This window comes from Tursiops truncatus, chromosome 8, assembly GCF_011762595.2.
Source record: "Tursiops truncatus isolate mTurTru1 chromosome 8, mTurTru1.mat.Y, whole genome shotgun sequence".
Lineage (NCBI taxonomy): Eukaryota > Metazoa > Chordata > Mammalia > Artiodactyla > Delphinidae > Tursiops > Tursiops truncatus.
Window position 1 is genome coordinate 102,891,651 of NC_047041.1, and position 132,541 is coordinate 103,024,191.

At 56.7% G+C, this 132,541-nt stretch overlaps 9 protein-coding genes and 2 long non-coding RNA genes across 28 annotated transcripts in view; 7 read left to right on the forward strand and 4 right to left on the reverse strand.

Annotated features, from left to right (window-relative positions):
* The first annotated feature begins 1,436 nt into the window (after positions 1–1,436).
* On the forward strand, positions 1,437–20,569 carry GRK2 (G protein-coupled receptor kinase 2). 2 transcript variants are annotated; one of them, XM_033861227.2, is made up of 21 exons: positions 1,437–1,777; positions 11,753–11,829; positions 13,712–13,785; positions 13,917–14,018; positions 14,106–14,180; positions 14,306–14,367; positions 15,166–15,217; positions 15,462–15,553; positions 15,845–15,944; positions 16,030–16,108; positions 16,197–16,327; positions 16,537–16,631; positions 16,704–16,811; positions 16,951–17,017; positions 17,333–17,433; positions 18,034–18,100; positions 18,189–18,284; positions 18,523–18,685; positions 18,847–18,983; positions 19,073–19,186; positions 19,271–20,569. In XM_033861227.2, exons 1-21 carry the CDS (start codon positions 1,665–1,667, stop codon positions 19,433–19,435), a joined length of 2,070 nt encoding a protein of 689 aa, XP_033717118.1. In that variant the 5' UTR covers positions 1,437–1,664; the 3' UTR covers positions 19,436–20,569. The 2 variants fall into 2 exon arrangements, with proteins under 2 accessions (XP_033717118.1, XP_073665342.1); XM_073809241.1 differs by lacking the exons at positions 1,437–1,777; positions 11,753–11,829 and adding an exon at positions 11,906–12,643.
* A 2,531-nt stretch (positions 20,570–23,100) lies between these two features.
* ANKRD13D (ankyrin repeat domain 13D) lies at positions 23,101–35,324 on the forward strand. 4 transcript variants are annotated; one of them, XM_033861228.2, is made up of 15 exons: positions 23,101–23,620; positions 24,195–24,330; positions 24,457–24,581; positions 25,451–25,496; positions 25,579–25,722; positions 25,973–26,162; positions 31,828–31,894; positions 32,292–32,373; positions 32,595–32,656; positions 32,764–32,894; positions 33,841–33,998; positions 34,088–34,204; positions 34,290–34,453; positions 34,533–34,621; positions 34,890–35,324. In XM_033861228.2, the coding sequence occupies exons 1-15, from the start codon at positions 23,531–23,533 to the stop codon at positions 35,164–35,166; spliced, it is 1,878 nt and encodes a 625-aa protein (XP_033717119.1). In that variant the 5' UTR covers positions 23,101–23,530; the 3' UTR covers positions 35,167–35,324. The 4 variants fall into 4 exon arrangements, with proteins under 4 accessions (XP_033717119.1, XP_033717120.1, XP_033717121.1 ...); XM_033861229.2 differs by having other exon boundaries at positions 34,587–34,621; XM_033861230.2 differs by having other exon boundaries at positions 23,103–23,620; positions 34,968–35,324.
* Positions 35,325–35,877: 553 nt separating this feature from the next.
* On the forward strand, positions 35,878–45,906 carry SSH3 (slingshot protein phosphatase 3). Of its 2 annotated transcripts, none has more exons than XM_033861232.2 (14): positions 35,878–36,529; positions 37,078–37,118; positions 37,696–37,927; positions 38,880–38,998; positions 39,078–39,149; positions 39,502–39,567; positions 39,654–39,842; positions 39,926–40,019; positions 40,282–40,410; positions 40,493–40,539; positions 41,233–41,379; positions 41,617–41,817; positions 41,916–42,189; positions 43,311–45,906. In XM_033861232.2, the coding sequence occupies exons 1-14, from the start codon at positions 36,464–36,466 to the stop codon at positions 43,581–43,583; spliced, it is 1,950 nt and encodes a 649-aa protein (XP_033717123.1). In that variant the 5' UTR covers positions 35,878–36,463; the 3' UTR covers positions 43,584–45,906. The 2 variants fall into 2 exon arrangements, with proteins under 2 accessions (XP_033717123.1, XP_033717124.1); XM_033861233.2 differs by having other exon boundaries at positions 37,081–37,118.
* Positions 45,907–47,720: 1,814 nt separating this feature from the next.
* LOC109550340 (uncharacterized) lies at positions 47,721–83,642 on the forward strand. Its single transcript, XR_012333627.1, has 3 exons — positions 47,721–50,317; positions 50,465–50,541; positions 71,143–83,642. It is a non-coding gene; the product is annotated as an uncharacterized lncRNA (long non-coding RNA).
* POLD4 (DNA polymerase delta 4, accessory subunit) lies at positions 74,518–76,325 on the reverse strand. Its single transcript, XM_033861234.2, has 4 exons — positions 76,021–76,325; positions 75,694–75,783; positions 75,368–75,479; positions 74,518–75,015 (listed from the first exon to the last, which is right to left on the reverse strand). Exons 1-4 carry the CDS (start codon positions 76,115–76,117, stop codon positions 74,991–74,993), a joined length of 324 nt encoding a protein of 107 aa, XP_033717125.1. The 5' UTR covers positions 76,118–76,325; the 3' UTR covers positions 74,518–74,990.
* A 725-nt stretch (positions 83,643–84,367) lies between the features above and the next one.
* CLCF1 (cardiotrophin like cytokine factor 1) lies at positions 84,368–94,372 on the reverse strand. 4 transcript variants are annotated; one of them, XM_033861235.2, is made up of 4 exons: positions 94,111–94,372; positions 88,611–88,643; positions 87,661–87,827; positions 84,368–85,813 (listed from the first exon to the last, which is right to left on the reverse strand). In XM_033861235.2, the coding sequence occupies exons 1-4, from the start codon at positions 94,124–94,126 to the stop codon at positions 85,319–85,321; spliced, it is 711 nt and encodes a 236-aa protein (XP_033717126.1). In that variant the 5' UTR covers positions 94,127–94,372; the 3' UTR covers positions 84,368–85,318. The 4 variants fall into 4 exon arrangements, with proteins under 4 accessions (XP_033717126.1, XP_033717128.1, XP_033717127.1 ...); XM_033861237.2 differs by lacking the exon at positions 88,611–88,643 and having other exon boundaries at positions 94,111–94,369; XM_033861236.2 differs by lacking the exons at positions 88,611–88,643; positions 94,111–94,372 and adding an exon at positions 93,452–93,579.
* Positions 94,373–102,947: 8,575 nt separating this feature from the next.
* LOC141279418 (uncharacterized) lies at positions 102,948–106,238 on the reverse strand. Its single transcript, XR_012333626.1, has 2 exons — positions 105,805–106,238; positions 102,948–104,006 (listed from the first exon to the last, which is right to left on the reverse strand). It is a non-coding gene; the product is annotated as an uncharacterized lncRNA (long non-coding RNA).
* A 120-nt stretch (positions 106,239–106,358) lies between these two features.
* RAD9A (RAD9 checkpoint clamp component A) lies at positions 106,359–113,151 on the forward strand. 5 transcript variants are annotated; one of them, XM_033861245.2, is made up of 11 exons: positions 106,359–106,518; positions 106,606–106,676; positions 107,127–107,255; positions 107,709–107,823; positions 107,911–108,010; positions 110,488–110,594; positions 110,685–110,794; positions 110,884–110,948; positions 111,039–111,176; positions 111,913–112,120; positions 112,209–113,151. In XM_033861245.2, exons 1-11 carry the CDS (start codon positions 106,485–106,487, stop codon positions 112,302–112,304), a joined length of 1,173 nt encoding a protein of 390 aa, XP_033717136.1. In that variant the 5' UTR covers positions 106,359–106,484; the 3' UTR covers positions 112,305–113,151. The 5 variants fall into 5 exon arrangements, with proteins under 5 accessions (XP_033717136.1, XP_073665348.1, XP_073665347.1 ...); XM_073809247.1 differs by having other exon boundaries at positions 110,488–110,794; XM_033861244.2 differs by having other exon boundaries at positions 106,426–106,518; positions 106,606–107,255.
* Positions 112,933–116,263, reverse strand: PPP1CA (protein phosphatase 1 catalytic subunit alpha). The gene is made up of 7 exons (XM_033861246.2): positions 116,106–116,263; positions 115,449–115,580; positions 115,065–115,295; positions 114,346–114,450; positions 113,678–113,901; positions 113,461–113,595; positions 112,933–113,379 (listed from the first exon to the last, which is right to left on the reverse strand). The coding sequence occupies exons 1-7, from the start codon at positions 116,158–116,160 to the stop codon at positions 113,269–113,271; spliced, it is 993 nt and encodes a 330-aa protein (XP_033717137.1). The 5' UTR covers positions 116,161–116,263; the 3' UTR covers positions 112,933–113,268.
* A 115-nt stretch (positions 116,264–116,378) lies between these two features.
* On the forward strand, positions 116,379–123,062 carry TBC1D10C (TBC1 domain family member 10C). Of its 5 annotated transcripts, XM_033861240.2 has the most exons (10): positions 116,379–117,246; positions 117,479–117,657; positions 118,406–118,505; positions 118,731–118,838; positions 118,925–119,078; positions 119,235–119,349; positions 119,900–120,107; positions 120,232–120,421; positions 121,929–122,083; positions 122,383–123,062. In XM_033861240.2, exons 2-10 carry the CDS (start codon positions 117,482–117,484, stop codon positions 122,728–122,730), a joined length of 1,554 nt encoding a protein of 517 aa, XP_033717131.1. In that variant the 5' UTR covers positions 116,379–117,246; positions 117,479–117,481; the 3' UTR covers positions 122,731–123,062. The 5 variants fall into 5 exon arrangements, with proteins under 5 accessions (XP_033717131.1, XP_033717130.1, XP_033717132.1 ...); XM_033861239.2 differs by lacking the exon at positions 116,379–117,246 and having other exon boundaries at positions 117,305–117,657; XM_033861241.1 differs by lacking the exon at positions 116,379–117,246 and having other exon boundaries at positions 117,306–117,657; positions 118,925–119,031; positions 119,239–119,349.
* A 4,162-nt stretch (positions 123,063–127,224) lies between these two features.
* Positions 127,225–132,541, forward strand: part of CARNS1 (carnosine synthase 1) — a 10,076-nt gene continuing 4,759 nt past the window's right edge. Inside the window, exons 1-5 of one of the 2 annotated variants that reach the window (XM_033861248.2) lie at positions 127,225–128,686; positions 129,121–129,160; positions 130,489–130,762; positions 131,564–131,653; positions 131,903–132,390. In XM_033861248.2, coding sequence (XP_033717139.1) covers positions 129,158–129,160; positions 130,489–130,762; positions 131,564–131,653; positions 131,903–132,390 — 855 coding nt within the window. In that variant the 5' untranslated portion in view covers positions 127,225–128,686; positions 129,121–129,157. Of the gene's footprint in view, positions 128,687–129,120; positions 129,161–130,488; positions 130,763–131,563; positions 132,391–132,541 lie in introns of both variants that reach the window. The other variant, XM_033861247.2, reaches the window with a different exon arrangement.

Below are 132,541 nucleotides of genomic sequence, written 5' to 3' on the forward strand. Positions count from 1 at the left end.
GGGGACCTCATTGTCTTGATGTGCTCTGGTTCCAGGCTCTGCCGAGGCTGATCTCAGAAGGTAGGCTGAGAAGTGCAAAGAGCGGGGGCGGGGCGTGGGGATCCTATGCTTTGCAAAAGTGTTCTGATTACTGGCCCACCAACTGGCATGAGGCTTTGGCTCCATGTGCCCAGGACTGGGAGGGGATCTTGTCACCTTGGAAAGCAGAGAGAGTCTCTCGAGGGCGTGTTGAGTAAGGGGTGCCGCTTTGAGACACATGGAACCCCCCCACCGTGGGCTGTCAGCAGAGTAAGTTTCCCTTGCCAGGCAGTACAGTGACCCGGGTGCCCTCCCAGGCTGAGAGAGGTTTGATCCCACTTTGTGGAATCATGATGATTCTTGTCTGGGGCGGGGAGTGGTGTTGGTGCAGGGTCCTTGGTCCTGAGTGGGAGCCCTGGGGGCCTGGATTGGGTCTGGGGCAGGAGGAATGGGGATTGGGCCTGGGGTAAGTCTGGAGTCTGACTGCAGTTGTCAGGTCCCAGGTCCATGGCGGCCTGTTAAGGGTTCTAGGTCCAGTCTGGGTCCCGGTTGGATGTCCTGGTCCTGGGTCCGTGTCCAGAGTTTTTGGTGTTGGGTCTAGAACCCTGGTCTGGGATTGATGGTCCAAGCCCAGGTCTGGGCCCTGCCCCTAAGTCCAGGGTTTGGAGTCATGATAGTGGTCTGAGTCTGGGGGTGGAATCAAGGTTGGGGTCAGTAACCAAGATGGGATCAAGGTGGTGGTCTGTGGTTGGGATCAGTGAGGTCATGGTCCAAAATCTGGATCTGGGGTCCTGTTGCAGGTCGGGGGTCAGTGTCAGGATCTGGGTTTGAAGGGGGTTGGGCCCAGGGTGGTGATCTGAGGTCATGGTCAGAGTCTGAGGTGGTGGTCCAAGGTCTAGGTCTGGGGTCCTGTTTGGAGTCTGGGGTCAGGAATGTTACCCGGGTCTGGCGTCAGGTTTCCGACTCTGTCCAAGGTCAGGGGTCAGGGGTTATAGCTACAGTCGGAGATCCAGGTCCCTGGGATCACGTTCTGCAATGGCAGTCTGGGGTCACAGCCATGGTCTGTCTTGGAGCCTGGGATCCGAGTTGTGATCTGAGCTGTGGTCAAGGTCTGGGTCTAGGGTCTTCTTCTGGCCAGGGTCCCTGTCGTGTTCCAAGTCTGAGGTCAGAGTCATGGCTGGGGGTCGGGGTCAGAGAGCGGAGGACCTGGTTGGGGGCTGAGGCGGGGTCTTGGTGCCGCGGGGGTCAGGCTCGGTCCAGCCCGCGCGGCCTCCAGGGGGCGCCGCCCGCCCGGCCCCTCGCGGGCTCGCTGGCGCTGTGCGCGGCAGGCGGGGTCGGAGGCGGCGGCGGCGGCTCCGGGGCGCGGGCGGCGGCGGTGGCGGCGGCGGCGGCGGCGGTGGCGGCGGCGGCGACGGCGGCGGCGGCGGCGGCCCGACTGCAGTCCCGGCGGGAGCCGAGCGAGCCGGGCCGGGCCTGAGCCGGCGCCATGGGGCGGCGTCGCCTGTGAGCCGCGGCGAGCGGAGCCGCGGGCGCCCAGCGGGGCCAGGCAGGCGGCGGCGCCCGAGGCCGACGGAGCGGCCGGGCCGGGCCGAGCACGCCGAGCGGAGCGGAGCCGAGCGGCGGGAGAGGCCGCCGCCGCCGCCAAGATGGCGGACCTGGAGGCGGTGCTGGCCGATGTGAGCTACCTGATGGCCATGGAGAAGAGCAAGGCCACGCCGGCCGCGCGCGCCAGCAAGAAGATTCTGCTGCCCGAGCCCAGGTGAGGCGGGCGCCGGCCCCGGCCCGCCGGCCCCTCGGCCCCGCTCCCCGAGCCCCGACCCCGCAGCCCCAGACCACCCGGGCACTGGCCCCGAGACCCCCTCTGCCCCGCCAGCTCTCCGCGTCCCGCAGCCCTGACCGGACCCCTGCGCCCCAGGCCCTGTGCACCTGAACCCGGAGCACCCCAACGCCGGGGCTTTCCAGTTGCACTGGCTCCCCGACCCGCTCAGTGCCCCTGCCCTACTCTGCTGCCTTTCCCTTCACACACTCCGCCTGGCCCCCTTCTCCGTCAGCCCCTCGCCCTTGCCTTCTCCCCCAGAGCCTCCGTGCTCCCCTTTTTCCTCCTCCGGGTGGCCCCGGGTCCCGTGGAGTCCCCTCCTCTGCCTGCCCATCTACCTGGCCTGACTATATCGCCCATCCTTTCGCCGCCCCTACTCTCGGCATCCCCGCCTTGGGGTTCCACACCACCACCCCCGCCCCTGGTCCCCCTCGGGTGGACACTTCTGTGAGGTTTGGGGCAGACAAGTCTTCCCGGATCTTCCCCATTCTTCTGGCGGGTCACCGGCCTGGGGTGGGGATTGAGAGCGCTTTGGGGGCCGGGGTAGCGTGGGGATCAGGGTATGGTGTGCGCCACATCCCTCAGTCCCTCTCCCCTCGAATCCCTCCTCTGGTGAGGCCCGCCTGTGGTGCCCCGTGGGTACTGTTTGCCAGGGGACGTCCCAGCACCCCTGCAGCAGCTGGACCACAGCTGCCACCTTTCTGTGAGGTAACTGATACCATTGCACCTGATATCCAAGTTTCATCTGTTCAGGATTTGGGCACAGGAGTGGACAGGATACGGACAATAGCTGAGGCTGTCCAGCATTTTACGGCGTCTAGAGTATTTTCCCATTGCCTGAGCCTCACAGCAGCCCATGGGCGGGTAGGTCAGGTGTGGTTTTGTCCCCATGGAACAGGTGGGGAAGCTGAAGGCCCAGAGGTGAGTGGCCTGCCCAGTGTCACCGGCATCCAGGGTGGTGGCTGGCCACCAGATCGGGGCTTCCGGCTTCTGGTTCCACACTGTGTCCACCACTGTGGCCTGAGCCAGGGGGGCCTGGCCATTCTGCATCTACAGGAGCCATGTGCCCACCACGATCTCTCATGCTGCGTGGTGAGGCCAGCCCCAGAAGCTCCTCCATCCCTGCCTAAGAGTTGCCATGCTGGTGCCCTGCCAGCCCAGGAGCCTGGGCCCGTCCTAGCTCTCCTGGTCTTATCATGTGACTTTGGGCAAGTCCCTTCCCATTTCTGGGCCTCGGTTTTCTCATCTGTGAAATGTGGATGGTGTGAAATAAGGACTGTGACTCTGTGGCATCCTGAGTTTGAAGCAGGGCCCAAGGCTGCGGCGGTGGGGAGGGGGTACGGTGCCCACGTCTCTGGTGCCCTCCTCTGTGACCCGTTCTCTGGGTTTCAGATTGACTGAACACCAGGCCTGGGAGAGGAAAATTGGCCTGCGTTTTGAAAAGGCCGTTAAGGCCCTTTTTTTCTAAGACATTTGCAATCAGATTTCTCAAAACGGGAACCAGACTGACTGTCAGCTGCGGGCTGTCCAGGGAGCGGCGACAGTTAGAACAGAAATGAGTTCAGAAATGACAAAGCCACGAGGGAGGAAATGGGGGAGTCACACTCTGGGTCTCACAGCGGCTCTCCTTGGTGGCCTTGGCCTCGAGACCCTCTGGCAGGTTGGACTTCTGCAAAGTATGAGGCGGGGCCTTTTCTGGAACTCTCTCTGTTTGGGTAATCTCGCCCCAGAATGCATTGCTCCTGATGGGGCCCCGCCTTGGGTTGGCTCTGCAGGTGTTAGAACCGTGAGCAACAAGATGTTCCTCTTTTCCTGTCCCCTTTACATCCGTGATATTGATGGTGGTGATAGGAGTAATGGTGGAAATTATAATTATTTATTTTTGACCTTTGTCATCTCAGTCGATCCAAAAACTAACCTGTGAGGTTGGCAAGGCCATGCCTTGCATGTAGTGGTTGCTCAAGAAACATCAGGACTGTGTATAGTGTCTGAAACCAGGTGAGCTGTGAGTTTTAGGGGAACACAGGAGGAGACCGAGAGCCAGGTGTCATGGGCTCTCAGGTAGGGTCACCGTCTGGCGGCACCGCATTGGGCAGATTGCCCACACCTGTGAGATGGACTAGAGGAGCAGTGACTGTTAGTGAGCTGAGGCTGGGGAAGGGCCTAGGAATCCAGGCCTCCCGCCTCGGAGGATATGCCACTCTTTGCTTTATGCTTCGCCCACCCCCTGTGTCAGATGTCTCCTGCCCTGAAGATCATTATGACTGTATCTTACGTCTGCCTGGCACTTCCTAGTTTGCAAAGTGCTTTTTACTCCATTTTATCCTTTTCACGACTGTGGGAAACAGGCATGGCAGGTGGTATTTTCCCACTTAATAGTTGAAGCAACTGAGGCTGGGAGAGGGGAAGAGACTTGGTCCCAGAGGCGAGGTGGCACTTGAACTTGGGGTCTCTGGACTCCTGCTATGCATCATTTCTTCCACACACCCCTCTGTACCTCTGCTCTCAGCCCGGTCCTTGTTTTGTGGAATGTGGCAGCTGGCACCCCTGGCCCGGAAGCACAAGGGCAGCCCCCGGCACCATCAAGGCCCAGCCCCTCGCCGCCGGCTGGGATAGAGCTGAGCTGCTGTGGCAAAGCTAGTGCACGGAGGAGATGGCTCCACGCCTGGGGTCAGGGCCAGGGACGAAGGCCGCGGTTTGTCTATGACAAGGTGCCATTTGGAGCCGTTCCCATCGTGAGGTGGTCCCTCTTGGCAGCCTCCCTGCGGCTGGTGCCCAGGTTGTGGCTTGGCCGGGAGCTGGAGCTGCCATCACAGCTCTGACTTCTGAGCGCTGCGGAACAGGAGCTGTTGGGCACAGTGCCACTCAGTTGGCACGCGGGCTTTCCCTTCTGTCACCCTATAGAACCCGAGGAAACAGACCCATTTCTCGCACTTCTCATGGAGGGAGGCAGCAGTGCAGCTGGAATCAGGAGACCGGCTTCTAATCCCACCGCAGTCCCAGCTCACATGGGCACCAGCACGTCCCTTATGCTGGCCCAGCCTGCCTCCGTTTCCACCTCGGTAAAACGAGGGGCTGCCCTTCACCGGTGACCTCTCCGCTCCTTCGGCCCTCGGGGTCTGTGGTCTGGGCCTCTCCCTGAAGGAGCCGCTGTCCCGCTTTCCCGGCAGCGGCAGCAGTCCTGCAATTAGCGTCATTTGCTTCATGTGACCACGGAGGCCTCGTGTAATTAATCTCTGGGCTCCTGGCGGAGGAGACCGGCCTGGGCGGTCCCAGGAGATGTCCCTGCCTTCCCTGGTGACAGTGGCAGCCCCAGCGGCAGATGTCAGAGCCCGGTGCCTCTTGCAGCCTCCCATTCTCTCGGCTCTTCCTTTCCTGGTCCCTCCCCCACCGTGGATTTCCTCCTTCCTGCCCTTTTCTGGCTTCCCCGTCTCCCAGACCCGCAGCTCTTCCTCCGCTGCTTCTTCATTCCTGTTAACTCTTTGCTCCCAGGACTTCCTGCCCTTGATTTGTGGAGCGGGAAGAGGTGCAGGGAGTGGTTTTCTCCCTTCCTTCTCCTTCCAGTTCTGCATCACCAGGAGAAACCCTGCTGTTTTCAGCCTTTATCCCTTACCCAGAACTTTCCACTCCAGTAGCAGCGTTCTCCGCCCCCGCCTCCCCCCACAAAACAAGATCCTCTTTTGGGCAGTCATTCCCTCTGGGCCTTTGAAGCCCCCGCGTTCCCCAGGAGTGGGTCTCCGGGACATCTTTTCCCATCTGTTCTCCTTTCCAGATCATGGGGTTTCACATTTTTGCCATTAAGTTGCTCGCCCGCCTGCTGTTCCCTCAGTAAAAGGATTTGAAGGGCGCGTGAGCATGACAGGTTGGAATCCGTGTCGGGGAATCTGGGCTCTGTCAACCCGGGAAAAACGTGTCCTATTAATGCACGATTAATTCCTAGTAGTAAACTCCCGGTGACATCAGGTGTAGGCAGGCTCTGCAGCGGTGTTTCCTGCCTGCCCCGGGCACCCAGGGAGGCTCTGCAGGGGGGCCGAGCACCTGGGGGCCGGTGGGGTGGGTCTGCGTGCACACGGCTGGTGCTTCCAGGATACCACGCTCCCGCCTCAGAACAGACAGCAGAAGCCACGAGCACGTGAGAGTCTTTGAGGAGCGCACAGCCTCCAGCACACCTGCCCTTTGTTCCTGTGGCCCCGAGGGGCCAGTGTCCTCTGCTGGACACATAAGACAGAGTCACACTCGAGTTCTCACTAACCTGTTTCAAACAGGAAAAATGAGGCGTTTGGCTGCCGCCTTTTCTAAAACAATAACCTGCCCTCTCTGCATCGCTGCTGACAGGGAGGGTAGTGTCTCCGCGGGCCAAAGAGCGGGGTTTTAGAAGTGGGTTTTCAGGTGTGAATGTGTTCGCAGCTCTGTTCTCTGAGCAGGGGGTTCTCTGACTCTGGAGGCCATTCTGGGTTTGGGGTCGGGGATGGCCCCCTTTCTGGGAGCTGCAGGGCAGGGAGCCCTGGAAGCTGTTCTGAGGTGATGGCAGCAGTGAATTGCGGGGTGTAGAGGTCGTGATGTGTGACAAGGCCGCCGGAGTGCCTTTTCCCGCACATCCTGCAAGCTGTCACTTTGTGGCCACCGTGCCCTGGGGAGCCTGGGTCGCTGCGGACACTCGTGGTGGGCTCGTGTGTGGTGCCCCGTGCTGTCATTTTCTCTTCTCTGGCCCAGGACTTGCTCCAGAGTTGGCCGTTTGGGTTGGTCTTCCCCATTTGATGTGTGGCCCTGTCCTCGAGCTCAGAGGATGTTGTCAGCCCCAAGGAGAGTCATTGAGAAATATTAATAAGAATCCCCAGGGGACTTCCTCATGCTGCTGCCACCTCGGTGCCAGGTTTCCTGGAAATGCCACGGAGGAGCGTCCCAGCCACGGCTGCAGCCTCTGATCTGCTGGCTTAACCGCCGTCGCCTCCCAGAGCGTGACGGTTCCCGGCGTGGCTGCACCATGCCCACCAGGCCCGGAGTCCCCGGGCCAGCTTGCACCGTCCTCGGTTTCGTGGTTCTGGCATTCCTGTCACACGGGAGCATAGGAGCCATGGCCCTTGGCCGGCCAGGTGCCGGCCAAGGCTGCCCCCAGCCTGATGGGCTCCCGCAGCCACTGGCAGTGGGTGGAGGGCAAGGTGGGCAGGGCAAGAGTCCGGGGTCCCCTGGGACTCTGTACCCAGCTCTCCGGCAGAGGCTGGGCTAGGCCCTTGCCTGGTAGGAGGCCCTTTCTCAGGGAGGGCTGGACATTTTCTTGCCACTAACTTGGTTGGGACTCAGGGTGAGCTACTCAGCTTCTTCTGGCCTTGATTTCCTCACCATCAAGATGAGTGTGTTTGCTTCTGACCCTGCGGTCCCTCCCCGTCCATACAAGCTACGGTTTGTGACCCTGAGTGGGTGTCATCTGTGAGGCCCGTGTACCACAGAGTGAAGGACTTAGCTTTCCCTTTGAACCATGTGGTGCCGGAAGGTGCCGGAAGTCCTCCCCTTCAGCCCTAACCCCCTCCCTGCCGTCCCATCACCCCAGCCCGTGCTCTGGGCTGGGAGGGCGGAAGTGCTCTCTCCCCTGGTGTCAGGCTGGGCCTGCTCCTCAGAGCAGCTGGAGCCAGAGTGAGCAGCCCTGGCTGTCGGGCAGCAGGGCCGGGCAGCTCCTGTCAGGGGGCCCTTGCTCCTTTGGCAGGGCAGGTATTGGGCTCTGCCCACTGGGGCCCCCAGACTGTGCGGCACGAGTGCCTGAGGCTGGTCTGTGAGCAGAGTGGAGTGGCAGCCGCTTAGGCTCAGGTTCGGGGGTGGGGTGCTCATGGGCCCAGCCGCGGGGCAGGCTTGCCAGTCAGAGCCCCACCCTCTGAGGACACAGCAGGTGTGGGGCTGAGACCCCAGCAAGACCGGGTGGCTTCTGGTCACATTCCAGAAGGAGGCGCTTGCTGGGGGTTCCAGCAGGAGGGCTCCCTTCAGGAGAGGGAGGGAGCTGACGGCCCTCGCAGCAGGGCTGCGTTCTCTTGCTGTGTCCTCTCCGCCTTTTTCAGTGGCCAGCTCAGTGTTGGCAATTCAGCATTTGTTGACATCCTCATTTTACAAGTGGGGAAACTGGACATTTAAAGTCTGTGACTTGGCCTGGCCTCAGGGAGGGAGGTGGGGAGGGCCATTTGGAGCCCAGGCCTGGGTACCGGTCCGACTGCAGCAACTAAGGCCACTGAGGCCGTTCCCTGGAGGGGCTGGGTCCTTCGGGGGCTGGGGGTGGGGCTGGGGCGGGGAGGGTGCAGATACTGGGCTCTCTGGACAACCTGGAGTCCATCTGGGGACCACGTGCTCCTGGATATCAGAGTTGTTGACCTGGGCGGGGACAGGAATGCTGCTCTGGGGCCTTCGCCACTCAGACTCCGCCAGTATCAGGGAGAGGGGGTAGGAGATGAAGGTGACCCAGCCCAGGAGGCCGCCACCGCCTCCTGTGCCAGCCTGTACTTGCCACCCTGGCGGGAGCATCCCCCATAACACACTTGTCTAACCTGCCAGCTCCCTGGGCTCCAGCCCTGTGGGAATGGACAGGAAACCCTAACGTTGCAGCCTTGGGGGCCTCTCCTTCAAGGACTCCGCCGAGTCTGACCTCGTGTTTGGTTGGGGGGGTGTGTTTATTTTATTTAGAAAACATTTTTTCTTTTTAAGGAAGAAAGTGGAAGTGCTGCAGGCTGAGAAGAATGCTGTGGCCATCCACCCTGTGCAGCCTTCCGAGGGAGGCAGGGTCTGGCCACTGAGCAGCGCGGAGCCCGGGCCTTTCCTCCGCGCCCTGGGCCGAGCCGGTGGCAGAGCCCCCAGGAGGGCAGAAGGCCCGCGCCGGGTGCCATGCCTGGAGAGGAGCTGGCGGCTCCGCTCTCTCGCGGGCAGGCCCTCTGCGAGCGTGTTTCCCGGCCTTTGCACGTCCAGCCCACGAGCCCGCGGCGGGAAGTGGCGGCACTGCTCTGGGCTGGGCATTCCCATCGCGCCGCCTTGGCTGAGCTGGCGCCAGTCTTGCTGGTTCAGGGGCAGGGGCTTCCCAGTGACTACTGCAGGGGCTATGCCCAGCTGCCCCGTAGGGTCATCTGACAGGCCGGAGTCACCCTGCCTGTCACCTGCATCTGCCTGTCTGGACGTTCCCTCTGACTATCCAGCCCCATGGAAGATCGACATCTTGTGATATTTCTTCCCTCTTTATTGCTTTGTCCACCTCCCAGGAGAAATCTGGCCCTCGCAGGGTCCCCGGGCTCCACACCCCTACCTCCCGGCTGCCTGGTCTCGTGACCCTGCCAAGCCTTAGCTACCTTGGACTGGGCCCACCCCGCTGTGCTTCACCCAGCACACCCCCCGGCCTGTTTCCCTGTCCGAACGGGAGGCCCCAAGCTGTCCCTCGCAGAGCTGGGAGCCCTGAGAGATCGGCGCAGAATGCGCCCCACAGACTCCCTGGGCTCCCCGTCTCCAGTCCGCAGGCCCCAGGGTGGAGGCTGTGTCTTGCTCAGTGTCACAGATTTTTTAGCTTCTGATGTATGTGAAGTGCATGAGGGACTTGGGGGCTGGTCTCACCTCCTGAGTCCCTGGGAGTCCCACGGGGCCAGGGAGATGTGTCCTTGACGGTGGCTGGTGGACGTGAGCAGGTGTGTGGCCCCCAGGAGGGGAGAGTGTGCCAGCGTGGCTGAGGGCCACGTCCCGGCCTTGGAGTCCCTGTGGTTGTGGAGGGCGTCCTCACTTTCTGGGAGGGAACCGGCTCTGACGTGGTAGTTCAGGGCCACTGGGCCGTTGGCCCTCAGCTGGGGCTCTTCCCTTGTCGGCTGGAGTCACAGGATGGTGACACAGGAGGGCTGTCCAGGTCATCGGCACCCTTCTTCCTGTTGGAGACAGTTTTCGGAGGAGGTCACGGCATCTCTGAGCGTCTGGGGGGAGGGGTCACAGCTCCAGGACTGCTCACGCCGGCTCTGCACGCTCCCATGTTGTCTTGCGTGGCCCGAATGCGGACGAGGGCCCGGGAGGGCCTGGGCCTCCACCCAGACCACCTGAGAAGGAAAGTGCTGAGCAGGACAGGGCAGGAGTCGCCCCACCTGCGAGCCCAGGCCAGGGGTTGGGCGGCGTCTGCTGGCTGCACTGGCCCTGCCTGGAGCCTTCTCTCCTCAGGCCCCCTCTCTGATGGGGCCCGGGGCCTCAAGACCCCCAGAGGGCCTCGTCAGCTCTTCTTCTGTCCTTCCATCCATCCATCCAACAGACGAGCCTGCTCCTACCCCACCTTGTTTCTTCCCCTCCTTCCTGGCCCAGTGTCATCAGCTACCTGGGCTTCCTCCTGTGGTACCTACCCCCAGCAGAGTCTGCCCGCTCACCCGCCGCCCTGGACCGAGCTTCCCAAGTGTTGTCTGCTGAGCCTCCGCCCTGCCCCGTGGCTCATCCCTGGCTGGGTCTTCCCTGCCTGCCCCCATGCCCACCCACCTGCCCTGGACTTTGTCACCTGTGACATCCTGTTTGCATTTGAGGAACCCAGTGAGGTTCTGCCTTCTCCACACGGCCTCTCCCAATGACCCAGAACATTCTTTCCTGTCTGAGTCTCCTCCAGATGACAGGGCCCCACTCAGGCTTTGTCTCATGCTGTCTAATGTCACAGAACCACCAGTGCAGGACTGGGAGGGCCTGCCTGGGGGGGGCAGGGTTGCATGGCACCTTCCACTAGGTGATGGGCAGCAGGACCCTGTGCTGGGCTCCAACAGGGGTACGGGGATACAGAGAGGTGGGCACACAGAGTCCTCTTCATCCGTGGCCTGCTGGCAGCCCCACGTATCCTGAGGCCTGTGAGCATCGTACAGGCTCAGGTGTGACTGCCCAGCACGGCCCTCCGTATGGGCAGCTGGAACCCAGGCTAGTGAGGTCCAAATGGGACCACAGCTGGTTGGCAGGGTGGGACTGCAGGTGGCCCAGGAAAGGAGAGGAAGGGACAGCAAGAGGTGACTGAGGCGTGAAGCGTGGCCAGGTGTGGCTTTCCCAGACAGCACTCGGCAGTGGGGGGAGATAGCCGGGGGCGGGGAGTGTGGGCTTGGGCTTCCGTGGTCACAACAGTGGCCTCTGCTCTGCTGCCCTCCCAGGCGACCCAGGGGCAGGGGGTTTTACCTCGGGTATCAGGGACACGGGAGCTGAGGCTTGGCTTTTCTTTTTCAATATTGAGATATAATTCACATAACATAAAATTCATCATGTTAAAGTGTACAATTCAACACATTTACTGTGTTGTGCAACCTTCACCACTGCCTGATTCCAGAACATTTCCATCACCTTATAAAGAAACCCTGTGCCCATTAGAAGTTATTCCCCTTTTCTTCTCCAGCCTGACACTCACTAGCCTGCTTTCTGTCTGTAGACTTGCCTGTTCTGGACAGGTGGTATAAATGGAATCATATAACATGTGGCCTTTTGTGACTGTCCGTTCACGTAGCAGAATCCTCTTAGGTTTATCCATACCGTGCGCACACGCACACCAGCACTTCACTCCATTTCCTGGCCAAGTAGTATCCCATTGTCGGGATGGGCCATATTTTCGTGACCCATCATTTGCTGATGGGTGAGTCCTGGCTTTTGAGGTTTGGCCAAGTTCCTAAAGCCAGACAAGGCAGCGCTGGGACCAGGCTTCTGAGCAGCCACCTGCTGGTCACCCTAGCTGTGGGGGACAGAGCCTTGGTAGACAGGCACAGCATTGCTCAGGTCCCTCTGGTGTGGCCACGGTCAGGTCCAACAGGGGTGGCTGCCTTCTTGGAGGGAGCGATGACACCCACCAGCAGTGCCCTCCACTCTGGATTCTGGGAGAGGAAGCAGCGACCTTCCAGGGAAGCAGGGCCAGCAGGCCTGACAGGAGCCTTGGGGGCTCCAGGTCACCCCGGCCCCTGTGTCTTTCAGCATCCGCAGCGTCATGCAGAAGTACCTGGAGGACCGGGGCGAGGTGACCTTTGAGAAGGTCTTCTCCCAGAAGCTGGGTGAGTACGGTGGGGGCTCTGCCGGCCCTGGGGCTTCTGCCACTTGTCCTGCTGCCCAGGCCTGGGGGGGTGTGGGCAGGATGACGCCGGGGCCGCCTTCCTGCCCCCATCCCAGCCGACTGGGCTGTGCTCCCCTCTCCCAGGAGGTTTGGCCTCCCAACCACCGGGGCAGGGGGCAGGGCAGCCAGCGAGCCCCCCGCCTCCCCCGGTGACAGCAGGCAGGGCGGTGACGTAGTGCCCTCCCAGCCCCTGGCCGTCAGCCCCGGAGCCCCCTGAAGGGGCGGGGCCAGCAGTCTCCCAGGGCCGCCAGGGAAGTTCCTCCTTTGGGGTTTGTTTTTGAGAGTTGCAGCTTCCCCTTGGTGCAGGCACAGCTGCTCGGGGCCGTTGGTAGAACTGACAGGAAGGGGCGGGGCCCTTCCTGTGGCGCCCGCCAGGCTGTGGTCGCCCCCGCCACCCCCACGGGCCTTCTTTGTGAGCAGCCTGCTTTGGCCGGCCCCTCCGTTCCTCGTCCTCAGTGCCCGTGTCTTAGAGGCTTCGTGGGTCCACCCCACGGACCTGGCACACAGGGAAGGGTGAGGCGGGGCACAGGGAAGCAGGCTCCGGCCACACACAGCTCCGGCTCTGAAATGGGAGTGGCCCGGCCTGGCAGGATCGGGGCGTTGGAGGTCAGGCTTAGCGAGTCAGTGTGTCGGGAAGCACGCCGTGTGGGTCCCCTGCCTGTGCTGTGTGACCTGGCACATTGCTTCACCTCTCTGAGTCTCACCTGGGAGCTAGGACTCAGGAGCCCCGCTGCCGAAGACTGTTGGAGGGCCAGGTGAGGCGGTGGCAGTGAAAGCCCCTGGCCCATGGGAAGCCCTGGTCACAAGTTACTAAAGGCATACTCTCGAAAGGCCAGTCTGCCCTTACCAGAAGTGCTGGCCGCGAGCTCTGGCAGAGGTGGAGGTGCCCAGGCAGTGGGGACGGTGCCCCCAAGAGGTGTGGAAAGTCACCCAGCTCGAGCCTGGTCACGCGTGTTGGGCTGGAGGGAGTAGAGACCACCCTTCCTTCTGCTTTGCCCTCCAGGGCTGCTCTGGGGCCAGGCTTCCGGCCCCCGTCCCTGGGGAGGATGAGGCCTAGCCCACGCAAGGTCTCCCGTGAGCCCTTCCTGCAGCCCGTCTCACCTCTTCCCTTCCCCAGAGGCCCATGCCCTGTGAGGCCCCCTGCACCAAGGCCACACTCTCTGGCCTGTCCTTCCCAGGACCTGCCACTGGACAGAAGGGCCCTGAGTTCTACCCATGCTGCCGCACACCGCCTGCCTGACGGGTCTCCCTGAGCCTCGGTTTCCCCAGCTGGACCTGCCCTCCCTGTCTGCCTGTTTCTCATGGCTGCTGTGAAAATCAGCCAGATGACAGAGGGGGGTGTAAGGCCCAGGGAGAGGGACACCCCCCCGCCCCCACCCGGAGGCTGCCTTCCTGCCCCCACGCGGCAGCCCTGGCCTGGGCTGGGTGGACCTCACTGACCCTGCACAGCCTGACCGGTGGGTGTGTCACCCTCCTTGAGGAGCTACAGGCCCCAGACTGCAGTGAGAGGGTGGGGGACCCGGGCGCCAGAGTCTACTCCCCACCTCTGCCTCACCAGGGCACCTGTCACTTTCTAGCCATCATCTGAGGAAGCAGATTCTGAGAGGGGTAGAGATGCAGGCGCCCCGACCCCGAATCCAAGAATCTTTGGTTGGCGACAGCCTCCGAGGCCACCTTGCCCAGCCTCTGCCTGGGGCAGAGATCACCTCTGCCACCTCCTCGGCCAGTTCTGCCCAGGAAGCCCCAAGCCCACCCCACCCTCCATGATGGGCAGGGCTCTGCGGGGTGTGTGGCTCGGCGTGATGCACGATGCTTGCTTTCAGGGTACCTGCTCTTCCGAGACTTCTGCCTGAAGCACCTGGAGGAGGCCAAGCCCTTGGTGGAGTTCTACGAGGGGGTGAGGCTGGGCTAGCCTGGCCCTGCTGCGCATGGAGAAAGGGGCAGGGCTGGGGCTGCTTTCGCTGAATCTGTAAGACACCCCCGCGCCCCGCTGGGCCAAAGCTCACCTGTGGGGATCTTGTCCTCTAGATCAAGAAATACGAGAAGCTGGAGACAGAGGAGGAACGCCTGGCCTGCAGCCGGGAGATCTTTGACACGTACATCATGAAGGAGCTGCTGGCCTGCTCACACGTGAGTGCCCGGGCCCGCATGCTGGCAGGGGCGTGGGGACGGGAGGGGTGGCCCCGTGGAGAACGAACACACCTCTGTCTTCCCCAGCCCTTCTCGAAAAGCGCCATCGAGCACGTCCAGGGCCATCTGGCGAAGAAGCAGGTGCCTCCGGATCTCTTCCAGGTGTGTGCTGGCCTTTTCCCCGCTGCTGCCCAGCCCGGCCGGGGTCCCCCTTGGGCAGCACAGGTCCCAGAGCCTGGTCAGCTCCCACTCTGGCTCAGCCACCAACCTCCCGCTTCCTCCTGTAGCCATACATCGAAGAGATCTGTCAGAACCTCCGAGGAGATGTGTTCCAGAAATTCATTGAGAGGTGAGAGCGGGCTGTGAGCGGCAGCAGAAGGTGGGGAAGGGCCGCTCTGAGAAGGGGCGTGGATGGCGCGGAGGAGAGAAGCCAGCCTGCTTTAGTCCCCAACGCGCGGGCCCCTGGGGCTGTCTACACGCCAGCGCGGGGGCTCCTAAGAGGTCGTCACCTCCCCGACACTCCCCGACACTCCCGCCCCACCCTTCCCAGCACCAGGCACCTCCAAGCCTGTCCAGGGAGGGTCGAAAGGGAGCGAGGGACCACCCACGCATCTTCCCTCCCATGGACTGTCTAGCCCCTTGCTGGGCCCGTCGGGGTTGAGAAGCATCAGGCTGGTGGTAGGGATGGGCCCGAGAGGACACACTGCCACCCCGCTGCCCAGTGTGGCCTTCACGGTGCATGGGAGTTGTAGGGAGATTTCAGCTCCACGCAGGGAACAGCTTTCTTAATGTCCCAGCTGCTTAGTCGTGGAGTGGGGGCTTCACAGGGAATGAGTGGTGTGTCCCTGGAAGTATGCAAGCAGGGATGGGGTGAGCATTGTTGTGGATGTGGTAGCAGGAAGTCGGGGTCAGACTGGAAGACCTCACCTCTAAGCTTATCTCATCCCAGCAGGAACCCACAGACAGACAGCAGCGCCAGCATTGTGGGGGCTGGGGGCAGCTCGGGCTGGCAGTCTTCCTGGGCAACCCCAGAAGAGGGCACTGCGGCTCGGGAGTCCAGGGGATGGTAGTGGGTGAGGCCGGCTCACCCCAGCATCATTTCACTCACTTTCTAAGGCTCAACTGAGCCTGGTTTCTTCTCTCGCAGCGATAAATTCACACGATTTTGCCAGTGGAAGAATGTGGAGCTCAACATCCATGTGAGTGGGCTGGGTGGGCGTGGAGAGCCCCCTCCCTGCTGCCCCTCCCCAGGGACCCGGGCCCCAGGGCTGGGCCAGGGCCGGGGAGGCCAGGGGAGTCGACCCTTCAACGCCCAGGGGCTGGCTGTGGGGTTGGTGCAGGAGCCCAGCGGGGACAGCTCAAGGCAGGGAAGCACATGGCGACGGTGGCCCCAGGGCGGGGCCCAGGCATCCTACAGTGACCCCGTTGCTGCCGTCCCCGCAGCTGACCATGAACGACTTCAGCGTGCACCGTATCATCGGGCGAGGGGGCTTCGGCGAGGTCTACGGGTGCCGGAAGGCCGACACGGGCAAGATGTGAGCACTTGGTGGCATGCCTGAGGGAGAGGAGGGCCACGGAGGGGTGCCCTGAATGGGCAGGTGTCCGCAGAGGGCCACACACGGTTCTTGCTCTGTTACCTGCCGTGGCCCCTGGAGCCCCGGCCCACCAGCACTTCTGCCCTCTCTCTGTCTCTGTGTGTCATACGCTTGTCGTGGTGTCTAGTCTTCCCCACAAGGGCCCTGAGGACTGCCCACCCCACCTCACCCCTGGGGCCCTGCACTGCAGGTGCCAGCAGACCGCCTGACCAACCAGCCCCTCCCCTGTAGGTATGCCATGAAGTGTCTGGACAAGAAGCGCATCAAGATGAAGCAAGGGGAGACACTGGCCCTGAACGAGCGCATCATGCTCTCCCTCGTCAGCACCGGGGTGAGCGGGCAGCTGGCCACCAGCTCAGCCTTTGGCTCCGAACCTGGCACAGCTTCTGCTGACCTCCTCTCCCACCCCTTCCTAGGACTGCCCGTTCATCGTCTGCATGTCGTACGCGTTCCACACGCCAGACAAGCTCAGCTTCATCCTGGATCTCATGAACGGTGAGTGCCCGGCCTGGCCCCAGGTGGACCTCGGGGCTGGGGGCCGGGGTGGGAGCTGAGCACCCCCCTGCTCGGCTGCTTCCCTCAGGCGGGGACCTGCACTACCACCTGTCCCAGCACGGGGTCTTCTCTGAGGCCGACATGCGCTTCTACGCGGCCGAGATCATCCTGGGCCTGGAGCACATGCACAACCGCTTTGTCGTCTACCGGGACCTGAAGGTGAGGCGCCCCGCCCTCCTCCCAGCACGGGCTGCCCCCGTTCCCAAGACAGGCCCGGCCCGGCTCCTCGCCTGCGCGCCCCCGACCCAGGGCCCTGTCCCTGGACACCCATACCCTCTAGAGCAAAGACAGCACCCCAGCTGGCGTCTTGCCCGGCCGGGCCCTGTCCTGAGCTGCTCGGGGGACGGCTCACTGGGCTTCCTCCACAGCCGGCCAACATCCTGCTGGACGAGCATGGCCACGTGCGCATCTCAGACCTGGGCCTGGCCTGCGACTTTTCCAAGAAGAAGCCCCACGCCAGCGTGTGAGTGCCCCAGCCCCCTCTCCCTTCCCGCACCCTCCACCAGACCCACTCATGGCCTCCTCGCTCCCACAGGGGCACCCACGGGTACATGGCCCCCGAGGTTCTGCAGAAGGGCGTGGCCTACGATAGCAGCGCCGACTGGTTCTCCCTGGGCTGCATGCTCTTCAAGCTGCTGCGAGGGTGAGCGGCCGTCCCGGGGCGGTGGGGGGGGCGGGACAGAGACAGGCTCTTCCCCAGGCCGGCAAGGATCGTCCATGCTGCCTGCCTCAGTTTCCCCATTCCCGTCCTCTGACCTTGGACTTCGGCCTTTCTTGCCCAGGCATAGCCCTTTCCGGCAGCACAAGACCAAAGACAAGCATGAGATCGACAGAATGACATTGACCATGGTGCGTGGAGGGTCCCAGCCCGGGGAGGCTGGGCGGAGTCCACGGGGGGCCACAGTGAGGCTGGAGTCTCCTGCGGGCATCAGGGTCTCACCCGCCAGCAGCCATCTCCAGCCGCTTAACCCCACTCTGGCCTCCTTCCCTGTAGGCTCTCGTCTCTCTGTCGTCAGAGCAGAGATGCCTGCTAGGGGCCAGTTAGGAAGCTCTCCCTCTGCTGGGGGCCTGGACCCTCCTGCCCCTGCCCCAAGCAGCCTCAGGAGCCCCAGAGCTGGGATGGGGCCCGGGCCTCTGCCAATGTCCCCCTACTCCTCCCTGCAGGCTGTGGAGCTGCCCGACTCCTTTTCCCCTGAGCTCCGCTCCTTGCTGGAGGGGCTGCTACAGAGAGACGTCAACAGGAGGCTAGGCTGCCTGGGCCGAGGGTGAGTGCCTGAGACCAGGGCCATTGTCCCAGGCCTTCCCTCCCTGCTGGGCCCTGGGTGGTGTCCACGCTGCTGTGTCTAGGCCTCTGCAGTGGGCTGCTGGGCCAGTCTGCCCAAGCCTCTGCCTGTGCCCCTAAGAAGACAAAGGCCTGTGTCCTGTCACTGGAGCCTCGTCCATGGTCCCAGCCTCCTTTGAAGAGTTCACAAACTGGGGCGTGGCCAGCCCTGCCCAGTGTTCTCAGGGGGAGGGCTGCCTGCGGTGCAGCTGCTGGAGGTGGGTGTGGACCAGCTTCCCGAGGGGCCTTGTAACACAGATGATGAGGGCAGCAGCCTTTTATGTTTATTAAACATACACTAAGCGCTGGGCACGATGTTGCAAGATTCACAATATTAAAACTCACGGCAGCCCTACGATGTGGGAACTGCTGTTCTCCCCGTTTTAGAGATGGGGAAACCGGATGAGGTTTAAAGGACTTGCCCAAGGTCGCAGAGCCAGAGAGTGGCTGAACCAGGAGTTAACCTGGGCCACCTGCCCCACAGCCCAGGCTTTGCCCCCTGGCCTGGGTGGTGCCAAGCCCCGATGACCCGCTCTCCCTGCAGGGCCCAGGAAGTGAAGGAGAGCCCCTTCTTCCGTTCCCTGGACTGGCAGATGGTCTTCCTGCAGAAGGTAACAGCCTGGGGGCCGGGGCCGGGGCCGGGTGGGGCCCTCTGTAGCCCCTGCCCCGAGCTGATGCTCAGCCCCTGTTCTGCTGCAGTACCCTCCCCCGCTAATGCCCCCACGAGGGGAGGTGAATGCGGCAGACGCCTTCGACATTGGCTCCTTTGATGAGGAGGACACAAAAGGAATCAAGGTACTGGGCCTTGCCTGGCCTCTCAGCCCTGAGCTCTAAGCCCAGCCCGGCTGGCATCCTCCTCCCTCCTCTGCCCTGTGAGACCCCCATGCCAGCCCCGTCTGCCTGTTGGGCCTCAGGCTTCTCCTCCCCAAACATCCCTGGGGGCGGCAGTTGGACCAGACCACCCTGCCCTGGGGCCCTGCGGCCAGGCAGGCCTGTGGCCGATGGATGTCTCTTCCCTGGCCCTGCGGTGAAGTTACTGGACAGCGACCAGGAGCTCTACCGCAACTTCCCCCTCACCATCTCGGAGCGGTGGCAGCAGGAGGTGGCAGAGACTGTCTTCGACACCATCAACGCTGAGACGGACCGGCTGGAGGCCCGCAAGAAAACCAAAAACAAGCAGCTGGGCCACGAGGAAGGTGAGGGTCGGCGGCTGCTGTGGGCGCCCAGTGCCCACCTTAAAGATCGGAAACAGGCTCAGGTTTCAGCCAAGGTCACAGCCAGAGAGCAGCCGATCCAGGATTCAAACCCGGGCGGAGCGGGCCCGGCTGAGTCCCCCTCTCTTACTCTCTTGCATCAGACTACGCCCTGGGCAAGGACTGCATCATGCACGGCTACATGTCCAAGATGGGCAACCCCTTCCTGACCCAGTGGCAGCGGCGGTACTTCTACCTGTTCCCCAACCGGCTCGAGTGGCGGGGCGAGGGCGAGGCCCCGGTAAGGAGCGGGCCGGGGCCGGGAGCCCCTGGGGTTGGCGGCTGGCGGGGCCTGTCCCGCGCCCTCACCGCCCACTCCCCGCCCTGCAGCAGAGCCTGCTGACCATGGAGGAGATCCAGTCGGTGGAGGAGACACAGATCAAGGAGCGAAAGTGCCTCCTCCTCAAGATCCGCGGCGGCAAGCAGTTCGTCCTGCAGTGCGACGTGAGTGGGGGCCCGGGGCGGTGGGCGGGGGCGGGGCCAGAGTGGCCTTCGGGCCCCCCCTGACAGACCTCGGGGTGTGTGCAGAGCGACCCCGAGCTGGTGCAATGGAAGAAGGAGCTGCGTGACGCCTACCGCGAGGCCCAGCAGCTGGTGCAGCGGGTGCCCAAGATGAAGAACAAGCCGCGCTCGCCTGTCGTGGAGCTGAGCAAGGTGCCGCTGGTGCAGCGCGGCAGCGCCAACGGCCTCTGACCTGCTGCCGCCACCCGCCCGGCCGCCCTCCTGCCCGCCCGCCTTTTATAAACCTCTAATTTATTTTGTTGAATTTTTATTATTTGTTTTCCCGCCAAGCGGAAAAGGTTTTATTTTGTAATTATTGTGATTTCCTGTGGCCCCAGCCTGGCCCAGCCCCCAGGGAGGGGCCCGCTTGCCTTGGCTCCCGCTGCCGCCCACCCAGCCACTGTCCAGCCACCCTCGGCCCCGCCCCCAGGGGCCACCCACCCCCGGTGTCTTCCCGTGCAGGGAGAGCAGCCGCCCCCAGCGGCCCTCCTGCCCCTTCCCCAGGGATGGTGCCACGTGGAGTTGGGCCACCTCCAGCTCTGTGCCCACAGCCCAGCTGGGTGGCCCGGCATTCCCCAGCCCAGGGGAGGCCGCAGGGCAGGGATGCTACTTGAATTTTCCCACCGCGGCCCCTCCTGTAACAGGGACACAGCCCTGCACTGACCTGCCCTCCAGCTAGTCGGTAGACAAGGGGGCCCGTTGTCTCCCTGACCCCAGGGCCTCCCGCGTGACTTAGGCTCCTGCACCCTTTCTTGGGAAGGGTCCCCCGTTCCCACCTTCCCTGGACACCGTGGGGCTTGGCCAGGAGGGTGGTGTTGGCAGCGGCTGCTGCTGCCCTCACCGAAGCCCCCTCTTCTTCCCACCCCAAGCGCCCAGGCTCAGGGACCACAGAAAAGGCACCTGTGGATTGTGCCACGCTGGCCTCGCCTGGCCCCGAGCCCCCCTTCCCTGGGCTGGGCAGGGCCTCTTCTGCCCAGGACCACAGGGGGCCGGCCTGGGCTGGCCGGGCAGCACAGTGAGAGGGGGCCGGGTGGGGCAGCCCTCCCCACGCCAGGCCGCTCCGTGCGTGCCCCCGGCCGTCCAGCTCCAGAGCCCCGTGTCCCGTCAGTGCCACTGCCCACAGGGCGCCACCTCGCCCGCAGCATGCCCCCTCATGCCAGTCGCTGCCGTGTGTGGTGTCGCGCCCTCTCCCCCGGGGCTGCGTCAGCGGGCCCTCCACTCCCATCTACTCACCCCACCCCCCCGGGGCGTCTCTTTGCCGATTTTTGAATGTGATTTTAAAGAGTGAAAAATGATATACGCGTTTTTATAAAAAATGGTGCCTGACTCCTTGGCTGTGTCAGACTCTTTTGTGCCCGATGGTCATTTTCAGTCTCCACGGGGCTGGGGCCTGAGGAGAGGGTCTTGGTGGTGCCAGATCCCCTCCACCTCCACAGCCGGCATCCACGGCCAGCCCAGGCCCAAGCACCCCGGGGCGGGGAGGGGCTCCCACTCCGCCCCTCCTACCCTGTGGGAGCAGAAGGGGTCTTCCGCCCACTGCCAGGGAAGCAGGAGGAGGTGCCTGCCCTTTGGTGCCTGGTGTCATGTTTGGACCGACCGAGCCCACCTGGCCCTCCAGGACCCATGCTGAGGACACCCCTGTGGACAGATGAGCACCTCTGCCCTTGGGGCCACACCGCAGTCTCTGGCCTTCGCCTTCTCTGGCTTTGGTCTTACCTCCGGCCTTGCTGTGCAGCCTCCAGTAGAGGTCCCTGAAGCCTGAGCCTGAGGGATACCCCAGCACCAGGCCTCATGTACCCAGAGGCTCTGTTCAACTTTCTTTTCCCCAAGTCCCTGCCGTCCAGGCCCACACGGGTGCTGTCGCTGCTGCCCGCTCCGTGCAGGACTCTGCTGGCAAGGACTCAGCTCCACGGAGCCTCTGAGGAAATGGCTTTTCAGCTGGGCCTCCAGCACTGGGGTGGAGGAGGTGGGGATGCATTTCCGATGCAGGGAAGGGCCCGGCAGTCAGGAGTGGCTCAGGTTGGCAGGAGCACTGTGGGAAGGAGCCAGGCCTGGGAGGCCCTGAATGCAGGCTGAACCCACCCCAGAGCCCAGGGGCACTTAGTGACTGCACGACGAAGATGGCAATGGAGATGCAGCCCGAACCTGGATAGGCTCTGGGGAGTCCTTGCAGGCTCTGGACCAGGGCTGCATGATGAGAGCTGGCTGTAGAACAAGTTGCTTGTTACCACAGGCAGGACGTGTGGAAGGAGGTGAAGGACAGGAGGCAGGGAGACGGGTGAAGGGCCACTGATTCTGTCCAGGGAAGAGATGTCATAATGATGGTGGTGGTAAAGGAAGAGATGCAAAGGGGTCAGATGGGAAGAACGTGGCCCAGTGGGAATGGGCGGGACCTGGGGACGAGACAGAAGTGGGAGTCCAAAATGGCACAGCAGGAGGCCTGTGCTATCACTCAGAGTCACGACAGCCAGGGAGCAGAGCTGGCCGGAAGGGAAGAGGGTGAATGTGGCTGCATGTGGTTTGGAAACTGCTGATGGATTGCATGGGACATCAGGCACAAAGGTGTCCCAGAGGGAGCTGAAATGTGGTCCTGGAGGTGGCATCAGGGTGACAGTGGGAACAGACAGGCTTTCAGCTGGGAGAAGCCAGACTGGGAGTCGGGGAGGGACAACAGGGGCCCCGGGAAAGGGTTGAGAAGACAGTGGAATTAGGAGTCAAGGGCTGGGGGTGGGGGGGGGGAGTTATGTCTAAGGCCGCAGAAATCAGGAGAGGCTGGGCCTGAGACAGTCCCGTTAGATTTGGGGTGAAGAGGGCTTGGAGACAGGGTAGCCTCTTTTAAGGAAGATGGAGGCTAGAGAAGGCTGCAGCAGAGGCAGCCGGCAGGGACTGATTTTAGAGTTCTGGACATTCAGAGGCCTTTAAGCTGTCCTAGACCCAAGGACATTACAATGACCTGATGACACCACACCGTAGGGTAGCAAAGTGATCCCAGAGAGCACAGGAGCCACCTGGCCACAGTGAGAGGGCAGGGTGAAAATGGCAACTAGGGCCTCCCAGCCCAGAGACGCAGCTCAAACATCTACATCAAACTATCTGGTCATTTTTTAAATAGGGAGACTGAAACCAGAAGGTCAGCCTTGGCCAAGCCTGGCCACTGCCTCACCAAAACCCAGGCTAAGGCCAGGGTAAGGACACCGGAGCTCAACCAACGGAGGAGGCCTGCACCCTGGTTCCGGTGTGGGTGGAGGGGCTGGCCCTGATTTCGAAACTCTCCTTCCTCTCCTGACACTGGCAGCAAAGTGCAGCCTCTGCAAAAGGGATGTACGCGATGGATGAAAGCAGCCACTCACGGTGAACAGCCCTCCAGAAGACCTAGAGCTAGCCAGGCCTGCTCCCCCACCCCCCCGTACCCCCATTCCTGACTCCAGTGCACCCCCCACCCCAGGGCAAGGTCCAGCCTGTGGTGTGCCGGCAGCATACACTGGCCCAGGTCCCTGAGAAAGGTGCTTCAGGCTAAGCTGGTCAGCACTTAGGGGCATCTCAGAGGTGATGGGGAGGCAAGCCCGCACCTCGCATCCCACCCGCACACACAGGCCTGGTCTGTAACCGCGGGGTCTGGGTAAGAACACGGGGTCACAGGCAAGGAACTGCCAGGGAAACGCGCGTACCCCAAGAGCCACCGGCCCGCGGCCCGCTGAGCACGCACGCGCACACTCGCGCTCACGTCCCGGGGACCCCGGCCCCGCCCCTCGCCGAACCGCCCAGTCTCCGGACTCCCTCCTTCCCCTTCCGGACCCGCCAGGATGGGTCTGCGCCGTGTCTGAGACGGCCCCTGCCGGGCGCTGGCGGAGCTGCATCCAGGCCCCGCCCTCCGGAACGCCCTCCGCAGACCCTTCCCGGCTGAGACCCGGGCTGAGACGCAGGTCCTGGCTTCTGCCCTGGCGCACGTGGCCACCAGGGCTGCTGGGCAGCACCCCTCGCCCGCCCCCGGCGAGTGCCGGCCGGGCTGAGGTTTCTGCGGCTGCGAAGCAAGGGCGCGCCAGGCCCGACGCCCCGCCCCGCCTCGGCGCAGCCCCGCCCGCCGAGCCCGCCGAACCCGCCCTCCCGTCTGCCTGCGCCGCCGCCGCTGCCGCCACTGCCGCGGGGGCGCGGGGGCTGCGGTGGGCACTGCTCCGGCTCGGCGCGGACGGGAGGCGAAGGGCCCGCTCCAGGCCCGAAGCCGAGGCGGAGCCGGGCCGCCCCCGCCGCGCCCGCCGGCCCGCCCGGGATGAGGCGCTGAGGCCCAGCATGGCAGGCCCGGGCCCCACCTTCCCGCTGCATCGGCTAGTCTGGGCGAACCGGCACCGCGAACTGGAGGCCGCGCTGCACAGCCGCCAGGTGAGGCCCATCGGGCGCCCGGGCCGTCCTCCTGGTCCCCCACCCAAATCTGTGGTCTGCATCGGGAGGCCGCCTGCCCGGCTCCCTCTTCCCGGCCCAGAAGAGAGGTCACCTGCCCCTCGAGCTTGGGCTTCTGACCTCGGCTCCCAGCGCTGGGCCTTGCCCTGTCGGTCTCCCCACTTCACACTGCATCCAGCCTCCGAACTCGCGCCGCACCACCCCTAAGCCAGTCTGAGAAAAGCAGCCCGGTCCTGGTCCCCAAGTCAGTCCAAACTCTTGACATCGGCAGCTGCACCTCTACCAGACCAGGCCCTCCCCCCACCCCACCCCCACCCCTGCCCACCACCACCGGGCCCCCAGCTCTGTCCCTCGCAGAGGGCAGGAGAGGTGGGCAGGCCCTTCCCACCTACCCCCTCTCCTCCTTTGCCAGGACACTCAGGCCACCCTTTGCCATTTCCACCACCTGTGTGCTGTCCTTATTTCCTGCAGTGACTCCCAACCCTGTTCATCCCAGTGGCCTTCTTGCCTTGGCCTCTCCTTACTTGCCCTGTGCTGAGTGTCTCATCTCCCCCAGCACGACATCGAACAGGAAGACCCCCGGGGGCGCACCCCCCTGGAGCTGGCCGTGTCCCTGGGGAACCTGGAGTCCGTGAGAGTCCTCCTTCGACACAATGCCAACGTGGGCAAAGAGAGCTGCCAGGGCTGGGCAGGTACTGCAGAGGGCAAAGGGGCTCCCCTGAGGCTGGCAGCGGGGGGTGGTGGTGGTGGTGTGTGGGAGTGAATGGCCAGGCCTGGAGCCATCTAGAGAGCTCCCCTCAGCAGCCCAGTGCCCCCAGTCCTGCAGGAGGCAGTCAGCACTGGGGACCCTGAGATGGTGCAGCTGGTACTTCAGTATCGGGACTACCAGAGGGCCACGCAGAGGCTGGCTGGCATTCCGGAATTGCTCAACAAACTCCGCCAGGTACAGCAGGACGTAGAGGTGTGGCCAGTAAGGGGGGTGTGGGGCGCCATGGAGGGGACCGTGACAGACTATGTGGGGTAACCCTGCCGGGCCTGGCCTTGGAAGGGCACCCAGCCTGTGCAGCATGCTTTCCTGACACTGTCAGTGAGGTCCCTCTCTCTTGACCCCAACCCAGGGTGATGTAGGAAAGAGAGGCGACCAGGCCCACGTGGATGAGGCTTTTCTCCTTTTGGAGAGAAAGCCTTTTGCCAGCATAGAGGGTCCTCTAGTGCTAGAAATCTCAACAGAGCTTTAGATCATGGGTCTCCTGGTTAATGCAGATTTACTGAAAGGCGGATTTCATCCAACTTAGCAGATGCGGCCTGGACTCCTGTCCACCATTCTCAAAGCACACAGTGGGTGGGTAGGGGGCCCCCACTGGGAGAGCACACTACCTTGTGCCCTCCACCCCGGGGGCAGGGCCCCAGGGGGTCACTATGCCCCCTTTGCAGATGAGGACTCTGGGATCCAGATGGGGCAGAAGCTCCGCCAGGGACCCCCAGTGGGCTAGTGGCCAGGTTGAGCCTGGCCCCAGGCTTGCAGATGCTTATAGCCTGATGACTTGCAGACCTTTCAGGCCCCACTTGGCCCACCCTTTACTGGGTGGGGTTTGGCTGGGTTGGGGGCAAAGCTGGACCACGGCGGCACATCACACCTCACTGAGGGAATTCCCTGGTTGGCACTCCGTGCTTTCACTGTGGGGGGCTGGGTTTGATCCCTGGTTGGGGAAGGGCTGGGCTTCCAGAAGGGGGCCTGTGGACGAGGGGCTTCCCAGGCCCGCTGGGCCCTGCTGCAGGCAGGGCCCTGATCGGTGCTCTGGTCTATCTCAGGCCCCCGATTTCTACGTGGAGATGAAGTGGGAGTTCACCAGCTGGGGTGAGTGGGGACCTCTTGGCTCTCAGGGGCCTGGGCTGGGGCCGTTGGGAAAGAACCTTGGTGACCTCTGTGCCTCCTGCAGTGCCCCTCGTGTCCAAGATGTGCCCGAGTGACGTGTATCGCGTGTGGAAGCGGGGTGAGAACCTGCGGGTGGACACCAGCCTCCTGGGCTTTGAGCACATGACCTGGCAACGCGGCCGGAGGAGCTTCATCTTCAAGGGCCAGGGTGAGCTCTGGGGGGCTCCCTGCAGGCACGCAGCAGACCAGGGCCCCCAGGTTCTCCCGTGGCTTGTGAGGACAGTGCTGTCCTCTGTCTCTGTCTCCAGATGTGTAAATGGAGGTCGGGGTGGAGGGCGTCCAGAGGCTGAGGCCACACCCCGTGGCAGGAGGTGGCTGAGGGCACCACGATAGCCCTCTGGCCACTGTCTGGTCCTGGCACTTATTCGTCCCCCTCACACCCCCGCGCCGGCTGGCAGAGGCGGGAGCCTTGGTGATGGAAGTTGACCACGACCGGCAGTTGGTGCACACGGAGACACTGGGGCTCACGCTGCACGAGCCTGAAGCGCTGCTGGCCACCATGCGGCCCAGTGAGGAGCATGTGGCCAGTCGCCTCACCTCTCCCATCGTCTCCACCCACCTGGACACTCGCAATGTGGCCTTCGAGAGGTTAGTTGGGCCCTGGCCACACCGTGGGTAGTGCCCTCGAGCCTCTAGTTCAGGCTTCTGGGAGGCTGAGCCCCTCGCAGAGGCTGCTCGGGAGGGGGAGGGGGGTCCCTGCAGACCCGGTGTCTCTTCTGGACCACCTGCTGGTCCTGGGTCCTGTGGCACCTTCCACCTCCTGCACGCCTGTCTATACTGGCAGCTGTCTCCCTGGGAGGAGGCTGGGTCAGGGAGTCCCCAGTTTCCTGACTTCTGACCTCACGTGTTTCCCATAAAAACGAGGATTGAGGCTGCCGTGCAGGGCAGCTGTTTGCAGCAAGGTCGGCTTCTCAGCGGTGCAGCTGTGTCTGGGCCAGAGTCCTTTGTGGGTAGCCTAGGAGCCCACCCTTCCGGCAGGGTGTTATTTCTCTGACAACATGTGCCCCAGTTCCAATAACAGACTTCAGAAACACTTTTTTTCAAAAAACAGCTTTCTTGAGATATAATTTTGTATACTGTACCGTTCACCTATTTAAAGTATGCAGTTCAGTGGTTTTCAGTATCTTCACAGATACGTAACCGGTACCACCGTCCAATTTTAGAACATTTCCGTCACCTCAGAAAGAAACCCTGTACCCTTTAACAATCAACTCCCAATCAACTGCCTTTAACAATCAACAATCCCCTCCCCCCCAGCTAATCTACTTTCTGTCTCTATAGGTTTTCCTGTTCTGGATTTTTATATGAATAGAATAATACAATATGTGTGGTCTTTTGTGACTGGCCTCTTTTGCTTAGCGTCATGTGTTCAAGGTTCAGCCAAGTTGTAGCGTGTAACTGCTACATTCCTTTTTATGGCCAGGTCCGCTGCACGACTATACCACATTTTGTTTATTCATTCGTCCATTGATGGACATAAGGATTATTTCCACCTTTTGACTGTTGACTATTTGACTATGAAGAATGCTGCTCTGAGCGTCAGTGTACAAGTTTTAGTGTGGACATACATTTTCTTTCTCTTGGGTATTTACTTGCGAGTGGAATTGCTAGGTCCTGTGGTGACATGTGGTAATTAAACACAGATGTTTAATTGTTTGAAGAGCTGCCAGACTATTTACCAAAGGGGCTGCAGCATTTTACATTCCAGTCAGCGGTATATAAGGGTTCTAATTTCTCCACATCTTCACCAACACTTACTGCTCATTATTTATTTATTTATTTTGGTGTTATAACCATCCTAGCAGGTGTGAAGTGGTATTCACTGTGGTTTTGATTTACATTTCCTTAATGACTAATGATGTTGAGCATCTTTTCATGTGCTTATTGGCCGTTTGTATATCTTCTTTGGAGAAGTGTCTATTCAGATCCTTTGCCCATTTTATCTTTTTCAAAAATTAATTAATTAATTTGGCTGCATTGGGTCTTTGTTGCCGCGCGCGGGCCCCCTCCAGCCGCGGCGGGCGGGGGCCACTCTTCACCGGGGTGCATGGGCTTCTCATTGCGGCGGCTTCTCTTGTTGCGGAGCACGGGCTCTAGGTGCACGCTGAGGGCCGTGGCCCGCAGGCCCAGTAGTCGTGGCCTGCAGGCCCAGCAGTCGCAGCTCGCTGGCTCCAGAGCGCGGGCTCAGTAGTTGTGGCGCACGGGATAAGCTGCTCCGCGGCATGTGGGATCCTCCCGGACCAGGGGTTGAACCCGTGTCCCCCACATTGGCAGGTGGATTCCCAACCACTGCGCCACCAGGGAAGTCCCCCTTTGCCCATTTTAAAAATTGGGTTATCTTTTATTATTGAGTTACAAGAGTTCTTTGTATGTTCTAGGTAGAAATCCCTTATCAGCTACATGATTTGCAAATATTTCCTCCCATTCTGTGGGTTGTCTTTTCACTTTCTTGATGGTGTCCTTTGAAGCACAAAAGTTTTTAGTTTTCATGAAGTCCACTTTATCTATTTTTCCTTTTGTTGCTCGTGCTTTTAGTGTCATATCTAACGATACTTTGCCAAATCCAAAGTCATGAAGATTTTCCCCTATGTTTTGTTCTGAAAGTTTTGTAGTTTTCTTACAGTTAGCTCTTTGATTTATTTTGAGTTAATATTTGTATATGGTGGGAGGTAAGGATTCAGCTTCATTCTTTTGCATGTGACTATCCACTTGTTCCAGCACCGTTTGTTAAAAAGACTGTTAATTCCCATTGAATTGTCTTGGCACCCTTGTGGAAAAATCAGTTGACCAGAGATGTATGGGTTTATTTCTAGACTCTCAGTTCTATTCCACTGGTCTGTATGACTCTCTTTGTGCACTGTCTTAATCACATGTTGCTTTGTCGTAAGTTTTTGAAATTGGAAAGTATAAGTCTTCCGACTTTGTTCTTCTTTCTCAGGATTATTTTACGTATTCTGGGTGGGTCCCTTGAAATTGCATATGAATTCCAGATTCAGCTTGTCAATTTCTACAAAGAATTCAGGTGGGATTCTGATAGTGTTTGTGTTGAATCTGTAAAACAGTTTGGGGAGTGTTGCCATTTTAATAATGTTAAGTCTTCTGCCATGAACGTTGGATATTTTTCCGTTTTAGATCTTTAATTTTTTTTCAATGATGTTTTGTAGTTTTCAGAGTATAAGTTTTACACTTACAGTAAATACATTTATTCTAAGTATTTTATTCTTTTTGTTATAAATTGCATTGTTTTCTTGATTACATTTTTGAACTGTTCATTGCAAATCTATAAAAATACAATTGATTTTTATATATTGATCTTACATCCTGCAATCTTGTCAAACTCATTTTTTAGGTCTAATGGGTTTTTAGTGGATTCCTCATATTTCTTATATGTAAGACCGTGTCATCTGTTAATAGTTTTACTTCTTCCTTTCTAATCCGAATGCCTTTTATTTCCTTTTTTTTTGTCTAAATGCTTTGTCTGGAACCTCCAGTAGAATGTTGAATAGGAGTGGCAGGAACAGACATCTTTATCTTGTTTCTGATAAAGAAACAAGGGGGAAAGCATTCAGTCTTTCATCATTAAGTGTGACATTAGTTGTGGGTATGCTTTATCAGGCCAAGGAAGTTGCCTTCTGTTCCTAGTTTGTTGAGTGTTTTTATTGTGAAAGGGTTTGGGTTTTGTCAAATGCCTTTTCTGTGTCTATCGATATGATCACGTGACTTTTATTTTTATTCTATTGATATGTGTTGCTATCAGTTAATTTTCAGATGTTGAACCAACCCCGTATCCCTGGGATAAATTTCACTTTGTCGTGGTGTATCATTCTTTTCATGTGTTGCTAGATTTGGTCGGCTACTATTTTGTGTCCATATTCCTAAGAGGTAATGGTTTATGGTTTTCTTGTCATGTCTTTGCCTGGTTTTAGTATCTGGACAATGCCTCATTGAATGAGTTAGGCAGTGTCACCTCCTTGTCTATTTTTTGCAAGAGTTTGTGAATAACTGGTATTAATTCTTCTTTAAAAGTTTGGTGGGATTCTTTGGTGAAGCCATCTGGGCCTGGGCTTTTCTTTGTGGGTACTTTTTGGTTTGTTTTTGTTTTTACTGCTTCAGTCCCATTACTTGTTACAAGTCTGTTAGATTATCTACTTCTTCTTGAGTTAGTATTGGTAGTTTATGTCTCTCTAGGGTTTGTTTACTTCATCTAAATTATCTGATTTGTTGGGGTACAATTGTTCATCATATTCTTTTATTTATAATCCTTTTTATTTCTGTAATGTCAGTAGTAATGCCCCCTCTTTCATTTCTGATTCTGGTAGTTTGAGTCTTCCTTCTTTGTCAATTCCATTGATCTTTTGAAAGAACCAGCTTTTGGTTGAATTGATTTTCTCTATTGTTTTTCTATTCTCCATTTCATTAATTTTCACTCTAATATTTATTATTGCCTTCCTTCTGCTTGCTGTGGGTTTACTTTGCTCTTTTCCCAGTGTCTTAATATGGAAGGTTAGCTTATTGATATAAGATCTTTCTTCTTTCTTAATATAGTTATTTACAGCTATAAGTTTCTTTCTCAGCATTGCTTTAGTTGTGTCCCATAAGTTTTGGTATGTTGTATCTTCGTTTCCATTCATCTCAAAGTATTTTCTGATTTTGCTTTTGATTTATTCTTTGATCCATTGGTTATTTAGGAGTATGTTGTTTACTCTTCCCATATTCATGAATTTCCCAAGTCATCTTTTTTCTGTTACTGATTCTGATTTCATTCAGTTTTTTTGTTGTTGTCTTTTTTTAATTTTTTTGCGGTACGCGGGCCTCTGACTGTTGTGGCCTCTCCCGTTGCGGAGCACAGGCTCCGGACGCGCAGGCTCAGCGGCCACGGCTCACGGGCCCAGCCGCTCTGTGGCATGTGGGATCCTCCTGGACTGGGGCACGAACCCATGTCCCCTGCATCGGCAGGTGGACTCTCAACCACTGCGCCACCAGGGAAGCCCAGTTTTTTTTTTTTTAATTAAGGTTGCTTTCTTGTTGTTGTTGTTATTTATTTATTTTATTTATTTATTTTTAGCCACGTTGCCTCTTTGCTGCTGCGCTCGGGCCCTCTCTAATTGCGGTGAGCAGGGGCCGCTCTTCACTGCAGCGAGTGGGCTTCTCATTGTGGTGGCTTCTCTTGTTGCTGAGCACAGGCTCCAGGCGCGCAGGCCTCAGTAGTTGTGGCACGTGGGCTCAGTAGTTGTGGCTCGCGGGTCCAGATGGCTCTGCGGCACGTGGGATCCTCCCGGACCAGGGCTTGAACCTGTGTCCCCCGCAGTGGCAGGCGGATTCCCAACCACTGCGCCACCAGGGAAGCCCTCATTCAGTTGTGATTGGAGAACATTCTGTGTATGATTTCTGTCCTTTCAGTTGTATTGAGGTCTCTTTTATGGCCGAGCCCACGGTCTATCCTGAAGAATGTTTCACATGCCCTTGAGCAGAATATGTATTCTGTTGTTGGGTGGAGTGATCTAAGGATGTCTATCAAGTCTAGTTCGTAGCGTGTTCAAGTCTTCTGTTTCCTTGTTGATCTTCTGTCTGCTTGTTCTATCCATTATTGAAAGTGGGGTGCTGAAATCTCCAACTATTATTGTTGAATCAGACATAGCTTTATTTTTAAATTTTTATTATGGAAAATTTCAAGCACATATGAAAGAAGAGAGACTAGTATGATGTTCTCATCACCCAACTTCAGCATTTATCAACATTTTGCCAATCTTTTTTTTAAATTTTTTTTTGGCCACGCCGAACGGCTTGTGGGATCTTAGTTCCCCAACCAGGGATCGAACCCAGGCCCTCAGCAGTGAAACCGCTGAGTCCTAACCACTCGACCGCCAGGGAGTTCCCAACATTTTGCCCATCTTGTTGAATCTACCCTTCCTCACTTTTTTCCTGTTTTCTTTTTCCCCCAACTATTTTAAAGCACGTCCCAGATGTCGTATCATTTCAACAGTAAATGCTTCTGCGTGTGACTCTAACAGATAAGGATGTTTTTAAACCAAGCCCCAACGCCATTATCACACCTAGCAAAAATTAATAATTCCCCAGTACTTTCTAGTCCTCAGTCCTCTGTTCATTTGTCCCCAGCTGTCCAGGCAGCCTCCTCAAGGCCCCTGTGTGTTTCACAGCAGGAAGGCAAATTGGAGGGGGTCTTTGGAAGGGACGACTTTGGCCAGAGTTGGGGGGTGTGGGTCCTCATGAGCTCCTGTTTGGTCTGTTTCAGGAACAAATGTGGTATCTGGGGCTGGCGGTCTGAGAAGATGGAAACCGTTAGCGGCTACGAGGCCAAGGCAGGAGAGGCTAGTGGTGGGAGCTGGGGTAGGAGACGAGGCCCAGGAAATCTGCCCCTTCTCCACATCCACCCTGTGTGGAGGGAGACCCAGCAGCCCGTGGGCTCCGGATGCCCTGTGTGGCCATGGGAACAGTGGGGCCCGAGTGCCCAGCCCCTGCTGAGCACGCAGGGATTACCCACAGCACGGGCCCCTACCCGGATCACCGAGATGAAGCCAGGAGCATTTTACCCTCATTAGTGACTTCCCGGGGTTCAGACCCCACCCCCTCCACTGTGGGGAGTGAGATCCTATCTGTCCCTGGGGACAGGAGGACTTGGGTCCTGTGCTGGTGAGGCTGAGTGTGGGCAGCAGGCTCTGAGCCCCCAGCTCCCCCTGTGTCCCCCCTGCTCCCCAGGTATACAGCGCCACCAATGTGGAGCTGGTGACACGCACACGCACGGAGCACCTCTCCGATCAGGACAAGTCGAGGAGCAAAGGTAAACCCAGGTGCGCCTGCCTGCTGCCCAGTCACACCGTACGGGGTGGTCACCCTGATCTGGGGTCAGGGCCAGAGTATCTGGGACCAGCTGGAAGGCTTCCCCGTTCCCGTCTGCTCCGCCTTCCACCACAGGGGAGGCTCCCAGGGTGGAGGCTAGGTGTGGGCAGTCTGGGGGCAGTGGCCCCAGGTCCCCTCATGGGCTCCACCCCTTCTCCTTAGGGGGGAAGACTCCATTCCAGTCCTTCCTTGGGATGGCCCAGCAGCACTCCTCCCACAATGGGGTGAGCCGGGACTGGGGGCCGGGGGCTGGGGGCCGACTGGCAGGGCCCACTGAGCGGGGCCGGGCCGGCGCCTCCCCAGCGCTAAGCCTGGTCCCGGGGCCACCCAGGCTCCTGTGCAGCAGGCAGCCAGCCCCACAAACCCCACCGCCATTTCCCCCGACGAGTACTTTGACCCCAACTTCAGCCTGGAGTCGAGGAACATCGGCCGCCCCATTGAGATGTCCAGCAAAGTACAGAGGTGAGGTCTGGGGGCTGGCGGGGGGCTTCCCTCTGGGACAGGGGACCCTGCCTGGTGCCCCCGAGCCCTTGCAGACCCTGTCACACACAGGGCCCCCTGGAGTGGGGGACTCACTCACCCAGCTGGCTGCCTTCTCGACTCACTCCCTGGGGGCCGGGCCAGGTCTGCTTTAGCCATGGTCCTTGGCACCCAGCTCGGGGCTTGGCTCAGAGGACTGGTCGCTCTTCTTGGTGAACGAATGAATGGGCAGCACCACCCATGTATGGTTTTCTGTTCAACTGAACGAGCACCTGCTGGGGGCCAGCTTGTGGCAGACAGGAAGGGCACGCGGCTCTAACACCTCCTGGCTTCGTGGCCCAAGGAATCACCTTCCCCTCTGAGAGTCTGTCCTCCCCCTCAGTAAAACGAGAACAGTTGCCTTTGGCCACCTGCTCACAAAGGTGCTGTGAGGCTCTGATGAGCCGTGACTTCTAGTGCGTCTGGTGGGCCCAGCACTGTGCCAGGAACCTCACGTGGACTCCCTCAGCCACGCAGCAGCGGGGCTGGGATGCGACCCCAGCAGTGCGGTCCCGAACTGTCGGGCTGTGCGGGACCCCAGAGTACGGTGAAGTGCGACGTGCTGGCTGGCTGTGGGCCGAGGAGGAGGGCAGGGCTGTGGACGAGGCGGGACTGAAGCCAGGAGCTCAGCCCTGCCCTCCTCGTCCAGGAGAGCTGAGCTGGCACAGAGCGCCCGGGGCCCAGCCTGAGCCCAGGGCCGGGGGGCAGCTCAGGCTGTAGGGCCAGAAGGACATGAGCTCCTGGGGGAGGCAGGCAGGAGCAGCTGAGCAGAGAAGAGGGTCCCCCAGGCCAGGTGGAGAGCAGTAGAGGCAGATGTCCAGAGTAGGTGCGCCTTAGCAGAGGGGCCACCAGAGTTTCCTTGACCCACGTCCTGCGGTTGGCCGGGCAGGTTCAAGGCAACACTGTGGCTGAGCGAGGAGCACCCGCTCTCCCTGGGTGACCAGGTGATGCCCATCATCGACCTGATGGCCATCAGCAACGCTCACTTTGCCAAGCTGCGGGACTTCATCACCCTGCGCCTCCCGCCCGGCTTCCCGGTCAAGATTGGTGAGAGGGTGGGCCGGGCAGCAGGAGGGCCCCCGGAGTGGGGTGGGCATGGGCTGCAGGGCTGGCTCAGGCTCGACATCTCCTCACAGAGATCCCCCTTTTCCACGTGCTCAACGCCCGCATCACCTTCAGCAACCTGTGTGGCTGTGACGAGCCCCTGAGCTCGGTGTGGGTGCCGGCGCCCGGCTCTGCCATCGCAGCTTCAGGTACCGCCGTGGGCGGGCGCGGGGCCGTGAGGTTCGCTGGTCTCTGTGCACCAGGGGCTGAGCACGACCCCTCTGCTGCACCCAGCGAGCCCCTTCCCCTGTGAGGTGGACCCCGCCGTGTTTGAGGTGCCCGACGGGTACAGCGTGCTGGGCGCAGAGCGCAGCGAGCCCCTTCGCGACGAGGACGACGACCTGCTGCAGTTTGCCATCCAGCAGAGCCTGCTGGAGGCGGGCACGGAGGCGGAGCAGGTGGGGTGCGGGCAGGAGCTGGGCCCCGGGCGTGGGCAGGGGTGGCAGAGGTGACAGCTCCGGGCTCTGGCTGCTGCAGGTGACTGTCTGGGAAGCCCTGACCAACACCCGGCCTGGTGCCCACCTTCCCCAGGTCACGGCTTACGAGGAGCAGCTTCAGCTGGAGCGGTGAGGCCCTCCGGGACCTGCCAGGTCCATGTCTCAGCCCCGCCCTGCCTCGAGGACCCTGCCGGCTGGGGGGGTTCTTGGCTGGTGGGGTCAAGTAGCAGGGAGGTGCTGGCCCCAGGACCCCACACCCTCTTTGAGGCCACCCTCCATCTTCCGTGCTGCCCACCAGCGAGGGCGGCACGAGGGATGGGGAGACAGGGCCCGGCCTTGTCTCTTGTCTCCGGTCCTCGGGTCCCAGCCTCCCTGTCCTTATCTTCGGCCTCTGCAGCCATGTCCCAGCCCTCGGCCTCCTCCCCAGCCTTAGCGCTCATGGGTCTGCTCTCCCCTCTCATGCCTCGCCTGGAAGGGCCCTCCAGGAAAGCCTGCAGATGTCCACAGAGCCTGAGGGTCCGGGGGCCCCTCTCAGGGCGCCCCCGAGCTTTGAGGAGCAGCTTCGCCTGGCCCTGGAGCTGTCTGCGCGGGAGCAGGCGGAGTGGGAGCGGCGGGGGCGGCGGGAGGAGGAGGACCTACAGCGGACCCTACAGCGCTCGCTCACGGAGCTCTGAGCCCCGCCCTCAGGAGGGCTGCCCGGGGCTGCACCGCCCCCTACTTTTGTAACTTATTTATTTATAGACACTCTGCTGCTGCTGGGCTTGGGGCCTGGAGCCCTGCGGCTGGGCGTGCATTGGAGACTGAGATGGAAATAAAGAGACCCTCAGCAGCAGGCTTGCTCCGCTCATTGGGGGGGGCTGGGGGGGGAGTGCTGGGGGGCACCGAGGGGAGACACTGTGGGCAATGGCCTTAGACTTGGGTTTGAATCCTGACCGTGGTCCCCTTAGCCCCTCTGAGCCTCAGTGTCCTCAGCTGTAAATGAGACCGCCTCCCACCCCCAGGGCTTCTGGGAGGGTAAAATGAGCCGACAGGTGTCAGGTGCCCTAGTAGGTGCTCCCTGAACGTCAGTTCCCCCGAGCCCTATCCCACCTACTGGAGACCCCGGTTCTTCCGGCCACACAGCCAGGCTTTCCGGGAACCCACCCCTGCTTGTGTCAGGGACGGGGAGAGGCTGGTTCTCCGGACTCTGCCGGGTCAGAGGAGGCCCTGCGCCCCAGGCCTGCGTTCCTGACCTGACTCCGGCAGGTTCTACTGCAGTGACATTAGACAAGTCACTTCCCTCTGCCGCCGCTGTGAACCTGCTCAGCCCTGCCCTGCTCACCTCCGAGGTGGCCCTGAGGACCTGCTGTGAGCCTCAGGGGTTAGTTCTAAACCCACCCTGATATCCCCTGAAGCTTCGAGTGTCTCTCAGTGATTCATGCTGAGTGGAAGCACCAGGGCCAACCGGCGAGGAGAAAGAAGTTTGGGGTGCTCCCCACTTAAGACCCACGGGTTCTGGTTCTCTCCAAGACCCGGGTCCTCAGTCCTTCCTCCCTAGGTCCCATCTCTGCTGCTAGCAGAACGGTTGAGGCCCAGAGCACAGCTCAGGTGACCTAACTGGGCGGAGCAGGGAGGACAGGGGCAGGGGCGCCTCCTGTGAGGAGGGACCGAACCCTGAACCCAACGTAGGCTGCCCCTTCCCGCCGCCGTTGCCGGGCTCCGCACCTGCGCCCCGCCCCCAACGTGTTTCGGGGGGCGGGGACGAGGCGGACCGAACCTGTGGAGACACGAAGGGAGGGGCGGTGGCCACTGTTTGCGGGCTCCTCAGGTCAGGCTGGACGGGTGTCTGGCCCTTTAAGGTCCGCCCTCGAGGAGGTGCCAGGCCCTGGTGGCTCCGGACTCTCCTTCCTGGTCCTGCGGGGCAGGGACTGTCCGTGGGGCTGCGGGAGGGTGCTGTGCCCCTGCCGGCCCAGGTGCCCCCGGTCTGGTCCCATGGCCCTGGTCACAGTCAGCCGCTCGCCCCCGGCCGGCGGCCACTCCACGCCTGTGGGGCCCACGGTGAGTCTGGCTCTGCTGTGGTCCTGCCCACGCAGCTGGCTGCCAGTTGGGCCTGGGGGAGTGTTTGCTGTCCACGGGCAGCCTCCCCTGAAGCCTGGGGGTGTGCGGAGGGGGACTTCAAGTCTCAGGCTGTGGGGGGGAGGGGTTGGGGGGGAATCTTGAGGCAATCAGGAACTCGGACCAAGGCGAGATCCGGAGCCGTGACCGCCTGCGGAGGCCCTACCCCGCTCTGGGCCCAGACAGGGGCCAAAGCCTCAGGCGCTCCAGCCGCGACCGCCCGCACCCCCCCCCCCCCCCCCCCCCGCCCCCTTACCTCCGGCCGGTGGACCGGAACCTGGGCCCGGGCTCCCCCAGTGCCTCCACGTGGAGAGTGGACTGCAGCGCCAAGGGGACCTGACCCCCTTTCTGGTTCCATTCCCCACTGCGGGGAGGGGCGGTGTGCGCGGAGGGGGCGCGATCCCTCCACCATCCACCACAGCAGCCCTGAGACAGGGGAGAGGAGAATCCTTCCCTGCCTCTTCACTCTACTCTGGGGGCTGCTTTCTCAGCAGGACCAGGTGTCCCAGCGCAGAAGCCGGCTCCAGCGAAGGTGAGCACCTCTTCCCAACACACGCACCTCTGTCCAGCCGCCAGCCTTGGCCACAGCCATCCTGGAGGACTTGCAGCCAAAGCCCACTACGTACTATGTGGGGCAGTGTTGCCAGTAGGCACAGCTGGTGGGCACAGCTGGCTGCCTTTGCTTTCATCTTCCCCCTGGTCAGTTGGAGCTCCTTCACCCACTGTCCTGGACCTGGCTGTGGCCAGTGGTCACGAGCCAGTGGGCAGCGTGTGACGGCAGGGCCTGAGGACTCCTGAGTCCCCACCAGGTTCACAGTATCTACTGAGTTAGGCAGGTGGGAAGGAAAAGGAAGCAGCCTCCACCCCTCCTCAGACAAGAACAGGTGGGCTGGAGGCTTGAGAGCCCCCAAGGCAGTGCTTCCCAAAGTGCTGGGGCAGCATTACCTGGGAACTGGTTAGAAATGCACATTCTCAGGCCTCCACTCCAGGTCCACTGAGTCTCTGGGGATGGGGTCCAGCACGTTTTAACAAGCCCTCCAGGTGATTCTGACACACCCCTGTCCTAAGAGCTACGATGGGCCATCATGGTTTCCCTGCTCCCCTGCCAGGCAGAGCTTTGCAGTACTCGGCGGGGCTGTCCTGGGACTGCAGGATGGAGGCGATGATGGAGATGCAGCCAAGGCCAGCTCTGAGCCAGTGGAGGACCCCCCCGGGGAGGAGCAGCCCCACGGGGACCAGACAGACGACGGGCATGGGCCCCAGAGTCTCAGGAAGCAGGAACAGAGTCAGCACCTGCGCCTCATGGTGGGGCTGCTAAGGCCACAAGACGACATCCGCCTGGTGAGGGCCCCGTCCAGAGCCCTCTGGCCGTCTGAAAGGGGAGAGAGCCACTCCCCAGGTGGGAGGAGAGGGTGGAATGGGGCCAGTGTGTGTGTGTTTGGGGAGCAGTGGTGTGAGAGCAGGGGGCCCCCTGGGGAGCGTAGCGGTTACCCAAACCCCGATGACTCTGCTGTTTCGGCTAGAGTTGTCTTAACAGGGCGATCCGGCCATGTCTTCGGGTCTCTGAAGAGCTGGGAAAGGATGGGGAGGTTTGTCCGATGTGAGCCTGTAGGGTCAGATTAGGTCCAAGAGCTGGGAATTACCCAGAGGCGGGTTTCTGTTCAACCAGCACAAGACCTTCCTTACTATGTGAGTTGCCCACAAATAAACTGGTGCTCAGGGGGGCCTGCTGAGCACCCACCGTGGGCTCATGTGCTGGAGGGGCCCATGCGGGAATGGGACACAGGCGGGAAAGTGAGGACCAGTTCCCAGATGCCTGTGGAACAATCTCACTGCAGCAATGGGAAAAACAAGATGCAGTCAGTTTTTTGTAAGGCAGAATTAATTCCACAGAAGCACCATCCTTTATTGTGAAACTGTGTTCTTAATAGTTCTTTGGTGAAAAACATTCCTTGAATCAAATTATGGTAATGGCAAGTGGAAAGGTGTTTCTTAAACCTCCTTCCTAGGCAGAAAAAAAAAAGGGCAATCTGTCATGCCCATTCTCCCCTTTTGTTCACACACACCCTCTCTGAGAAGAATCTTTCTAAACATTTTATTGGACCATGAGATCCCAAAGTTGGGAACCACTAGATTGTAACCACTGATCTGGTATCTGGGAAGACAGGGATGGGTGCGGAGGGAGCAGGTGGCAGGTCTGTTCTAGACCCGGCTGTGTGTCAGGTAGGGGTGGGGGGAGCAGGGTCCTCTGGGTCACTGTGACCCCGGGCTTTTCCCTTCCCATCTTCCCCAGGCAGCCCAGCTGGAGGCGGCCCGGCCCGCCAGGCTCCGCTACCTGCTGGTAGTTTCCACAAGAGAACGTCTGAGCCAGGATGAGACAGTCCTTCTGGGCGTGGATTTCCCTGATAGCAGGTGGGAGCAGGGAGAGGAAGGGAGGAGGGCAAGGAAGGGAGGTGCTGGGTGACAACAGCTTTCCCTCTGTCCCTGCCAGCTCCCCCAGCTGCACCCTAGGCCTGGTCTTGCCTCTCTGGAGTGACACCCAGGTGTACCTAGATGGAGACGGGTAAGAGGGGGCAACTGGAGGGAAGGGAAAGGAGAGGGGCCAGAGGGTGGAATAACTAAGTGTGATGTATGGGGGGGGTGTGCAGGGGTGTGGTGGGTACTGGGGAGCAACTGCAGAACTCTAGGCTGGGCCTACTCTCAGCTCCACTTGAGATTCACCGTGTGATCCTGAGCAAGTCACCTAACTGCTCTGGGCCTCAGCTGCCCCATATCTGGCAACAGGGCTTATTTTGAAGTTTAGATGATGTGTATATATTTTGAGGACCAGCCTTAGGTGGCTAGTGGGTAGGCCTCTCAGGCGGCCCTGTCCCAGAGCCAGGAGCTGGGTTCCACCCCCACCTGATCTCCCACAGGGGCTTCAGTGTGACATCTGGTGGGCAGAGTCGAATCTTCAAGCCAGTCTGCATCCAGACCATGTGGTAAGGGGCTGGGTCTTGAAGATGGCTCAGGGTCTGGGTAGGGGCAGCAGGGAGGACAGCGTGACCCAGCCTCTCCTCTGTCCCAGGGCCACACTCCAGGTGTTGCACCAGGCATGTGAGGCGGCTCTAGGCAGTGGTCTTGTGCCAGGGGGCAGTGCCCTCGCCTGGGCCAGCCACTACCAGGACAGACTGAGCTCTGACCAGAGCTGCCTCAACGAGTGGATGGTCATGGCTGACCTGGAGTCTCTGCGGCCTCCCAGCATTGAGCCCGGCCGGTCAGTACAGGGAGGGGAGGAGAGGGGGCTGTGCCACGGCAGAGCGGGGAAGGGGCCCCTGGACTGATGGGCTCGGTTCCCAGGCCCTCAGGACAGGAGCAGATGGAGCAGGCGATCCGGGCTGAGCTGTGGGAGGTGTTGGACTCCAGTGACCTGGAGAGCATCACTTCCAAAGAGGTGGGCAGGGTGCCGGGGACCAGGGCGGGAGCGGGGTCCTGGTTGTGGGGGCCTCCGGCTGGGCCCCAGAGTGGCCCTCTCCTTGGAGCCTCCCACTTTAGCTTTCCTGCTGTCTAAGCTGTTCCCACGTGCCTGGCCTCAGCTTCTCTGCCTTGATGGGACAGAGTATTGTCCTCAAAGGCCCTTCCCTCCCCCAGGGAAGGCTGGGGCATCGGGAGCCTCACAATGCACCCCCAGCCTCTCCTCACCCTCCTGCCTGCAGATCCGCCAGGCCCTGGAGCTGCGCCTGGGATGCCCTCTCCAACAATACCGCGACTTCATCGACAACCAGATGTTGCTCCTCATGGCCCAGCAAGACCGGGCGTCCCGCATCTTCCCCCACCTCTACCTGGTGAGCTGCAGGCTGAGGGCTGGGAGGTGGGGCCTGCTGCAGCTGGGGGAGAGGGCCAGTGACGCCCTCTCCGTGCTCACAGGGCTCAGAGTGGAACGCAGCGAACCTGGAGGAGCTGCAGAGAAACAGGTAGGGTTTCGAGCCCTCCCAGGACTGTCCGCCCTCTGTCCTCCCCCGTGGGGAAACCTGGCCAGAAACCCCCAGAACCCTCTCAGCAGCAGCTAGCTCTGCTTCCAGCTCCGCCCCTGGGGCCGTTCCCCTCATATGGGCTCAGGTGGGGACAGGGGAATAAGCTACCCTGCTGGTCTGCTGGCAGCTCCCTGGCCCCCTCTTAACCTCCCCCAGCTGTAAAGCGGAAAAGCCCCTCTTCGCCTGACCACGTCTCTGGGAGAAGGGAGAGCCCCTCTCCCGTAGGAGACCTGGCTGCCCGCTCCCAACGGCTCCTGTCACTTGTCCACCATGGGCTTTCAGGAAACCTGCTGTGACCCTTGTCATCCAGCTGCTGCAGATCCACCCCATCTCAGCTGAACTCCGAAGCCCTGCTCTAACTGACTTCTGACGATAACAGAAGGGCGCATGTTGCAGGCCGCCCAGCAGCTACCTGGAAGTGGGGTGGGGACGGGCCAGGGGGGACAGTACTCAAGCCCAGTGGGGTGAACCGATTTGCTCAAGGTCACCGTCATCTCCTCCTCCCACCACAACTGTGCCGCCCCCACCGGACCCTCAGAACCAGAAAACTAACACCCAGGTCCGCCGGCTCCACTGGCCAACGGGCCTGGTGCCCGTGGCCACGTCAGCCTGGCCTTGTGCCCCGTGCTGCAGGGTGAGCCACATCTTGAACATGGCCCGCGAGATTGACAACTTCTACCCCGAGCGCTTCACCTACCACAACGTGCGCCTCTGGGATGAGGAGTCGGCCCAGCTGCTGCCCCACTGGAAGGAGACGCACCGCTTTGTGGAGGCTGCAAGGTCGGGCCGTCCCACCCCTCCGCCCGCCCCATCCCAGCTTCCTGCCGTCCGGGGCCCATGCCCTCCTCCTGCCTGCTCTGCCCTCAGCTTTTCTGGCCCTCAGGGTCCTTAACCTCCTTTCCCCTCTGCTCTGGGAGGTGAGCCCACCACCTACCTACCTGCCTTTCCCCGACACTGACAGCATGGCAAGGGGGCGGGGGAGAGGGAGGGGAAGCTGACCCGGTTGGGCCTCCACAGAGCGCAGGGCACCCGGGTGCTGGTCCACTGCAAGATGGGCGTCAGCCGCTCGGCCGCCACAGTGATCGCCTACGCCATGAAGCAGTACGGCTGGAGCCTGGAGCAGGCTCTGCGCCACGTGCAGGAGCTACGGCCCATCGCCCGCCCCAACCCCGGCTTTCTGCGCCAGCTGCAGACCTACCAGGGCATCCTGACTGCTAGGTACGGAGTGGGGGACAAGGGGAAGGGGGTGGGTGGGGGTGGGTGCTGGAGGTTGTGGCTGGGTCACTGGAAGCTGACTCAGGGCCACCCCCTCGCAGCCGGCAGAGCCATGTCTGGGAGCAGAAAGTGGGTGGGGCCTCCCCAGAGGAGCCCCTGGCCCCCGAGGTCTCTACACCGTTCCCACCTCTTCAGCCAGAACCCGGGGGCAGTGGGGAGCTGAATGTGGTGGGGTTGGAGGAGAGCCAGGCAGCCCCAAAAGAAGAGCCTGGGTCACGGCCCCGTATCAACCTCCGCGGGGTTATGAGGTCCATCAGCCTCCTGGAGCCATCCTCAGAGCTGGAAAGCACCTCAGGGGACGGTGACCTGCCAGAGGTGAGGCTGGGGCTAAGGAAGCAGCCCAGGTTGAGGCAGAGGGGGGGCCAAAATGAGGAGGGGGCAGGTGGCTGGAGGATGGAGAAAGTCCAGGAGTGGGGCTCGGCTTGGCCCTGAGCGGGGGGCACCTGAGCAGGGGGACCACACCCTGGGCAGCTCCTTTTCATCCCCTCAGAGTAGCTGAGGAGAACCGATGAGGACAGGCGAGCGCTGCCTTCCACGGGAGCTAGAGAGCAGTCACGGGACAGGGCCATCTGGTGGGCTCCATGGCCAAACCAGCCCTAGGCTGGCGGCTGCAGGCAGCTCTCAGCCTGACGCAAGGACTTGCTACCTAAGCGGCAGGGCTGCCCAGCCTTGGAAGGAGCATCCTCCCCAGGCCAGGAGCTGCACAACCAACTGTTGACCCCAGATGGGTGTAGATAAGATGATCTCAGCACCCCCTCCCCAATCGGAAGGGCAACCCATCGAAGGATGGCGTGCAGAGGGGTCATCGCACTCACACAACTGAAGTGCTGGCTGAGTAGCTAAGCAGCCTCTCTGTGCTAAGCGCTGCAGGGCACAAGTGTAAGACCTGGCCCTTGCCTTAGGAAATCAGGCCCCCCATGTGACTTGAGTCCAAGGTCGCTGACCCGGAGGGAGAGCTCACCTCACAGAGGACGGGAACATTTGGGAAAGGCTTCCTGGAGGAGGTGGCACTGGGTGTGGAAGGCTGGAGGGAGGAACAGATGGTTGATGGGTGGGTGTGTGTGTTCCTAAAGGCAGGGTGTCCTCACTCAGCACCCAGCCCAGGGCCCGGCACCCGGAAGATGTTTCCCTTGTGGCTCATGGGACTGACTGTACAAAGCAGTGGGGGGCAAGAGGAGGAGGAGAGGACCCCAAGGACGCAGCGGGCGCAGGGGAGCTAAGGAGGGCTTCTGGGGGCCAGACAGGTGAGGGCTGAGGAGCAGTGGCAGTAGGGCTGGGGCGCTGCCTTCCCTTCTCTGACCTGTGAGTACCTGTAGTAGCTTTTTCGGTATTCACTCAACAGATGCTCTGCATTTACCCTTTTCTAGGCTCTGTGCTCTGTGCCCCTGCCTTGGAACGACTTCGCCGTGATCTTCTTTATACTCTCATCCTTCCAGGTTTTCTCTCCAGAGGAGTTTTCAGATGAAGACCCTCCACAGCCCTTCCCTCAGCTCTCAAGCGCCAAGGGAGGCCACCAGGCCCGCAAGGGGCCTTGGCCTGCCCTGAAGTCCCGCCAGTCTGTGGTTGCCCTCAACAGCGCCGCCCTGGTGGCCAGCCGGACCCGGGCCTTCCAGGAGCAGCGGAAGGCTGGCTGTCCGTCCACACCCAGGCACCAGAAGGTGGTGAGGCAGCCCAGCGTGGATGACAGTGGCGAGGAGGGCGAGGTGTGAGCCCACACACATTCCCATGCCCCCCTAGACACAAACAGAGGTGCCAGGACACAGCTCCTGGGATGAGCACCCCTCACTCCTGTCGGCCTGTCCACGTTCCTCTTAGCTCCTCCCCAGGAGGCCCCAGACTCCCGTCACTACAGCCTCAGCACCTACAGCCTTAAGTCTCAGACCCATGTCCACCTGTCCAAGGGCTCAAGATTTCCTCCACATTTGGGGATGTCGTAGAGAGACTGAAGGTGCCTTTGCGGGCAACAGTACCCTAGCTTCATTCTCACCTGCTGCCTGAAACACACACTTGCAGCCATGGAATAAAAAACAGAGTTTCTCAGTGCAGAAAGGCTAATGCTCCCTCCCTGCCCTACTCCTGTCTGCCTCATCCCCCCGACCCCATTTCACTCCTGGGGCTCTGCAGAGAACCAGTGGCCCCCAAAGGCCGAGAGTAACCTCAGTCCCCAAACGTGGGAGTTTCTGAGGAGTGGGGAGCCAGAGCCCTCTGATGGGGCTGGCCGGTCAGCCTCCCTCACACCCCCCATAAGCAGCCTGAGTCTTCTGCTGCTGCCCCCAGCACCCTCCACCTGCACTGCACTGGAGCACAGGGCACTACGCCAAAGAGTCTTCTTTCTCAGCTTCATGGCCTCTGGCCAGTTTTTCATAGTCTTAATAGTGTCTGGCTTTGTACTTAGAAAGAAAAAACATTTTCATATTGTTTTCAATTTTATGATAAAGCTTGTCGGTCCACTCTTTCTCTGGTTGCACAAGGAGTGTGGCCTCTCCTTACCCCTTCCAGTCTCTTCATAGTTCCCAGGTTATCTTGCGACAGGCCCGATTGGGGAGTGGTGTGTTTGGGGTGGGGTGGGAGGAAGAATGGGGAAGAGAAGAGGGGAGGTGGGCGCTATCTCCCTCATCTCCAGGGGCAGGGCCTGGGTAAATGCTAGCTGCCCCGCCCCCCTCAGGCAGGTCGGCAGGGGAACAAGTCTACACTGGACAGCAGGTGCTGGGCTCTGTTGGGGCAGCGGAAGGGAGTTACCCATGAGGAAATGGAAGCTGTCAATGCCTATGTGGACAGGACCAAGCCCGTCCCAGAAGCTAATTCTCCTTTTGGGCACTTGATGCTAGTTCTTGAGCACACTTTGGGTCCCAAGAATCTTCTTGCTGCAACGCAAGACAGCCTGACTTTCCAAGCCAGCCTATCACTGCCAGGGAAGGACCCTCGGTGGGCCCTCCCCTCTGCCTAGGGGTTCCTTCTGCTCAGTTACAATGTTCAAGAAGAGTAAGTGGGTCCATCTTTGTCACTTCTCTCCCCTCTTGCCAAGATCATATGCTCTGCCCTGTAACACTCTAGTTTGGTTGGGGGTTGGGAGTGGGTGAGTGCAGCTCCTTCCCTCAAAGCAGGCCTCAGATAGGAGCTGGCAGCAAATGTTCTTGTTGATTGAGACCTCACGCCCAGTTTTAGGAATGAATCTCTCACCCAGACCCTGGTGGGACCCCCAGCACTGCTCTAACCCTAGTGGACGGAGGAGCAGGACACTTGGGTTCTAGCCCCAGCTGTATCACTTACAAGTTACTTCATCTTAAGTCTCTGTTTCTTTCTGTAAGACAAAAGGATTAAACCAGGAAATCCCTAGACCCCACCTCCTGCTTTGATATTTTAACAGTACGTGTCCTCTGTACACTGACAGAATTCAGCCTCAACATGCTCTCTAGAAGAGGAATCATTTGTACCTGTCTGTGGATAGCAGGCCCAGGGTCACAAGGTGGGGTACAGAGAAGCCAGATGTGATTCTTGATCCATTTGGCTGGTCCACCCTGCTGAGCAGCGAGAGGGCTGCCTGCCATCTACAGCCACCCATGAGTCCCACCCAGACTGCCCTTTCAGCAGTTCTGGGCCGGGGCTTGGGGACAGTGGCGGTGACTGTCAGGAGGGAAGCCAAGGTCGGGCCCTGCCCTCCTGCAGTCCGTGCAGCTGGGAAGGCAGGATCCAATCAGGAACTCAGAGCTGTGGGGCCCACTAGAATCTACGGAGTATTCTGAGAAGAATTCAGCACGAGGAAAAACAAAAATTGGAGGGGAAATTATCTGCATCAAAAATACAGACAAGGGGCTTCCCCGGTGGCGCAGTGGTTGAGAGTCCGCCTGCCGATGCAGGGGACACGGGTTCGTGCCCGGTCCGGGAAGATCCCACATGCCGTGGAGCGGCTGGGCCCGTGAGCCATGGCCGCTGAGCCTGTGCGTCCGGAGCCTGTGCTCAGCAATGGGAGAGGCCACAGCAGTGAGAGGCCTGCGTACCGCAAAAAAAAAAAAAAAAAAAAATACAGACAAATGATTAAGAACTATATGAACACTGGGAGTTCCCTGGTGGCCTAGTGGTTAGGATTCCGGGCTTTCACTGCTGTGGCCAAGGGTTCAATCCCTGGTTGGGGAACTGAGGTCCCTCAAGGCGTGGCATGGCCAAAAAAGAAGAGAAATGAAAAAGAACTGTATGTATAGACAAAGCTCATACAAATTGCTAAAGGGGCAAAAAACAGTTTTAAAAAAAAAATATATAAAATGAAAAGAGCGTCTCCCTCCGATCTTGTCCTCCAATCCTTCACAGGCAACCGTTGTTACCAGCTTCTTCTAAGGCCCTCCAAAGACATTCCATGCTTAAGTCATCAAATACATTTGTGTATTCTTTTTTAAGTATAAATTAAAGCATAGTAACGTACTATTCTGCATTTTGAAAATTTTTTTCATATCACAGAAGAGCTGTACATCAGTACAGAAAGCTCTAATTTTTAAAATAAGCACATATTCTCTTTTATGGAACCCATCATGATTTAAGTGGTCATCTACTGATGGACATTTATATTGTTCTGGGGTTGGTTTTTTTTTTTCCATTTCAAGTAATGCTTAAGTACCCTTGTATATACTTTCTTGTGCACACATGGCCACTAATTCCGTAGGACATATTTCTAGAATTGCCGAAGCAAATTCATTCTTCGTTTTTAATTCTGAAGGGCACTGCCTAATTTCCTTGTAAGAAGTTGCACTAATTTACAACGAATGGGAATGCCTGTTTATGTTCTTATAGGACTGTCCAACCTGCACATCAGTCACCTCATATGAACCTTGCAACACTCTCAGAGGAGAAAGGGGAGCCATTACAATTACTACCGTTTTAGAAATAAGGAAACTGAGGCTCAGAGAAGTAACTGGGTCTCCGACAGAGCCTGAATTAGGTTTCTAGATCTCAGTCCAGAGGCCTAACTCGGGAATGGAGAAGGTGGTTCCAGGTCAGTCAACGCACTGGGCAGGGGAAGCCGGAGGGATGGTCAGGACAGGCCCTGCTCACGGGGTCCCAGTTTAACTCCCACCCGATATAGGAGCCTCTTAGGGGCCGGCCCGACTAGAACACTTGTGCGACGAGGAGCTCGGGTCCCTCGGGCAGCCGGTCCCTCCTGGGCCAGCTCCCACCTCCACAACGTTCTCCCTCCGTCGGGGCCGGCTCGACCCGGCCTGGGACGAGTCACGAGCCAGGGCGTCCGCTCAAGAGAAACTACCTTTCAGGCCCCTGCGGCCTCTCCTACGCCGGCAGCGCCCAAAAAGGGCCCAGGGCGGCCGGGTAACCCTGCGTCTCTGAACGGACCGCGACGCTGGAGCGCCATCTTGCGTCCGTTCCTCTGGCCACCAGATGACAGCCCGGAAACCACATTTCCCATTGTGCCTAGCGCGTCCGCGCAGGCGCAAAGAGCTTTTTTTTTCCGTTTCCAGGGCAACCTAGCCCTCCTCGGTCCAGGTGGCTAGACCCTGCGGAGGGTCGAGTCGTTGCTCCCCGTCAGGTGTCCCGGCGCCAGGACCGGGTCTACAGACTGTTGAGGGGGCAAAGTAGGAGCCTGAGGAGAGGAGGCCAGGCGACCCTGCCTCCCTCCGAGGCCAGCGCTTCCGAATTCTGCTCGGCGTCCGGGCGTTCGCGCCCTCCTGGGGCCTCGGCCTTCTGAGGCGAAGGGGCCAGGGGAGGCCCGGGTTAGCGAGGCCATGTCCGGCTCTGGCCTGCGCGGCCCCGCTCGTTCCACGTCAGCGCTTTGTCACTCCCGGCCGAGGGCCTGCGCGCCGCCGACAAGTACTCCCGAGGCGCTGGCCGGTGAGTTGATGGTTGGCGCCCCAGGTGGAGGTGCTGGTAGCGCCGGGCAGGATAACGAGCGCTCCCAGGGTTGGATACGGCTCTGCCCGTGGTGGACCCGGGACCTGCGCTCAGCGCTCTGGGCTTCACTTCCTCCTCTGTAAAATGGAGTTTGGACTGGTACTCTTGTGCACCTTGCGATTCCGTTGCAGAAAAGCCCCTGGCTCTGTGTGACCTAAGGGACATGTCCCTTTATCTCTCTGAGCCCACGTTTCCTGTCTGTAAAGTAAGGCGGTTGAAGCAGATGATCCCTAAGGTCTCTTCTAGGGGATATGGGGTCGTTGTCCCTCATTGCACACCAAGTGCAAAAAGAAAAAAAGGGAACTGGATGGTTTGAGCAAGAATCTCAGCTCAAGATCTAGAGTCAGAGACACTTGGGTATGTGACTTTGGGCAAAGTGATTACATCTCTTGAGCCTCAGTTTCCTCATTTGCAAAGCTGGGGGTAATGATAGAACCACCTCAGGTTTTTGATGGTTAAATGGAGTAAGTTTTTAGCCTGCCCGTAATAAGCGCTATCCCAGTCCCAGCCATCAGTTCTGATATTTTCAAAAACATCCCTTAGCCACTGTGAGAACTTTTCTTAACTTTTGGAGTCTCGTCCTCTATTTAATTTATTTATTTAGGCTGCACCATGTCTTAGTTGTGGCATGCAGCATCTTTAGTTGTGGCATGCGGACTTCTTAGTTGTGACATGCAGGCAGGATCTAGTTCCCCGACCAGGGATAGAACCGGGGCCCCCTGCATTGGGAGCGCGGAGTCTTACCCACTGGACCACCAGGGAAGTCCCCACTTCCTCTGTTGATGGGCAAATCTGTCCTCCTAGGAAGGATGGTTTTATAGGCTGATTCTGATGGGGAAACCTGAGCCTGCTTACCCAAGGCTGGGTGCTCATGGCCAGGGTATCTCTTCCGTTCAGCTGTAGTCTGGGTTATATCACTACCACACAGCATTAGGAAGAGTGAAAAGCTGGACACCACGTAGTGCAGAAGATACTTTCCCTTGCATAAGATACACACAGGATGTGAGCACTTACATGTTATAGTGCAGAAACAGCTGACTATTGAATTATAATATTTACATAATATACCATTTACATAAGACTGGATATGTATACAGTTATAAGGGATACATAAGAATCCTATGTTACCTACATTGAGTTCAAGCTTTGTATTAATTGGGAAAATTCTAATAAGGAGTTTTTAATTAGTGATGAAAATGTATTATTTTTAAATCTGAGAACTCCCAATAGCTTCACAAACAAGACTTCACTCATCCAACCGGCATCTTTATGTGGAAGCCGTATTCCATGAGTATTATTTGAGCACCTGTTATGCATGTGGTATTTTGCGGGGGGGGGAGACTCCCAAGGATACAAAGATGTGTAAGATGATATTTGCCCTCAAGAAACATGGAGTCTAGTAGAGAAGATCAACTATGCATACAAAACACATATAAGTAGAAAGTGACATGTCTTGAGAGAGGTGCAGGTAACTGTGCTGTGAACATTCAGAGGCAGGAGACACCACTGCGAAGTGGCTATATGATGAGAGCCAAGGAGCAGACAGCATTTGTGCTGGGCTGTGAAGGATGTGGAGAATGTGGATATGCTAAGAAGTAGGGAAAAGATATTCTGGGCACCCTCCCCACAGCCCTGAGACATGAGGGAGAAATGTCTGTAGATACTGAGCTCTTAGAAGACAGGGACTGGATTTTGGTCAGTGCTTTTATTCCCAGCTTGGCACATGGATGGCACACAGTAAGTAATAGTGAATGAACGGGAGCTGTGAGTTTCCTGCAGAGGGGAAGCGAGATGTGGTCTCTCTATTACCCTGAGGCCCTTTTATTAGGCTCACATGCTTCTTACAACCACTTTTCCAGGGGAAGAATGTGAAGAGGCAGATGGTTATGGGGCAAGGGCCATATCGTTGGCATGTTTGGTGCAGGACCAGCCAACTGGGAGCAGAGTGAACAGGGTCTCGTGAATGGGTAGAAGGGTTTTGTGAGTCTCCTTGTCTGGAACTGAGCTGAACAGCTGCAGGGGGAGGAAAGTACAGCACAGGAGCATGAAGCAATCTTGAGGACCGATGATGGACACTCTTCTGGCTGTTGTGGCATTTGTGTCTGTTCTTGGCTCTTCTTTTTCAATGGCCCACTCTTCCCCCGAGACATTTCTCTCCCAGCTGTGACCCACCTGGGAGTGGGAAACTGTGTGCACCACAGCAACAGACTGCCGAGGCCTGCAGCTGCTGCAAGGGAATGAAGCTGGCTCGCAGCACCATCCTCAGGCTGACTTCGAGGCCCTGCCCTTCCACAGGCCTGCCTAGGGCTGAACTTGTGCCAGGAGCTAGCGCTGAAGCAGACCACTCAGAGCAGTTGTCCCATGACCTGGGGAGTGTTAGGAGCTGGGACGGAGCTGTTACTTGAGGAAGGCAGAGCAGAGAAGATTGAAGGGAGAGTGGCTTGAGGACAGAGCAAAGCGTCCCAAGTCCTGTTTAGACATCCTCTGGGACCCTCTGTTGCTCACAGAGGGTGCAGTCATCCTCAGAACAAGGAAGCTGGGGAGAGGTTAAGTGAGTACAACAAAGGAAGGAATGGGACACAACTGACTGTCTATTTTGTCCCTAGATGTGGGATGGTGCAGGACTTCTGGGGGCCACAATTGCTCCTTTTCCTGGAGATGTGACCCAAGGTGAGCTGTTACACCCTCTTCCTGGCAGCCTGTGCTCCCACCCCGGAATCCTGCGCTTCTTCTCTGTCCTGCCTCTCCAGTTTGCTTCTACTCCACTGGCTGCAGGTAAGTGCCTGCTGGGTGTGTCAGGACTCCTGTGTAGCGAAGTGCCCCGGGAAGCCTTAATTACTCCAGACCTGGTGCAGCTCAGGGCCTGTGGGGGAGGCCTACATCAGCCTACTTCAGGGGCGTGGTGATCCATTGCAATTTACAACAGCTGGAAAGTCTTATGTTGCGACTTGAACTTTCCCTTCTGAGAGATATGAATTTTTAGGTTTAGGTCAAAGAGCCAGTGGTGGCACTTAGACCAGTAATCTTTCCACTGCCTTGGCTGTCACTAAAGGTGCACCATCTGCCTCCCAGTAAGGCTAACCTGCAGTTAAACCAGGACTTTCCTTCCTTCCCATTTCAGCCAGATTTCCCTGCCCATTTCCCTCAGTTTTCCAGCCCAGTTTTTCTGTCGCTGGACATATTTGACCAGAGCCTCTCACTCTCACGCCCTTGCTAGTCACTGACTTGTTTCCATGGCAGCAGGTCACACCAGAGCTGATACTTCTCCCCTTCCTCTGCCAGGTTTGCTCATTCCCAGGCAGACGCCCTGGAGAGCTGGCACACTTTAGGGGATTCTGTATCTGGGCTTGAGGACCAAGAATACAAAAGCTGTTTTCCCAGTGGGTAGGGAGGCAAGTTGGCAAAGGCTGCCCAGTGGGATTCCCTGGCCTGGGTCATGACACCACCCCCCAGTCCCCGGCACCCCTGATGGCAGATCAGTGAGCCTGGGAGGTAGAGCTGCGGAGGCAGGTGTGGCAGGGAGGGTCACCCAGAGCAAGCCCAGGCTAGCGCAAGACCCCACGTGCCAGCCTGACTCAGGCCGGACATAACCGTGGTGGCAGACGACAGGTTGGGTGAAGGAAGCTGCCCCTCCCTGGAGGCTGGGGCAAGGAGAAGGAGCTGATTATATGCACCCCATGTAATTGATCTTCATGCGGCCTGGGAAGGCGTGGAGCTGGGCAGCTGTGCCCAGGACAGCAGCCACCTGCCTCTGTGGGCCACGCTCTGCTGTGCAGCTCACCTCTTGGTTTGGTGGACTGACTCCAAGGCCTCTGACTTTCTCCACAGCTTCCACCCTCACTGGTGGCTCAGCTAGATGCCTCCTCCAGCCCTGTCCCCAGTCTGATTGTCTCCATGTCCTAAATGTTCCCGTGCTAGGCTGAGCTCTGCCTCATCAGAATGTCCACACTCCTGCGGACCTCGAGCTTTTATTTTCTACACAGAAATGGGAAACTGGGAGAGGAGGGCTGAGTGCCATGGGGATAGAGTAAGTGGTTTAGGGGCAACAAATGGAATTATCTGAGGATTGGTGGGATGACTGAGCTGGTAAGCAGAGACCCCCCTGCACCAACCCCAGTACTGCTGGGTGTCCTGTATGGCAGGTGGGGCTGGATGGAGCAAGGCCTACTGGGTCTCCCTGCAGCCAGATATGCCGCAGGCGGTCCCTGCTGCCCCCAGCACCACCCTGTGCTGGCCTCTCCCTCAGCCCCGCTCTGTCATCTCTTCCATCTCTCCCTCCACCCCTGGCCCACCCACACCTGAACTGCTTAGAAGTGCCGGTCTTGGCCTGCATGCTGCAGGACTGGTGCAGATACTTGATTCCTCTCCTCTTACTGAGGAAAAAGGACTCTGAAAAGAGGGGAAGTTAGGGCAAGAAGACCGAACTACATGAGGGCTAAGATGCTGGGGATCTTCAGGGGAGATGCTGAAGAGACACTGCCAGAGAAGGACTCAGGGTACCAGTCAGCCCTAAGGGCCTGCTGGTCCCGGGCATGGGTTGTGGGGCCAGGTGAGGTGGGTCCAGTGGAGAATTCTGGTTCTGATTGGACCCTGTCTGACAGCCTGAGGGCCTGTGAAGGATCCATTTGACAGGAAGGCAGGGATAAAACCAAACCTACTCCTTTTTCTTATAGTTCATGTCTTTGAGCCTTGAGCTGCAAACTAGCCTCTCCTGCTGACTTTCCAATTTCCTGTGTTCTCCGACACCCGGGTGTAAACCTCAGGGTGATAACCCGCACTTTCCACGTTTACTCAGTTATCAGATTCTGAAGGTCCTTCATAAAACAGTTGCCTTTTATTCCCACTTCCTCCACCTAGCCCAAGTCCCTGCTCCCATGCCTAGACTACTGTAATAGCCTCCTAGCTGTGATGCCCTTTGGTCTGTCCAGGGCATCATGACTAGATTAATCCTGCAAAAGAATTGTTACCACCATGTTTATTGCCTTCCGTGGTGCTCTCTGTTGCTAGCCAGGAACAGTACAGCCTCTCTGTTCTTTAGCTCAGGACCTTTCCCAGTTTGGCACACAGCCTACCTACCTTTCTGGCTTTATCTCCCAGAACGTCCTAGCATGCACCTTTGACTCAAATCAAACTAGATTACTCAGTGTTTCTTGAAAGCACTTTTTCTTCCTCTTAACCTTTGCTCCTGCTTTTCTCTCTATCTGGAAGGGTCCTCTCTCACATTCATTTACTCATTTTAAAATATTTATTGAGCACCTTCTTTGTATTTTGAACATCTTCAGACTTACAGAAAAGTTGAAAGAGTAGTACAATGAACATGTATCTAGATTCACCAGTTGTTAACCTTTTGCCACATTTCTTTCTCTTTTTCCCTAGATCCACTAAAAATAAGTTGCAGGCATTAAGACCCTTCACCCCTAAATATTTTGGCCCATATCTCCTAAAAATGAGGACATTTTCTCACGTAACCACAATATCCTTTTTAAAAATTTGTGGTAAAATATACATAACGTGAAATTTACTATTTTAACCATTTTAAGTATACAGTTGCGTTGCATAGAGCTGATTCACTTTGTTATACAGCAGAAACTTAACACAACATTGTAAAGCAATTATACTCCGATAAAGATGTTAAAAAAAAAAACATGTACACAACTGTGGCATTAAGTACATTCACAGTGTTATGCAACCATCACCACTATCCACTTCCAGAACTTTTTCATCATCCTGAAAAGAAACTGTACCCAGTAAATATCCCATCCTCCCCTGGTAACCTCTGTTCTACTTTCTGTCTCTATGAAGTTGCCTGTTCTAGGTAGTTCATGTAAGTGGAATCATGCAATATTTGTCCTTTTGTGTCTGGCTTATTTCATTTAGCATAATGTCTTCAAGGTTCACCCATGTTGTAGCATTGTCAGAATTTCATTCCTTTTAAAGGTTGAATAATATTCTGTTGTATGTATATATCACATTTTGTTTAGCTACTCATCTGTTGATGGACACTTGGGTTGTTTCCACCTTTTGGCTGTTGTGAACAATGCTTCTAGGAGCACGGGTGTGCAAGTATCTGTTTGAGTCCCTGCTTTCAATTCTTTCAGGTATATACCTAGAAGTGGAATTGCTTGGTCATATGCTAAGTCTATGTTTAACTTTATGAGGAACTGGCAAACTATTTTCCATGGCGACCAAGAAATTTCACAGTGCAGTATTATCATCTAGACTAATTAGACCATAATTACATTTCTCTACATATCCCTAAAATCTAGACTAGTCCTCTTGCCTTTTTGTTTTTCATGACATTGATACTTTTGAAGAATCCAAGCTAGTTTTCTGGTAAAATATCTCAGTTGGAATTTCTTTGAATGTTTCCTCACAATTAGATTCAGGTTAAACCTTTTTGCAAGAATACTACATAAGGGACACGCTCTCTCTTGCGTTGTTTCAATCATTTAATATTGCTTTATCTCATTAGTGTTGATGCTGAACCACTAAGACACCTTACATATAGGGGTACAATGATAGGAAGAAAAGGGGGATAGAAGATAATGGAATCACACCTTTAAATTGCTGACAAAGGGAGAGTTTCAGTCCAGAATTCTATAGCCAATGAAAATATCCTTCAAAATGAAAGAGAAATAAAGACTTTTTCAGAAAAATGAAAGATAAGAGAATTTATTGCCAGCAGACTTGCACTGTGAGAAATGCTAAATGAAGTTATTTAGGCTGAAAGGAAATTTGGAAACTTGGATCTATAGGAAGGAAGAGCCACAGAATTGATAATTCTGGGTAATTATAAAAGCATGGCTTTTTTCTTCTCTTAATTTCCATAAAAGACAAATGACTGTTTACAGCGAAAGTAATATAATTGTAAGATGCAGTTTATGACATACGTAGGAATAAAATATATGATAATAGTACAAAATATGGGAGAGTAGATTATATTATAGTTTTTTCTTTTGTGAAATGTGGAGTTCAATTACACTGTGAGAAATTAGTGATACATATTTATAATTTCTAGAGCATTAAAAATAATAAAAAGATATAGCTAAAATGCAAAGAGATGAAACAAAGTATAATATTAATTATATTAAATATTGAATTATAATGTGTGACAATTATATCTATATTAATAATTAATACTATTACATTTATAATATTAATATAAATATTTTCAGTTCCTCAAAAGAAGTCAGGAAAAGAACTGAGGAACAAAAGAACATATAGGGCAGACCTTCCCTGGTGGCACAGTGGTTAAGAATCCGCCTGCCAATGCAGGGCACATGGATTCGATCCCTGGTCTGGGAAGATCCCACATGCCGTGGAGCAACTAAGCCCGTGCTCCACAACTACTGAGCCTATGCTCTACAGCCCACGAGCCACAACTACTGAGCCCGCGTGCCACAACTACTGAAGCCCACGCGCCTAGAGCCTGTGCTCCGCAACGAGAGAAGCCACTGCAATGAGAAGCCCGCGCACCGCAACAAAGAGTAGCCCCCACTCGCGGCAACTAGAGAAAGCCCGCGTGCAGCAACAAAGAACCAATGCAGCCAAAAGTAAATAAATAAATTAATTTAAAAAATATAATAATAAAGAACATATGGGGCAAATAGAAAACAAATAGCAAGATGATAGACTTTGTTATGGGTTGAATTGTGTCCCCCACCAAAGCATATATTGAAATCCTGCACCTCTGAATGTGACTTATTTGGAGACAGGTCTTGTTTTTTTTGTCTTTAAAAATTTATTTTATTTTATTTTTTTGGAGATAGAATCTTTGTTGTTGTTTTTTTTTTTTAGCTTCATTAAAGATAAGCTCCTTTATTTCATACAGATATACAGATACATATACATATAGATAGATATATAATCTTTTTTCTGATTTTATTTTCTTTTTATTGAAGTATAGTTGATTTACAATGTTGTGCCAATCTCTGCTGTTATAACAATTTTTTAAATACTAATTACATCTTTATTTTAATAAACGCTGTCCTTGGTTATTATATCCTACTTTTTCCAAGGAGATAGAGTCTTTACAGAAGTATTATGTTAAAATGAGGTCATTAGGGTAGACCCTAATCCAATATAACTGGTGTCCTTATAAGAAGAGGAAATTGGGACACAGACGTGTACAGAGAGAAAATGATGTGAAGGCACAGGGAGAAGATGGTTGTCTGCAAGCCAAAGATTGAGGCCTGGAATAGATCCTTTCCTCATAGCCCTCAGAAGGAACCAACCCTGCCAACACCATAATCTCAGACTTCTTCCTTCCAGAACTATGAGTAAATAAATTTCTGTTGTTTAAGCCACCCAGTCCATGGTACTTTGTTATGGCAGCCCTTGTAAACTAACACAGACTTAAACCCAACTGTATTAATAATTCCATTAAATAGAAATGCTCCAATTAAAAAACAGAGCTGGTCAGAATAAAAAGTCAAAACCCAACTGTAGTTGACCCTTGGACAATGCAGGGGTAAGGGGCACCAACCTTCCCTGCAGTGGAAAATGTGAGTATAACTTTACAGCTGGCCCTCCCTATCCACAGTTCTGCATCAACGGATTCAACCAACTGATGATCGTTTAGTACTGTAGTACATATTTATTGAAAAAAAAATCCGTGTATAAATGGACCTGCAGTTCAAACCTGTGTTGTTCAACCTGTATATATCTAAAAGAGGTATAATTTTAACATATAGACACAATGTAAAAGGATGAAAAAAGATATTCTATGCACATAGAAAGCTGGTATGGCTATATTAATATTGGACAAAGAAATGTCACGACAAGGAGAATTAGCAGAGAAAAAGAGAGACATTTCATAATCAAAAAAGGGTCGATTGAGGAAGGAAGATATAATCCTAAATGTATATGCACCCAATAACAGAGCTACAGAAAATGAAATAAAAGCTGACAGAACTGACAAACCTCTTAGATAGCCTCATCCACCAGAGGGCAGACAGCAGAAGCAAGAAGAACTACAATTCTGCAGCCTGTGGAAGGAAAACCACATTCACAGAAAGACAGACAAAATGAAAAGGCAGAGGACTTTGTACCAGATGAAGGAACAAGATAAAACCCCAGAAAAACAACTAAATGAAGTAGAGATAGGCAACCTTCCAGAAAAAGAATTCAGAATAATGATAGTGAAGATGATCCAGGACCTCGGAAAAAGAATGGAGGCAAAGATCGAGAAGATGCAAGAAATGTTTAACAAAGACCTAGAAGAATTAAAGAACAAACACCTGAAGAATCAAAGAACAAACGAACAGAGATGAACAATACAATAACTGAGATGAAATGAAAAATACACTAGAAGGAATCAATAGCAGAATAACTGAGGCAGAAGAATGGATAAGTGACCTGGAAGACAGAATGGTGGAATTCACTGCTGTGGAACAGAATAAAGAAAAAAGAATGAAAAGAATGAAGACAGCCTAAGAGACCTCTGGGACAACATTAAATGCAACAACATTCACATTATAGGGGTCCCAGAAGGAGAAGAGAGACAGAAAGCACCCGAGAAAATATTTGAAGAGATTATAGTCGAGAATTTCCCGAACGTGGGAAAGGAAATAGCCACCCAAGTCCAAGAAGAGCAGAGAGTCCCAGGCAGGATAAACCCAAGGAGAAACATGCCAAGACACATAGTAATCAAACTGACAAAAATTAAAGACAAAGAAAAATTATTGAAAGCAACAAGGGAAAAATGACAAATAACATACAAGGGAACTCCCATAAGGTTAACAGCTGATTTCTCAGCAGAAACTCTACAAGCCAGAAGGGAGTGGCATGATATAATTAAAGTGATGAAAGGGAAGAAACTACAACCAAGATTACTCTACCCGGCAAGGATCTCATTCAGATTCGATGGAGAAATCAAAAGCTTTACAGACAATCAGGGCTTCCCTGGTGGTGCAGTGGTTGAGAGTCCACCTGCCGATGCAGGGGACATGGGTTCGTGCCCTCGTCCGGGAGTATCCCACATGCTGCAGAGTGTCTGGGCCCACGAACCATGGCCGCTGAGCCTGCGTGTCCGGAGCCTGTGCTCCACAATGAGAGAGAGGCCACAACAGTGAGAGGCCCGCGTACCGCAAAAAAAAAAAAAAAAAAAAAAAAAAGAAGAAGAAAAAGACCTACAAAAACAAACCCATAACAATTAAGATAAAGGTAATAGGAACATATATATCGATAATTTCCTTAAACGTGAATGGATTAAATACTCCAACCAAAAGACACAGTCTCGCTGAATGGATACAAAAACAAGACCCATGTATATGCTGTCTACCAGAGACCCACTTCAGACCTAGGGACACATACAGACTGAAAGTGAGGGGATGGAAAAAGATATTCTGTGCAAAAGGTAATCAAAAGAAAACTGGAGTAACAATACTCATATCAGATAAAATAGACTTTAAAATAAAGAATGTTACAAGAGACAAGGAAGGACACTACATAATAAACAAGGGATCAATCCAAGAAGAAGATATAACATTATAAATATATATGCACCCAACATAGGAACACCTCAATACATAAGGCAACTGCTAACAGCTATAAAAGAGGAAATCGACAGTAACACAATAATACTGGGGGACTTCAACACCTCACTTACACCAATGGACAGATCATCCAGGCAGAAAATTAATAAGGAAACACAAGCTTTAAATGACACAATAGACCAGATAGATTTAATTGCTATTTATAAGACATTCCATCCAAAAACAGAAGATTACACTTTCTTCTCAAGTGCACACAGAACATTCTCCAGGATAGATCACATCCTGGGTCACAAATCAAGCCTCAGTAAATTTAAGAAAATTGAAATCATATCAAGCATCTTTTCCAACCACAACACCATGAGATTAGAAATCAATTACAGGGAAAAAAAACGTAAAAAACATAAACACATGGAGGCTAAACAATACGTTACTAAATAACCAAGAGATCACTGAAGAAATCAAAGAGGAAATCAGAAAATACCTAGAGACAAATGACAACAAAAACATGATGATCCAAAACCTATGGGATGCAGCAAAAGCTGTTCTAAGAGGGAAGTTTATAGCAATACAAGCCTACCTCAAGAAACAAGAAAAATCTCAAATAAACAATCTAACATTACACCTAAAGGAACTAGAGAAAGAAGAACAAAAAAACCCCCAAAGTTAGTAGAAGGAAAGAAATCATAAAGATCAGAGCAGAAATAAATGAAATAGAAACAAAGAAAACAATAGCAAAGATCAATGAAACTAAAAGATGGTTCTTTGAGAAGATAAACAAAATTGATAAACCTTTAGCCAGACTCATCAAGAAGAAGAGGGAGAGGGCTCAAATCAATAAAATTAGAAATGGAAAAGGAGAAGTTACAATGGACACCACAGAAATACAAAGCATCCTAAGAGACTACTACAAGCAACTCTATGCCAATAAAATGGACAACCTGGAAGAAATGGACAAATTCTTAGAAAGGTATAACCTTCCAAGACTGAACCAGGAAGAAATAGAAAATATGAACAGACCAATCACAAGTAATGAAATTGAAACTGTGATTAAAAATCTTCCAACAAACAAAAGTCCAGGACCAGATGGCTTCACAGGTGAATTCTATCAAACATTTAGAGAAGAGCTAACACCCATCCTTCTCAAACTCTTCCAAAAAATTGCAGAGGAAGGAACACTCCAAACTCATTCTATGAAGCCACCATCACCCTGATACCAAAACAAGACAAAGGTAGTACAAAAAAAGAAAATTACAGACCAATATCACTGATGAATATAGATGCACAAATCCTCAACAAAATACTAGCAAACAGAATCCAAAAACACATTAAAAGGATCATACACCACAATCAAGTGGGATTTATCCCAGGGATGCAAGGATTCTTCAATATATGCAAATCAATCAGTGTGATACACCATATTAACAAATTGAAGAATAAAAACGATACCATCATCTCCATAGATGCAGAGAAAGCTTTTGACAAAATTCAACACCCATTTATGATAAAAATCTCTCCAGAGAGTGAGCATAGAGGGAACTTACCTCAACATAATAAAGGCCATATGTGACAAACCCACAGCAAACATCATTCTCAATGGTGAAAAACTGAAAGCATTTCCTCTAAGATCAGGAATAGGGCAAGGATGTCCACTCTCGCCACTATTATTCAACTTGGTTTTGGAAGTCCTAGCCACGGCAATCAGAAAAGAAAAAGAAATAAAAGGAATACAAATTGCAAAAGAAGAAGTAAAACTGTCACCGTTTGCAGATGACATGATACTATACCTAGAGAATCCTAAAGATGCCACCAGAAAAACTACTAGAACTAATCAATGAATCTGGTAAAGTTGCAGGATACAAAATTAATGCATAGAAATCTCTATCATTCCCTATATACTAACAACGAAAGATCGGAAAGAGAAATTAAGGAAACAATCCCATTCACCCTTGCAACAAAAAGAATAAAATACCTAGGAATAAACCTACCTAAGGAGGCAAAAGACCTGTACTCAGAAAACTATAAGACACTGATGAAAGAAATCAAAGATGACACAAACAGATGGAGAGATATACCATGTTCTTGGATTGGAAGAATCAATATTGTGAAAATGACTATACTACCCAAAGCAATCTACAGATTCAGTGCAACCCCTATCAAATTACCAGTGGCATTTTTTACAGAACTAGAACAAAAAATCTTAAAATTTGTATGGAGACACAAAAGACCCCGAATAGCCAAAGCAGTCTTGAGGGAAAAAAAAGGAGCTGAAGGAATCAGACTCCCTGACTTCAGACTATACTACGAAGTACAGTAATCAAGACAATATGGTACTGGCACAAAAACAGAAATATAGATCAATGGAACAGGATAGAAAGCCCAGAGATAAACCCATGCACCTATGGTCAACTAATCTATGACAAAGGAGGCAAGGGTATACAATGGAGAAAAGACAGTCTCTTCAATAAGTGGTGCTGGGAAAACTGGGCAGCTACATGTAAAAGAATGAAATTAGAACACTCCCTGACATCATACACAAAAATAAACTCAAAATGGATTAGAGACCTAAATGTAAAACCAGACACTATAAAACACTTAGAGGAAAACATAGGAAGAACACTCCTTGACATAAATCACAGCAAGATCTTTTTAGATCCACCTCCTAGAGAAAAGGAAATAAAAACAAAAATAAACAAATGGGACCTAATGAAACTTCAAAGCGTTTGCAAAGCAAAGGAAACCACAAACAAGACGAAAAGACAACGGTCAGAATGGGAGAAAATATTTGCAAACGGATCAACGGATAAAGAATTAATCTCCAAAATATATAAACAGCTCATGCAGCTCAATATTAAAAAAATAAACAATCCAATCAAAAAATGGGCAGAAGGGCTTTCCGGGTGGTGCAGTGGTTAGGAATCCACCTGCCAATGCAGGGGACACGGGTTCAAGCCCTGGTCCAGGAAGATCCCTCATGCCGTGGAGTAACTAAGCCCGTGCGCCACAACTACCAAGCCTGCATGCCACAACTACTGAAGCCTGCGTGCCTAGAGCCCGTGCTCCACAACAAGAGAAGCCACCGCAATGAGAAGCCTGTGCACCGCAACAAAGAGTAGCCCCCGCTCACCACAACTAGAGAAAGCCCTCACACAGCAACAAAGACCCAACGCAGCCAAAAATAATAAATAAATAAATAAATTTACTAAAAAAAAAAAAAATGGGCAGAAGACCTAAATAGACATTTCTCCAAAGAAGACATACAGATGGCCAAGAAGCACATGAAAAGCTGCTCAACATCATTAATTATTAGAGAAATGCAAATCAAAACTACAATGAGGTATCACCTCACACAGATTAGAATGGACATCATCAGAAAATCTACAAACAACAAATGCTGGAGAGGGTGTGGAGAAAAGGGAACCCTCTTGCATTGTTGGTGGGAATGTAAATTGATACAGCCACTATGGAGAACAGTATGGAGGTTCCTTAAAAAACTAAAAATAGAATTACCATATGACCCAGCAATCCCACTACTGGGCATATACCCAAAGAAAACCATAATTCAAAAAGACACATGCACCCCAATGTTCATTGCAGCACTGTTTACAATAGCCAGGTCATGGAAGCAACCTAAATGCCCATCGACAGATGAATGGATAAAGAAGATGTGGTACATACATACAATGGAGTATTACTCAGCCATAAAAAGGAATGAAATTGGGTCATTTGTAGAGACGTGGGTAGATCTAGAGACTGTCATACAGAGTGAGGTAAGTCAGAAAGAGAAAAACAAATATCGTATATTAACGCATATATGTGGAACCTAGAAAATGGTACAGATGAACCGGTTTGCAGGGCAGAAATAGAGACACAGATGTAGAGAACAAACGTATGGACACCAAGGGGGGAAAGCGGCAGGGGGTGGGGGATGGTGGGATGAATTTGGAGATTGGGATTGACATGTATACACTGATGTGTATAAAATGGATGACTAATAAGAACCTGCTGTATAAAAAATAAATAAAATACAATAAAAAGCTGACAGAACTAAAGGGAAAAAACAGACAAATGCACACTTACAGTCAGAGATTTGAAAACTCCTCTACTGATAATTGGTAGAATATCTAGGCAAAAAAGCGATAAGATTTAGAAAATCAGAAGAATACAATCAACCAACTTGATATAATTGACATTAAAAAACTCCACCCCATAATTGCAGAACTTTTTTTTTTCAAGTACACATGTAATATTCACTAAGCTAGATTATATCCTGGGCCATAAGGTAAATCTCAATAAATTTCAAAAGATTAAAATCTCATAGAATATGCTCTCTAATCACCATGGAATTAAATTAGAAAAAATATATATCTGGAAAATCCACAGATGGTTAGAAATTAAAGAATGTATTTCTATATAACTAATGAGTCAAAGAAGAAAACAAATGAAATTAGAAAATATATTTTAAGCTGAACAACAATGAAAGCACAGAATATCAAAATTTGTGTAGTGCAGCTAAAGAAGTACTTAGAGAGGGACTTCCCTGGTGGCACAGAGGTTAAGAATCTGCCTGCCGGGCTTCCCTGGTGGCGCAGTGGTTGAGGGTCTGCCTGCCGATGCAGGGGACATGGGTTCGTGCCCCGGTCTGGGAAGATCACACATGCCGCGGAGCGGCTGGGCCCGTGAGCCATGGTCGCTGAGCCTGTGCGTCCGGAGCCTGTGCTCTGCAACGGAAGAGGCCACAACAGTGAGAGGCCCGCATACCGCAAAAAAAAAAAAAAAAAAAAAGAATCCACCTGCCAATGCAGGGGACACGGGTTCGAGCCCTGGTCTGGGAAGATCCCACATGCCATGGAGCAGCTAAGCCCGTGCGCCACAACTACTTAGCCTGTGCTCTAGAGCCCCTGTGCCACAACTACTGAAGCCCGCGTGCCTAGAGCCCATGCTCTGCAACAAGAGAAGACAACGCAATGAGAAGCCCGCACACTGCAACGAAGAGTAGCCCCTGCTCTCCGCAGCTAGAGAAAGCCCGCGCACAGCAACAAAGACCCAACACAGCCAAAAATAAATAAATAAAAATTTTAAAAAGTACTTAGAGGAAAATATAACTTTAAATGCCTATATCAGAAAAAAAAGACAAAGGTTTAAAATCAATATTCTACATTTCTACCTTAAGAAGCCAGAAAAAGGGACTTCCCTGGTGGTACAGTGGTTAAGAATCCACCTACTAAAGCAGGGGACATGGGTTCGAGCCCTGGTCCAGGAAGTTCCCACATGCTGTGGAGCAACTAAGCCAGTGCGCCACAACTACTGAGCCTGCGCTCTACAGCCTGCGAGCCACAACTACTGAGCCTGCGAGCCACAACTACTGAAGTCTGCGCGCCTAGAGCCCGTGCTCCACAACAAGAGCAGCCACTGCAATGAGAAGCCCGCACACTGCAATGAAGAGTAGCCCCTGCTTGCCACAACTAGAGAAAGTTCGCATGCAGCAACGAAGACCCAATGCAGCCAAAATAGGTATATTTTTTTTAAAAAGCGCCAGAAAAAGTTTGGTGGTGTCTCAAAAAGTTAAACAGAATTACCATATGATCCATCAATCCTACTCCTAAATATATACCCCACATATGTTCATATAAAAAGTTGTACATGGATGTTCATAGCAACGTTAGTCATATAGCCAGAAAGTAGAAACAACTCAAATGTCCACCAACTAATGAATGGATAAACAAGATATGATATATCCACACAATGGAATACTATTCAGCCATAAAAAGGAATGAAGTAATTACAGCATGTATGATTCTTGAAAACCTTATGCTAAATGAAAGAAGCCAGACACAAAAGTCCACATATTGTGTGATTCCATTTACATGAAATATTCAGAATAGGCAAATCCATGGAGACAGAAAGTAGACTAGTGGTTGGTGGGGAGAACTGGGACTGACTGATAATAGGGTAATGGGAAAGTTCTGGAATTAGATGGTGGCAGTGATTGCACAACATAGTGAATATACTAAAAACCATTGAATTGTACACTTTTAAGTGGTGGATTTTATGTTATGTGAATACTATCTCAAAAATAAATTAGTAAAAGACCAAGTTAAACCCAAAGGAAGGAAGAGATAGTGAAGAGCAGAAATTAATGCTCTTCACTAATGCTTTTGTATAGAAAATATACAAAGAACAGAGAAAGTTAGCAAAGCCAAAAGTTGGTTCTTTGAAAATATTAATAAATTGATAAACCCCTAGTAAGACTGATTAAGGAAAAGAAGAAGGAAGATACAAATTACCAATTATCAGGGGCAAAAGGGTGAAAATTAATTCAAAATAGATCTTAGACCTAAAGTAAAAACTAAAACAATAAAACATCTAGAAAAAAGCATAGGAGAAGATATTTATTACTTTGGGGTAAGTAAATATTTCTTAGGATATAAAAAGCACTAATCATAAAAGAAAAAATTGATAAATCAAATTTCATCAAATTAAAAACTTTGGTTCAAAAAAAAAAAAAAACTTTGGTTCTTCAAACAACGCTATTAAGAAAATGAAAAAGCAAGCTACAAACTGGGAGAAAATATTCACAATACATATATTTAACAAAAGTCATGTATCCAGAATATATAAACAACTTTTACCACTCAATAATAAGAAGCCAAATAACCTGATGTTAAAATGGACAAAATATTTGAAAAGACACTTCACCAAAGGAAATATACAAATGGCAAATAAATCCATGAAAGATGCTCAACATTAGGAAAATGCAAATTAAAACCACAATGGATGGCTAGTGGGAAGCTGCTGCATAGCACCAGGGAGATCAGCTCGGTGCTTTGTGATGACCTAGAGGGATGGGATTGGGAGGGTGGGAGGGAGGCTCAAGAGAGAGGGGATATAGGGATATATGTATACATATAGCTGATTCACTTTGTTGTACAGCAGAAACTAACACAATATTGTAAAGCATTTATACTCCAATAAAGATGTGGAAAAAAAACCCCACAATGACGTACCACTTTACACTCATTAAACGGTTAGAATTCAAAAGACTAACAATAACAAGTGCTGGTAGGATATGGGGCAACAAAAACTTTCATGCATTTCTCATGGGAATGTAAAAGGGTAGAACCACTTTGATGATAGCATAGTTGTCACTCCTCAATAAAATGATCTTTAAATAATCAAAAAAAAGAAAAAGTAGAACCACTTTGGAAAACAGATTAGCAGTTTCTTGTAAAATTGAATGTATATTATGTTACACCTTCCAGCAATTCGACTCCCTGGCATCTACACAAGAGAAATGAAACTAAATGCCTACACAAAGACTTGTACCTAAATATTCATAGCAGCTTGATTCATTAGAGTCCAAAACTAGAAATAACCCAGATGTTCATCCATTGATAAATGGATAACTACATTTTAGTATATTCATACAATGGAATATTACTCAGCAACAAAGATGAGTGAAGTGCTGATATACAACATGAATGGATCTCACAGACACTGTACTGAGTGAAATAAGTCAGATGTGCTGAATGGTGGCATTTGTATGAGTTCTAGAACAGGCAAAACAAATCTTTGATTATAGGAATCAAATTGCCTAGGATGGGAGAGGAGGGAGAGATTGGATGCAAAGGAGAGTGAGGGAACTTTCTGGGCTGATGGAAATGTTCTAGATCTTAATTGGGTTGGTAGTTACACTGGTGTATAACTATTATTTTGGTGGCATGGCCAGAATAAATAAATAAAATAAGATCTGTAGTTTTATTGTAGATAAATGATACTTCAAAAAGTTAATTTAAAAAGAAATCAGCATACTGATACCTCTAATTCAAATCCAGCACTTCAGGACTCTTCCTCACCTTCCCCCATTCCTTTTTTTTTTGGCCCCTCCTCGCGGCTTGTGGGATCTTAGTTCCCCGACCAGGGATCGAACCCGTGTCCCCTGCAGTGGAAGCGTGGGGTCCTAACCACTGGACCGCCAGGGAATTCCCCCCCATTCCATATTTTATCTCCCTTTTTTCACAGTGCAATCTCTGGTTCCCAACATTTATATGTTTATTCATTATTTTCTATTTTTAATACAAAAACAGCAAAACAGTTTTAGAATTAGTACACCAATACCATTATCAACAACAAACCTACTAAGTAAAGTTCAAGTTTTTTTGTGTGTGTGGTTCTTTTGTTCTTACGAAGTCCATGAACTGTGTTCAAAAGTTACTTGAATCCTTATATTCTTTTTCTGTGAGGTTATATTATTAATTTGACATACAGTTGGGTTGATTTGTTACCGTTTATATTCAATTTTAGGATTTTTGAAAATCTCTTTCGATATATTTTTGAATATGTAAAATGTTTATGTGGTTCAAGAGCCGAAACTATATAAGAAAATATACTTGGAGAAATATCCTTCCTATCCTGTCTCATCCACTCCGTTCTTACCTACCCCCAACAGTAACCGTTTTATTCGTTTCTAGTTTATTCTTCCCAGTGTTCCCTTTTTGGAATATATATCTCATTTCCCCTTCTTTCTTACACAAAGGTAGTATACTACATACTTAACAATTAAGTCCTGGTAATCACTCCATATCAGCTAATGGAAATCTTCCTCATTTTTAAAAATGGCTACACAGTATTCCCTTGGGCGGGTTTATTTAATCCGTGGACAAGAATTTAGGGTGTTTCCAATATTCTGCTTTTACAAATAATGCCACAGTGAATACACTTATGCATATGTTGTTTTATGTTTGTGGAAGTAAATTTTCAGGGTAAATTCCTAGCAGTGGGATTGCTGGGTCAAAAGTAAATGCTGTCATCTTATCAGTGTCACCAATTCCTCTCCATAGAGGCTGTGCCATTCTGTACTCCTGCATGTTTCCCCCAAGCCTTGCCAACAGAGTGTACTGTCCAAATGTTTCAGCATTTGCCAGTCTTATTTGGAGTGAAGTTGTGCAACTTTTCATGTATTTAAGGGTAGACTGGAAAAACTTTAAGGTTTGCGACCCAAGCCATATATTCCACATACTAGTCACAGTAACAGATGCCCCATCTGCATTTGTTAGATGAATAAATGAATGAACTGGTTGGACTTTTATACTGGACTCATCATGTTTGCACTCTTGTGAAACCTGTCCCTGTGACAAGTTGACTCTTGTCCCAGTGTAGGGCAGTGCCAGGGGCCTGGCAGAGGTCTAGTAAAAGAGGAGATGGGCCTTCTAGAGGGAATGAGTCCTGGACTTTCCCACTGCCAGGATTCCACCATACAGACAGGTAGAAGACCCTTTTCTCCCAGAGGAATATAGTAAAAAGAGTGCAGCATCATGAGTGCAGGGATATGCACAAAGCCATCGCGATGCACGATACAATAATCCAATACCCTAGTGGTATTGTTTCTATTATTTTTAATACTTGTTAAATAAGTGCATCAACATGGATGAGAGTTTTTTTCTTATTGATTGATTAAATAGGTAATATAGTTACATAGTTCAAAGTTCAAAAGTCTTATTCAATGAAAAATTTCCCCTCATTCCTATTTCCAAGCCACCAAGTTACCTTCCTCTCAAAGGCAACTGGTGGTATCAAGTTCTTGGGTGTCTTTTCAGAGATATTGTATGCATGAAACAAGTGAATACACACCTTTTAACCTAAGTTATAGCAGAGTGTGCACAGTGTTCTGTGAATCCTTTTTTACACTTACCTGTATATTTCACAGGTCATCCCATTCTGCACCAATACATAAAGAGCTTCCTCAAACTTTTTCACAGCACAGCATCCATCATTTACTACAACTTACGTTCTGGTTGCCTTACTGAGAGACATTTAGGCTATTTATAGTCTTTGCTATTACAAACAGTGCTATAATGTTATTTTATACATACAAGAGTATCTGTAGGATACATTTCTACATAGGAACTGAAAGGGATATGTGCATTTGTAATTTTGGTAAATAATGCCAAATTGGTGTCTTTGGGATTGTACCAGTTTACACGCCAGTATTGTGGGAGGTAATGTAGGATCCTGGGCGGCCATGCTCTTGAGAGCATGTAGAAAAGTTGGCTGGATTCTCCTCCACACTCTGGATAGGATGACTGTCTCCACTCTCATGTGAGAGGACCTCAGATAAACGCTCAGCAGGCTGGCCCAGTGGCGGCACAGGCTTCAAAATAGGAATGGAACAGGATCCTGCTTCTGAAGTTGACAGACAGCCTTGATGCCTTCCTTGACGAGAAGGCTCTAGGAAAAGATGGCTCCTGCCATCAAGGCCACACAACCCCCAGAAGTGACTTAGATGGAGATCAGATTTCACTGGAGTTTAGGCCTGACCTTCATAACTGGTACATAAATGGTTCTCACAGGCTGGACAGGACCAACCAATCAAACAGTAGGTGTGCGTGAAGTGGGAAGGTTCTTTCAGCTTTGAGTGCTTACTATGTAGCAATCCCTGTGCTAGTTACACTGGTGACAAGGATAAAATACCCTCCAGCAGTGGAGACAATGAAATGTATTGTTGCAGCAATGTGACATGCTATAGTAAAATATAACCAGGTTATCACAGGATGCAGAGGAGGAGAGCTGCAAGGAGAGAACAGCATGCAATCCAGGTGGGACTCGCAGGACAGGAGCCATTGGAACCTCTTGGTGAAGTGAGGGAGGCTTCCACCCCATAGGAGGTCTCTAGGAAATGCCTCTTCCTTCAAGAGACAAAGGACTGAAGTAGGACTCAAGAATTATCAAGGACCTTGTCCACCTTGTGGAAGCCGCTACTCATCCTTAAATGCTGAGCTAAAGGGCCGTTTTCAGGAAGTCTGAGTTCCCTGAGTCTGTTTTACACCCGTCTTGTGGCAGTGTTTAAAATTCTCCTATACGTCTTTTCTGCCTCTCTCGTGCACTGCAGTAAGCTCTTGAAGCTTAGGGACCAGGGCTCTGTGTCTCTCTCGCGCACTGCAGTAAAGCTCTTGAAGCTTAGGGACCAGGGCTCTGTGTCTCTCTCGCGCACTGCAGTAAAGCTCTTGAAGCTTAGGGACCAGGGCTCTGATTTGCCTGTGCTGACTGGCACAAAGTTGTTTTCTAGATTAGGACTCAGGTGGATGGACTGGAGACCTACCTGCCGAGAAAACTAGCAATCATGTTGAGGATCCCCTAAGTCCTGGAGGTGGTGTTAACCCAAATTTGCTCAAGCTGGCACTGCTGTGGCTTCCATCTACTTCTAGAATTGTCTAATTCAGAAATGTCTTCCTTTCCCTGCATACTCGAGTTTCTTGGTAAATTAGCTCCTTAAGCCCTCACGCTATTAGTGAGTTTGTCAGAGTTTGAGGGTGGATAAGTGCTGCCACACCTGAGTCAATAAAGAATGAATCAGTGTGCCCCTCTTTGATGGGTGTGGCATGGTAGATACTACGACAGCTGAGATGCCAGTGAGAATTACAAAACAAGGACAGAGGGAAGCAGGAAATGTGGGGACCGAATTAGGGTGAGCCATCCTGTACCTTTCCACCTCCTCCTAATGAGATCTTCCTTGACGTCTCGGCACCATCACACCAGCCACTACCACTTGTGAAGCTCTCGGGAGCCTCCCGAACACTACGTCGACTCTCCTGCCACTCTGACACTCTCCCCTCTTCTTTGCTGGCCTTCTTCCACCTTCTTCTAGAGAGAATTTTCCCAAGTGCCATCTTTGGTCCTATCTTTGCACCCTCTCCCTGTCTCCCTCTCCTCTCTCAGAGAACTCGTCCATGGTCATGGGCTCAAATGTCAGCTCCTGGCAGGTGATTCCCCTCTGTCCCCTGGATTCCACACCCTTCTCTGACCTTGCTGCTGGACTTGACCTCTGGGTTTCCATTGCCTACTAGATGTTTCCATTTGGATGTCCTGTCGTCATCTCAAACTAAACATGCATGAGATCAAGCCTGTCTTCCCCTCCCAGTTTCCATTTTGTTCTGCCCATGGCACCAGCATTCTCTCACCCACCCGAGCTCGAAACCTGAGTCATAGTGGCCGGCTCCTCCCCATATCCTTCCTTCCCAAACGCAGGTCTTGCCAGCTTCCTTTGCAGCCTCTCGTATAGCTAGCTCTTTGTCCTTTGCATTGTCTGCTAATCTAGGTCTCAGCACCCATGTTTTGAATATTTTATAGCTTCCTACTTGGCCCTCCTGCCTGCAGTTTCTTCCCCGTCTAGTCTGGTCAGACAGATTCTCCAGAATGATTATTTTTATCCTGTCCCTCTCCTGCTCAAAAACCTTCAGGCACTCTCATCACCACCGATGAGTCCAGACTCCTTTGTCTCAGGCTCAAGAACCTGTGTTTGTTCCGCCACCTCACTAGTGTTATGCCACATGACATGAGTGCAGGCTCTGGAGCGGGACTCTGGGATCAAATCCTGTTTATTCTCCTCAGTCACATGCTGTGTGATCCTGGGCAAGTACTTAACCTTTCTGTGCCTGAATTTCCTCTCTAAATTGCTTTATAAAATGTTTATAATAATTTCTAGGATTGCTGTGAGGAAAAAAGGCACTTAGGACAGTGCTGGATACACAGCAAGCACCGAAACGCCAGCTTTGGGCTGCGCTGGTTTTTGTAGAGCAAGTGCTGCAGTCTGCACACATCTCCCCTGGGCACACACACCCACCTCTCCTCACCGCCTTTGCTCAACCCAGTCCCTCAGTCTAGAATGTTTTTCTCTGTCTGCTGACTCTTACTCACCCTTCAAGGGCCGCTGACCTATTTCCTCCCAACACACGCTTGTTTGGTGCTTTCTGCAGTGCAGCTCAGCCTCGGCTGGGTGGTAGTGGGCGTGTCGCGGTATATGAAACCAGCCATAGGCCACACAGGACCACATCTTCCTGGGGTTCATTTTACTTGGTAAGTAAGTTCAGCCATTTTTACGTTACAGCAACTGCCCCACACACATCATGGAGCAGAATGCAAAACTGGCCAAAGAGAAAACACACAACTACTAAGAATGTTCAGAGTGGCCCTGGTGGCGAGTGTGCATTCATTCTGCAGTGGAAAGTTCTGAGAAGCAGGGGCCTGGTGGGTTGAGAGGCCAGGCGTGATGAGGTAAGGCGGGGGCCATGCCGACGTGGCAGTCCTGTGCTCAGGGCCCTTGCAGTGAGGGTCCCTTTAACACTCTCTCCTTCCTGAGAACTCCATGTCTATACCTGCCTACTTGCCCCAAGGTAGCACTTGTAGTACATTTTTTTTTTTTTTTTTGTGGTACGCGGGCCTCTCACCGCTGCGGCCTCTCCCGTTGCGGAGCACAGGCTCCGGACGGGCAGGCTCAGTGGCCATGGCTCACGGGCCCAGCCACTCCACGGCATGTGGGATCTTCCTGGACCGGGGCATGAACCTGTGTCCCCTGCATCGGCAGGCGGACTCTCAACCACTGTGCCACCAGGGAAGCCCCTGTAGTACATTGTTTTTCAGCTTTCCACATGGGTGGGTCTTATCTCTTCGATGCCACCCTAAGCACCTGGAGTGCAGGTGCGGGTGGGAATGCAGGTGTGGGGTAACACAGTGGGAAGACAGACCCAGGTGGGAATTGAGCCCCGGTGCTCATGGATGAAGCAGGGCACTTTCCCTCTCAGCCTCGGTTTCCTTATCTGTGAGAGTGGATAATACTCACCTAATGAGATTGTTCTGAGCAGTCAACTAGACAGCGTGAAGTGCAGCAGATGGCGTGGGTTGGCGCTCACTAAACATCAGATCCCTCCCAGCGTACCAGGCTGTCAGCAAGCATCTGATTCTTGAATGTTCCCACCCCAAACCGTGTCCTCCTACCTGCATCTACTCGCATATCCTCTGCCTCCCTTCCTGTCACAGTGGATGCTCCGATCTAAGTCCACACTCTTCCTTGTGTCCTAGTCCTGGCCCTTCTCAACTTCACAAAGACTCCCTGTCGGGTCACTCTCCTCACCGGGTCATTATGCTGTACTGTCACTCTAGCTAAAGCAAAAGACGAGACAGAACAACAAATCAAAACGGTTCCTTGATCCCACACCCTCTCCAGTGGCCACTCGTTTCTCTGCTCCCTTTACAGTAAAAGGTCTCTGAAAGGATCAGCATGCTCCCCGTTTCCACTTCCCCTGCCCTTCCCCCTGAGCCCACTCCAGGCCCGGTCCCATCCCCATCACCCCGTGGGAGCTGCTTGTCTCCTGCGACCGCCACGTTGCCGAGTCCAGTGTGCTCTTCTTCTCAGGCTTCATTTTACCAGCCTCTCAGAAGCATCTGAGACTTTGACCCTCTGCCCAGGCTTCCCAGGCCCTACCCTCTCCTGACTTCTCTCCAGTCTGGCCCCTCCTCGGTCTCCTTGCTCAGGCCTCCCTTGCCTCTAAGCATAGAAGCCTCAGCGCTGTCCTTGGACCACTTCTCACCTCTAACTATACTCACTCAGGTAATCTCATCCCCACACACGGCTTTAAATGCCACCTAAAAGATGCCCCAATTTATACCTCAAACCCAGAGCTCTCCCTAGAATTCCAGACTTGCATGTCCACTGCCTACTCCCCAGCTTGGATGTGTCACAGACCTCAAATCTGAACTCTTAATTCCCTGCCCCACCCTCCCCTTCCCGCAATCTTTCCCATCTTAGTAATGGGAACTCTGTTCTTCCAGTTGCTCAAGCCAAAACCTTTGGAGTTATCCTTGGCTCCTCTCTCTCTTAAACCCCACAGCCAACTGATCAGCAAGTCCTGTCAGTTAGTTCCCCTTCAAAATACAGAAAGAAAAGAAGCTGGCCGCTTCTTACCACCTCCATCTCCCACGCGGGGCTAAATCACCATCACCTCTCACGAGGCCAACTCCAGCAGCCTCCTGAGTGGTTTCATTGCCTCTTCTTCCCCCAAACCCACAGTCTGTTTTCTACCAACAGCCAGAGTAATGCTTTCAAGACGTAAGATTGATTGTCATTTATTGGCTTAAGACCCACCCCACCAGTGTCTTCCTCTCTCACTCAGGATGAAATCCAGGTTCCTCGTCCCGGTCCACAAGGCCCTGTGGGACCAACCTGCTACCTCTCTGGCCTCATTTGCCCCCCCACTTCCTCGCTCCCTCTGCCCGGTCCCTGGCCTCCGTGCTGCCCCTGGACCAGTCTGGAAACACGTCTGCCTTGGGGAGGGTGTGCTTGTTGTCCCTTCGGCCTGCCCGATGCCACCCTGTTGGAGAGCCTCCCCCGACCAACCTCTTCAGCACCCTTGGCATTCTCTGACCTCTCACCCTAATTCTGCCCAGCACTGACCACCGCCTGACATCATATTTACGTGTGTGTTGTTGTCCATCTCCTCACCACTAACAGCCCAGAGGAGCTCTAGAGCCCAGCACACAGCAGGTGCTCAGCAGCCGGGCAGGGGCCACGGCGGAGACGGGAAGAGCCCAGTGCACACGGCCCCAGTCTCTGCGCCACCACATACCTGCTGCTGGCGCTTCTGGGCAACTTTGGACAACCGTCTAGGCTTCAGTTTCCCTCTCTGTAAAACCTACCATGAAGGACTTTTAGGAAATTTAGGGATAATACATTTAAAGTACTTGAGGCATGGTCAGTACTCAGTAAAATGGGGACTAAAAAGGCCACTTGATTGCCCTCTAGGCCTGTTCCCAAGGAGTTAATAGTTCTGTTTCTGCCTGCCCCAGGATGGAGGGCTGATGCATCAGATGAAGTAACACCATTAAAAGGAGTACTGATTCCGTTCTCCACGTCGTATGTCCCAGGGTCCCCTAAGCGCTGTTTCTGAATACGGCCAGTTCTCCTCCATCCCCAGGACCTTCCAGTTCCCTAACAAAGCTCCTCAGATGATGGCCATCTTTGAGCAGGTCCTGCAGGTTGAAACGCTCCCCCAACCCTGCTTTGGATCCAGGTGGCCCCCATGTGGGAAAGTACAGGTGCTTGCTGGGTATGTGTATGTCTGTCTGGACCTTATGAGTCATGGACCCCATGGATCCTGCTCTGACAAAGAACCCATTTTTGTGAGGTGGGCAGCCCTGGGCAGGCTAGGTGGTGGCTCCAGTGGGGTTTTCCTGGCTGGTAAGGGAAGGTGGCTAGAATAGTGTGCGCCACCAGGGGGCGCCAGAGGTTGCTCAGCGCTTGTGAAGACTGACTGTTGGTTTTTTTTTTTTAAGGTGTCTCTCTTTCCTTCCTCTCAGGTCTAGGGTTAGGCAGTGGAAGAGGCACACGCACCTTGCAGGAAAGCATGGTGCTAGTTCTCTCCTACCTATCAACCTTCTGGGTGCTGCCCGTCCAAGCAGGGCCCCATTACGAGACTGGAGGTCAGGCTCCCAGGCTCAGAGTTCTTTATTGATAAGCACTAGTGAACCCCTCGCCCCGTAAGCTCAGCCAGTTCTGCCCTCAGATTCCCAGCCTGAGGTGCGGAGTACATCTTTGCCTCTTCGGTCTTCTGCCTTCTGTCGGAGTCTGGTTCTTCCCAAAGCTGTGCCTAATTTGCCACATCATCCCAAGGACCACAGTGTTCAGGTCAGGCACGTGGCAGCTTCAGAAGGGTCATGGCCAGGTCCTCGTCCTCAGAAACCACTCTCCACGTAGGAGGTGCTTGGCTTCGGCTGTGTCGGATCTCAGAGGGGGCACTGGGAGCCTGCTGGTCGGACCTCCACATTCAGCCTCTTCCCTTCACTGTGAACCTCTTTCCTGCCAAATGTTCTCCACAGCAGAGCTGAGCCGAGGGGCAGCAACTGGTTCTAGCTTGTGTCTGGAGGTCCTCAAGTAGTGGGCGGGAGGTCTAAGGTGGTGCTTCAGAGGGGATAGAGATGCCAGAGGCTGTGCGAGGGGGTGTGGGATGGAGGGAAAAACCCGCATCAGTTAAGTCTCTTGATCGGCTCTCACCAGCCCCAGCTCTTGGCCACGGCCTCTGGTCCTTGGCCAACCTCTCAGTATTAAATAGTCCCTTGGGCCCTAGTGTACCCTTCCTTCACCATTAGCTCAGAGATAAGTATTAAGGCAAGCTTCTGCCTCCTGAGCGCAGCACCTTGTAGAACCTTCTTGCCTGCTCAGCGAGGATCCCCCAAGGCTGCACCTATTTCTTCCTCCGGTCAGGACGGCCCCCATCCAGGGCCAGGCGGTGCCTGGAGAAGTCCCTGGCTCCCCTGAGAGCCCCCCACCGGCCTCTGACCTGCACTGGAAGCGCGGATCACCGGGGTGGGTCTGCAGCACCTGCCACACTTCTTGGGGAGGCTCTAAGCCCATCTGCTCTGCGCGATGCCAGCGTTGCAGCCGTGTGATCCCTGCGGGGGTGGAAAGAAGACAGTGGGGCCTCGTGGGGGGCAGGGAAGCGTCCAGGCTAGAGAGTGTGGGTGGAGGGGTGTGTCAGGACCTCCACACCCCTGGTTTCCAGACACAGTGCTGAGAGGGTCAGGCAGGGGCTGGGGCTGCTTGGGTGCCGAGTGGGTGGCAGGACTGGCTCCGGGATGTGCTCTCGGGGCCTGAGGGGGCTCTCACCTGTGCAGGGCCCATACTGCCAGGCCAGGTCAAACTGCCTCAGCAGCTCCATCTCCGCTTCATCCACGCTCAGGGGCTGGGGCTCTTCCCCTGCAATGACATGCTGCTCCTTAGGCCTGCCCAAGCCTGTGCCCTGCCGGGCTGGTCCCCTGCCCCTTGCCTCACAGCTGACCCACTGTTCCCCAGCCCTCACCGCCCCTTTGCCTCTGCTGTCCACTGCCAGGTCTGGTGTAGGAAGCAGAGGACATACTTCACTTCCCCTTCCATTGCCCACGTTCTCTCGTGTCCCTCACATCCACTCCTCCCGCCCTCCCACACCTCAGAGACCTAGCTCTGGTGCCAGCTCCCCCTTGCTGTGCCCAGCGGAGCCCTCCCTCCTCTTCACTACAGGGTAGGAGTCAGTGATGAGCCGTTTCCGGCCCATGGCGGCCACCCAGGCAGGCGGAGAAGGAGGCGACTGCCGGGAAGGAGAGACAGGCCAGCGGGCACGAGAGAGACAGCTGCAGAGAGAGAGAGAGTGAGAGAGGGCTGGGGCCAGAGAGCAAGCCTGGGGCCAGCGATGGGCAGACGGATGACCCAGACAAACAGAAAGGAAGTCCGAGGGTTCCAAGGAATGACGCCTCTCCCCCACCCCCACAGGCATGCAAACAGCAAAGACCTAAGCCAATGGGAGGCCGCCTCTGTGGGGCAGGGCTTATCCCCAGCCAATGACAGGTGGTGCAGGCAGAGGGGGCGGGGCATCTGATGCAGCTGCGTTCTGGGGGAGAAGGGGTGAGGCTGGGGTGGGGGACCTGTCATGATATCGCCAGACTGCACCACCTCCTCCTGCCCCCCCCCACTGGTCTACAGCGGGTCTCTGGGGACTTGCAGAGTGTTATCCTCAGCCTCTCACTTCCCGTTTTCCCTTCCTAGGCAAATGTTCTTTTCAGCCTCACTAATCCCCGTGGCCGGTGTGTAACTCCCCAGAGCCCAGCGGGAGACTTCCAGTCCCGCCCCTTGGCCCACCGAGTGTTGTGTGGGCAGGTCTGGAGGTCCGGAGAGAGTTTGGGCTCATCCCGACCCCTTCCCGGCTCCCACGGCACCCCCACCGGCCCTAGGAGACCTCCCCGGAGAAGCCCATGGGTTCTGAAAGCTACGCCCAGAGACACTGCCCACTCTGAGTCCAGACGAGTGCTCGCCTCCTCGGCTCTCCTGGGGTCCTACAGCCTGCCCCCACCCGTCCTCTAGTCAGGAAGATTCCACACCGCGCAGGAGGCCAGAGTGCGTTTGGATCCCCAGTCCTTCGTCAGTAAAATCCACCCCAATGTGAGAGTATGAGCAGAAAATACCAACAGTAAACCTGACACATATATGGCACGCACAGCCGAGTACTGTGCTAAGCACTTTCCCACATACTCACTCTACTGAGATAGACAGAAATGGTTCTTGAAAGTAGGAAGTACTGGGGACATCCCTGGCAGTCCAGTGGTTAGGACTCGGAGCTTCCACTGAAGGGGGCGAGGGTTTGATCCCTGGTTCCGGGAATTAAGATCCCGCAAGCCATGCGGTACAAGATAAAATGAGGAAGTAGGAAGTACTGATAGTCACAGGCAATGGTGGGGCCCCAGAAAACCATTGTCCCTCCGTGCTCCCCAGGAGCTCACAGGCTAAAGGGCAAGCACACGGACACACACATTGTCAGTGCCAGGATAAAATTCCTAACAAACAGGAAAAGGGGGAAGAGAGGGTCACAGTGGGTTGGACCTTGAGGCTGGCTTAGCACTGGAAGACCTCCTGGAAGAGGTGGGCTGCTGTAAACAGCGTCTCTCAATTCTCCACCCATGACCTTTGTCCCTTGGGCTCCTGTCATCGCTGACTCACCCCTATACCCGCCTCCTCCTCACCAGCTTCCTGGCGGCAGGCGAAAGCGCGCCGGCCATCGGGAGTCTGGGAATCAGTGTGAGGCCCAGCCCAGCCCCATCGCCCTCCAGAGATCCCATCCAGTTCTTCCTTCCCGGGGTGCAAGGGCCTGCTCAGAGGCTTCTGCCTTCCCCCTGTCACTCTGCCTTAGGAGGATTGTGGGCACATGGGAGGAGAAGGCTCTGGAGAGTAGACCACCAAAGAGGAGGAGCTGGAACGAGCCGGCCATGTCTTCAGGGGCCTCCTCCCGCCTGGGTCTCCCCATCCCTTCCTGAAGGAGGGCGGAGTGGAGGAGGGAGAGCTCATGGGTGCACTGCACGGGGCTGGATGGCCCTTCCCTGCTTTACTGTTTGGGCTGGGCCTGGTCTAATCCCCCTTCTGCCTCCTGGACTATGTGGGGCCCACACTGAGGCAGACAGGGGCCCTGCTGCCTTGGGGAGGGAAGCAGGGAGGCCCTCTCCACCAGGCCTGGGAAGGGCTTCCGTGTGGGGTCCAGTCGGGCACAGAGCGCTCCAGGGAGGGATGGTGCCCAGGCTCTGTGGGACTGACCACCCCTCCTCAGAGGGCGTGTCTGGAGGTGTGTGGCACCCACCTCCTGCGCCCACAAAGCCCTGAGGGAGTAGGGAGCCATGGGTGGGGCAGACCCCTCCTCATTCCTGGTCCCTCCCACCTCTGAAAGCTGATAGCCGTGGGGCCCTGCCACCGCCCAGGGAGCGTGAAATGGGGTATGCTGCTGGGCGGCCACAGCGGCTCCCACTGCCGCCTGAGCTAGTCCCTCTCCTCTCTGGCACCCTGGCTTGCTCTCTGGGCACTGTCTGGGCCATCCCTGCCAGCTGCCCACAGCCCTGCCTGGCCCAGGCCCCGCTAGCCTCTCCCACTCAGCCTGGAAGATGTGTCCCTTGGCCTTCAGCTTGTCCCAGTCCAGGTCATCCGCTCAAGTGCAGGCACCCTAGGACTGGCTTTCCGGCCTGGAGTTGAGGGAACTCCCCACAGGCAGCGTTGCCCCCCTCACCTAGTTGGGCAGCAGTGGGATCAAGCCCCAAGGCTCGAAGGAGTAGGCACCCAGGGGTTTGGGGGCCATCGCTGTCCAGTTGGTATCCTTCCCCGACGAGGCATCTGAAGTCCTAAGTTGTGCTGGCACAACGAGGCCAGACCTTGGCCTGCCCACCCTCAGGTCTTTTCCCTCTTTACTCCCCCAACCCTGTCTGCCACTTTTAACCTTCCTTCCTGGAACCCCTATCCCTATTCAGGCAATCTCCTGGCCTATCCCCAAAACTGCTGTCCTGGGTCCTGTCACACACAGTTCAGGCTTCAGGCTGGAAGCCCAGGCCAGAGGTCTGACCTGGGGGTTAAGTTCTCTTTCTTTCAGGAAATTTTCCGAGACCCAGGCGTAGGTTCCTTGTCAGCCCCGATCCCCAGAGGCTGGCGATGAGACTGGCAGGAGTGACCTTTGCACCTTGGCCTGGGAACACTCAAGGCCCTTGCCTCACAGCCAAGGCCAGAGTCTTGGGGGAACGCAAGAGAAAAGGAGAGAAAAGAACTGGAACAGGATCCCAGCACCTTCTTTAGGGCTGAGGCCCACCACTGACTGCTCCAAGGGGAAGGGGGATTAGACCTGGCTTAGCTCAGACAATGTGGCAGGATGGGGGGGACTCAGCACTGCGCACGTGCCCTAAGAGTCCCTTCCCTTCCCCCAGTCACAATGGGGCCTGTGGGGAGAGCCAGCTAGAGCTAGGAAGGTGGGGGCAGGTGGAGGGAGGGAATCAGCTGCCTGGGGCCCAGCGGGGCGCGGGGCGTAGCCCGCTCTCCTTCCCTCTCCCTGCATCCCCCTTCCTCAGGCCCTCAGGCCCTGCCACCCACCCTGAGCTGGAGATTCTGGGCACCAGACTCCCACCCTTGGCCCCGTTCTCCACCCTGTGGGGCAAATTCTTTCAGGCAGCTCCTCCTGGTCCCTCCTGACCCTCCCAGACACCCTCCTTCCTCCTGCTCCAGGCTCTCTGGCCCCGTGGGCTTAAGGGGCGGAAGGCAAAAGTTCCCCTAGGTCTGGGTGTTTTGCTGCTGGACGTCTCTTCTGCTCTGTCCCAAACACCCCACCCAAACCTCCTCCCATCACCTCCCCTTTCACCTTGGCCTTCCTGGCTCTAGGGCAATCCTAGGGAGGTTTGAAAAGGGGCCCTTCCGGCCATTCCTCACCTTGGCCACCAGGTGTCAGACTTTGTCCAGCTGGGAGGAAGGTCCTACTTAAGTTTCCACCCCATCAGCCTAGCCTTGGCGATCAGGACAAACTGGAGGGGGGCCTAGAGCTGACCTCTGAACTAGGAAGGCTGAGGGATGCTGAAGCTTGGGGAAAGGGCCAGAACTCTGGTTCTAAAGCTCACAGTTACTCCCTCAATGCCCCTACCCCCAGCCTACTGACAACGGCTTTGTCCACTGCTGGGAAATTGGGGAACCAGGCTGAGTCAGGGAGCTCAAGAATTGAAGGAACAAAGGCAGGGACAGTTGTGGCTCCAGAGAATAAGGGGGAGCTAAGGGGGAGCCACCCATCAGAGCGCTCAGCCAGGCCTGGATCACTAGCCCTTGCCCTGTAGGTTAAGGGGAACAAGGGCCACCCTTGGCCCTTCCCCACTTGGGATGGCTATGGCAAGTGGGGAATGTGTGTGTGTGTGTGTGTGTGTGTGTGTGTGTGTGTGTGTGTGTGTGTGGTGCGTGCTTCAATGAGTCTCCCCACATACCAAGGGGGACCTAAGTCCTGGATATGGGTCAGTCTTTGCAAAAGCAGGAAGCTGGCAAGGCATGACTACCCCCTTGCCGCCCCCCAGCAGAGCCTCTACTCTATCCACTCCCCCACCCCAGAAGTTGCCTCGCCCAAGTGACAGTTCTCCATCTTGTAGACATCCTCTCAAACACAGGTGTGTTCCCAGGCACCCAAGATGAGGATGAGATTTCTCCTCCACAGCATGCTATCTGGAGGTGACAGGGAGGAGGGCCTTCTCTCCTTCTCTCCCACTCTCCCTAACCTTCCTGGGAGCAGAAGGCGTTCGTTCTAGAGATAATGTCCTTCCCCCTGTGACTCTGCAGGGCCCTAGGTGTCCCAGGTTCTTAAATTGACCTCTGTGTACGTGGGCGCCTGACTATGAGACCGTACTTGAGAGGTGGAACCTAAGATAACCAATGAAAACCCATCACCTCTCCTGAAGCAGCTGTGGATGGAGAACAAATGACAAACCCATTCACAGAAAACCTGATGAGCTGTCATGCATGCGGAGCTACCCGCCTGGTGGTCCACAGCACCCAAACCCAAAGGAAGGACTCACACCCCTGACCTCATCAGTAGGGAGCTGTGGGGGGAGAGTTCAAGAACTCAGACTCTGAAATGCCCTTTCTGGCCAGGCTCCCCTCTGCGTCCACCCCCTGCCCCCCACCCCTGCCACTGGTTCCCTCTACTCCCCACCCTGTAGGCATATGCAGCGCTGGGCTGGCAGCCACTCAGAGTGCAATCTCTAGCCCTCTAGAGTCTCTCGCCCTTTGATTCACTGCCATCCCTGCTTGCCTGTCCTCAGCCTTGGGCAATAGCCTCTCTTCACTCTGTCCCCACCTCTGGCTTGATAGGAAATGTCAGGGAATGTCACAGTCATGCCGATGAGTCCATGACAGAGATGTGTTTGCTGATATCACTGGTGCCACATGGCTACCCAGCAACCCTTTTGATTCTCTTCTGTTTGTCCCTGATTCCATTCCCCAAACCTCCCAATCCTTCTCCAGCCACCACCCCTCACACAGCAGCACCATGTTCTGATCTCTTCCATTTAAAAACAACAACAGGGGGCTTCCCTGGTGGCACAGTGGTTGAGAGTCCGTCTGCCGATGCGGGGGACACGGGTTCGTGCCCCGGTCTGGGAAGATCACACATGCCGTGGAGCGGCTGGGCCCGTGAGCCGTGGCCGCAGAGCCTGCGCGTCCGGAGCCTGTGCTCTGCAACGGGGGAGGCCGCAACAGTGAGAGGCCCGCGTACCACAAAAAAACAAATAAACAAACAAACAAAAATTAAAAAAAAATAACAGGGGACTTCCCTGGTGGCGCAGTGGTTAAGAATCCGCCTGCCAACGCGGGGGACACGGGTTCGAGCCCTGGTCTGGGAAGATTCCACATGCCGTGGAGCAACTAAGCCCATGCACCACAACTACTGAGCCCGCGTGCCACAACTGCTGAAGCCCGCATGCCTAGTGCCCATACTCCGCAACAAGAGAAGCCACCGCAATGAGAATCCCGTGCACTGCAACGAAGAATAGCCCCCGCTCGCTACAACTAGAGAAAGCCCGCGTGCAGCAACAAAGTCCCAACGCAGCCATAAATAAATAAATAAATTTATAAAAAACAGCAACAGCAAAACCCAACCAAACAAACAACCTTCCGTGATCCTGCTGCTCCCTCTAGATGTTGACTTTGCCACCAAACTCCGGAGGGAATAGATTTACCCTTCCGACTTTCTTCTCACCATCTCCATCTTTAATCTCACAATTCGGTGTCTCTCAACTGCTCTTGCCAAGGTGGCCTGTGACTCCCTGATTACCAGAGAGGTGGTAATCAGGGAGGAGACCCACCCCCACCCCCACCCATCTCCCCTCCGCTCTCCTGGGACATCTGACACTGCGGATCAGCTGCCTCCTTGAGACTCTCTTCTCTTGGCTTTTCACGCACTATTGTCTTGACACTCTTTAAATCTGTTTAAATCAAAGTATCGAGTACATTATCCTGTGCCCAGCATTGTGCTAAAATGCTGCAGGGATGCCCTCACGATGCTAGATGCTACCTGCTTAAAAGGGAGGCAGACACAACAGCCCTTGTCCTGCCCATCCTCCAAGAACGGCATCAGGTCCCACGCGGAAGCACTTACTGTGTCCTAGGCACTGGGAGTACAGCATGGACTTCAGACGCCACTTCCTGCCCTGTGGGGCCCACGGCCCAGCAGACCAGCAGGGCCCTCGCCTAACTGGATGCGATCACTCCCTCCTTCTTGACTTAAATAGTACTTTGCCTGCGTCTTTCTGCACTTAATCAAATTCTGCTTTGGATTCTAGCATTTGGCAGGGGGTGAAGATGGGGGGATGGGGGGGCTGGTCCCTCTTCCCAGATTTTGTTCAACACACTAATTGAACACCTTCTTTGGACTTGAGCTTGAGCCTGAGCTGGGTGCTGGACAGAGAGAAGGGGAAGACTCAGAATCTGCCCCCAGGAAGCTCACAGTACGTAGCGTGGGACGTACCTTCCTTCTCCCTGTATCCCATTTAGCCCCTTGCTAGGTGCCTCACAGCACAGCCTCTGGATGGAGACAGCCCAGAGGCCCTCTCCTTTCTATCTAGTTAGGCTGGTGGTGGGGCCTGCAGCTGCCCTTGGCCACACCTGGGCAGCCATCTCTGCCAGAAGAGCCTGGACTCCTCTGGGTGGATGTGTTCCCCCCAACTTGGGTCAGGTGACTCAGGGACTTTCGGCAGAGCCTGGCTCACCCTGCCCACAAGCAGGTCCTGTCGCTCCTGCACCTACACTCCCAGCTCCCCCTCTTCTGGTGGCTCTGCACTTGTCACTATCTCCCAGTGCACATCATGTGAGCGTGCTTTTGTTTCTTATCGGCTCAGGTAAGCTCGCTCTCTTCCCAGAGAGATTGCAGGCTCTGTAAGGGCAGGAGCCAAGTCAAGCCTTGGACTTCTTTAGGCTCTCCAACACCAGTTAGCATGGTGATGGGCAGGTAATTAGGTCTTTAAAATATTTGTCAACTGATTGACATCACCATCGTTTGTTGCTTCCTTTGCTTAGGGCACTGTCTCCAGGAGGCCCTGGTAAAGTATCCCCGTATTACCTGGGAGCAGTTAGCCCATCGATCTACCCAGTGGCTCTTCACTAGAGCGTCCCGACACGCCAGACATCAGTCATCTGTGATTACTGGCCGCCGCTGCCTCAGCCAAGCATCTTCCCTTCGTTGTTTCTCTTTTCCTTTCCAACGTTCTTATAAAGGTATTGATTATTCCCATTTTACAGATGGGGAAACTGGAGAATAGAGAGCTTTAAATCATTTGTTCAAGGTCACTCAGCTGGTAGGTTACGGACCTGGGATTTGATCTCAGGTCATCCCTCAAACAGCATCTGTCCCGTTTGCTCGCGGTCCAATATGAGTTTCTCTCTCTCCCCCTAATCGGCTGTTTTATGTTGGAGAGAAAAGTGTAGAGTCACAGCGGAGACTTGATACTTGGCCCCAGTCTGTCACCCTCCCTGGGAGATGAAGGTATTGAGAACGTGAGGGTCACTGCTGAGGGACTCCGGCAGCCGGCCACAGGTGGGCGTCCTAGGGAAGCTGAGGGCTAGATGCGCGGGGTTCGGAGAGAGCACCGGAGGGCAGAAGGACAGCTGTGCAGGGGGACAGACCCATAAGACCACTCAAGTAAGCCAGAGTGAGGTAGACGAGCAAAGGCTGGGAGAAGGAAGGTAAGCGACAGACAGATATTTGGGAGGACTAGAGGAGGGGTAGGTGGAGGGGCAGCAGTGGAGTCTGCTGTGTTCATGTCTTCCCAGTGGACACAGGGGAGAGAGCCTCTTCCCCAGCTCTTGGCATCTCCTGAGCTAACCCTTGGGCTTCTGGCCCTCCACCAGCAGGTGTAGGGCCGGGGCGGGGGGGTGGGGGGGGGGCGGGGGTGGTGGCGGGGGTGGTGGGGAGGAGGCGGGAAGGCCCGGAGAACAATGAGGAGAGCCAGGGGGCGGGGCAAGGCCAAGGAAAGAGATGAAGTTCTGGGGCAAGCATTTTATTTGTTAATACAAGAATAGAAATTCTGCAATAAATATCATCTAATAAATAACATCTCCAAATAAATAAATATTAATACAACAAACTTAGAGTCATGAGTGGGTGGGGCTGGGGGGCAGGGCCTGGGGGAGCTGCCCCCCCACACCCCGAAATGCTACTGCAATGTAAACTTTCAGGAAGTTCTGTGGCTGTGGCTATGGCTGCCCTCCCCAGCCTGGGCAACCCACAGATACCCTGGGAAAGGGGGCGGATTGGAGGCACCCTGGGGCTGGCAAGAAAATTCAAGGCAATGTCCTTTTGGTTGCCACCCTGTGCCACCGACTGCCTTGGGGACCCCTGGGTCCAGTCTGTCCCTGCCCCTCTGCTTTCAGTATTACCTCCAATGCAGATCCCACCTCTTCCATTTTTGATCCCATCTCTTCCTGTTTGGACTTGCCACTGTGTTTGTTTCCTGAATGGGATGTATTGAGTTATTTGGGGGTAGGGGAGCAACACCCATCTAAGGAGAGCAGGGCAGCCAAAGGGCTTCACCCCAGAAAGGCACATGCGATGGTGGCCCCCTCCCTGCCCTACAGGCACGCTTCCTGGCAGTGCCACTTGAGGGGCTGGGTGGGCACTGGCAAGTGGTTGGCAGGGAGCAGGAAGCTGTGAGAGCCTTGCACCAACTTGAACCATTGTGGGTTCCCTTGAGCATCACGTCCTGTGGAAATGGGATGGGGCCTATTGCACCTCTTCCCCAGACCCGTAGGACTTAGGGAAGCGGGGAGGGGATGGGCCTTATTGCATCACACCCTCCTCCCAGTCCAGGGAGGGCTAGAGGCTCATGGCTTCTGTCTCCTGGCTCAACAAGTGTTGGTGTACGCCTTTCTCCCTCCCAGAGTGGGAGCAGGGCTTGAAGGCGGAGGGGAAAGAGACGGTGGTAAAGGTCAGGGATCAGAAGCCATGGGCCTCCAGGTGCAGGGTGACCGCGGCTGCCGGAGGCTGCATCTTCTTCTTGAGCCGGTTGAAGTCCTTGGCCGAGCGCCACAGCCAGGTCTGCAGTTCCTTCAGCAGCCAGAAGTCATCCATCTTCTGGAGGAAGTCACTGTGGGCAGGGCCAGGCGTCCAGGTGGGCTCAGTCCCGGGCAGAGGCTGGGGCAGCGGGTAGCCCAGAGCTGCCATGACACCCGCGATGCTGCCCAGCAGGCCCTGGAGGCTGGTGCAGAAGTGGGCCAGGCTGCGGCGCAGCTCAGCCGTGGCGGCCTGGCGGTTGAGGCCACGCAGGTAGCACAGGAGGTGGCTGTAGGCCTCGTAGTTCTGGGTCAGCCGCAGTCTGTCGTTGAGGCTTCGCCACACGTCCAGGTTGACAGTGGCCCTGGGCAGAGTCTCCGCCCCGAGCCGAGGTGGGTTGAAGTCAGGCTCGTTGAAAGGGGGGCCCAGGTAGTTCAGCTGTGAAAAGGAGAGGGCGATGGGGAGGGAGAGGGGCGGAGAAGCCAGCTCGCCTGCCTGCCGGGAGATACCTGCCCCCAAAGCTGCTATTTCCTGTGTCCCCTGACACGGGCCCCACCTCCACGCTAGGCCTCTCTGTTCTCGGGCCTCCCCTAAGTTCCTCTGGGGAAGTCATTTGCATGGAGGTGACAGTTGAAGCAATGGGGGTGATGAGCTCTCCTATGGAGAAGTGCAGAAAGAGAATAACACGCAGGAGAAACTCAGGAAGGACGCGCTGATTGGCTGAGAGTACCAGCCTTGGGAGAGCGCCCACTGTGGGGGTTGGGAGAGAGAGGAAGAGGAGCCATGAGGACCCAGGAGGCCAGGCTGCAGAGGTGAAGGTGGACCAGGAGAGTCAGAGCCAAGGAGAGGAGTTCAAGAAGGCAGCAACGCTCAGCAGTGGGGCTGCAAAACAGAGAGCGAGGAGAATGAACCTTAGAAATGCCATTGGGTTTGGCAAGAAGGAGGTGCCTGACGACCTTGGAGAGAACCGTTCCAGTGGCCTCGAAGCCAGATTGCAGGGGGTTAAGGAGTGAGTGGGTGGAGAGGAAGTGGAGGCAGAGGCTGCAGACCACTCCTTCAAGAGATTTGGCAGCCCGGGGAGAAAAAGGGTCGGGAGCTAGGGGGGTAGCAGTCAAGCAAAGGTTTTCTGGACGGGAAACCAGAGAGGGAAGAGCGGGTGGGAAGGCAGAGGGGCCCGTGAGCATCCAAGCTGCCCTGGGTGGAAAGGCAGAGGGGCTCATGACCATCCGAGCTGCCTTTGCCCCTTGGCACGCGTGGTCCACCAGCTGAAGGGCAGGGGACAAGGTGCTCACTAAGCCCCCAAAGAAGCGCTCATAGGCGCGAGGCGGCAGAAGGAAGAAAGTGAGGCCATCTCAAAAGTTGGGCAGGAGGAAGGGTATCGAGGACAGTCTGGGGAAGAGGAGAGAGCCTTGCCAAGCCTCCGGGGAGAGGCCTGGGGCCCCGGGAAAGGGCGAGGGAGATGGTTCAGCTGGGAGAGAAAGGGAGAAGCGAGGGGCGAGGCCTGGGATAGGCAAGGGCCCGGGGGAGGTTCCCACGCTGACAAGCACAGAGACAAACTCATTTCCTCGGTGTATCCTGGGGCCGGAGCCAGCTCCCCCCGCCACCCTCCTCCCCTTTCTTTCCCTGGCTCCAAAGTAGGGTCTGGGATGTGGAAGAGGAACACGGGAAGAGGGGCCAGTTCCCCACGGTCCTCGGAACCCTGACCCTCCTGCCTTCCCTCCTGGGCTCTCTGAGCACCTCTGGACCGCCCCCAGATCCTTATGGCACAGGGTCCAACTGCACCCTGAACCCCCTGCCACTCCTGGCCTGGGTTCCCTGCAGCCCCCTTCCCCCAAGTCCCCCCTAGGAGGCCCAGCTAGGATGGGAGAGGCAGACAGAAGGGAGGCCCATGGGTCCAGAGCTGCAGGGCCCCAGGTCTGGGGCAGAGACGAGCTGGAACACAGGCACGGGAGGTGGGGCCCCTCCATCCCCACCCAGCCCCACCCGTGCGCGAGAGACACCACAACACGGTGTAAACAGAGGAGACTTCCCCGGCCCCCAGGGGGAGGCGGGCGGCTGGGCCGGCAGCCAGCAGGGCGAGGGGCCAAGGCGGGTGCGAGGCCTGCCCACATGCCTAGTCCTGGGGCCAGGGATGGGGAGGAGGGGCGCCCTCCCTAAGAGGGAAGGGCGGGGACAGGCCCTCCCCATCACCCCATCATTCACCAGGACCCCCACCGGTGGGCCTCTCTTCCCCCACTCCCATTCTTCACCCAACTCCCAGCCCCTGAGCTGCCCTGGATACTCACATAGGTCCCAGCCAAGCTGCGGAGCTGGTGCTCCAGGTAGCGGGTGAGGTCATAGGTTTTCTGGATGGAGGGGCCAGGCCCCGGGTCCCCTGTGCGGTTGAGGGCTGGCACTGCAGGGAGGTGCCAGAGCACGGTGCACAGGCACGCGAGCATCCCCCACGAGTCCCCTGTGGACAAGACGGCGAGACGCGTGAGGGTGGCCCGGCCCGGTCAAGGAAGCTAGCTAGCAGCCCCTCAGGTGTCTGTCCCCACCATAGGCTGGGAGGGGGTGAGGGTGGACCACCAGATGGGAGGTGCGGGGAGTGGAAGAGGGGAGTGTTCCTGGCCTGAGAAAGTGTGTGCACGGAGGCATGTATGTGTCTGAGGAAGAGGACTTGGCCTGTGTGTCTACCAGGAGGTACTGGAGAGTATTTGTGCGTCAGCTAAGTCGCTATGTGTGCCGACACGCGTACGTGTGTGTGTGCACGTGCGTGCGCGTGTGTGTGTGTGTACATGGGGGACCAGGCCAAGGGACTGCGGATCAGGATCAGTATTCCCAGGTTCCAGGTGTACCTCGGCCTCCTCTCCCACCCTCCGGGTCCCACTGCAGCTTAGGGGGAGCCAAGGGGTTGGGAAACAGCACGTGTCAGAGCTTCAAACTGAGAGAAGTCAGCCCTGAGAGGGGCGCCCCAGAGGCGGCCAGGAGTGGGAGTTGAGCCAGAGGCAGGACATAGGGTCAAACCACCGGGGTCAGAGGCAAGGTGGAGCTGTGGACCACCAGGGGCGGGCTGAAGGACACGGGGCTGGCTCCGGCAGGCGGTGGTGGGTACATTCTGGGATTTGATTCCCGGGTGTGGAAAGTGTAGGATCGACTTAGATTGAAGGAGATTTAGTGTCACTCTGAGAGGCTGGCTGCAGCGTGGAGATCTGCCCCATTCTCCTCTAGGGTGTTGGATGGGGAAAAGTGTGACCTGAATGAGACCCGGTGATCTGCGGTGATCTGCCTGCAGCGAAGAGAGGGGGCGGGGGGGGGGGGGGGGGAGAGAGGGAGAGAGAGAGAGAGAGAGAGAGAGAGAGAGAGAGAGAATATGATGTATCTGCCGAGTAGGGCTTGTCTGATGATGGTGCTGGAGGGTTTGGGCCCCGCAGGATACCAGAGGCCAGGGGGTCAATGCTGTGAGGACAGACTAGGCAGTTGGGAAACATGACTTTCCCAGCTTTTAGGTGAGGTCCAAGGTCAAGAGCACTAGGCCAGGAGTCAGTGGGCATTGGGACTGGCAGTGGCAATGAGGGTTAGGGTAGAGTAAGGCTATAATTGGCATTGAGCTAGGTTAGGTTTACGGACTGGGTTCCTTTCAAAGCTTCAGGTTAGTTTATTGGGATTTGGCTGACTGAGTGTGGTTGAGGTTTGAGTCCAGCTGGGGGATGTGGTTAGGTCTGGGCAGGCAGAGGGTTGGCTGGGGCTAAGGTTTGTGAATTTGTTGATTTAGCTGTCAGATGGGGTGATGCATGGCCTGTCAGCAAGAGTAGGGCTAGTTTGGGCTTTGAGCTTGGGTAGGTGTGAGATCACGAGTGGTTTCTTTCTTCTAGTTTACATTATAGGGCTTCCCTGGTGGCGCAGCGGTTGAGAGTCCTTCTGCCGATGCAGGGGACACGGGTTCGTGCCCCGGTCCGGGAAGATCCCACATGCCGTGGAGCGGCTGGGCCCGTGAGCCATGGCCGCTGAGCCTGCGCGTCTGGAGCCTGTTGCTCCGCAACGGGAGAGGCCACAACAGTGAGAGGCCCGCGTACCGCAAAAACAACAACAAAAAAACCCCGTATAGTTTACATTATATACTGTCAAATTTTCTACAATGACATACGTTGCTTTGATAGAAATAAGTTGGATGGGGGTTTAACAATTTGATTGTACTTAAGATAAGTGTGGAGTTAAGAAAGTATTAAGACTAGGTAGGTTTAGACTTAGTCATAACACTGGGTCGGGGCTTTAGAGAGGGTTACAAACGAGGAGGGGTTTAGGAGTCACACTCTATGGAATGTCTCTGAGAGTGCAGGGCTCAGGTGGGAACTTTGGCAATGGCGCAGCTGCTCAGTCCTGACTCTCAGATGCTTTCCTGGCTGGCTTCACTGACAGAATGCAGTAGCAGGGCTGCCACTAGTCTCAGGAACCCTGCCCTCTCGGGTGGAGGGCTCTTGGTTCTAGGCTGTGTGTGTGTGTGTGTGTGTGTGTGTGTGTGTGTGTGTGTGAATGAGTGTGCGCCCCATCCATGTGTGTTTTAGGACAGAAAGCAGGATCAGGCTCATAACTGCTCCCTGGGGAGACAGGCTCCCCTTCTCCTCTTCCCCATCTGCAGCCTGTGGCTTCCCTCCCAAACGGTCCCTTCCTCATTCTTCCTTTCCACCCCTAGCTCTTGCTGACTCTCTGAGTTCCTTCCTATTCTCCGTTCTTCACATCCCAACACAATTCCAGGCCCTTCTCCTCTGCTGCCTTCAGCCTGGCTATCTGGCTGAGTCACCTCCAGGATCCTTTGGGTACAATGTGGGGTTAGTTTCAGAGGCTGGAGACCTGCTGAGGTGGGCAGCAGTCCTTGCAGCCTTGAGGTAGCTTTCAGGATTGAGCCTGGTCTCTTCTCGCAGTTAGTGGCAAGGCCGAGGGTCCCAGCTGAAGCAGCAGTTGAGCACTAGGCTCGCCTCTTTACCCCACACCCTGCTCCGGGCAGCCTTGCTAGCCAGAGTTCTGGGACTGGGCTCTGCCTGGCCCACGGTGGTGCGGGGGGGTAGGGGGGGTCAGGAACCCAGCTCTGGGCCTTGTTTGCCCCCTCCCCTTCTGGGCCCTGCGGGACATCCCTGGGGAGGATTGGCTCCCTATACAGGGACAGCAGGGGGAGAAGCCTTTGCAAAAACAAGAACGAAGTCATCTGGGCAGAAAAACGGCTCGTGAAATTAACCAGACAAGGCCGGTGTTTCCAGGAATATTTCAGTTCTGAGGTAACTGTGTCACTGAAGGCTGGGGGGGGGGCGGGGGGGGGAAGCTGAAGGAGCTTCGGGATTGACCCATGGAGAGAACCAGAAAGAGGGAAGGAGCCTCAGAAATCCAGAGGGAGAAGAGGCCAGGAGAGGAGTAAGGTGACAGGGCTCTACACTCCATTAGGACAGCCTCCACTCTGGGCAAGATGTCCCATATCTTAGGCAGCAGAACTGAAAGCCTTCCGGGGCAGGGAACACCTGTGGTTTAGTCGTGAGCACTGGAACTCAGCACAGCTCGCCACTTGCCTGTGTTCCTAGGAGGGCAAGCCCAGTGGGCATCCTGGAGCCCTCTCCAGGCTCGTGGTGTGCAGGTGGACCGGCCACCGGGGGCTGATTCCTGGGCCCCCTCCCGGAGTCCTGGCCCCCCGCCCAGCCCCCGCCCCAGCTCTGCCTCTGGCTGCTGCCCACTGATTGTTTACATCCCGTCTTCCCCTGTGTTTATAAATCCAGCTGAGCACGTGAGGAGCTAATGAGAGCAGCTCACGTTTCCTGCTGCGGCCCCCCCACCCCCCATCCTGGCCCCCGCCCGGGCCAGCCCCTAATTCCATCCAGATCCCTGGGCCCTGGGAACCGAGGCCCCCCCTCATGAACACACACACACACACACACACACACACACACACACACACACACACACTCAGCCCATGCAAGCGCATGGCCACCCTGACACGGCTACACAGGCAGGCATACCCGTGTACGCATGTTTAGGCAGCTGCCCCCTCAGCCTGTCTCCCCCAGTCTGACCTCACGCAGTGAAGGTAGGGTGCTCAGCAGTGCAAATACGCCAGGGTAGTCAGGGTGGGTAGGACAGGTCAGCCAGGAGACCGTGCACCTGGGATTGGTGGCTAAGAGCCATCAGCCTAACAGGTAGGAGCCGGGGAGGCATCGCAGAGCTCCAGAGGTGCTGGGCTGAATGTGGGAGCCAGAGGAAAGGCCAGACCAGGACTGGCATCCTGGTGACCTTGGAGGGGTCTGTTGAGGTGCACTGAGGGGACGAGCGGTTTAGGGGGTGGTGGGTCCACTGTGGTGTGAGATCCAGGAAACGGCCCTGGGGGTCACCTCCCAGCCCCCTTCTCAGGGAAGGGCCCAAAGAAACAGCCCATCTTTCCTTGTCCTCTAGGCTGGCTGCCCTCCCCTCTGTTCCTTCTCTCCCTTCCATCCTCTCCTTGGTTCCCTATCCCCCAGGCAACTGAGAATCGGCTTAATGAGTGGGTACACACGGGCCCAGAAGTGAGGAGACCTCACTTTGTCACCAGCTCATCCGGTGACTCGGCTTGTGTGAAGGGGTTACACTGTGCGTGTGAAATTCCAGACCACGTGATGCTCCACCTCTGCTGTGCTCATCAGCAGCCCCCTCCCTGCCCTTCTCGTCCAGCCTAAATGACAGAAGAAGAAACTGAGGCCCAGGGAAAGAAACAGATGGGCGGGCCAGCCTTCCAGCCTTGTGGAGTCCATTCCCACCCAGGAGTTGGGCTTTTGTTGGAGCCAGAGGGTCCGGATGGTGCTGCAAGAGGACCCTGGGTGGAGCCGGGGAGCTGGGCAGCCAGCAGAAGGCAGGCACAGGGGCAACATGAAGGAAAGAGTCCGGCAATTGTGTAGGTGTGCTTGAAAAGGTGTTGTTATCCAGCGGGTATGGGAGGGGCTCAGAGGGAGCGTGCAGGAGCCAGGGTGTGAATAGGCAGGTGGGATTGTGGGGAGGAATGTGAAGTGTCACTAATGGAGTAGCTGGTGCAGAGGGGTGGTGTGCAGAAGTGTGAACGGGCCCAGCGCAGGGCTCTGGCAGGGGGAGAGGGAGCCATTACATCAGTTGGGAGGAGAGACTTCTGGGGCGGCTGGGTGACAGTTGCTGCCACCTCTGCCTGATGCCCGTTTCCTCCCCTGGTTGAGTGCCTGGCTCCAGGGCAGCGAGGGTGTCTGAGCCAGTGGGGGGAATGGGTCTGATCTGTCAGGGGGATGTATCCCTGTGTCCTACGGCGGGGGCGGGGGGAACAGTTGTGTGCTCCTGGAGCCGGGAGGGGGTCCGTGGGGACAGTGAAAGCTCAGAGGTGTCAGCCTGTATGGGTCAGGGTCAGAGAGCGGCTGACAGAGGAGTGGGTCCAGTGCCTGCACCCACAGCCTCTCTCCGAGGCTCGGACCGCTCCTGCCGAGCCAAGCCTCCAGCCCCCTCCCCTCCTGGCAGCCCCCTCCTACCCCAGCGGGGAGGGCCAGGCCGGGCGCAGGAGGAAACAGGGACGCGTCCTCTGGGATTGGGAGTCTGGGGAGGGCTTCTGGAGCGCAGTGTGGAGTTGCTGGGAAGGAAGGTAGGGAGAGCAGGGATGAGGGCACTCTGGCGAGGCCCGGGGACTTGGGGTTTCCCTCGAGGGGCTCGGCCCGAGAACTCGGCCGGCCCTCAACCTCGGCGGTGACCTCTCGCTCCCGGCCCCCTCCCCGAAGCGGCGGCGCCTTCCCCCTGTGTGGCCCCCGCGCCCCCGGCCCCGCCCCCGGCCCGCTCCCGCCCGGTCTCTCCCTTCCCGGCGGCGGGGGCGGGGGCGGGGTCCGGGGCGCCGGGCTCCGGGCTCGGCCGGGCCGCTGCCCTTTCCCGCGCGTCAATTCCCTGCCCTGCCCGCCCGCCCTCCCGCGGGCTGCCGGGGCCGAGCGGCCGCTGCCTCAGCTCCCCGGCCGGTGACAGACTTTCCTGCCCGGTCCGGCCGGGCTGCGCCCGCCCCCCGCACTAATCACTCCCAGGCCACGGCGGGCCGGCCCGGGGGGCTCGCTGCCGCCTCCCGCCCCGCCGCCCGGCCCCTACCTGCCGCCGGCTCCCCCGCTGCGGGCAGCATGGTGGGCTCCGGCCGCGCGGCGCGCAGCGAGGAAGCCGCGACTCCCGCGGCCCGGCCGGGACCAGCCAGGCTCCGCTCTGCCCTCCGCCCTCCTCTCTACTCTCGCCCGCCCTCCTTCCCGCCCTCCCCTCCCGGCGGGCCGGGGAGGGAGAGCGGCGCGGCCCGAGGTGTCGGCCTCTCCTCGCCTCCCGCCGGCCCGGCCTCGGGCTCCCCGTGCCTCCCTCCCTCCCTCCCTCCCTCTTCCTCTCCCGGCCCCCTTCTCCCCGCGCGCCGCGTCTCCCTCCCGCAGCCCCGCTCCCGCCTCGGACGCGCTCTCCCCGACTTTTGCGCGGGGCTCTCTCCTCCGGGATCCCGCGACCCCGCCTCGCCGGGCTCCAGGTGGCCGCCTCCCAGGTCTGCGGGCCGCCGGGGCTCCCCGCCGAGCGGACGCAGGGAATGCCGCGTCCCCGCCCGGCCACTCTCGAAGGCGCCCGGCCGTGCCTCCCCTGGCCCGAGCCCCGCGGACGGGGGCAGCGCCCGGCTCCCCGGCCGGGCCCCGGCTCGGGACTCCCAGGGGGAAGGACTGGAACCGGATCTCGCGGCTCCCGGGCGGGGGCGGGGGCCGGGGCCTCGGACGCCTGGCTCCTACCTGCTCGGAGGTCCATGGGGCTGGGGGCCGGGCGGGCCGGGCGCGGCTCCTCTCCCGGAGGCTGGCGGAGTGGGAGGGCGAGCCGCGGCTCCGGCGAAGCTTTAATAATCCCATCCGCCAGGCCCACTCGCAGGTTTTTTTCGCTCGGTTTCGGATTTTTTTTTTTTTTTCGGTGTGGGACATTCTGCAAACTTTTTTTTTCTGACGTGTAAAGCTGTAACCACAAATTGTAGCGGCCCTCCCCGGGGTGGGGGGAGGAGGGGGGAGGAGGGAAGGGAGGGCTTCTGGGGCTCCTCTCCCTCCCACAACACCGAGGGGGGGTGAGGTGAGGCGAGGCTGCGGCGGTACCACCCTGGGCCTCCCTGGGGGAGGGGGCGGGAGGGCATCAGTGCTTCTGCAAACTCCCAAGAGCCAGGGGAGTGAGCCGGCCTCTCCTTTTCTTCTCCCTCGGTGTCGGCCCGGGGCGCCTGCCCCCTGCCCGGCGGGGTCCCAGCTCTCACCCTACCTCTGCCTCCAAGTCTCTAACCTTCCCTCCCCTCCCCCTCCCCCTCCCCCTGAGTAAATGCAATGACACATCCTCCCAAATGCCAGCGAGCTGGCTTCGAAGCAAGTGATGGTGTTTTTCCTGCTGCCCTTTGTCTGGGCTGACCGCCCCCCTTGCCTATTGTCCCGCCGCCTGTCCCATTTCCAAAAGCTGAGGCTAAGCGAGGCTCCGGGGCTGGGGCAGGTGACTAACCGGCTCACAATGCCCCGTGGGGGGCAAGAAGAGGGCAACACAGGCCCACTGCCCAGCGTGGAGGAGAGAAGAGGGCACTTGGCTGAGGGTTTTTCCCTCAAGTTCACAGGGTTCTTCATTCTTCTTCTCAGCCGCCAGGAGAGTGCTCATGGGTGGGGGATTTGTAATTCATTAATCAGCACGAGGCACCGGACCAGTTTCAACACCAGAGGCTTCAGGGGTGACTCAGCGGGACCGCTCGAATTCTAGGCGATGGACAGACCAAGAGTCCCCACTTGTGAAATGCTTCCCCAAGAAGCCATTTGGCCATCTCCTGCCTTTGGGGTTTGGATTGTAGGTTTTTTCCGGTGCTGGGGTGGGGGTGGTCTTGAGTGTGGAGTGCTCTCCCTGCGTCCTTCCCTCAGGCCTGGGTTGGGACTTGCCGGGGCGGGATTCCTAGGGGACCCGTAGCCCAGACCCTCCCTGGAGGGTCTCCCTTCCTCCCTGTACAGAGGGCTGCCAAGGAGCGTGCAAAGGAAACAGCTCTCATCTGGAGGCCTGCAGACATCCCCACTCTGTGACTTTTCTTGGGGGACGGTCACTTGGTCTCCAAGGCTTGAGTGCTCTAGAACCGGACCGCCAATTAAATCACTTGGTAATACGTTGCTTTTGTTGTTGTTTATTTGCTGTTTCAAGGAGGGAGAGGTGGTGGGCCAGACCTGAGAGGTGACTCCTCTCTGGAATAGCATCGGAGCCTGCGCTCACCACTCCTGCCCTGGGTCCCCCCTCCCCCCCGACCGGAGAAGGAAGGACACCCTGCCCGCCCTGCCATAGCCCCTGCAGCCTGTGGGTCAGAGCAGGCAGCGTGGGCATGACCAGCGCTGGGTTCCCAGGGCAGCTCTTCCCTTTTCTGCACTTCGAGAACTGGGATGGGGGGGTGGGGGGGTGGGGAAGAAGTTTGTTTTCAATTACCTCACTGGAGTGGGACAGACTCTTGTTGGGTTTGTTTTGGGGTTTTTTTTCCGCTTTCTTTCATTTCCTAAACGAGGAGAAAATGAGCTGAGAAAGGGGAGCTGGCGGGGGGGTTGGGGGCAGGGGATTTTCTGGGGCGTCAGGAGCAGCTCTGATGAAACCTGCCTTGGAAGGGCCCTTTGCAAAAGTGCTGGGGGGGGGGGCCTCCCGCCCACCCCTCCCCCAGCCAGAATGCTGTGGAGTTTCAATGACATTCTTGGCCAGTGAGCCCGAAGATCTTCTGATGCCCAGGCCAAGGTCAAGGAGGCAGATGCCCAGGGGGTGACTGGCACTGAGGCTGGCCAGGAGGTCCCCTAGCAGCCACCCTTCCAGAGGGAGGGAGCCACAGAAGGAAGGGGAGCGGGAGGGGGAGAAGGGAGCCTCTCAAGTCCTTCTCCCCTGGTGTGCAGCCTGCTCCTTGTGGAGAGTGTCTGCACAGACAATGTGGTTTGGATTTGGCTGAGCCCCTCAGCACCTTATAAAGCACCTTGCTGAGTCAGGGAGAAAGCGGCCCCAACACGGGAGAGGAGGAGGGGCCAGGGGAGAAAGGGGAAAGAGGGAGAGGGGAGCCGAAGGAAGGGGGGGCTGAGGGAAGAGGAGGGAGAAAAGAAGGGACGGGGCAGGAGACACAAAGAGGAGCAGACTGCAGTGGAAGGGGAGGAAAGCTTCCCATGCCCTCACCCCTGCCAGCAAATGTTCACCTCGGGAATCGAGAGAGAGAGCCTCGGTCTGCAGGAACCGAGGGCTGCAGCTCTGAAGTGGGGACCCAGGCCAGCTGGGTGCAGGGACAACTGGCTTTCCACACCGCCCCGGGCTTGATGCCGTGACCCTACAAGCTGGGGAAGTCGTGTTCTCCCTCTGCCTCTTGTCTGGACTTGCATCCCTGCCCTCTCCCCTCACCTGGCGGGGACGGGGTGGGGGGTGGGGGGCAAGCCTCTCCCCTCCCCCATCTTCCCCACTGCCAAAGGGAAAATCAACTCCGTCTCCAAGCTGCCAATGCCCCTCTGCCCCTCTGTCTGGGCAAAGGCAGCAGGCTAGGAGCTGCCAGTTGGTTTGGGGTAGGGGCTAGAATAAAGACTGTGCCTTTATTCTGCCAAAATCCCAAAGCGGGCTGGGCTGAGGGAGTTGCGGGGAGAAGGGAGAAGCAGAGCAGCGAGAGCCCCTCCAGGCTTTCTGTGGGGTGGTGGGCACAGGTGGCTGCCCTCTGATTTCCAGCTGGGGAACTTGGGGAAGTTCCTGCACCCCTGTGGCTCTCAGAAAGGGATGTTTGTTTGGGGCCCTGCCAGCTCTCACGATCTGGGATTGCTGCCGGGGGCAGGGCAGAGGTTAGAGGAGACACTGGCCCCCTGAGCTCCAGATCCATCTGTCCCACGAAGCGTTGCACAGGTATTTCCTGAGCCCCTGCTGGGTGCCAGGTCCCCTAAAGGACAGAGAGACAAGGAAAACCCACCCCTGCCTTCAAGAATTTCACAGTCTTGTGACAAGGGACACTACTAAACTGAGATCAGAGGATGATGAGGGAAGGAGAGCTCTGGGCGGAGGTGGAGCTTCTGGATGGAAATGTGGCTGGATGGCAGGAGGGGCAGCGGCAGCCAACCACAGGCCGAAGGGCGTAGCTCACGGGGCTGCCTGCCGTGGGCAGAGGGCAGAGGGCAGGACTGGGAGTCAGGATGCCAGGCTTCCAATTGGGCGGCGGGCCTTGGGACAAGCCCACCACCTCTTGGCGGAATGCGCTGTGACCACCTCTGCCTCCCCTCCCATGGGATGGTGGGAGTATCAGTGAGCTGATAAGGAGGATGCTGTTTTGATGCCCTCTCTGGCCTTCCAGACTTCAATCCTTACCATCCGCAGGGGGTGGCAGGTCAGGCCTCAAAGGGTGTGTCTGGGTAGGGGGCAGGGCTGGCACCCAGAGGCGACTGAGCTGCCCTCCAAGGGGCTGGGGGTGAGTCAGTGTTGGCTCAGGGACAGGCTAGGATTCCACCCCTCCCTCCTGCCTCCCCTCCTCCCCCCATAACTGGCATCCCCAGGGAAGGCTCTCTATATGCCCAAAAGGCCCCATGTCCCATGCAGATGCAGAACTGGCATTGAAGGGGCCCTGACCCCTGGGGTGTCCGGGGAAGCCTCTGGTCCAGTCCCCTCCTGGTGGGTGAGCAGCAGTGTGGTATTGGAGAAGCCCACAGAGATGAGTAAGGACATTCACTCATTCATTCATTTGTTCACCAAACATTCCTTGAGTTCCTACTCTGTGCCAGGTGCCAGGGACACAGAGAGGAGGCCTAAGAGGCCCTGGGGTCAAGAGGCAGAGGCTGGCCTGTGCCGCAGGCAGGAGAGGCAGCGGCCGGCCCCAGAGACTCCGCCAGCCTGCTGCAACGCCTGGCATTCCTTGGCGACACACTGCTCCTTTGCGCCTCTCAGGCTTAACTCATGACAGGCATTGAAACGTACTGAGCTCTCACCACGAGTCAGGTTCTGGGCTAAGGCTTTCTGTGAATGATTTCATTCCATTCTTACAATAACCCTAGAAAATAAGACCTGCAGTTTCCCCATGTTACACACGAGGGCACTGAGGCTTGGTAACGTGAAGTCGCTTGTCTAAGGTCACACCAGGAGGTAGAACCAGGGCTGGAACTGAGGACCGTTTGCCTTGAGCACCTCGCCCCCTTAACTGCCCCCACGGCGCAGGCGCAGGGACTCTTGAAAGGAGAAGAGGCTGGATGCGGAGACGGCAGCGCGTGCAGAGCACCCCCTGGCTATGAGGCATCTAACCTGGGGCACGCCTGGTCTCTCTCCTCAGGACACGAGCACGTTCTCTGGGACAGAGAGTCCCCATGTGCCTGGAGCAGGAGACCTGGGCTCTCCTGCCCGCGACCCGCCACACGCGACTAACTGGGCCAACCATGCCACGTGGCCCTCCTGGGTCGGTGAGAGGTGCCAGCCTGGGAGCCTTCAGTCCCCTCAGCTGGAATTGTGGATTCCGCGAGCAGAGCAGTGAGTCTGAATCATGGAATGAGCACTGAGCTGGAAGGCAGACGGCTGCCTGCACACAGAGTCAGGACAAGGCTGTACCTCCTGAGGGCCCGACCGACCGTGTGGCCTGCAAAGCGAGCCGCCGCGGACGTGCACCCCGGGAGGGGCGCCCCTCTGCCACTACGCACGCGTGCTCCAGCGTGACTGTGCAGGCACAGGGGCCACCGAGGGCAGCAGGGGGAGGAAAGGCGGCAGGGAGTGCACTTTCCCCTTTCTTCCAGGGTCAGGAGCCCAGAGGGCCTTGCCTCACCCTGAGCTGGCTGTGATGTCAGCGGAAACCCCAGGGCCAAAGGCCTCCTCCTACCTTAGCAATAGTCCTGCATCCCCCACCTACACCTGGCCCAGCTCAGGCCTCCCGAGAAAAACGGCGCCCACAGCCCGTGCCTCCCAGCCGAGGAGAGGAACCAGGTCCTGCCGCCTGCCTCTCCCCTGCCCTACCTGGGCTGGCTCCCCGTCTGCAAGGATGTCAGGGTGATGGCTGTGTGAGGAAGACAGGGGCAGGAGGGGTACCCTCAGGGGCTCCACCACCACCCCAGTCCGCCAGCAGCTCCCCCGCCATTCTCCGGGATGTTCCATTGCCCTGGACACCCCATGCCTCGGGCTCTGGGACTCCGGCACCCCGGCAGAGGAGCGGGGTTACCTCTCTCTTACCCTGCAGGAGGATCCTTATCCTGCCCTGCTGAGTCACTGCCGCTCCTCCGCTCTGCCCCCTCCTTCCCGCCAGCGTTCCTCCTTCAGCCTTCTCAGGCTTTCTCCAGACTGTCTGGGTTCCACAGGGGCCCCGGGGGCGGGGGGCGGGTGTCAGAGGACAGACTGCACTTGGCCCCTCTGGGGGGCTGTCCCAGCACCGCTGGGAGCTTGGCAGCACATGAGGGTGCCGCTCCGCCTTCACCAGCTGTGTGGCCTTGGGAGAGCCACTTGACCCCTCTACACCTCAGTTTTCTCTTGCATAAGACAGGGGAGATGATAATGATGCCTTCCTCAGTTAACACAAGTCAAATCTCTGGCACTTAACACGCGACAAGGTTAAATATTATCATTATCTGCCCTCCAGGCCCTATCCTCCCTTCTCTGCTAAGGATGTGCCCCGACCCCTGCAAGCCTCCATGTCTACAAGTCTGTCTGTCTGTACCTACTCTGTTCTTTCCACTCTGCCTTCTTCCTGAGGCCTGTCCCCAGCACCCCCATGCTGACTCCCCGCACTGGGCACAGACACAGAACTCTAGAGAGTTCTGGAGTTGGGCCGCCGCTCAGCTTTCCTCCAACGATAAACGATCCTGAGCGTCTGCCTCGGCATCCCAGACAGCTTCCTCATAGGGGGTCAGTGTCTTGGAGGAGGGCCGGCCGGAGCGGGGAGGATGGACACAGGGCACAGTGAGCTCTGAAGCGACCTGGGGAGACAGCCCACCCTGGCTGTGCCGGGCGCCGGCCCCCATCTGTCTGTGAGGAGCTCGCCGGGCCCCAAAGCCTCCTTTCCGAGGTCCACCTCGTGATCCTCGGCAGAGCGCCCTGAGCACGTGTCGGTTTCAGCCGCTGACGGCTGCAAAATGAAAATTTCATTGTTAAATGAAACAGGGACTCAAGAGCTCGGACAGGTGTGAGAACGGCTGTAGTGCCGAGAAGGGAGAGGTCAGAGGTCAGGGGGATGTCAAGGGAGACTTTGAGGGTGGCTGGGGAGAAACCGAGCAGCCAGAGTTGGGGAACCACACCTGGCCTGGAACCGGTTCTTGGGCCGGGAGGAACTGGCACTCGGGCCTGTAGGACTCAGTCACCCCCCCTCAAGGCTTTCTGAAGCATCTCCTGTATGTGCCCGCGGAACAGCATGGTCCTATGGAGACCACACCCTGCCCGCCAGGGGCTGGGGGTCTGCGGGGACAGAGGGAAGATGGTTCCAGAGCCACCCTGCTCTTAGTTAGGGGCCTCATCCCCGCCCTGCCCCCAGTTCTCTGAAGTCTCTCCTTTCCCCCCACCCCCCACCCCGGCACTGTAGGAAGCCCACCTTGGCCAGAGAGGATGCCTTCTGGGCGCCTAGCCCCGTGTTGGACACAGAGCTGGGACCCTCGGGTGCCTGCTTGCCCTCCCCAGGGCAGACCAGCCTGGTCTCTGTGCTGGAAGCTGGGACTGGACACGGTGTCTGTCTCCCTCTGCTGGTCCCTTAGGGGACAGCCAGGACAGAGCGCTTTCCCCAGAGCGGGTGGTCCCATGGCTCCCGAAACAGCGGATGGCGAGGGATGGGGGCACTGAGGAAAGGGTCTGGGGACTCAGGCTGGGCTCCAGGCTGTAGGAACACCAACACTGCCGCCCAGGTTCCCTCGGTCCAAAGCCGGCCTCCAACAGAGGCCCCGAGGGGTGGTCTCAGGGAGGCCAGGTCGCCTCCTTGATGCTTTCCCTGCGGGCCCGCAGGCCACAAACAGCTTCCTTCCCTTCTAACCCATGAATGGAGCTGTCAACCACAGATTTATCTAAACCTTTTGTGAAGCTATTTATACTTCCAGCCAAGACCGCATCTCGGGGTAATGAGTTCCATCGGAGTCCTCCCCTGCTGGGTGAAGCACGCTGCCTTTCGTTTGTCCTAAACTTACCTCACTTGTGCTCCAAGGGGGCCCTGTAACTCCAGCATGCCAGGTTTTGGTGAACAAGCCTGAGCTTCCCCTTCCCGTCTGCAGGTTTAAAAATTCCATCCCATCTCCCTCCACCTTCAGCCCTGCAGTCTGAAGGGACCTGGTCTCTGACCTGTGCCTGGAGCCTAGCAGTGCGGGCACAGCTATTACCTCATGCCAGCCTCCAGTTAGCTGGTGCGGCAGAGGGCACACCGGGGGCCCAGAATCAAGGGGCGGCACGCAGCCCTGCCTACACCCACGCCTCTTCTTGGGGCTGACTTTTACCCCAACCCTAATTCTCTGAGTATTTTCCAGTTCCTGGCCTCCAGAACTTTCCTCTGTAATGTTTCTGTGGGGGGATTTCCCTCTCACTTCCTAGAATGGATTCACCCTGGCTTCGTCCGTGCTGATGTATTTTGTCCCTGGTCCTGACCCCAGAATACCATGAGGGGGTCACTCCAGAGATGGGGGTGCTAGGACACAGCAATCCCAGTAACAGCAACACTGACCGTGTGAACTAAGGGCTTTATTTTTTTTAATAATTTTTTTTTTTTTTTTTGGCTGTGTTGGGTCTTCGTTGCTGCACGTAGGCTTTCTCTAGTTGCGGCGAGCAGGGGCTACTCCTGGTTGCGATGTGCGGGCTTCTCCTTGGGGTGGCTTCTCTGGTTGCGGAGCACGGGCTCTAGGCGTGCGGGCTCTAGAGTGCAGCCTCAGTAGCTGTGGCGCACGGGCCTAGTTGCTCCGCGGCACGTGGGATCTTCCCAGACCAGGGCTCGAACCCGTGTCCCCTGCACTGGCAGGTGGATTCTTAACCACTTCACCATCAGGGAAGTCCCTGGCTTCAAGTCTTGTAACCTCTCTGAACCCTATACTCTTGGGGCATCTGACCTGTTTATTAAACCACTGCTATGTGCCAGGCTTGTTCTGGTTGCTGGGAGAAATGCCAGTGAACAAGAAAGGCCCGGGCAGGGCTTGCCTCTGGGGGCTCGAGGCACCTGGTGTGCCACAAAGGCATGATAGGTGGGCAAGTAGAGCCCCACCAGCTCAGTGCCCCCGCCAGCTCAGTGCCCCCAGCAGCTCAGTGCCCCCAGCAGCTCAGAGCTCCCTTACCCGCTCGGCAACCCCAGAGTCACCAGGCAAATCCCGTCTCCCGTGTGCGCAGCCCAGCAGGCTCTGCCAGAGGCTTTGGCACAGTCAGGCCCTCTGGTTTGTCTCTCTCCAGTCGAGTGGAAGCCCACGAGGGCAGGGAGTTTCGTCGTGTGCTTTCTTTCCTACACTCAGGAAAGCGTGTCTAACACGTGTTAAATGAACGAATTACTGAGCTCTGAGGATTCTGCGATTTCAAACGTAACTAGTTGAGTGAGAAGCGGTGGTTGAACGGAAGATATTTCCAGACAGAAAATTAGTTTAAAAGTTTGAAATGGTAACCACCTTCATCCGTTCCATATCCACCCCTGATATTCACACACACACACACACACACACACAATCACATACTTGTGTACTTGAAGGAGACCACCTCTACTGTGGGGTATGGCGAAGACTGTAAGAATGTGGGGTTTGAAAGGATCTTGAGAGAGCATCTCATCCAACCCCCTCATTTTATCAAGGAGGAAACAGGCTCAGAGAAGGGCCTCGACTTGCTTGAGGCTGTCTGTAGCAGGGCTAGAGTCGCAAGGTCCTCGTCCGCCGTTGTGTGTTCTCCCTTCTGGACCTGAAGGGCCTTTTCGGCTACGCCAACTGCAAGCCTGGAGAGGCTGCTTGGCCTCCGATGGGAAAGCTCCCTTCCAGCCCCACAGCCTGGGGGAAGCAGGCCTGCCAATTCCAGCTCCTCTCCAGAGCTGCGGCTAGGTGAGGGGCTCAGGGAAGCCGAAGGGCCCCCTCGGGATCACAGCACGTCAAGGTGGGAAGGGACCTCAGTGAGTATCTCGTGCCACCAACCACACTGTACAGCCGCAGAGACAGGAGGGACTCGCCCAAAGTCACACAGCAAGTCAGCGTTGAAGCACAGACCAGAGACCCAGGACTCCCGAGTCCTGGCTCTAGGCTCTTTTCTCGTGTCTGAACCCTTCAGAAGGGTCAGGTGCTTCCCAACTTTTGGCAGGTGTGTGCGTGCAGTGGAAGAAAGACTCATCAAAAGTCCTGAAGCGTTGGGAATTCCCTGGTGGTGCAGTGGATTAGACTCCGTGCTCCCAACGCAGGGGGCCCGGGTTTGATCCCTGGTCAGGGAACTAGATCCCACATGCACGCCGCAACTAAGAGTTCACATGCCTCAACTAAGGAGCCCGCCCGCAGCAACTAAGACCTGGTGCAACCAAATAAATAAATATTAAAAAAAAAAGAGAAAGTCCTAAAGCGTTTACATCTCCCTCTCCCTTCCCCCGGGGCCTTGCTCCAACGACCTCGATGCCACAGGACCCTACTGGTCCCATAGGTGTCAGGGGCAGAGACACGGGTGTGCGATTAGTCACACCTTCCCCTCCCTGCCTTCCAGGGAGCTTTGGCATCTATCTTCTGTTCCAGCTGGGCTGCTCCGGCAATGGCTGTGGGGAAGAGATGGAGAAGCCATGAAGGCTCTGCTGATTTTCACTGGAATAAAAGAGAGAGGACGAGATCCAGAGAGAAGGAGGAAAGTAAGGAAGAGAATAACGAATGCTAGGTTCCTTGGGGGGCAGGGGTTTGCACAGAATGTGGGGGGACAGCTATTGTTCATGGAAGGGTTGGACTGTGGGCAGAGGCTGGAAGTTTTGTTCCTTTCATCACAGCACCATGCTACGTGCTACGAGGGAACCAGAGGCAACTCGGCTACACTTGGGTCACACACCTATTCACTGAACGCATACTTACTGATCACCTGCTGAGGGCCAGGCCCTGCGGGAGGTAGAGGGATACAGTAACAAACAAAACAGACTAGGTCCCTGCCCTCATGGAGCTGACATAACTAGGGGCATTAAAGAAGTAGACACTATGAAATAATGTTGAGTTGGGAGAAGTGCTGTGGATAACCCAGAGCAAGGGCTTAGCTAGACAATGCAGGGTGGGGGGTGGCGGGTGGAGGGGGAAGAGGAGAAGGCCTATCTGAGGATGGGCAACTGAAGCTGAGCCCTAGGAAGAGAAGGCGCCAGCCTATGAGAAGGGGAAAGAGCGTTCCAAGTAGTGGGGACAGCTTTACAGAGATCCCAAGGTGGAAAAGGATGTGGTTCGTTCAGGGAACTGATGGGGCCAGTTCTGATGCACAGGAAGGCCACAGACAGGTGGAGAGATGGGTGGGGCCCGCTCCTTCCTGCAGGTTTGGGGTAAGGGGTTTAGAATTTTTTGGGGGGGGGGCGGCCAGGACTCACGGCTTGCTGGATCTTAGTTCCCCCACCAGGGATTGAACCCATGCCCTCAGCAGTGAAAGTGCGGTATCCTAACCACTGACTGCCACGGAATCCCCAAGGGGTTTAGAGTTGACGGCAAGTATAGTAGTTGGGAACCACTGCAGGGTCTACACCAGGGAGAGGCGTGACACAGTTTACATTTTAGGAAGGTCACATTGATGCTGCTTGGAGAGTGGACTGGAGGAGACAGGGAACCACCCAGGGAGCTCCCACAGTCATTCGGGTGAGAGATGATGGTGGCCTGAGCCAGGACGATGGCAGTGGACATGGGAGAAAAGGACGAAGTTGCCATCTGTTTGAGAGGCAGAGCAGTCAGGGCTCGCTGGAGGCTTGCAGTATGTAGGGTGCGGGAGAGCATGGGGTCAAGGATGACTCCAGGTTTACTGACCTAAAGCCTGGGTAGAGGGAGTACCATTTACACAGACCCTGCTAAAAGGCAAGAATAACCTCTCCCAGTGCTCCAGGGAAACTTGGTGAAGGAGTGGAGCTGAAGGCAAGGAGAGGAAGAAACAAAGTGGGGTCCAGGACTGCAGGCCAGGAGCAGGAGGGCAAGGGGCCCACAGACAAACATGGCCTCCTCACTGGGGACAGTACCAGAGGGGCAAGTCCAGATGGGCCCTAAAGGAACGCAGTGGTGCCCAGGGCCCTTCAAAGCACACTGGGTGCTGCAGGGAACTAGAGGTCAGGGAGCCCCTCCAGGACTTCCCTTCCAGTTCACGCAGCGGAGGACCGAGGCCCAGGGCTAGGGGAAGACCTGCCCGCCGATGAAGCCCCTCCTTCGGCACAGTCCCTTGGTCGTTTTTCAAAGGGCCACATACGCATGCGTCTAACCTCAGAAAACGTTTCCAGCCCTTCCCGTTAGTGACCCTCCTCATTTGGCAGCGCTCACCCCTCCTCTCACAGACCCACTTCCCTCCCAACGGGGTCAAAGCCCCATGCACCGCTGAGCCTTTACTCTCACCTTCCCCTGCCAGCCACACCCTTCTACCCCTTTCTGTCCGGAGAATCTTCTCTTCCTCGGGATCAACGCAGGATCCTCGAAGCCAGAGCGAACAGCCACTTCCCACCCCGGGATCCTGCCGCAACGTGCTTTAATTTCTTTTTAGTGCCAGTGGTTGCTGCTTCTGTGCGTGTCCCCGGCTCGGATTGGGTGCGACGGTCTGCCTTCGACCCCGTACCCACGACAGACGCCCAGAAAATCCGTTCTAAATTAGTGACCCAGGCGGGCTCGCCCGCACATCTCCGGATTCGCTTCCCCACACCCTTTGAGCGCCTTGCGTTCGGGTGCGCAGCCGCGCTGGGCCCCGCTGACAGGCCCGGCTCACCCGGGGCGCTGAAGGGCCGAGAGAGGCCCTGGACCCCGCGAAGAGACAAGCCAGGAAGGCGCCCGGCGCTCCCGGATCACATGACCGCCACCAGCGGGACTCTGTCACGTGACGGCGCAGCCGGCGAGCGTTTTTCTCACGTGACGGAGGTGCAGGCGTGTGGCCCAATGAGGAGGCGGGGGCGGGGCTTCCGGGGGCGGTGCGCGGGAAGAGAACCCGGGGCACCCGCGGCGGCAGGGGAGACCCGGAGGGGAGCAGCGAGCTGGGGTCCAGTCCGGGGCCCGCCGCCTTTCACAACCCGGCCGCAGGGAGCAGCATGAAGTGTCTGGTTACGGGCAGCAACGTGAAGGGTGAGTTGGGGCCAGCCCGGGGCTGGGGGCACATGGGAGGGCCCAAAGCGCCAGCAAAGCAGTGTTTTTCTCCTCTCCTCCCCGCAGTGCTCGGCAAGGCCGTCCACTCTCTGTCCCGTATCGGGGACGAACTCTACTTGGAGCCCCTGGAAGACGGGGTGAGGAGCCACGGTATTGGGGGGGTTGAGATTCCCACAGGGAGCCCTAACCTGGGCTCGAGTCTCGCCCCCATCAGATAGGATGCCGGTGGGCAGATTTGTCTGCTGAGTTACAGTTTCCTCCCCTGTTGCTGGGACGTCACCTTGAGCCCTGTCATCTTCCCAGACCAGTGTGTGAATTGAGAGCATTTGCCCTCCCTGAAGTGCCCGGGGGCGGGTGGGGTCGGCGCTGAAAGCTGTGTAGGGCCCTTGCTGCGGGAGCGGTGCTGAGGGGCACTCCGGGAAGGCTTCATGGAGAGGATACCCGCTGATTGGAAGGAGAGGGAGGGATTCAGCAGACGATGGTGGAAGTGGAGGACATTAGGGCAAGTGTGTGAGCAAAAGCCGGCCAGAGGGCTGGGCCTGACATTGCAGGTGACTGCATCCCTCTCCCTGCTTTTCCTGGCCCAGCTCTCCCTCCGGACCGTGAACTCCTCCCGCTCGGCCTATGCCTGCTTCCTCTTTGCCCCGCTCTTCTTCCAGCAGTACCAGGCGGCCACCCCTGGTCAGGACCCGCTGCGCTGTAAGATCCTGATGAAGGTGAGGCCCCTCCCTCAGCGGTGGCAGTGCACTCCCCCAGGAACCCCCCCAGGAACCTCTACCAGTGCATTTGCTCTGAGGCACACAGTAGGTGCCAGCTGGAGAGAGAAACATATGCAGGAGCAATCCAATGCAAAATGCAGCGCAGGGGCGTAGTACGGACATCCACAGGGTACGGTAATGGGAGATACGGAGAGGCTAATTGATTCTGCCAGGGACCTGCAGAGAGTGGTGACATTCAAGCTGGTCCTTGAAAGGTAAGCAGGTCTTTCAAGGCATTCCAGACAAGGGGAACAGTATGAACGAAGGCCTGGAAGGGTGTAAATTTCTGTGTGTGTGGGAAGTCCTTTCCTGGTGTGACAGTGCTGAGCCCATGATGGGCCAGAGCCTAAGGGGATGTGAGAGCTGGCTGGTGGAGGCGCGGCACTGGGCTGATGTGTTTCCATCGCCTAGTCGTTCCTGTCAGTCTTCCGCTCGCTGGTGATCCTGGAGAAGACCGTGGAGAAATGCTGCATCTCCCTGAATGTCAGGAGCAGCCGCCTGGTAGTTCAGCTGTACTGCAAATACGGTGAGTGAGCAGCTGGCTGGCCAGGTCGTCCTTGCGGCGTGGGGTGGAGGTTGGCGAGGCCCACTGAGACCCTGTCTGCCCATCCAGGGGTGAGGAAGACTCACAACCTGTCCTTCCAGGACTGCGAGTCCCTGCAGGCTGTCTTCGACCCAGCCGTGTGCCCCCATGTGCTCTGTGCCCCAGCAAGGTGAGCACGCTCCCTGGTTTCAAGCTGAGGCCTAGGTTTCTCTCTTCCTTCTTTGGGCCTCAACCGTCAGTTTAAGAAGGCACTTCCTTCATTTTCCCTACAGGGTTTCTGTAGACCTCAAGGAGTTTATCCAACCCGGTTTGCTTTCAGGTCCTTGCCTGGCTCCTCTAAGGGCAGAGGCTGGAGTGAGGAGGGGCTGGGTGCTCCCTTGTTCCATGTTCCTCATTGTCTTCTGGAGTCTGTATTCTCCACCTCAAAGGTCTGACTTGGTTTTCTGACCACTCAGACCCATCCTGACTCCTCTGTCAGAGAACGGGTCTCTGGCCTGCCCTCAAGTCTTCTCTGGCCTGAACACCTTTGAAGGTCCCTTAATTTTTGTGGCTCAGGGACTCATGACCCTTCTCTGGCCTTGTCATCCTTCTGGGATGATCCCCATTCAAGGGCAGCTTCTCTTCCTACCTGGCTGGGCTCTAGCCTCGAGGGGTCCCAGCAGGAGGCCAAGGAAGGAGGCTAGGAGGGGAAGTCCTGGTCCAGGAGGGCTGCCTGAATAAGCAGCTGTAGAGATGGAGCTGTTCTGGGGAATCAGAGGGGCTGTGCAGGGCCCAGGAGACTCCAGCAGATGCAAAGGTCCCTGGTGAAGACAAGAGCAGAGGGGATTGGCTCTCCTCCCACTCACCCACACGCTGGGTGCCACTTGCATCCAAGTAACCCAAGGTTTTGTGTTTCTTTTCTTTTGGTAGCTGAAGGCCATGGTAACCTCAAGGTCCATTTGGGTCCTGACTTTCTGTTTTTCTGAGTTCTGTTGAAACAGCACTGCCCAGGATCCCTTTGGGTAGAGAAAGAGGGAATCAATCTGTGGTCTGTATTTTGAGGATTTTTCTTCCTCTTTCTTCTTTATTTATTTATTATTTATTTATTTTCGGTACACGGGCCTCTCACTGCTGCGGCCTCTCTCGTCACGGAGCACAGGCTCCGGATGTGCAGGCTGAGCGGCCACGGCTCACGGGCCCAGCTGCTCTGCGGCATGTAGGATCCTCCCGGACCGTGGCACGAACCTGCGTCCCCCGCATCGGCAGGCAGACCCCCAACCACTGTGCCACCAGGGAAGCCCCTCTTTCTTCTTTAAAAAGAGCAGTTGTGTTGAGATCTATCCTGATGGGGCATTTTCCGTAAACCTACATCGTTGGAAAAACAGTCAGACTTTTTTTATCTTAGGTATTGGCCTATCCCAACAATCTGTACTGTTCTAGGGTGTGATGGCTTAGGAGTGAATGTGATTTGAACCTAATACATTTTTAGAGGGTGTCAAATTCAGAACCAGGCAGATCCACCTCCTGACCCTAAACATGGTCCTAAAGTAAATTGCTTGAGGAAATTGGATCCCAGAGATTACAGGTGGGGAATTCTGAAGTGTGTCCATATTCCATTGGAGATCAAAGAAGCCCAGCTAAGAGAATTGGGGGCTGACTCACATGACAGCTTATTTCTGAAAAGGCTATTTTATCTTGAAGATTATGAGTTTGGAGGAACTAAGGTGATAGACAGTGGAAAGAATCAGAACATGTGAAATTCCTTAAAAATTTATTGACTTAAATAATTTTGTCTCTGTTAGACATAATACAAAAAAAAACTTTAAAAAAAGCAGTTGTTTCTTGTTTTTAAATTTAATTAATTTATTTTTGGCTGTGTTGGGTCTTCGCTGCTGTGCGCGGGCTTTCTCTAGTTGCGGTGAGCGGGGGCTACTCTTCGTTGCAGTGCGCGGGCTTCTCATTGTGGTGGCTTCTCTTGTTGCAGAGCACGGGCTGTAGGCGCACGGGCTTCAGTAGTTTTGGGTCGCGGGCTCTAGAGCTCAGGCTCAGTAGTTGTGGTGCACGGGTTTAGTTGCTCTGCGGCATGTGGGATCTTCCCAGACCAGGGCTCGAACCCATGTCCCCTGCGTTGGCAGGCGGATTCTTAACCACTGCGCCACTAGGGAAGCCCCTGTTTCTCTTTTTCTTATGGGCAATTTTAAATTCATATAAAAGTAGACGCCAGTTCCTGTCCCAAGTGTTTTGAGGCAAATTCCAGATGTTATTTCACCTGTAACTGTTTATCGGCATGTGTCTTCTAGACAAGGATCTGAGGGCTCTCCCTGAGGGCCACATTTATGCAGACTGTGTGGGGATGGTCTCCCGCCCCTGGGTGGCCAGGTGCCGCCTGCCCGGTTTGGTTCAGCGCAAACAGCCCGTGCTTCCTGCTGTCTTCTGTGGGCTCTGCTCTTGTCCGCCCCGTCTCTTGCAAGTGGACTTCTCCCACGACAGCCTGGGAGCCTTGGACGGGGCAGGGACCATGTCCCGCTCCTGTCCTCCCTGGGGGCATGCTAGGCCTGGCCTGGTTCCCTTTGGACATTGGTGTGTGTCACCATCCCGCCTCAGATCCTGAGAGCGAAGCCACTGGGTGGGGCTGAGTCTTGGGGTGATGCTGTGCCCTCCTCACAGGGTCCTGGGGGAGGCTGTTCTGCCCTTCCCCCCTGCGCTGGCCGAAGTGACGCTGGGGATTGGCCGTGGCCACAGGATCATCCTGCGTAGCTACCAGGAGGAGGCAGGTGAGAGCGCCAGACATGGCCTGGGGCAGGGGGCAGAGATGGGCTGGGATGGGGCAGGGCCCAGGTTTCCTCCTGTTGCTGTCTCCACAGACAGCACCATCAAAGCCATGGTGACCGAGATGAGCATCGGGGGGGAGGATTTCCAGCAGCTGCAGGCCCAGGAAGGGGTGGCCATCACTTTCTGCCTCAAGGAATTCCGGGTGAGGTTGCCCGCCACGTGCTCACTGCCCGGTCCACCGCTCCTCCCTGCCCGGTGCGGGGCCTCACTGCTCTGCCTCTCCCTTCCCAGGGGCTCCTGAGCTTTGCCGAGTCAGCGAACTTGTCTCTCAGCATTTACTTCGATGGCCCTGGCAGGTAACTCCGAGCCTCAGGACAGGGTGGGGAGGGATCTGGGATGCCAGGAGCCAAAGGGCCTTGACCTTGCCTGGACCCGTCACCTGCCAGGCCAGCCATCTTTGCCATCAAGGACTCTCTGCTAGACGGCCACTTTGTCCTGGCCACGCTCTCAGAGCCGGACCCGCACCCCCAGGACCTGCGTGCCCCGGAGCTCCAGCAGCCAGCGCCTCAGCTTCAGGCTCACAGGTGAGAGCGCTGCCCACCCACTCCTCCTCCCCACCTCTGTGCACCCTGGGGAGCCTGCTGCTTCCAGCATCAGCGCCTCCCCTCCCCCCACTTCCTGTTGGGCCCCAGCCCTGCAAGCTCAACCTTACTGGGCAGCTGTACTCAGAGACTCCCCCCACCCAGGGAAGTGTCCCCAGGGTCGGGCTGGCTTCCTTCTCTGGCTGAGGCCTCCCCTCCGAGCCTCCTCCCAGGCCAAGGAGGGAAAGGGCTGCCGGGAAGCGGGGGGCTGCCTGGGACTGGGGAAGCCGGTGGCTGAAAGGGCAGGTGGGTTGGGGAGGATGGGCCCAGTGTAGTTTAAGCAGAGGAAGTTTGGCCTGGCCCTCTGCCCAGCATGTCCCTGGGCCCCAGTGCGCTCCGGTTCCTGTCCCCTGGGAAGGTACGGGCTTGGGCCCCAGGTGGCCCAGCTTACAGAACTTGCTGCTCCCCTCCCCCAGCTGAGCTAAACCGGCCCCCAAGATGTCTCCCTCAGGCCTCTACCTCAACTCTGATGAAAGGATTCCAGGTCCACCCCCTCCAGGAAGCAGCCACTTAACCCCAGGCATCCTCTCCCCTCCCACCAAACCAGGAAGTAATAAAACCAAGAGGTCACCAACGGTCACAGGGCTTTTGCAGCCACCCGCTGAGCCCTCCAAGGTGGGGCCCTGCCTCTGTTCCCCCTCTTCTCTCCCTGCCCTTGCTAAGCCGTCTCTGCTTACAGCACGCCCCACCTGGACGACTTTGCCCTTGATGACATTGACTCGTACATGATCGCCATGGAAACCACCGTGGGCAGTGAGGGCTCACGGACACTGCCCTCCACCTCCCTTTCACCTGGCTTCCAGCCCCACTGTAGCCCTGGCTCCCACTCAGAGGAGGAAGATGACACCGAGCCCAGCACAGTGCCTGGGACTCCCCCACCCAAGAAGGTAGGGGCTGGCTGGAGACGGAGGCAGGGATGGGAGGCGGAGGGAGCAGCCTCCAGAGCTCACTTGGCTTCCTCTGTTTTCTCGCCAGTTCCGCTCGCTGTTCTTTGGCTCCATCCTGGCCCCTGCACACTCTCCCCAGGGGCCCAGCCCCGTGCTGGCTGAAGACAGTGAGGGGGAAGGCTGAGCCGAGAGGTCCTTGGAGGACTGGACCAGAGGAAGCCCCAGCCTCCCCATCTCCCAGCGCCAACCAGGGGCGGGGCCAGCTCTCCTCCAGGGTGGGTGGTAGAGGTGGGCTGTGCTGGAGCTCAGCTGGCTGGTCCTGCCGCCTCCCCCAGGCCCTGCTCGGCTATCTGTGACTGGCCTGGGTCCTGTCGTCTCCCTTCGGCCCCCAGTCGATCATGTCTGTTCCCAGTCTTGGTGCCGAGCTGCCACCTGCTGGGAGGCCCCTCACCTCTTTATCCAACCATGCGGCAGGGTTGGGGGCCTGCGTTCTCTAAGCCCACCTCCCTAAGAAAAAAACCTCGGTGGGGCTGCTGGCCCCTGCTGATCCACCTTCTCTGCCAACCAGGACCTGTCCCTCCCTCAGATCCTGGGTACACCTCGGGGATCCCCTGTGCCCGGCACACACTGTTTTGCTTGCTTTTCCAAAACTCTCTGGCCCTGACTTGGAAATTCCAAAGGCCCCTGTGACCTGAGCGTGTGGCTGGTGTTTCCCTCGCTCGGGCCCCATGCCCAGCAAGCCTCCCAAGTGGCCCTAGGCAGAAGAGGTCGCCAGGCGCGGCATTTCGGACAAGGGAGACAGACGCCATGGCGAGAATCCAGCTTTGACCTTTATTCGAGAGACCAGATGGGTCGCCCCAGGATCCGGCTGCCAGCCCTGAGGCCAAGCAAGGCTGGGGACCCACAATCTGGCCCTGCTCTGCCCTGAGCTGCAGCCTCAGCCCCAGGATCCTGCCTGCAGCCACTGCAGGTGCAGGTGGAAGGAGCCCTGGGGGTTGGACGCTGCTATTGATTCATAAAAAAAAGAAAAATACACCAAGGCTCCGTGTTCCCTGTGATGGGCGGCCCTAGGGGGCCAGCACGAACCCTCACAGCCACGTGATTTCTGTACAATCCACCGTCTGGGGCAGAGGGCGGGCACACGGGGGCTATTTCTTGGCTTTGGCGGAGTTGCGGGGCGGGGTGATGGGCCGGCCTCCAGGGTTCAGGCCGCTGAACTGCCCATATTTCCCCTTGTTCTTGTCGGCGGGCTTGAGGATCTAAAAGAGGCAAGCTGGTCAGGCTCATGGGGCTGAGCCATGGGCCCCTCCCGCCCCTTCCATCCCCATCTCCACCCCCACCTGGAAGGAGCACATGAGCGTCTCGTCCACGCTCATCATGGCGCCTGCATTGTCAAACTCGCCACAGTAGTTAGGAGCTGAGAAGAGTGTCACCAGCTGCCGCTTGGCAAAGAACTCATAGCCATCTTCTACCACCTGGACGAGGGTGGGGACAGTTAGTTCAGCAGGTGCTGCTGCCCGGCCCCCGCTGCCACCCAGACCAGAGCTGCCAGCCCACCTGGTGTGCCCGGCAGATGAGATCCAGGTCGTGCTTGTGCAGGAACTTGGCCACGACCTCAGCTCCAAAGGTAAAGGAGACGCCACGGTCATTCTCGCCCCAGCCCTGCACGTCCTTGTCAGGGTCAGACCACAGCAGGTCACACAGCAGGCCCTGGTCTGGCACGTCTGTAGGCCGCATGATACGCCGGATCTGCTCCATGGACTGTAGGTCCGGGGACAGGCCTGGGGGGCACCGGCGGCAGGTCACTTCCTCAAGCCTCAAAACAAGGGCCCTCCCTTCTCCAGGAAGCCTTTGCCAATCAGCCTCTGTTCCCTCAACCCGCCGCCCTCTCCTGGATTCCTGGGAGCCTAGACAGGCAGAGCTCATCGCCTTCTGCCTCTTCAAGTCCCTGTCCCTTCCAGGAGCACAATGCTCCCTGGAAAAAGACAAGCAAACTCCACGCAAGAAACCGAGGCCACGACATGACAGTGAGTGCAGCCTAATGCTGGGGTGCGGGGGGACTTTGTGGAAAAAGTGATATCCAAACCAGGGCTCCAGGGAGAGCTGTTCCAGGTGGCTGAGAATGTGTCCTTCAGCTAACACTTCTGTCCCAAATCCCCCAGGGATGTGGCCAGGCTCGTCCTGCCCAAGCATTCCCTCGCCATGCGGCCCAGAGCCGCCCTCACCCCCGTGACAGCAGAAGATCTTTTCATCCACAATGGCAGCAATAGGCAGGCAGTTGAAGCAATCGGTGAAGGTTTTCCATAGTTTGATGTTGTAGCGTCTCTTGCCTGCCCAGAGGAAGGAGAGGGCTCACGAGAAGGCCTGTCTGCCCCACCCTCAGTGTGGGTCTCTGGGCCTTCCAGGGCACATTGTGTGTTGTTCAGACACAGCTGGGAGAAGAGAATGGAAGGCAAGAAGGGAACCCCGCCCCCCCGGGCCAATCCCCACCCCACTGCCTCCCAGGACGAATTCAAAGGCAGCTGAGTCCACAGGAACCCCCAAGTTCCAGTTCTGGAACAACCTCAGGGTTGGCACTCACCCCCCTGCACATGAGCAGAGCCAGGCCAAGACCAGGTCTGGTCTCTCTCAGCTTCTGGCCAAGAGAGTCCAGTCCAGACAGGCATCTTAAGTGCTTAAGTAACGGATGCAGTGGAGGGGGGTGTCGGCAGGCAAGGCCCTGCATTAAAATGCTGGCAGCCCTTCAGTCGGCAACCATTCACCACGTCCCTCCTGAGCGCCAGGACCCATGCCAGGAGGGCAGGGCGGAGAGACGTGAACTGGCCCTGCCTTCACAGAGCTCAGTCTAGCAGGTGTTTGTCAAACACTGCTACCCCAGCCACCAGGTCAACACGAGGGTCGCACTGAATGGCGACCTTCAGCCCCAGAGGCTCCGCCCACTCACACTCATCGTAGAAGCCGTAGATGCGGTTGATGCTGGCGCACTCGTGGTTCCCACGGAGCAGAAAGAAGTTCTCAGGGTACTTGATCTTATAGGCCAGCAGCAAGCAGATGGTCTCCAAAGACTGCTTGCCCCTGTCCACGTAGTCCCCCAGAAACAGGTAGTTGCTCTCTGGAGGGAAGCCGCCGTACTCGAACAGCCGCAGAAGGTCGTAGTACTGGCCATGAATGTCGCCTGTGACCCAGAGAACCAGGTCAGCACTAGATGCAGTCTGAACTTGAACCCAGGGCCAGGGTTGGACTCAAGGGTGGAGAGATCCAGGGACTTTGGCTGGTGGTGGTGGGTACCCACTTTCAGGAAGCAAAGGGGCCTGGGCAGGGGGCTCACCACAGATCTTGAGGGGTGCCTCCAGCTCCAGAAGAATGGGCTGGCTCAGGAAAATCTCCCGGGATTTGAGGCACAGACCACGGATCTCGTTCTCTGTCAGCTGTACATTCTTTCCAGGCCGCGAGCCCTGCACTGGGAGTGGAATGAGGCGTCAGGACCCTCAGGCGAGAAGAGGGTGGGTGACATGGGTGGCCCCGTAGGCACTTCTGGGGGGCGCCTGGGCCTCCCGGGCCCCGCCTCGCCCAGGGGCAGCTGTTGCTGCTCAGCCTCCTGGGACCCCCGCCTCAAGCCTCAAGGGACGAGACCCCCAACTACCCTCAAGACACTCGAAAGGGGACTGCTGTGCGCGGAGGCCTGCCAAAACCTCAGAACACAGGACCCCTTGCTTGGGGGGGCTAGGCTTCTCGGATTTCTTTCTAACCCCAAGAGCCCTGGCTAACCCGTGCGCCCCCGCCCTGCTCTGGCAAGGGGAGCAACCCCAGACCTCCCAGGGGCGCCGCAATTGGGAAGGGGGGCACCTGCGGCCACGGGACCTCGCGGCCCGTCCCCGCCCAGTCTAAGCTGGTCCTGGGAGGGGCAAGTCCACCCGCGCGCCACTTCCGGGCCGGGCAGGGGACCAGGGCGCGGCCGGCGCCCACCTCCCCTGCCCCGGCCAACCTTCCAGCAGGCGCCCGATGATAGAGTCCAGGTTGAGCTTCTCGCTGTCGGACATGGCGGCGCCGCCGCTCTGGCCCCAGCAGCTCCGGGCCCGCTCCTGCCTCCCGCCCTCCCGCTGCCTCCTTCCGGCCTGGCGCTCCTTCCGCCCGCCCCGGCTCGCCGCCCCGCCTCCTAGGCCTCCTGCCCCGCCCCTCCCCGCCCCGCCCCGCCCGCTGCCCCTGCGCTCTAGCGCCTCCGCCGGACGCAGGGCGCAGGGGTCGCGGCGGCCCGGGAGGCGGGGCCTCGGTCAGGGGACCGGACTTGGACTGACTCGTGTGTCTGGGGCGGAGCCTGCCCTGTGGGCGGGGCTTCATGGGGCGAGGTCAAGCCTAGCTCCGCCCTTGAGTTACCCTCGGCTGTTCGGAGGAGGTGCGGTCGGAAGTACTGTGGAAGTTGTTTTTCTCTTTCAAGGGCTAAGCAGTCCTTCCCACTTCTGTCCTGGTCGGGAAGGTTGTGTGACCTCATTGGTAACTCATTGGGTCTCCCCAAACAGTGCAGATTAAGCCCTTGAAGTGCAGGAAAGGAAACTGAGGCTCAGAGATAGTAAGAGTTAGCCTCGAATTCACGGAGGACCTCTACCTCCTGAGTCTGGGGCCCTCGGGCGACTGGCTAGGTAGATCCAGACACCTGTTGCTGAACTCCGAGCTCATTTTGGTCCACACTGCCTGTGGTGCATGCTAAATTATTACTTTTTGTAATGTCTCATCCTTGCCTTTTGAGTAGCATAGTAATGCTACATTGTGTGCATGTTGAAAGTATTACTTTGTAAAGAGCAAACACTAAATACACCATGATACTCGTTGGACCCTGAATCGAGTGTTTTACATGCCAGTGACCTCAAATCTGGAGGCAGCCTGCCCTCTCTACCTCTGGCAGGCCCTGGCCGCATCACACCCAGCACAGGAACCCAAGCCTGCACCCACCCAGCCCACCGGGATGGTGGGAGGAGCCCATGGCCCAGGGCCAGTGGGGCAGGCCGGAAGAGCCCGGGACAGGAAGGGGTAACTACCCCCCCACACGCACTTAGGAGGGGCCCCCCGGCTGGTTGACGAAGCTGTGGCTGAGGAGGAAGTGAGAGGAGGAGGTGAGGTGCAGCAAGGAGGTAAGCTGGGCTGCAGGGGACAGGGGCCTGGCCTTTCTGCCACTTCTGGGCCCATGCTCCACCCCCACCCCACAAGAGAAGAGGGGACAGAAGGGGCTTGGAGAGATACCCTGAAATCTGCTCCCTCTGACCACGCAGTCAGGTCCTGGGGCTGGGGCCTGGCTGGCTAGGAGCCCAGGCCCCAGGCTGGCTAGGAGCCGCCTCTCATGTTGGCTTTCCCCACATGTTGCAGCCTATGGCATCAGGCGTCTGCAGCACCATGGCCCAGGCCCTGGGGGAGGACCTGGTGCAGCCTGGTGAGCTGCAGGATGACTCCAGCTCTTTGGGGTCTGACTCAGAGCTGAGTGGGCCCGGCCCATATCGCCAGGCTGACCGCTATGGCTTCATTGGGGGCAGCTCAGCAGAGCCAGGGTAAGTAGGGAAGGGATGGAGTAGGGCGGTGGGGTGCTGGGAATAAGGGTGGGAGCTGAGGGCTGAATTCTAGAGTGAGGTCCAACCTCGAGGGTCCTGGGCGGGTCTGGGGACTCAGCCACTATCATCCCTTCTCGGGTTCCAGATGGAATCCTAAGGTTAGCAGGGCTGTGGGGGGTGGCTCCTGTATGTCTCTTTTACTCCCAGTTTCTGAGGGTTTCCACCCACCTCTGGGGCCAAACATTCTTCTCCTTTTAATCTGGCCCAGGAATCCCAGATCCAGATCACAGAACCCACACTTCTTCCCCCACCAATCCTCTGCATTCCTCATGTACAGACAGGAAGACAAGTCCAGAAACAGTTAGGAAGATCACACAGCAGATCAGAGACAGAATCAGACCCAAACTCACAACTCCTGGCTTCTAGTCTAGGACTCTGTCTACCCAACTTCCCTGATGGCTTGTCTGTGTCCCTATCCTGGGGGACAATCAACAAGCCCCTCCCTCAACACACACCTACACACCCCCTTCAGTCTCTCCTGCTTCCACCCACATCGGAGCCACATCCTTTCCTGTCCCCATGACAACCACTGGCAACTCCTGGGTGACAGGTCCCCACCCCGCCCCAGAGATTCCCAGAGATCTCCAGGGCCAGGAGTTAGGCTCACCCAGGTAGCATGAAGGGTGGCAAATGTGGGCTCTGGGTAACAGCTGCCCAGCGCCTGGACACCTGTGCCATATGTCCCCAGGCCAGGTCACCCTCCTGCAGACCTTATCCGCCAGCGGGAGATGAAGTGGGTAGAGATGACCTCACACTGGGAGAAAACCATGTCTCGGCGGTACAAGAAGGTGAGGGGGAGAGTGGTCCCACCCAGGCCTCCGTGGCTCAGCCCCCTTTGCCTCGGCCCATACCCAGGCAAAATTCACCCCTCCCATGTCCCAGTACCTCCTGCCTTTTCTCCCTGCTACCCAAAGTGGCTCTTGCCTGATGACAGGTTGTGCTTGGGGCCTGCCGACAGGAGCAGGGGAAGCTGGTGTGGCTGGCCTAACGGGGTCCCTTGGCCTCACCCACAGGTAAAGATGCAGTGCCGGAAAGGCATCCCCTCGGCCCTGCGGGCCCGGTGCTGGCCCCTGTTGTGCGGGGCCCATGTGTGTCAGCAGAACAGCCGTGACACTTATCAGGTGAGGGAACTGGCAGGGGTCCCACCTCCCTTCCCTGGCCCTTCACCACTCTGGGCCTTCACATTCACCTTTTTGTCCACCCACAGGAACTGGCTGAGGCCCCTGGGGACCCACAGTGGATGGAGACCATCGGCAGGGACCTGCACCGCCAGTTCCCTCTGCATGAGATGTTTGTGTCACCCCAGGGTCACGGGTACGAGGCCAGTGATGCCCAGGGACCCCCAGCCCCACAACCCTCAGGTGCTTTGGCCTAGTACCCCCCCGCTCCAGCTTTATATCTTTGCATCTCAGAGGACCCAGCAAGGCCCTCAGGGGGCTGAGGCCTGGGAAAGGGCCGCCAGAGGGTGGGGAAGGGATGCCCGGAGGACTGGCCCCTAACGGGGTCTTCTGGCACAGGCAGCAGGGGCTCCTCCAGGTACTCAAGGCCTACACCCTATATCGGCCGGAACAGGGCTACTGCCAGGCCCAGGGCCCTGTGGCTGCCGTGCTGCTCATGTATCTGCCCCCAGAGGTGAGTACCCTCAACCCTGCTACGGGGACCCAAGACCCTGACCCCCTAACCCCAGTGATCCATGACCCCCAACGCTGGTGACCTAGGGACCTAGTAATCCTGTGCCCTGGACCCATGACCCCTCCATCCCCAGGAACTCTGGCCTCAGGGACCTGGGATCCTTGACTCCTACCCAAACCTGTCCTAGTGAGTGACTCAGGGCCTCATGACCACCAACCTCAGCGACCTTCAAACCCAACGACCTTGACTGCAGGAACATGGAACCCTGAGCCCTGACATTTGCCCCAATGATCTAGGAGTCTGGTTGTTATTACCTTGACCTCATGACTTCTGATTCTGAACCCTGTGACCATGATCCCTGACCCCAGTGACCCCAAGAACCCAAGACCTGAACTTTGGGACCCTCCCTAGCCTTGACCAGTGAGCCCCTACCCTGTGACCCTCAAATTCAACCCCCTGAGCCCTGTGACTTCCAACTCCCTGCACCCCTTGGTAGGCCTCTATCTGGGCAACAGGAAGCTTTTTGGTAAGACCTGCCCCTCCTTACCAGCCCCAGCACTGAGTCCAGGCTCCTGGCTCCAGAGTCACCCCAGATGGTGTCCAGACCCTCCCCTGCACCCCTTTCCCCCGCCCTGTGGTCCCCTCCGTGGTCCCCTCTGCGGTGGGCACTCAAGGCCTGTGCCCGCCCCCAGGAGGCCTTCTGGTGCCTGGTACAGATCTGCGAGGTTTACCTCCCTGGCTACTACGGGCCCCATATGGTGAGAGGCTGGGATGGGGCCAGAGGGCACAGGGGGAGGGGCTGGGCGGGGGGTGGGGAGGGGCCTGGGGACTGGGTGGGGACCTGGGGACCAGGAGTGGAGATGCTGACGGACGTGGCCACAGGAGGGTGTACGGTTGGACGCCGAGGTGTTCACGGCCCTGCTGCGGCGGCTGCTCCCGCGTGTGCACAAGCACCTGCAGCAGGTGGGCGTCGGGCCCCTGCTCTACCTGCCCGAGTGGTTCCTGTGCCTCTTCGCCCGCTCCTTGCCCTTCCCCACGGTGCTGCGTGTCTGGGACGCTTTCCTTAGTGAGGGTGAGTGTGTGGCTGGCCAGGTGGGCGGGGGCAGGCGTGGGAACTGGGGCCGGAAGCCTCGGGTGCCTGGTGTGCAGAGGGGATGAGGGTGCCAGCTCTGCTCTGCCCCACCGCCACTGCCAGTCCTGGCCTGGGGTCTGGGTGCTGGGGTGTGCTGAGGGTGACAGCGCCCTGTGGCTCTGGGGAAACGGCCCAGCCCTTGGCCACGGATCACCAATGTAATGAATGATAGCCCCCACCCCCAGCAGTGAGACCACCACAGGGAGGGCACCATCTGCTTGGGGGAGGGCTGGAGTCGGGGGGCGCTGCAGAGATCACAGCAGTGAGCCAGCTCAGGGAGCGGGCACAGTGGGGGCATGGCCGATGGAGCCCCACGGGCCCTGGTGAGCGCTCTCGGAGGCCAGCGCTGCTCCGGAAGCCAGGGCCACTTGAGTGAGTGAGACCTACATTCTGGTGGAAGTGGGGATGGGAGGCGACGGTACTAAATTAACAAGATATTTATAGGTTGTCAGAAGTTCTGTGAAGAAAATAAAACAAAGGATGTGCCAGAGTGTAGGGGGGCGGCAGGAGGAGAGTTTAAAGGTGCTCGCAGCTGCTCTATGGAAGAGGCAAACTTGCAGGGCCAGTGTGGAGGCGGAGAGGCCAGGCTACAGACGACTGACGTGGGGGTGCGGACATGGGAGAAGTGCCAGGCCAAGAGAAGGGTGGTTGGACCAAAAAATGGTAGAAATCAATCAGTGCATCTATTGAGCACCTGCTGTATGCCCAGTTGGCTTCAGGCTGGCTTAGAGCTCTGGCCACGGGTGTCCAAGTTGCCATCTACATGGCCTCCCCTGCAGACTCAGACCTCGAGGGCGGGGCAGGGCAGGGCCCCCCCCCCCCCCCCCGTCAGGGTGGCTGAGCTACCCTTGCCCTCTGCCTCAGGCTCCGTTTCATAACAGTGACACCATTAGTAGTCGCTGCTGTCCCTTTACAAGTCACAGTTGTCACCAGACCTCGCTGGTCCCCTGACTGCTGTTCTCAGCAGACCCGAGGCTACCAGGAAGGAATTCTGAGGCTCCAGGAACAGGCCCAAGGTCACACCCATGTGTGTGTGTGTGCGTGTGTGCGTGTTTGTGTGCATGTGTGTCCTATGCTCTGGCTTAGAGGTGAGGAGTTCTGGCTAGAATCTTTCTAGAATCAGAAGGTCACAGGTCTGAGCTGGAAAGGCCTTCACGTCACCACCCAGCCCCTCCTTGGAGGGACGAGGAGCTGAGGCCCAGAATGAGAAGGCTTGGCGTGAGGCGTTCAGTAGCCCCTGGCTCCTGGCAGGCTGCTCTGCCCACAAGTGTCTGTGGCCCCTGAGACATGCTGGCCAGAGCTCTCAGATTGCCACCGTGCTCTCAGTCATTGGGTCATGGCAGCAGAGCTGCAGGAGGGTGGAAGGAGTCTGGCTGAGGGCAGGTTCAGGTGCAGACTGAGGAAGCCCAGGGCTGGCCCCCCAACTGAGTGAGCCCCCGGCCTGCAGGTGTGAAGGTGCTGTTCCGCGTGGGTCTGACACTGGTACGCCTGGCACTGGGCACCACTGAACAGCGCCTGGCCTGCCCGGGGCTCCTGGAGACACTCGGCGCCCTTCGAGCCATCCCGCCCACCCAGCTGCAGGAGGAGGTCTTCATGCCCCAGGTGGGTGCCCCTTGCCCGCCCTCTGCAATGGCCCAGCCCCCCTGCACAGTTGCGGAAACTGAGTCCCAGAGGGGGAAGTCAGAGTAAGAACCGGGGCTCAGTTCTTGTCCTCTGAGCAGCAGAGAATGTGGAAACCCCAGGCCTCAAGTGGCTTTCGGTGGCTCCTTTAGTCTCTTTGTCTGTCAGCCCCTCAGCCCTCAGCCACTTCCTGCGGCTGTGTCCTGCCCGCCCCACAGGGATCTCATCGCTTCCTGCCCTCCCCCAGGCCAGGCAGATTCAGTATCAACTGCTCCCCACAGGTGCACAGCGTGGCCCTGTCCGAACAGGACTTGCAGCGGGAGATCAAGGCCCAGCTGGCCCAGCTGCCCGCGTCGGCATCTGGGCCACCCCCGAGGCCGCAGGCCCGCCTGCCTGGGGCCCAAGCCATCTTTGAGGCCCAGCAGCTGGCAGGAACCCGGGGAGCCACCAGGCCCGAGGTGCCCCGCATCGTGGTTCAGCCCCCGGAGGAGCCCAGGCCGCCGCGGCGCAAGCCCCAGACCCGAGGCAAGACTTTCCATGGGCTGCTGACTCGGTCCAGGGCCCCCCGTATCGAGAGCCCCGCCAGGTCCCATCGAGGCTCCACCTCCTCCCTGGACACCCGATTCTGAAGGTCCCACTTCTGAGGGTACCAGAGACTCAGGGTCCCCCAACCGCAATTGCCTGAACGGTGGATGCCAGCCTCCAAGTAGGCACCGCACTTTACAGCCGGGGTGGATGCCTCAGCTTCTTTCCCGTGGACTGTGTCCGGCTCAAGGATGAAGGAAGGTGAGAGAGTGAGGTTTTGAGGACCCAGGCCCATCATCCGCCCACGGAGCTGTCCTGGTGCCTGGGCCCTTGCAAGCATCAAGCTGGCGCTGAAGGAGGGTGAGGTTAGGGGCAGAGGCTGGGCTTAGGGGACCCCAAGGCTCCTGGGGAGACCTGGAATAAAGTCTGAGCAGAAGCCCGTATGCAGTCAGATGGAACGCCTTCCAGCCTCAACCCCGGACCAGCGGCTCCTTCCCCTCCGGCCCTCACTCCCCTCACAGCCCCGCCCCTCCGAGCCCAGCCCTGGCTCCTCAGGGCTCACTGAGGCTGCCCATTGGCTGCTGGAAGGTCTTCACCAGCACCAGGAGCCAATGGTAAGCTGCAGTGCCCAGCCTCTTGGGGTCAGGGAAGGCTTCTGCACCTGGGGGAGGAGGGCTCCCCAAGTGGATGCTGGGCCCAGAAGTGGGACTCTGTCCCCTCTTCTGCTCCCTCTCCCTGCTGGTTCAGGATTCCCCACAGGGCTGTGGGCACTCTAAGGCAAGTTCGCCCCCCACCCATGGTCCTGGTCCCGTCCTCAGAGAGAGCCAGCTGAGAACAAAGGCCTAGTGTGCCCGGACAAAGGAGGAAGGGCCCGCCAGCCCTTGCCCCCTGCCTAAGCCCCAGCCGCACCCCCTGGGGACTGCCACTGTGGAAACCCCTCCCACACTCGCTAATTGCCCCCGTGGGTGCCTGAGGTGCCTGGGACAGGAGCCATCGCCAGGACAACGGGGCTGGTTCTGATGTAGGCTTATGTTCCTGCAGGGCCCGTTCCCAGCGCCCTGCCTCCCTGCTTCCTTGGGTGCCCTCCCCTGAAGGGGGGAGGGGGAGGGGGAGTACCCGGAGAAAGTGTCTGCAGTCCCACTTAAATGGTGGAGTGGGTTCTTAGTTCCCTGACCAGGGATCCAACCCGAACCTCCTGCAGTGGAAGTGTGGAGTCTGAACCACTGGACCGCCAGGGAAGTCGCAATGGTGGAGTGTTTGATCCATCCTTCTCAGTGGCTGACCTGGAGTGTTGGCACCCTCAGATCTGGTGACAGGGCCACGGCTGCAGGAACACGCCCCCTCCACATATACTCTTGTGCGCTGACTGTGTGACTGGCCAGGCCCTGGGTCCTGGGCAGACCATCCCACTCCCTGAAGGAGGGACTCACGGAGGTCCAGACCCAGAGCTGAAGTTTACCTGGGGGGAAACTAAGGCTCAGGAGGGGAGGCAACTGGGCCAAAGCTTTGCTGCCCAGGGCAGACCCAAGGTTCACCGCTAGCCCCGCATCAACAGCCATGAACCTGACACCCACCTCCCTCTGCCATCCTGGGGCTGCTGTCTCTCCCACTGCCCCAGTCTCGCCCCAGCCTGGGTTCTGAGTGTGGGCCAGGGGCTGGGCTCCTGTGAGTTAAAGAGAGCTTCCTGAGCCCTCCCTCCCCACTCCCCACCCCACTAGCGTACTTGGAGCTTAATAATAGCACAGTCCCCTGCAGTTCACGGACCCTTTCTCAGACCCCCACACCCTCTCTCTGCAGGTGGCACTGAGAGCCTCTTTAGAGAAGGGGGAGATGGCCAGATTGAGTGCCCAGCCCAGGATCCCAGTGGGGGGCAGAGCCAGCTAGACCACGGTAGGTGGGGGAACCTGCAGGGAGTCTATGGGATTTGCCCTGCACTCCCTGCCCTCCGTGCGCTCAGCTCTTCTGCTGGGAAGGTAGAGGAGCAGGAAAGCAGCAGCCTTGGCACCAGGGCTGCTGAGTCTGAAGGAGAGGCCATATGGTAGTCGTTCCCCCTGGATATAGACCCTGGGGCAGGTGGTCTCCAGCAGGGGCCTCTCTAGCTGGGGCTGAGTCACTGCCTTGTCTACTGAGGGAAGCATTTTCTGGGCAGTCCTTCTGCAGATCCCGTTATCAACCATCCATCTGGGAAGCCTGAGCCAAGGGGTCAGACCAAAAGAGGACCAGCTCCCTCCTTGTCGGAACGCTTTTTTACACACGCTGTTCCCACAGGGCTGCGCTAGCCCCCTATGGCTCCTGTGCACTAGTTGGGAAAAGATGCCCCTCCCCCAGGTACATGCATCCCTTGCAGGACAGAAGGGAAGTGACCACTCAGCAGGGTACCTTTGTGCAGTGAGCAACCTGAACAACCACACCCAGTGAACCTAGCAGCCCCAGCTCCCTACAGACCTGCCTGGAAAGGGGCTCGGAGAAGGCAAGGCACGCATCTGAGAGTACTCAGCCTGTGGGGACCAAAGCTGGGGTGGCACCCAGCGATGTCCATCGGCCGGGGTCAGCCCAGGGGACAGGAGTGGGGGTCAAGCAAAGAAGTGGAAGGGCAAATGGACCCCCGTGTGGGGGGCCATGGTCTCCATCTCGACTGCCACCCACCCCATAAGTCCCCCATCCCACACTGTCCGGAGGCCAGGCTTGGACTCCCTGCAAAGTCCCTGCATGGGAATGGCCTTCTCGCTCTCTCTGAACCTCAGTCTCCTCCTACAGATAATAGGATAATAACAGCTCCCGCCCTAGTCCCAAGAGCACTCTACCTGTCTCATTTCTATGATGGTTATTGTTTAGTCAAGCTGGGCAGTCACCCAGGGATTGCGTCTCTTCACCCCACGCCTACCTGGCCCAGCTCAGCCTCAGGTGACCTCCAGGCTCTCCTGGCACAAACAGAGCAAGACTGCCCTGCCAGCCTGCTTGCCCCAACTCCCAGGGCCCTGGGCTGAGCTGCAGTTGCCCAACCCTGATTTTCCTCCCTGCGTCCACAAGGCAAACGCCATCACAGCCGGTGCCCAGCCAGGGCAGTCTGGGAGCGGGCACAGAACCACACTGCCCTGTGTGCATGTATACACACACTCTGGCAGAGGGAAGACCCCGGCCCTGCCTCTCACCAGCCGTGTGACCTTGGGCAAATCACATCACCTCTCTGAGCCTCCATTGCCTCATCTGCAAAAGGCAGAGACTCATAACTGCTACCCAACAGGGTTAAGTGAAATATGGCACATAAAGTCCTCTGTACAGTGCCTGGGACAAGTCAAAAAACGTTCGCTGGGGCTTCCCTGGTGGCGCAGTGGTTGAGAATCCGCCTGCCGACGCAGGGGACACGGGTTCGTGCCCCGGTCCGGGAAGATCCCACGTGCCGCGGAGTGGCTGGGCCCGTGAGCCATGGCCGCTGCGCGTGCGCGTCTGGAGCCTGTGCTCCACAACGGGAGAGGCCACAGCAGTGAGAGGCCCACGTACCGCAAACAAAACAAAACAAAACAAAAAAACCCAGAAAAACAAAACCGTTTGCTGGCACTGCTACCTTCTGCCAGGTGCCCCCTGTCCAGCCAAGCCTGGGCTAAAGTATGCACTATAATCCCCATTTGAGGATGAGAAAACTGAGTCCACAGATGCTACACTGCTTGGGTTAAAAACAAGACAGCAGGGACTTCCCTGGAGGTCCAGTGGGTAAGACTCTACACTCCCAATGCAGGGACTGGGTTCAATCCCTGGTTCGGGAAATAGATTCCGAATGCATGCCACAACTAAGAGTCCACATGCCGCAACTAAAGATCCCACATGCCACAACTGAACATCCCACATGCCACAATTAAGGCAGTGCAGCCAACATAAATAAATTAAAAAATTTAAAAAGAGTTAAAAAAAAAAAAAAGCAAAAAACAAGACAGGAGGCCCAAGGTGGAGTCACTTATGCTAAGCCCCATGTCACCAAACCGAGATAACTTGATTACAGTTTCAGCTCTCCTGGAAATTGTATCTTAAACCAGTCAATCAGGAATTGCCTGACCAGCACTAGCAGGTTCATCTGCCTGATAGACCCCTGCTATTCCCTAAAAGAAAGTGATCTTGCAATAACCAACCCACTTTTTTGCCTAAGTATAACTTCTTTGTGTCTGCTCCCTTCTGCCTATAAAAGTCTTGCATTTTACACAACTTCTTTGTAGCTCCTTTCTGTCTGCTGGACGGGATGCTGCCCGATTCATGAACCGCTGGATAAAGCCAATAAGATCTTTAAAATTTACTCTGTTGGATTTTGGTTCTTAATATTTGTTAAGTGTCAGATCTCATGCTCTTTGGTGACATCCATGCCCCAACCCTGCTCCCTCCCGTGGATCTCCCTGGAGCTAAGGTTACCCCCTCAGCAAGAGGATGGATCTTCTTGGGTGGCCGCACCTCATTCCAGGAGGCTGGGCTGGCCACAGGGAGGAGTGGAGTGTGGATCTGGTGCTGGGGAGCCCAGAGCAGCCCTGGAAAGCTGTGTGGGGAATGTGGGCTGGGCTGGGGGGCCCCAGGTAAGTCACTTCTCCTCGCTGAGTCCCTCCACTGGTAGACAGGGTGGTTCCTCACAGGCTGCTCTGTGTACGGTTGTAGAAAGGGGCCAAAGCAGCCACCTTTGCCTCCACAAGTGCTGCGGGGCCGTCGGTACCCTCCCCCAGCCCAGGAGGCTCTAGGGAACAATCGGGGGGTGTCCCTGGAGAGAGGGTCTGAGTTTGCGGGGCTGAGGTGGGAGAATTGCAACAACAACCTACGTGTGCTGGACTCAGGCTGCTGTGATAATCTTCACCGCAGTCCTATGAGATGGTAACTAGACCCATTTAAGTCAGGAGGAGAGGGAGGTTCAGTCAGACAGGAAGGGGAGGTGCCCAGGCCCCACAGCTGGATCTAGGATCCGATTCCACCTAGTGCGACAACACTTGCGAGGGTATGAATCTCTGGGTGTGTTTCTTGGGGTGAATATGTGGCTGTGATCCAGGTCTCTTGAGGTGTGCTTTTGTGGGTGTTTGGATGGGTGCACCTGGGGGTAAGGATGTGCGTTTTGGGGAGATTGTGGGTATAACTGTGGATGTCCAGCTGACCTGGGTGTTGATGGGCAGGGCAGATCGTGTAGACAAGCCCCTTCCTTTGCTGTGCTCAGACCCACTGGAACTCCCAGCCTGGCCACGCTCTTCCCTCTTGGCCCCCAGCAGGGCAGAGGGTACCCCAGGGAACTGGGACTGCCCTTGTGGGGGGCGTCTTACCTAGTGGCCACTACTCTGGAGGGGCTGGGAGAGATGAGGAGGGGACCCCTCAGATGTACAGGGACCCCTGTTCAAGAAGGTCTTTCTGGGAGTGCTTGCTGCCGTACGGCACAGTGCTCCTTGGCAGAGAGCTGCGGCCCCGGGTGCTGGGGAGCTCAGGACTCCATCCAAGGTTAGGGCTCCGGACTGTGTGCTCCAGCCGCTCTCCTGGCTACCCCAGCCCTGAGGGCAAGCCCTGGTACCAGTCTCTGCCGGCTCCAGCTTTCCCCTCCCCCTCTATTCTCTTTACATCTCTCTTCCATTATGGGTCTCTCTCTATTTATCCCCCTCTGTCCTCTGTCTTTTCTTTACCGCGGCCCCTTAGTCTGTGACCCTCTCTGACGATCGCTATCCGCTAGAACCTGGCCCACTGTTCGACTTACTGTGTCTCCGAAGGTCTCCTGTCTGTCCCTCTGCCTGTCCCTCTGTTTGTCTCTCCCTGCCCGCCCCCCCCCCCCCCGCGCCTTGCCTCTGGCAGGGTCGGGCCCGCCCACCCCCAGGACCCCAGGTTCAGGATGGGTGGCGGAGGTTTTGCCGGGTCCCCCGGCTGGAGGACGGTGGGGCCGGGCCACTTCGCCCCGCGCCGCCCCGCGCCTGGCACTGGGCATGCCCCGGGCGCTTCTATATAAAGCGGCGCCGCCTCGGCCGGGCGCTGTGCCGCCGCCGCCGCCGAGTCCCGCCGGGTCCGCGCCGCCCGCCGAGCCCGGCAGAGCCCCGCCGAGCCGCTGCCGTCCGCCAGGTACCCCGGCTGCTGCCCGCGCCCCGGGGAGAGCCAGGGAGGGGGCTGCGGGGCAGGGGCCGCGGGGACGGGACCTTGAGCGCCCGCGCCCCCCAGCGGGACCCGTGACACCGCCTGCATACCCCTCCCAGACGCGCGCACACACGCGCGGGGACCCGGCGCGCCCCCCGCTGGAAGGGCTGAGCGCCAGGACCCCCGGCCCTGCCCCGCGCAGCTTGGGATGTGTGAGCTTGGGGTGCGGGCCCCATGGGGTCCGGGCGTCAGCAATCCCTCTGCTTCCTTGGGGTGGGGGTGGGGCAGCCTTGGACACCTCCTGGCTGGGACAGGAGAGCCGCACGCGGTCGCGGGCACCTCTCTGACCCAGAGTCTTAGGGGCTGGGCTCTGCAGTAGAGATCCGGCCGCCCTGACTCCCTCCTCTGTCTCTCTCTGTCAGTCTCTTCCATCAGTCTGTCAGCCTCTCCACCTGTGAGATGGTGAGTCTCCTCTGGTCCCTCCCCACCAAAGCCCAAGACCCTAATCAGAGGGAGGGCCCAGAGGGCGGCATCGGGCGGGGCGCGTAGAAGCCTAACCCTGGGGCTGTCTGTGCGGACAGACCCGTGACCAGCTGCGCACACACCCCTTGACCGCCCACTCTGTGTGCCATGGGACAAGCAGCTGCTGTGTGCCAGGCACTGCCTCTCTCCCCCATCAGCTCTGGGAGGCGGGCACTCTTGGTCCCCTTTGGCATTCATTCAACCTGCAACTTATTATTACCATGCGCCCTGCCCCATTCTAAGTTTGGGAACATAGCAGTGAACCCATTCTGGGCTCTTAGGGGACTCAGCTCCTAAGAAAGGGCACCAAGCCTCAGAATTTGGCACCGGCGAACCGGGATTCCAGGCCAGGTCTGAGGCCCAGACCTCTGCCCTCCCGGCTGCCTGCAGTATGCTGTCTCGCAATGACCACGGTGATTCTCTAGGTCCAAGCCTCATCAGCACCCCGGGGGGGGACAGGGCAGGCACCAGGCACCCACAAGTCCCAAAGAAACCTCACGACTTGTCCAAGGAGGCCCAGCCTGTCCCCCGGAGGACAGGCCCACCTGTGTCTGCACGTGTGTTCACAGTGAGCTTCTGAGCAGCCTCATTTGGGAGTCAGCCAGCCTCAGAGAGGGGCAGGGTGTAAGATTTCATCTAAAGTGAGCATTTCCATGACTCAGAACATCTGAAAAGAAGGGCACCAGCTTCTTCCTTACTAATGCCTGGCCCAGGACTGGGCGTATGGTAGATTCTCCAGCTACTTGGAGATGACCGTGGACCAGCTTCACCCACATATTTAGGTCTCAGCAGAACTCCACGGTGGTACATGGGTCACTGAGGCCAGAGAAAAGAGAGCAGCCCAAGAGTGATTGCTTGGTTCATTCGTTCACTTATTCTTCAGTCATCAAACATTGAGCAGCTACAGTGTGCCAGGGCTGTTTTAGGTCCCAGGGCTGCCTCGATAAGCAAAACCGGCAAAAAACCTCTGCCCCTCTGAACCAAGCTGGGGCAGACCTGGGCGTGGGATGAGGGGGCAGTGATCCAGCCAGCAGTGCATTGCTTTCTGCTCCCACCCGCTGGGGCACTGCACATACAGTTTACAAAGCACTCCCACTTACATGTTCCTGGTGACAGGCCTTCATCCCCCAACCCAACCCAACCCATCCTCTTTAGTTCCTAGGACAGTGTCTGCCCAAGGTTAGGAGAGTGGGGGACTTATACCCTTGGGTGACTTAATATGCCCCTTGCCCACCCTGCCCAAGACCCACCACTTCTGCCTCCCTCAGCTGTCCCTGGATCCGCTGGGTCCCGAGTGTGACTCCCCCCTGGACTCCAAGGACCTGGAAGAAGAGGAGGGCCCATGGGGTGGGGGCTCTGGCCTGCCACCCCCAGGCTGCTTCCATGGTTCCTGGCGCCATGACGTGGCCCTGGACTGCAAGGGCTCCCCCGAGGGGGCGGAGGCCCGGGCCTGGACTGTCTACTACTACAGTCTCCTGCAGAGCTGTCTGCAGCAAGCTGGCCTTCCGGAGACCCAAGACCGCAGCCAGGTGCCCCGCACAGGTGCCCGAGGGTTCCATGGAGGGGGGCACCCCTGGGGGGAGGGAGCACCCCTAGGAGGAGGGAGACACCTGCAGCCCAGCCTGCTTCCCATCTCTGTCAAGGTCGGCCCCTTCGCCTAGGCGCTGGCTTGGTCTGAAGCCAGGGAGACAAGGCCAGTCAACCTCTGGAAGGCAGGCTTTTCAAAGGGCATCTGGCACCAGTACAGTCAGAGACCACGGTTTCCCTCCCACCCCCGGAAAATCCAGCCCTGGGATATGCAGTCCATGTTCTGTGGAGCCAGAGCTTCTACAGAAGTGTCCTGGCAGCCGCTGTGGAGGCAGCTAGCAGCTGGGACCCAGGACTCCTCCTCTGCTTTATCTGTTTCATGTATCAGGCAGCCACAAAAGATTTTGTGTGGACAGAGGGCTTACAGCTAGAGTGTGTGAACATCACAGACTGGGCCCCATTGTACAAACTGGGAAACTGAGGTGCAGAGACTCCTCCCCCCACCGCACAGGGACCAAGGGTCACACAGAAAGTCAGTGGCAGAGCTGAGGCTAGAACCCATGTCTCCAGTCACTCAGCCTCCAGTGCCTTCTGGGCCAGCTGCAGAGGGGAGGGAGCTAGCCTCAGAGGGCAAGGTAGACAGGCAGCTTCCCCTTTGCTCTCCAGCTTCCTCTGTCCCCTTTACTTTTCTCGTCCGATACCCGGGGAGGACCTGGGGGTCCAAGGGTGAGGGCAGGGCTATGGGGGTGGGGAAAGGTGGGCGGAAAGAGAGCAAGGGGAGCCCCTGGTGAGCTTGGCAACGTCCTCTTCCTCAAGGCTGTCCTGGGGCGGAGGTGACCTTGTGCATTCTGGGATCGCCCAGCACCTTTCTGTCTCTGCTGCTGGAGGGTGGGGTCCAGAGCCCGGGTGAGTGTGTGCCCAAGTTCCCCCACCCCCTCCTACAGAAAGGGCAGCCCTGCCCTGGCCCGGCCACATCCCAAAATACCCGCCAACCCTGGCAACTGCCTGCATTCCACCGGGCCAGCTGCCCTACTCCGAGTGGGGGTGGGTTCTGGGAGCAGCTGCCCCTGACTACCCAGGGGCCCAGGCTGGAGGTGGAGGGCATGGGGGCATTAAGCCTTCCCTGGCCAGCAACCCTCCTCCCTCTGCCCACAGGAAACATGCTCCTTTGCCTGTCCCCTGCCTGGCTGACAAAGGTGCCAGCACCAGGGCAGCCAGGCGAGGCAGCCCTGCTGGTCTCCAAGGCTGTGAGCTTCCACCCGGGGGGCCTGACATTCCTGGATGATTTTGTCCCCCCTCGCCGCGCCACCTACTTCCTGGCAGGCCTGGGGCTGGGGCCTAGCCGGGGTCGAGAGGCAGCTGAGCTCGCTCGCGACCTGACCTGCCCCACAGGAGCCTCAGCCGAGCTGGCCCGGCTGCTGGAGGACCGGCTGCTGACGAGGCGATTGCTAGCTCGGCAGGGTGACGTGGCTGTACCAGCTACCCTGGCTTTCACCTACAAGCCGCCGGCACTGCTGAGGGGAGGGGATGCCAGCCCGGGACTACGGCTGGTGGAGCTGAATGGCAAAGAGGGCCAAGAGACACTGGTGAAGGAGGAAGTAGGGGCTTTTCTGCACTCTGAGGCCCTGGGTGATGCCCTGCAGGTAACAGGCTCTGCCCCCGAGGTTGTGCAGAGGCCAGCAGGAGGGGACCCGTGGAGGGTTACCGGGTCCTGCTGGGAAGCGGTTCCCAACTTTGAGCCCTACTACTGCCCCATCTCTGTGGTAATCCCCTGCCTTCTTACCTCAGTTTACT

Excerpts from the sequence above, each read along its gene's own strand:
- GRK2 (XM_033861227.2), top strand. The coding sequence starts at position 1,665 with ATGGCGGACCTGGAGGCGGTGCTGGCCGATGTGAGCTACCTGATGGCC. Across the intron at positions 13,786-13,916 it reads TGGTGGAGTTCTACGAGGGG|ATCAAGAAATACGAGAAGCT; the intron begins GTGAGGCTGGGC and ends CTTGTCCTCTAG. Across the intron at positions 15,945-16,029 it reads TCTCCCTCGTCAGCACCGGG|GACTGCCCGTTCATCGTCTG; the intron begins GTGAGCGGGCAG and ends ACCCCTTCCTAG.
- ANKRD13D (XM_033861228.2), top strand. The coding sequence starts at position 23,531 with ATGGCAGGCCCGGGCCCCACCTTCCCGCTGCATCGGCTAGTCTGGGCG. Across the intron at positions 25,497-25,578 it reads GTGGGAGTTCACCAGCTGGG|TGCCCCTCGTGTCCAAGATG; the intron begins GTGAGTGGGGAC and ends TGCCTCCTGCAG. Across the intron at positions 26,163-31,827 it reads CGCAATGTGGCCTTCGAGAG|GAACAAATGTGGTATCTGGG; the intron begins GTTAGTTGGGCC and ends GGTCTGTTTCAG.
- SSH3 (XM_033861232.2), top strand. The coding sequence starts at position 36,464 with ATGGCCCTGGTCACAGTCAGCCGCTCGCCCCCGGCCGGCGGCCACTCC. Across the intron at positions 39,150-39,501 it reads GTGTACCTAGATGGAGACGG|GGGCTTCAGTGTGACATCTG; the intron begins GTAAGAGGGGGC and ends GATCTCCCACAG. Across the intron at positions 39,843-39,925 it reads CCCAGCATTGAGCCCGGCCG|GCCCTCAGGACAGGAGCAGA; the intron begins GTCAGTACAGGG and ends CTCGGTTCCCAG.
- POLD4 (XM_033861234.2), bottom strand. The coding sequence starts at position 76,117 with ATGGGCCGGAAACGGCTCATCACTGACTCCTACCCTGTAGTGAAGAGG. Across the intron at positions 75,784-76,020 it reads GGAGCTGGCACCAGAGCTAG|GGGAAGAGCCCCAGCCCCTG; the intron begins GTCTCTGAGGTG and ends ATGTCATTGCAG. Across the intron at positions 75,480-75,693 it reads GCAGTATGGGCCCTGCACAG|GGATCACACGGCTGCAACGC; the intron begins GTGAGAGCCCCC and ends CCACCCCCGCAG.
- CLCF1 (XM_033861235.2), bottom strand. Across the intron at positions 87,828-88,610 it reads GATCACCGGGTCTCATTCAG|GGGACTCGTGGGGGATGCTC; the intron begins GTCACACTTTTC and ends TCTTGTCCACAG. Across the intron at positions 85,814-87,660 it reads GCAGCTTGGCTGGGACCTAT|CTGAACTACCTGGGCCCCCC; the intron begins GTGAGTATCCAG and ends TCCTTTTCACAG.
- RAD9A (XM_073809246.1), top strand. The coding sequence starts at position 106,968 with ATGGAGAGGATACCCGCTGATTGGAAGGAGAGGGAGGGATTCAGCAGA. Across the intron at positions 111,177-111,912 it reads CCTCAGCTTCAGGCTCACAG|CACGCCCCACCTGGACGACT; the intron begins GTGAGAGCGCTG and ends CTCTGCTTACAG. Across the intron at positions 112,121-112,208 it reads GGACTCCCCCACCCAAGAAG|TTCCGCTCGCTGTTCTTTGG; the intron begins GTAGGGGCTGGC and ends TTTTCTCGCCAG.
- PPP1CA (XM_033861246.2), bottom strand. The coding sequence starts at position 116,160 with ATGTCCGACAGCGAGAAGCTCAACCTGGACTCTATCATCGGGCGCCTG. Across the intron at positions 113,902-114,345 it reads GATCTTCTGCTGTCACGGGG|GCCTGTCCCCGGACCTACAG; the intron begins GTGAGGGCGGCT and ends GGTGCCCCCCAG. Across the intron at positions 113,596-113,677 it reads TCATCTGCCGGGCACACCAG|GTGGTAGAAGATGGCTATGA; the intron begins GTGGGCTGGCAG and ends ACCCTCGTCCAG.
- TBC1D10C (XM_033861239.2), top strand. The coding sequence starts at position 117,470 with ATGTTGCAGCCTATGGCATCAGGCGTCTGCAGCACCATGGCCCAGGCC. Across the intron at positions 118,506-118,730 it reads TGTCTCGGCGGTACAAGAAG|GTAAAGATGCAGTGCCGGAA; the intron begins GTGAGGGGGAGA and ends CCTCACCCACAG. Across the intron at positions 120,108-120,231 it reads GCTACTACGGGCCCCATATG|GAGGGTGTACGGTTGGACGC; the intron begins GTGAGAGGCTGG and ends ACGTGGCCACAG.